At 37.5% G+C, this 144,179-nt stretch overlaps 1 long non-coding RNA gene across 1 annotated transcript; it reads right to left on the bottom strand.

Annotated features, from left to right (window-relative positions):
* Positions 1 to 45,698: 45,698 nt before the first annotated feature.
* On the bottom strand, positions 45,699 to 98,473 carry LOC117080978. Its single transcript, XR_004436033.1, has 4 exons — positions 98,369 to 98,473; positions 84,618 to 84,754; positions 72,439 to 72,537; positions 45,699 to 45,803 (listed from the first exon to the last, which is right to left on the bottom strand). It is a non-coding gene; the product is annotated as an uncharacterized LOC117080978 (long non-coding RNA).
* Positions 98,474 to 144,179: the final 45,706 nt, after the last annotated feature.

Raw genomic sequence — 144,179 nt, 5'->3', positions numbered from 1 at the left:
CCTAACCTCTGCCTCCCAGCTCCAAGCGATTCTTCTGACTCAACTTCCCAAGTAGCTGGGATTACAGGCATGCTCCACCACGCCTGACTAATTTTGTATGTTTAGTAGAGACAGGATTTATCCATGTTGCTCAGGCTGGTCTTGAACTCCCAGCCTCAGGTGATCTGCCCTCCTTGGTCTCCCAAAGTGCTAGGATTACAGGCGTAAGCCACCGTGCCTGGCTGGATGGTTAATATTGAATGTCAACTTGACTGGATTGAGGGATATTGTTCCTGGGTGTGTCTCTGAGGGTGTTGCCAAAGGAGATTAACATTTGAGTCAGTGGGCTGGGAGGGGTATACCCACCCTTAACCTGGGTAGGCACCATCCCCTCAGCTGCCAGCATGGCTAGAAAAAGCAGGCAGAAGAACCTGGAAGGAGCAGACTTGCTGAGTTTTACAGTCTTCATCTTCCTCCTGTGCTGGATGCTTCCTACCCTTGAATGTCGGACTCCAAGTTCTTCAGCTTTTGGATTCCTGGACTTAAACCAGTGATGTGCCAGAGGCTCTCAGACCTTCAGCCACAGACTGAAGGCTGCACTGTTGGCTTTCTTACTTTTGAGGTTTTGGAATTCAGACTGGCTTCCTTGCTTCTCAGCTTGCAAATGGCCTGTGGTGGGACTTCAGTTTGTGACCGTGTGAGTCAATACTTCTAATGAACTCCCCTTCATATATACATATATCCATACATATATCCTATTACTTCTATCCCTCTAGAGAACCCTGACTAACACAGGAGGAGTCTTGGGTAGAGTTTCTGAGAAGCAGAGCCCAAGATGGGGATTCCTGTAAGTGATTATTGAAGGTATATTCTCAGGAGAAGGGAAACCAGGAAGAAAAGAAAACACGGGAAGAAAGAAAAGCAAGGATGTAGTCCCAGCTGTGGCTCCCTTGAGGCTGGTCCCACCAAGAGCTCTAGAACATGAATTGCACCACATATTGGTCACCTGTGGCAAGAGGGCTGGCTTTTGTATGTCCACATCAGTCATTGGCTGCATTCCATCCCTGGTAGGGGGATTACTACTTCTTAAATAAGGGGGTTGAGGGCAACTCTTTGGAAAATGTGGCAGCTGTAAGTTGCTAATAATATACCCACAGCAGGAGATGGGAGCACCACAGAGCAAAGGGGTATGGAGAGGAACCATATCCACTATAGGGGGTGATCTTTGATATGAGACATGAAAGTGAGAAAGGGTCAGCCATGCAAATATCTGGAGGAAAAGTGCTTCAAAAAGAAGGAAAAGCAAGTGTTCCTATCCATTGGGAATGATCTTGGCTAATGCTCATGGGGTTCAATGGGAATGTGGAACATGAGATAAAATTTAGCTGGAGGAGCAGATAACGAAAAAGGACTTGTATGGATTTTCTTGTAAGTGTTATGGAAAATAGGTATAAGCAGCCTGTGATAATACATGAAATTTTAGAGACAATTTTGAAGTTCTCTTGTGGAGGATATATTATAGGGGAAGTAAGAATAGAGGCAGGAGACTAGTTGGGTTACTGCATCATTCAGTTGATAGAAAATAGAGACTGGACTAGGGAAGTAACCATAGAAAAGATGAGAAGCTATCAGAGTTGCAAAATGTTTTGAACAAAAAGCAGACAGGATTTCCTGATGAATTTAATTATGAGGTAAGGGGAAAAATAAATAAGGGATAATCTTCAGAATTTTTGGCATTTGTTAGTTGACAGTGTTATTAGCTAACTTGTGTTAATAAACAAGGGAAAAAGAAAACTTAATGTGGGGAAATGAATACTTTTTGGACATGCTACATATGCGATGCTTATTAGAATTCTAGTATAGATGTTATGTGAAAAGTTGGACAAATAAGTTTAATGCTCAAGAGGGAGGTCAGGGCTACAGTCATAAATTTGAGAGTCATTTACCAATTGATAATATTTAAAGTCATCAAAAAGGTGATATCAACCAAGTGATATCATACCAAGTTGATATCATACCAAGAAAAAGTATAGAGAAGGGAAGAAGGCCCGGGTTCAAGCTCTGAAACATCTGGTATGCACAGCTTCAATGGATGAGAGCCAGTCATGAGCACTAAGAGAGAGATGTGAGATGTGTGATTTCACCAAAGATGAAATAGGCCTTCTATTTCACTAACTGTCTTCTAATTCATTCCTTCTTCCTGGTGTGGTAGCTGTGAGATTTGGGTGGGATTGATCTTATCTTATCTCCAAAAAAGGTCCTGATTAGTGTGAATCTTTCAGGATAATATTATCCCCCTTGACTCAGAAGTTGGTTTTGATAGACTCGGCTTAATTCAAATAATGCATGTCATTATCTTGACTATACAAATCTATTCTAGGCTCTTTTAATCAATATAAGACTCAGGGTTTTATTTTTCCACAATTAAAGCAAAGCTATCTTTTCTCCAGTTGTAGGTGAGAAAGCAGTTTGCCCTAGATTTGGCTGTATTCTATCTTGAAATTATAAAGAACACACTCATGGATGAAATTGACTCTTGGAGGAAGGGCAGTACTCAAAGGACTGTATATAAATGGAGCTAGAGGCCAGACCAAACTCTATCTGATGGCATTCAATTTTACTCCTGATCTTTTCATATTTGTATTTTGTCCATGATCTTTTAAGCCAAATTTTCTAGAGTTTAGTAACTTGCAATCCAGGGCCCTCCCATGGATGCAAAATTGAGAAGAAAAGAGTATCTCAGGAAGAAAAGGGTGATCACAGTGTCAAATGCTGCTGAGATTTCTTTAAAGGAGGAAAGAAATTAATGCTTGAATTTTACAAGATGGATATTGTCGATGACATTGATAAATGGCATTTCTCCTGTGAAAAAGTAGTTCAAAGGAAGCACATTTAATTTTACAAGATACTTGGTATTTTGAAGGCGCATCACTCTAAATCCATACTTGGAAATTAGACCTTCCCTGAAGGAAACACAGTATGCAGATATGCAGCTCTGCCCAACATCAACAAACACTTAGACTAGTACATCAAGCAGTTGAGCACCTGAATTCCGCAACTTCTGACACACTTCCATTTCTGATAGTCATCTCCATGAAACACTTGTACAAGTAAATGCCTGATTTGTGTGATTTTCCAAGGAACAAGAACAATCTACCACAAAGGTATATTTAATTTTCATAATAATTTCTCAATATTTTAACAGTGCCTTTAAGATTTAAGTGCTCTAAGAGGTAGTACTGGTCAGATTTTAGGTGTAAGCTACCATGTATTCATCCAGAAATCTGTGTAAAAAGAAAATCTTTCTCAAGCCCATGATACAGAAATGCATCTAAGCTCTGAGATTATAGCATAGAGAATCCATTTTGCTTTTCCAAATCTTTCTCTGGGGAATCACTGCCTTTTCCCTGGGTATTTGTTAACTGACCTTTTTGCCAAGTCTATATCCAATCTCTACTCAGGTTGAGCTAAAACACCCTGTTAAACTTTTTTTTTTTTTTTTTTTTGTGGTAACTTGAGATATGAAATTTAATGCTAACAAAAATGGGCTATGTTAACTTGGAACTTTAGGATAAGCTCCTGTTTTCATTGATGAAGCTTTCCTAGTAATGTGAAAAAGGATACCATTACACCATAACAAACACTCGGTATTCTTGGAATTAATTACCGAACCAGCTTTCAAACTTTATCTTTTCTACAATGGACTTATTTTGATACTCTGATCATTATTTTATTCCTCTTTTGCTATACTTTTCTACTTTACTGATTTATTCATTAAGAATATTTTTCTTATTTTGAATACTTTCTGTTGCTTCCTGGATATCACTTTTTTTTTTCTCCTGGACTGACATTTCAATAAACTGAAAAACCTGAATCACTCCCCATATTTCCAGGCTTATTATTAGTTAGAATTATTTGGTGAAAGAGAAAGAAGTCTAACCCAAATTAGAATGTAATAGTTTATATAAAACTGAAAAAAAAGAATCAATTGGTGTACCAATTTCAGGAAAATATTTATCTAATCTCTCAAATGTTGAAATTAGGTATGCATTGACTTTGCTTTCTTCTAAGTTTTAGCCACTCTCAAGGAGACTCTACTTTCCTTGAAAAAACAACTTTGGGAAGGAAATTTGGTATTTTAACCAACTGGACATGGGTTTGATTCCTATCCCTGGAATTAAGTGGGGAGTCAGTTCCAACTGAAGTTCATAACCTGAGAGCAGTGGAGGAGATGAATTCCTCTCCCTCTCCAAAATTAGAAGCTATTAACAGACAAGTAAAAGTGAATGACTGGCAGTTTCCAAATGCCCGTTTTGTCACCTACTATTCCACATACATTTAAACTTTTGGGAAATAATTAAGTTTATTAAGACTCAGGTTTAGAGTGGAAAACTCCTCACTAAGATTATGGTGAGATGCTGAAGCAACACGAGAGAACAGAAACAAGAAATGGGTAGAAAAACAAATGGAAATTTAATGAGATCCTTCTAAAAACAGAAATGGATGCTGGCGTATATGGTCAGGAATCACAGCCAGGGATGTGAATATTATAGTAGGCAAAAACCATCTGTATAATCACATTTTCAAAGATATGTATTGACATGAGAACATGTAGAGATAAACTGGATGCTCACCAGAACTGTCACATTTCAACTTCCTGAGCATACAACTAAATTGCATTTCCCAGCCTCTTGCATTTAGGTGTTCTCATATGACTGAATGTTGGTCAATAGTGTGAAAGCAGAGGTCATAGGTATCATTTTCAAGCATGACTTCTGAAATCGCCTATGAGATCCTTCATGCCTCCATACTAAACCTTGTCTTATCTGTTAGCCAGATCCAGAGAATTCAGTATATGACTTTGCAGCATCAGAAGATGGCGTAGCCACTAGGTGGAAGGTTCCAGGGTCTCCGAATGACTGAGTGCAAAAAATATCCCTATTAAACTATTCTCAACTATGGTTTCAGTGAGAAATACATATTAGTTATGTTAAGCATTGCAGCTGGAGTTGTTTGTTATAGCAGTTGGGATTCCTTTATTATTATACATAATATAGAGTTGTGTTACTTTATAAATGTGAAAAGTATGTATTGTAACATTTATTTTAAAAAATAAAAGAAGAAAACACAAATCAAAACAGTAGGAATGGTTAACTCCAGGTGCTGGGCTTACTAGCAATTTAAAATGATTTTGTCTGGGATTTAAAGCAAATTTTAAGGTAAAATAAACCGATATTATATGCTGCAAACAAAATTTTAAGAAAAGTTAAATGGGAATGGTGTTGAGATCTTGTTTACATTTTATGTTCTGTGTTGGTTTGATTTTTGGAGTGTGATCTGGAGCACAGAGCATAAGCCGAGTGATTAAGTTTTAAAGAGATTGAACAGACAAATACTTCCCAAAGAATCTCCATTTGAACATTCAGGGAACTTTTATGTCTGCAAGCTGAGCTCCCAGTAGATCTAGAACAACAAAGAAATATTATTTCCAACATATAAAAGAGATTTCAGTAGGTGCATTGGAATGAAGAAAATCTTGTTTAAATATGGTTAATGGCAACTCTAAAACTCAAACTTTGGGCACTTTCAAATCAGGAGCCTGATTCGTAGTAAAGAACCCTGGCACATGGAGTGACTAGTCCAGTGAAAAAATGGTGTGGACAAGAATACAATACAGTACTTAGGATGCAGGCTTGCTTGTTGTAAGAATAAGGCTTCCAAACATATTGGCTTGCTTGACTTAAACAGGATCAAAGGTTCAAAAGATGAATAAGATTGCCTAATTCATCTCCCGGAAGGGAGTCCAAGGCTGGTAGAATTATTTGACAGTACGGAAGATGGAAGCTTGCTCATTTGGTTGCTCTCCCATCTTGAGCATGTTGCCCTCATCTGCATATTTGCAGGTGACTCTCCTCCACTTCCATATTCCAGTCTATGAGAAGAGGCATAATCTAGAAATTTAACACATTGCTCTGCTCAGATTGCATTGGCCCAAACCTAAACAAACTGTACATATCTTCAAGGGAGGCTGAATAATCTTTACCTGGTGACCATAAATACTATGAAAAGTTCTCTCATTTAAAAAAGGAAAGAAATTAGGATGTGGAGAAATAGGAACACTTTTACACTGTTGGTGGGATTGTAAACTAGTTCAACCATTATGGAAAACAGTATGGCAATTCCTCAAGGATCTAGAACTAGATGTACCATATGACCCAGCCATCCCACTACTGGGTATATACCCAAAGGATTATAAATCATGCTGCTCTAAAGACACATGCACACGTATGTTTATTGTGGCACTATTCACAATAGCAAAGACTTGGAATCAACCCAAATGTCCATCTGTGACAGACTGGATTAAGAAAATGTGGCACATATACACCATGGAATACTATGCAGCCATAATAAAGGATGAGTTTGTGTCCTTTGTAGGGACATGGATGCAGCTGGAAACCATCATTCTTAGCAAACTATCACAAGAACAGAAAACCAAACACTGCATGTTCTCACTCATAGGTGGGAACTGAACAATGAGATCACTTGGACTCGGGAAGGGGAACATCACACACCGGGGCCTATCATGGGGAGGGGGGAGGGGGGAGGGGGGAGGGATTGCATTGGGAGTTATACCTGATATAAATGATGAATTGATGGGTGCTGACGAGTTGATGGGTGCAGCACACTAACATGGCACAAGTATACATATGTAACAAACCTGCACGTTATGCACATGTACCCTAGAACTTAAAGTATAATAAAAAAAATTTAAAAAAAAGTAATGCTTATAAAGTACTTGACCCATAGTGACTGTCTAATTAAAGTGTTAGTTATTATCATTGTGAAGCCTGACTGAGAAAATTCCTTGGAGAATCTAGATTCTACGTACATGACATTTGTCATAGTGTTAATACATTTCCTCAATCTTAAAATGTACTATAAAAGTGTTTTAATATTATTGCAATAAAAATGCTTATTTAAGCCAATGAGTACATTTAATGTGGCAGACAGCGTTTCTTTCCTGAATAATTGTTATTCCTTCAATTAAAAAAAAAAAAAGTCAAGAAACAACAGATGCTGAGGAGGCTGTGGAGAAATAAAAACACTTCTACACTGTTGGAGGGAATGCAAATTAGTTCAACCATTGTGGGAGATGGTGTGGAGATTCCTCAGATATCTAGAACCAGAAATACCATTTCACCCAGCAATCCCATTGCTGGGTATATACCCAAAGAAATAGAAATCATTCTATTACAAAGATACATGCACTTGTATGTTCACTACAGCACTATTCACAGTAGCAAAGACATGGAATCAACCCAAATGCCCATTAATGATAGACTGGATAAAGAAAACATGGTACATATATACCATAGAATACAATGAAAGGAAGAAGATAATGTCCTTTGCAGGACATGGATGGAGCTGGAAGCCATTATCCTCAGCAAACTAATGCAGGAACAGAAAACCAAACACCGCATGTTCTCATTTATAAATGGGAGCTGAGCAATGAGAACACATGAGCATAGGGGAGGGAATAACACACACTGGGGCCTGTCTGCAGGTGGGGTGGTGGGAGGGAGATCATTAGGAAAAATAGCTAATACCTAGGTGATGGGTGAATACCTAGGTGATGGTATTTTAATTATTATTTTCATATAACCAAAAATAGTTTCTGTTTGCAATGAACTGTTATTCTTTGCATATATCAGAAATTCAATAAAATCAAATCAGTAAAGACCACTTTTGAGCTGTGGGAGAGGCTTTAATATTTTACAAGGTCAATACCTACGTGAGGGGTTGATAGGTGCAGCAAACCATCATGGCACATGTTTACCTATGTAACAAACCTGGACATCCTGCACATGTACCACAGAATTTAAAATTAAAATTTAAATTTAAAAAAAAGAAAGAAAAGACATGTAGAGAGAACCTCAAATCTCAAAGTATTTGTATTCAGTGGAAGAAAGAGAGTATAATGATGAGTCTGGCCACATTTTTGATGATTGATTGCTTACAGCTTTCAAGTCTCACCCTGCACCCTCTTTCTCTTCTATGTCACACCTTGGTAAACTGATAAAGCCCTAGTACTCCCTCCCTTCACACTGGTGGAAAGTTCAGTCATGAAAGTCCCTGCCTGAGAACCCATACCCCAGCCCCACACAAACCACAATAAACTTTAAAGCTGATTGCTCCTACTTCCTCAAGTCATTTTTGGAATGGCTTGAGAGCCTGCCCTGCTCTCCCCAGAAAGCCTTATTATGTGAATGATGAATCTTTGCATAGCCTCTGCTATGTTTGTGTGGCATTATTAGTCTCAACATCTGAACTAAGTTTTTGATAGAGGGTCCATTCTTCAGTGAGGTAACCACAACAGAAAGAAGGAGAGAGAGAGAGAGAGAGAGAGAGAGAGAGAGACAGAGAAAGAGACAGAAACTTTCACATAACATTTTAGTTACTCTAGGGCATAAATCTGCTTCATTTCTTGAACTTAGATGCATGTGGGGTTGCTTATTATTCCTTATCATAAATGCTATTTTATCTATGTTAGTTTTAAAGAGTTTCTGTGTTTCTGTTCTTGGCAATCAAATGATCCCTGATTATGACACATGATGGCTCCTCTTTTATAATAGCCTGCAGACCTTGTAAAATATTAATGATGCCTCTCCCAAAGCTCATAAGTGGCCTTTACTGATTTGATTTTATTGAATTTCTGATATACTCAAAGAATAACAGCTCACTGAAAACAGAATCTACTTATAATTTTTGGTAATATAAAAATAATAAAAGATAGAAGAAAAGAAGAATATTTGCTCAAGCTGTAGATAAAGCAAAGTCAGAGAATATGTAACCCATATGTTTCCAGAGAAAAGAATATAAAAAATGTAGAGATTATGGCATTGGAACTGAAATGGTTCTACCCTCCTGGGGAAACACACTAGAGTCATTCCTTTTGGCTGTCAGAGATGCCGTTAATTTTGTCTGCAATTGCCAGCAAAGTGTAAGAAGATGTATGAGGATGAATTATTGATTTCCACTTGGATTCTGATTGAAGTGGTTTTGCAGCTTATTTCCAAGTAACTCGTTTCATCTTCATGGCAATAAATACAAACATCAGTTTAATTTATCTCTTTGAGGTAGCACCTTTTATGACAAATTGTATTTATAAAACTAATCATTCTCTCATTATAATCAGCAAATGAAGAACTAGATTTGAGCAGATTCTTCTAATACACAAAAATTTAGAAATAGCAACTTTCAGAAAAAAAAAAGATTTAAAGAAAGTGAACATAGAGTATAGAAGGTTTTCAATACAATTAATCTTGCAGGTTAAGGAAAAAAGAAGTTTCCTGTGGAAAATATTGTTGATAGTGATTGAGGAATATGTTCCTTCACTCAAACTAAATTTTCTGGATTGTGAGAGATTTGGCTTAATTACATTAACCCTCTGTAATTTTGTGACTTCCCCCATTCCCCTAACCCCCACCCCCATAAGAAGAAAAGCAACATCTCAGTGCTGCAGAGCTAAGCTGCAGTACTCTGAAAGCACTCAAGCTACATAGCTTTTTTGTTTGCTATGTCTGCTGAAGAGCTCTTGCACCTTCCTTCCATTTGCTTAGGAGACAATGCTTTCAAAGAAATATCTAGGATAGCTATTGGGCACAAAGTAGGCCCCTCACTGCTCAGTCGCTGTTTGAAACCTTCTGGCTCCAACCTGCATGAGGATTTGAAATTTCAGGATTTGATTTAATAAGGATGATGACAGACTCACAGCTTCAGAACAGTTCACCGATCTAAAATAGCACATTTTTACCAGAAGTTCTAATAATTCGAAACCATTTCATATGTTCTTCCTACAAAAAGACATGCTTTCTTCTCTATCAAGCTGAGAAATGAGGCTCACCAACTTAAACACATACACATAACAAAAACTCTTATGTCTGACAGCTCATTTTAGCATCCATTCAAATGGCTCTTCTTTTAATTGAGAAGCTTTCTGGGAGAAAAATTTAATTAGGTGAGGACAATAATCATTAAAATTTTATCTTCTAAAAGTATAAAACTCACTGATAAAAATAAGCGTGCTGCCAAATTTAGAATACTTTAATACTATAATGATGGTGTGTAAATCACTCATATCTTTAGTACAAAGGTTAAAAAATAAAACTATTAAAAATAATAGTTGCTATAATTTGTTAGGTGATACCCAATATACTAATATAAATTTGGTAAATATAAATATAACTGCACTATATAATGTTCACACAACAGTGAAATTACCTAACACTAATTTCTTAGAACATATTCCCATCTTTAAACAACGTATAACTGTATATGCACCTAATATCTGAGAACTTAAATATATAAAGAAAATATTAACAGATTGAAAGGGGAGATGGACTGTGATGCAATAGTAGGGGACTTCAGTACCCCACTTTGAGCAATGGAGAGATCATCTAAAAAGAAAATCAATCAGGAAACACTGGGCTTAAACAATACTTTAGATCAATGGATCTCACAGACAGATATAGAACATCTCATTCAACAGCAGCAGAAGATGCATTCTTCTCATGCACACATAGAACATTCTTCAGGAACAAGTGCTAAGAAATTTAAGAAGATTAAGATCATATCAAGTATCTTTTCTGACCACAATGGTATAAAACTAGAAGTCAATAACAAAGAATTTGGTAAAAATTTACAAATAGACAGAAATTAAACAACCTGCTTCTGAGTAACCAGTGTGTCAAAGAAGAAATAAAAAGCCAATTTTTAAAATATCTTGAGAGAAACAAAAACAGAGACACAGCATACTAAAACTTATGGGATGCAGCAGAAGCAGTTCTATGAGGGAAGTGTACTAGCAATAAATGCCTACATCAAAAAGGAAGAAAAATTTCAAACAATTAACCTTGTATTACACCTAAAAAACTAGAAAAACAAGAACAAACTAAGCCCAAAAGTAGTAGAAGGAAGGAGATCATAAGAATCAGAACAGAAATAAATGAAATAGACACCAGAAAAACAATAGAAAAGGTCAAAGAAACTAAGTGTTAATTTTTTAAAAAGGATAAACACAATTTAAAAAGCTTACGTAGTCTTACTGAGATAAAATGAGGGAAGTCAGAAATAAAATCAGAAATGATAGAGGAGACAATATAATAAATACAACAGAAACACAAAGGATCTTGAGAGATAATTGTGAGCAATTATACACCAAAAATTTGGATAACTTAGTAGAAATGAATAAATTCCTGGATGTATACAATGCACAAAGACTGAATAATGATGAAACAGAAAAATCTGAACACACCAATAAGGAGTCAGGAGATCAAATCCATAACAAATACTCTCCTGCCAAAGAGTAGCCCAGGTCCTGATGGCATCTTGCTGAATTCTACCAAACTTTTAAGGAAGAACTAGTACCAATCTTTCTTAAACTCTTCCAAAAAGTTAAAGGAGAGGTAGTACTTTGAGAATTATCTTACAAGGCCAGGATTACTCTGATATCAAAGCCAGACAAGGACACTACAAAAAAAAGAAAATTACAGGCCAATATTCCCAATGAACACAGATGCAAAACTCCTCAAAAAAATGCTAGCAAAACAAATTCAACAGCACATCAAAAGGATCTTTCACCAAGGTCAAGTGACACCTCACAGAGGTTAGTTTTGTGCAACATATGCAAATTTATAAATGCAACACACAACATAATCAGAATGAAGGACGAAAACCGTATGATCTCAATAAATGTAGAAAAAGCTTTAGATGAAATTCAACATTTTCATCATAAACTCAATTAATTAAGTATATAAAGAATGCACCTCAATATAATACAGGACATATAACAAAAGCCCATAGCTAACATCATACTCAATGGTAAAACCTTGAAAGTTTTCCTCTAAGATTAGGAACAAGGCAAGGATGCCCACTTGTGACACTTCTATTTGACATAGTACTGGAAGTTGTAGCCAGACTGGTTAGGCGAGATAAACAAACAAAAGTCATCCAAAGCAGAAAGGAAGAAATTAAATGGTGTTTGTTTGCAGAAAAGATAATCTTATATATGGAAAACTGTTAAAACTAATAAATGAATTCAGTAAAGTTTCAGGATACTGAATCAGCATACACAAATCAGTAGCATCTCTACAAAAACCTGTTAAAACTAATAAATGAATTCAGTAAAGTTGCAGGATACTGAATCAGCATACACAAATCAGCAGCATCTCTATATACCAACAACAAGCTATCTGGTTTTGTTTGTTTGTTTGTTTGTTTGTTTTTTGAGTCAGGATCTGCTCATTTAGTTGCCCAGGCTGGAGTGCGGTGGTGCAATAACAGTTCACTGCAGCCCCAAACTCCTGAACTCAAGCAGTCCTCTTCCTCAGCCTCCTGGGTAGCTGGGATTACAGGCATACATCACTATGCCTGGATATTTTCTTTATTTTTCTTTTGTAGAGATGGGGTCTCGCCATGCTGACCAGGCTGGTTTCAAACTCCTGGTCTCAAGCAATCTTCCTACTTCGACCTCCCAAAAGTGCTGGGACTACAGGTGTGAGCCACAGTGCCTGGCACAACAAGCTGTCTGAAAAACAAATAAAGAAAACAATCCTATTTACAATAGATACAAAAAATACTTAAGAATAAATTGAACCACAAGAAGAATGATCTATACACTGAAAACTATAAAGCATTGATAAAAGAAATCAAAGAAGAGAGAAATAAATGGAAATACCACTCACATTCATGAACTGGAAGAATTAATATTATTAAAATATCCATACTACACTAAGTGATCTATAGATTCAATACAATCCCTATGAAAATTTCAATAATTTTTTTGGAGAAATAGAAGAGACAATTTTCAAATTTATGTGAAACCACAAAAGATTTCAAACAGCCAAAGCAATCTTGAGCAAAAAGAACAAAGCTGGAAGTATCATACAATACTTCAAAATATATTACAAAACTATGGTAATCAAAAAACATGGTACTGGCAAAAAGCGGATACACAGATCAATGAAACAGAATAGAAAGCCTAGAAATAAATCCACATATTTATAGTCAGTTGATTTTTTTATAAGGGTGCCAAGAACACAAAATGGGGAAACTATAGTCTCTTCAATAAACGATGCTGGGAAAACTGTATATCAACAGACAGAAGAATAAAATTAGACCTTTATCTCATACTATATACAAAAAAAAAACAAGACAAAATGGGTTAAAGACATAAACATATGATCTGAAACTGTAAAACAATGGGAAGAAAACAAAGAGAAAAAGCTCAATGCCATTAACCCGGGCAGTAATTTTTTGGATATAGCCCCAAAAGTGTATGCAACAAAAGCAAAAATAGACAAATGAGATTACATCATACTGAAAAGCTTCTGCACAGCAAAGGGTACAATCAACAGAGTGAAGAGACAACCTACAGAATGAGAAAAATAATCAGCAAATCATTAGTCTTACAAGGAGTTACTATCCAAAATTTATAAGGAATTTATAAGGTCTAAAACAACAGAATAGCAAGAAAAAAATTAAAAATGCCCAAATAACCTGAATACATGTGTCAAAATAAGGCATACAAATGGGCAACAGTTATATGAAAAAATGTTCAATATCCCTAATTATGGAGAATATGCAAATTAAAACCACAATGATTTATCACCTCACACTTTTTAGGATGACTATTTTTAAAAAAGATAATAAATACCTGGTGTTGGAAAGGATCCGGAGAAAAGGGATCCCTTGCACATGGTTGGTGGGAATGTAAACTAGTATGGCCATTATGGAAAAGAGTATGAATATTCCTAAAAAAAAATTAAAAATAGAACTACCAGATGATTCAGTAAGCCCACTACTAGGTATATATATCAAATGGAACTGAAATCAGTATTTCAAGGAGATATTTGCATTCCTATGTTCATTGTAGTATTATTCACAACACCCAAGATGTAATCAATCTAAGTGTCCATCAATAGAAGAAGGGGCAAAGAAAATGTGGTATATACACACAATGGAATACTGTTCAGTCTTCAAAAAGAAGGCAGTCTTTTGTGTCATTTGCAACAACATCGACGAATTTGGAAGACATTATCTTAAGTGAAATAACCTAGACACAGAAAGACAAACACCTCATGATTTCACTTGTATGTGGAATCTAAACAGCTGAACTCATAGAAGCAGAGAGTAGAATGATGTAGTTACCAGAATCTAAAGGGTGGTGAGGGCTGGGGAGAAAAGATACAAAATTTCAGTTAGACAGGGGGAATAAGTTGAAGAGATCTACTGCACAATATAATGATTATGGCTAATCACAACTGTTATTTTGAAAATCACTAGGAGAGTAGATTTTAAGTGTTCTCACCACAAAAAATAAGTATGTGAAGCAATGAATATATCAGCTCAACTGAGCCATTCCAAAATGTATGCATATTTCAAAACATCATGTTGTACCTGATAAATATACACACTTTTAATTTATCAATTTAAAAATTTAATTAGTTAAAAAACTGTCTTCTTATATATTATCCTTTAAATTTTCTATCTTATGATTCATTTAATTTTGAGGAATTTTTAATGATATTTTTGTTATTTTATATCTTGATTATTTTGTTGAAAATATTTATGTTCTTTTGTATACTGTGTTTTTGCATGTATTACCCTAGGTGTCAAGAAAAAAATACAAAAACCAGACAATTTGCTATGTTCTGAGGTAATACTGAAAAATACAATGGCTTCTATTCCTGGAGGGTACAAGATCAGAATGACCAAATTGAAAGAAAAATACTTTATGAATATATTATTAGCCCAAGACGCATTTTTCCATGCTGTTGAGCTGCCGTGAGACGGCTCGGAGTGTTTAAATTGTCTTTGGTTTATGTGTTATTTTCACTCTCACCTCCCAATTAGTGCAGAACTGCCAAGCTGCAGGGAATTGAGAGGGAAAGTGGAGGTTGCTAAGAAAAGGGATGACTTGAATTACGTTATTTTATGGGACAGGAGCATCAAGCCCAGAAAAAGAAGGCTCTATGTGCTAGACTAATCTGTTGCATGAGAATGTGTGTGACTCCCACAGCTGTGTGATTTTGGAGACATGGCAAACTCTCCCCTCTGACAAAGGGCCTGCATTTGTCAGGGGCTGCACAAGGCATGAGATACAAGGAGAAAAGAGATGCCTCTTACCTATAGATGGTTTACAATATAGTGGAGCCTATGGAAAAGAGACATTTAGGATACAAAGTGATAAATGTTTTAACAAGGAGAAACATAAAAACTGTGGAGCATAGAACAGAAACATTTACCTGGTCCTTGGAGTCAAGAAAAGCTTCTGAAAGGAGCGATGATAGGCTGACACCTGAAGGGCTTATAGAAGTTTGGTAGTTGAAGGGAGAAAGGAGAAAAGAAAGAAAAGGCAAGAACGTGACAGGCAGAAGGGAGAGCTTGGAGTCAGAGGAATGACATTCCATAGTGGCTCTACTATATTGGTGGTTTGAGCTTTGGCAAGCACTTATCTTCTTTGAAACTCAGTTTATTTATCTGGAAAATATGGATAATAATACTTATCTTTCAGCATTACTGAAAAGTAAATGAGATAATATATGTAAAGAGCTTGATTGTTACCAAATGATAGAAATCCAGCATCAGCCAGTTTACGTGTAAAAGGCAATGATTTGCAAGGTTATTGGGATATGCCACAGAACATGAAAACTTTATGGAAGGGAGGGATATGATCGTGTCTCAAGACCAACTGCAATCAGAGATTCAAATGCCACTGGGACACTACTGCTTCTCATATCTATTTCCATTTGCATGTAGATGGAAATAGATATGGAAATATATCTATTTATCATTTCCATATTTACTGTTTCCTCCCACTAGACACCAAATTTCTACTCATAGTAGATGAACATGGCCTCCCAAGAAGTTGGCTTCTGAGGTTCACATCTTTGGCCAAACCTTACTCAAAGAAAGTTTGCTTTTCTCAATTATAGTTCCAAAAGTCTCAGGAAAGAACTGGTCAGATTCCTACTCCATGAGATCAATTGTGGCCAGAGAGTGAGGTCATAATGTACTCTCATGGTGGTTCCTGGAATGACTTTGATGCAGGAGGTAGTTTCCAGAAGAGTAAAAGAGCTGGAGAGGCAGTCCAGTTCCTGGTTCTTAGTAATATTAATTAAAATTTCTTATCTTTGGTACATATCTACTACATATCATGCACCGTGTAAAAGTTTTAGATTCATTATCTAATAAATGTTAACCTAGGGAGGGCATTCCTCTTATTATCTCTTTGTCACAGATGACGAAACTAAACTCTGGAGAAAGGGTCATTTGCTCAAGTTTCATGCAGTTAGGTGAGAAGCCATAATACCAAACCAGGATTGCCTGCTCAGAGTTTGAGCTATTGGTTATTATGTACATTTAGTTTAATTAATGTCCCCTTCAGCCACAGACCAGAATTCTACTTCCCCTCACTTGGAGAAGTGTGTACCTTGTAGAGGTGGGGGAATAGCTTGTTCTTCTCTCCTTCCAGTGTTTAGGCCAGCCAGAGATTGCAAGCAGTTCTATCTTGAACAAAAAAGCCAAAGCTGAACACAAAGATTGGAATTCTTTAGATGTTACAGGTCAAAGAACTTTGATGTAATTCTGTTTCCTATGTCTATATTATACTCCTCTTTCTAACAGAGTACAAAATATCACAGCTTTGAATGCTAAAAAGTGACTTTCGTATATAGATGCTGATTTTTAATAATCTTTGGTGGTGCTAGTCCTCACCTAACCCTATATATCTTACTAGAAATGAAAGAGAAGTGATTTTATGATTCTAAAAATGGATGTGGGTAAACTGGTAGCAATCTTTTAAAGATGCATACAGTGCCTGTAAATTGATCATAGATTAAGGAATGGGCAAAGCCTGAGTTGATTCAAGATTTTCCAATTAGGGTTTCACAATAACTGATGATCTTGCCAAATGATGTTTTTTGACATGTTGAATGAATCAGAATACCCACATCATGTTTCATCATCAAATCTGCAGGATGTTTTTGTTTGTTAGTGTTTCAGTAGAGTGGAGGATGGAAGCACTTATAGCTTTGCTGAGAAGGAAAGGGGGAGACATATGATTGTGTATTACTGCAAGTATATTTATTCGTGCATTAGTTCACTCATTTTTTCAGAAAATAATGAAGTGGAAAGAAATGTGATTGAGAAGGAGATAAAATGATGACTTAATTTTTATGTTTCACATTTTATTTTAAAATTCTGAAACAAGCATGGCAAAATATCAAGATTTGTTTAGGGCTTATTGTAGGGCTGGACATGGTGGCTCACATCTGTAATCCCAACATTTTGGGAGGCAGAGGCAGGAGCATCACTTGAGCGAAGGAGTTCGAGATCAGCCTGGACAACATAGTGAGACCTTGCCTCTATTAAAAATTCAAAAAAAAAAAATAGCCAAAATTGATGGTGCACACCTGTAGTCCTAGCTACTTGGGGTCACTGAAGTGGATGCATTGCTTGAGCCTGGGATGTTGAGGCTGTAGTATCATGCCACTGCAGTCCAGCCTGGGTGACAAAGTGAGACTCTCTCTCTCTCTCTCTCGCCATATATATATATATTTGTAGGTACAAGGGTTTTTCGTTTGTTTTTTCTTTTTTGAGACAGAGTCTCACTCTGTCACCCAGGATGGAGTGTAGTGGTGCAATCTCAGCTCACTGCAAGTTTCGCCTCCCGGGTTCACGCCATTCTCCTGCCTCAGCCTCCTGAGTAGCTGGGACTACGGGCATCCGCCACCACACCCAGCTAATTTTTGTATTTTTAGTAGGACGGGGTTTCACTGTGTTAGCCAAGACGATCTCGAGCTCCTGATCTTGTGAGCCGCCCGCCTCAGCCTCCCAAAGTGCTGGGATTACAGGCGTGAGCCACCGTGCCCAGCCAAGGGTGTTTGTTTTGAAGCTAAATCTCTTGAATTTAATATATAGCATTTGCTTGGGAATAAAGAAAGGAAAAGAAATTCTGCTTCCATACTTAAAAGTACTAAAACCACTTCATTTTGGTTTCATTTTTTAAAATGCATCATAACTGTTTTCTGCCCATACATCTTAATGTATCAGCACCATGAAGCTTTCAAACCTTTAGTTATATGACACGTTGTTTTATTATGTTCTCTGCTTGGTCGGGGTGGAGGTGGTACGCTCTAGAACTGGAAATTTAAAAGCCATATCAAATTGGAAGGCACAGATCTCTCAGAATTGCCTCTTTTTAAACAAATATAAAAACTTATTGCTTGAAATGTTACCTAGCATACTTATCACAAAGAGCTGCAAGTCTCAAGCATGACATATAATTTATCTTAGGATTTTACATTGACTCATGATGAATTTGAAAATATGAAACAGGCAAGTCAATCTTCTAAATCTCATCACACTTACATGTAAGTTGGGAAAAACAAAAATAATAGTACTTAATCTCAAAGGTTGTTATAAAAAGAGGTACTTACCATGACGCCAATAAGGGTTAAGGTTTGATGTTTCATTTGTGCAGATTTTCTCCAAAGTCATTACCTAATTTTGTATTTGTAATGTTGTGTTTCTTTTTCTTCAAAAGGGCCTTCCTAATTAACTAGCTTCAAGCCTCATATATCTGGATCTTTTACTTACAGAAAGATAGTAACTAGAAATTTGGAACACACACACACACACACACACACACAAACATACACACACACACAGACAGAGAGAGAGAGAGAGAGAGAGAATTTAGAGAATTGGCTTAGATGATTATGCAGGCTGGAAAATTTTTATTTTGTAGGGTAAGCCAGCCCACAGGAAACTCAGGCAAGAGTTGATGCTGCAGTCTTTATTTTTATTATATATATTTAAGGCATAAAACATGATGTTTTTATAAACACATACATAAAAAATTGTTCAGTCAAGTAAATTAACATATCCATCTCCTTACATAGCTACATTTCATGTGTGTAGAGGGGTGTATTCGTGTAGTAAGAGCACCGGAAATCTAATCTCTTGGCAAATTTCCAATACACAGTACAACAATAACTACATCATGCTGTACAGTAGCCCTCTAGATTCATTTATCCTACATAACTGCAACTCTATGCCTTTTGACCTACATTGTCCCATTTCCTCTCTCCAACCCTTGGTTAACCAGAGTTCTACTCTCTGTTTCTAGATATTCGGCACATTTAAAGATTGCACACATATGTGAACTCATACAATATTTTTCTTTGCCTGCCTTATTTCACTTAGCATAATGTCTTCCTCCAGGATCACTAGCATTTTTGCAAATGGCAGGATCTCCCTTTTTAAGGCTGAATAATATTTGTTATCTATCTATCTATCTATCTACCTATCTTTCAATCATTTATCTGTCTATATCATAATTTCTTTTTCCAGTCACCCATCAATAGATACATATTTCCTTGTCTTGACTATTGTGAATAATGCTGCAATGAACATAGAAATGCAGATATCTATAAGAAGTGTTTATTTCATTTACTTATGGTATATACCCAGAAGAAGAACTGCTGGGTCATATGGTTGCTCTATTTTTAATGTTTTGAGGACCCTCAATTGTGTTTTTCATAATGGATGTATCAACTTAGAGTTCCACCAACAGTGAACAAGAGCTCCATTTCTTCCATTCCCTTGCCAACACTTGTTATCTCTCTCTCTCTTTTTTGATAAGGGCCATAGTAAAAAATGTAAGGTGGTATCTTACTACAGTTTTGATTTTCATTTCTCTGATTAGTGATACTGAGTACCTTTTCATCTCATGGAATCAAAAAAGACTCTGAATAGCCAAAGCAATTCCTGAGAAAAAAGAACAAGGTGGAGGCATCACACTTCCTAATTTAAAATTTTGTTATAAAGCTATAGTAATCAAAACAATATAGTACTGGTATAAAAACAGACATGTAGACCATTGTGACAGAATAGAGAGCCCAGAAATAAACCCAAGTAGGTACAATTAACTAATCTTAGGCCAAAACACCAAGAATATACAATGAAGATAGGATTCTTCAATAAATGGTGTTGGGAGAACTGGGTATCTGCAGGCAAAAGAGGAAAATTGGATCTTTTTCTTACAACATACACAAAATGGACTTAAAATGAATTGAAGACATAAATATTAAGACCTTCAACTATAAAATTCTTATAAGAAAACATAGGGGAAAAATTCCTTCACACTGACCTCAGCAATGATATTTTTGATATCACACCAACAAAAGCAAAAATAAAGTGGAACTTCATCAAGCTAAAAAGATTCTGTACAGCAAAAGGAATAACCAAATGAAAATATAGCCTATAGATGTGTGGAAAATACTTACAAATCATATACCTAAGTAAGTGGTTAATATCCAAAATATATAAGGAACTCATACAACACAATAGCAAAATATAGATAAATAAATAAATAACCCATTCTTTTTTCAAAGCAGACTTAAAGATGATCAACAGGTATATGAGATGTTGCAGTCTTGAGTGTGAAATCTGTAGATTGGTTGGCAGGCCAGAAACTCAGGTAGGACCTCCATATTACAATCTTGGGGCAGAATTTCTTTTTTCCCAGTAAGCCTCAGTTTTTGCTCTTAAGGCATTCAACTGAGTGGATAAGACCTATTCACATAATTGAAATTTTCATTTATTTAAAGTCAACTGATTGTATATATTTAATTACATCTACAAAATACCTTCACAACAACATCCAGACTAATTTTTGACTAAACAACTGGGAACCAGAGCTTTGGTCAGTTGACATGAAACTAGACACCACACTAAGTGCTCAACAAAGCAAAGTTGAGTACTATGCAAAGTCCTAACTAATTGCTCTACTTTTCTTTGCCTTGTTGTGGCCCCAGTTTCCAGAAAGTTCACCTGTAATTGAAAGGTTCTTGAAAACAAGCTTTTAAGAAAATGAGTGTGTTAAGATATGCCAGAGTTAATTATGTAGTAAATAAAATGTAATTATATAATCACAGTAAACAACTGATACACAGATCTCACACAATGGCTAGCATAGTTAAGTCTAAAAAGATGGGTCTGATGGCACATCAGCCAAGGACAAGTGGAGTCTGGTGTGTTTCTTGTATTTTTGTCCTGGTCCACAAGCTGTGGTCTTAACATAGGGTTATGAAGTAAAGTTTGATGTCCAAAGAATGAGAGATTAATACTATAATTGCTGTATAACTATTTTTCTTACTCAGGGCAGAAATAAGATATTCAACATTATACCTTGTTAATTAATATTCCTTGATTACTAAAATGAAGGATGGATTTATCTTAAAGATCGTAACAAATATATTGATTCTAATCTAGACTGTCTATAACATAAAGCCAACATTTTGTCACATATCCTTATTTTTTATTTTTATTATTATTTTTATTTTGCTGTTTTCCATGTTCGAAGAAGTCAGTGCCATTTCTACCTTCTCTCACTCTTGCCTATCTCGTAATTCAAAAGGTGTTCATCCTTTATCAGAAATTTACAGTGTGGGAGGTGGCAGAAAGAACTATGTTCTAATATTCAATAAACATTTCTTTGTTATGCATGGGCAACCTACAGGCTTGCCTGCAGAGGGATAGAGCAAAATGCATTAAAACAAACCCACTTTCTTGATCCTACTGCAATGTTCACTGCATGTTCATCATAGGATCCTTCCATGATCCTACTGCAATGTCTATGCTAACACCAGGAGTCACATCATTCTGTTTTCCTGCGATCTTAATAAATCAAGCTTCTCCAGAGGTAAAAGATGAAAGTGGTGTTTATTTGCATCTCAGTTCAATCTCTATTCAGTAGCTTGCTTCAAAATGGTTCTTCCTGGGAACACATGTATTCCTATCAAAATGTCAATTACATTTGTTCCTTCAACACTATCAGACAAGACTTCTTGCACCCCTCTTTGAGTGCTTTGTATATTTGACTTGTAATTTACACAGATAAGACACTGGCTTAACCTAAGCTCTCTGGAGTGTGAAGTCTCACTAGTGACTGAGACTAAGACAAACTCTCCACACATATTTGGGCTAAGTCTTCCCTTCCAATGTACATTCCGCTATTTGAATGGGACTTGATTAAGTCATGCACATAGAAAATGGAGAAACTATGATAGCAACAAAATGTCTTTTCTGACATTTGTGGCATAGTGCAAAGAGCATCAGATTCACCAAACATTCATACATTCCTTTTGAGTTGGAATATTCTTTAAAGATAATCTGGTCTAACTGCTAATTTAATAAATGAAATAATATGTGTTTGTGTCACTGCATGTTGCTCAAACATTAAATGTTTATTGGTTACCCTCTATGTGTCTGAATGTGCTAGGCAGTGAGAACCCAGCTTATGGAGCTAATGGAGCACTTATTTGTGGCAACAGATGCTAAGCCAAAAATCATGACTTTCGCTTGCATAATCAGAAGCTACATTAAGTACTATGAAGTAAAAATGTGGAGGAATTTGTGAGTATATGTTAGGGGAGACTCATTTTTTGGTGGTGACAGGAAGCAGAAAAGACCTCCCCATGGAGTGACTCAGGATAAGATTGGAAGGATTATTATGGGTTATTAAAAAGGAATTTCCCTGTGCCTCAATTTCCTCATCTGTAATATGAGGGAATTGGACTAAATTCCCCTCCAGCTCTAAAATTGAATCATCCACCAAATTTAGAGATAGGGGATTTAAGTTTGACTTGAAAACAGATGTGGCCATTATTCAGGAAGTGGCTGGTTTTTACATTCATGTGGATTGTTTAATATACAGTTCAGTAAGAAAAGATACTTAAAATTGGTATTTGGGCACCCAATCTTTTTCCAATATGTTCAGTTCAAATCGTCTACCTTGGACTGAGCTCTCATGGGATTTTCATGGAATCTTTTAATCAAAATCTTAAGCATAAACTATGTAATGGCTCCAGATTTCTCTTTTGATATACACAGTGGGACTAAGGGAGTTATTTCCTTTTCCATATACAATCATCGCTGTAATAGAAAATATGTTTCAAATTAGGCATCGATTCCATGAATGAGTATAGCGTGAATGCTCTATGTAAACATTTAAAAGAATATTAAGAATGAGAAACATATATGTTATGTATTGTGCTGAATTCTATGTTCATTGTCTTTGGAAATATTAGCATCTCAATTACTACCTGAGTAAAACCATCAAATTTTAACTTGGAGCTCATGTTAAGGAAAAACTGATAGTATTTGTTTTAGAGGTTCAACATGGGATGTGAGCACCATGATTCTGAAACTATGCTTGTGTGGATATTGTGATCTTTTTAAACCATGCTGCAGCATTCTGCTTCCAAAAGTGAGAATGATTTTTGAGAGTAGTAATGGCTCACTCTTAAAATTTATTCCATATATATTTCTTGATATTTGATACTTTCTATGGCCTCTCTTAAAAAACAAAAAGGAAAGAAATGATTGAGGAACAAGCATGTGAGAAAACTGAGAAATGGAAATTCATGCTTGCTTTGACTGCTTGACTCCCCAAACCCTCAAGACCCTGGCACCCATGATTGTGATTTTATGGCAGACATATAACAGTCACAATTTCTGCTAGAATGTGTCTAGTTCATATGACATAATTCAATATATAAATATTTTATGGCATTACACGCACACAAAAGCACTAAAAATTCCATCAAGACTTTCTGGTATTCCCCCAAATAAAACGGAAAAAAGAAATCAGCCTATAGAAACCTTTTAAATGTGATTATAATTATTCACAAATGAAAATCTAGATAACTATTTCTTCAAGACATCTCTTTACTCTCACAATAAATTTTACAGAGGATCTTAAGACACTAAAGGTAACCATCATGCTTGTGCACAAATACAAATATTCAAAGTCAGGGTTAGAATTCTGTAAATGCTGAGAGCACAGCTTTTCCCCATGCGAAGTTCATTGTTAATTGCTCGTTATTCAAAATTGGTTAAGAGTCACTGGATTTCTATTGCATATTTGTGATGGCAAAGAGGAATAACACTTATCAAAGCTTTGCCTGTCTAATTCCTCTATCCTCTCACTCTCCCTGCAGCAAGTTAAACAACGATCCAGGAAAAGGGAAAGTCCAATGGAATCTGGAATAGAATTCCCAGTAAAGGCAATATGGAAAGCCAAAAGTCAAGGAGGAACTAGAATCAAAACCTTTCCTGATTACTGAAGCCTTAAGTGCCAGGGACAGAATAAAAGGTGTTAAAATACGAGGGCGGGGGGGAATGTCGTTTTAAGTCAGGATATCAAACCCCAAGTTGGGGCTTGGAAAATAAAGACAGGGCAAGTAAATTGGAAACACATAGACAGGAGATCCTTGGCGTAGTCTCCAAGCATGAGCTTTTGCCTTGAACAACCTGAATATTGGTGACATACTTAAGTTCAGTTTAACAGGATGACAGTATCAGAAGATAAAGATACTCAGAAAATTACTGAAACTCTACAGGCTCTCCCAAAATAAATTTTTTCTAGGTTTAGGAATCTTTTTTAATCAGCTTTTGGAATAATTGACATGATGCCACTATATAAGTTTCCTGGAATTTGACACCCTGCTAAGACCTTTTTATTAAATGATGCTGAAACATCCTTACTGATGACAACCAATGAGGGCCTATGATGTTTTCAACTATCATAGCATCCAAAATTATTTTAAGGAGGAATGAAGTTATGTTTTGTAAGATTTTTATTTTTTATGATATTATAACATTTATGTTATAGATAATATTTTAGATGGATTATTTGTTTAACCAAAACACCTTATTATAAACCAAACTGAGTTTATTAGACTTTGGGGAAAAAAGTTTTCATTTTCCAAATCACTGAATGATTAATTATTCAATTTATTAACAGACATTTATTAGGTGCTTAATATGTCCCAGGCACCAACCAGATAGAAGCTGAAGTTTAAAGACAAATACATGCAGCTTGTAGGCTTAAGTAATTTGTCTTTTAGTGGCAGACAAAGGCAAGCCACCAATACAATACAGAGTAAAATGTTCCATGTTGGAGATGGGCACAGAATATGTTAAAAGTCTGTAAAAGACTAGACAGTGTTAGGGTCACCCACTGTAAGAATCTAGTTAAAATAAGGTTAAGCTGAACACATTTTTCTTGAAATGATTAAACACAACTGGGGGCATCTGAGGGGTATTTTGAGCAGAGACAAAAATATATCCAAACTCAATGTAAATACCTCATGGTGTAAGGAATACATAGGGTGCAGGTAAGAAGAGATGAAGCTGAGGTAAGCTAGGGACAAACTAAATTATTCTCATATTCCCAGAAAATGTGTATTTTTTTGGTATGTATGTGTCAAAAAGTAAAAAACGTTTATCATCCTGTTGGTTTAATTGAAAAATTGTATTTCATTAGTAGGGATTTATATTTGTCATTATCTAGTTCTTCTTGCCCTCAGTTATGAATGAAAATTTTATTTTAGAACCTTGAAAGAGCAAGCATAATGGGAGGTATTAAGAGAAAAAATGACCTTTGGAATCAGATGGATACAAGTTTAAATTTCATCTCCTTTACCTTGGCTCTGTAAACTTGAGAAAACCACTAAATATTCTAAGTAGAAATACATAGGTTTTCTGAGTTGTAAATAAAATAAAACATAGAAAGCTTTTACCTCAGAGTTTGCAAATTGTTTTAATTATTAGTTATGCATTTTCAATCTGTATCTTTTATCTTCAAATCCTACACTTTTTATAGAAATAATAGAGTAGATACTAAATGATTTGCAGTCGGAGCATAATACAGTTGGCACTAGATTTATGACTTAAGATTAATTTGGATTTGGGACTAGTGACCAAAAAATGTACCTTTCATTTTGGACTACCACAACATATTTCCACACCACTCTCTCCAACATCCCCACCATTCAATGTCCTCATGCTAGTCTAAATGTCTAAAATCACCTCCCATGAGGTGCCTCTTTGTTGCCTGATCTCTTGGAATGACACTGTATTTGCTAAATTTGTTCAACACACATCAAAACTAGTGCCTTGATACTTTTTCCTGGTAAACCCATTGTTAAAAAGACATGAGATATGAAATCCTTTACAGTCAAATATTTGTATTTTGACTGGAGTCAAATATCAGTTAGATCTTACTATGTTTTAAACAATGGAAACCAACTGTCTCTGATTTTGTGTGTGTGTGAGAGAGAATTTTATTGAGATACAACTCCTGTACCAAATAATTCATCTATTTAAAATGTGCAATTCTGTGGTTTTTTAGTACCTTCACAGAGCTGTGCAAACATAACCATGATCAATTTTAGAATGTGGTTAACTTTTTTCAAAGGGGGAATATTTTAGAAGGATTCAGGAATGTCAAGAAAGGATGGAAAGCCCAAAGGACCAGTCTTGAAACCAGGCAAGATCCAAGGTGCCTCTGTAAAGTGAAGAGATGGCCTCAAAGCTGGAAGAGTCTGATTGGGCAACACTGGCACAATGACAGTTTTAAAAGGCTTCTTACGGTTTTTATTTCTTGCCTAAGATGCAGTGACCTGGGAGAAGCTGTCTCATTGGCTTTGATAATCACCTGAGTATACTGAAGCTTCAGGTGTGTAAAATGGGCAATCAGTTTTACTATGCCATGTAGACTACACACAACATGGGAGAAGGTTGTTCCACAAAAGGTGATTAGGGTACTATCAGGGTAAGAGATTAGGTACTGAGAGACCCAAATGGCAGATATCTATTACCAAGATTATTGGATATTAATGAAAGGCAAAACAAAAATATAAGGTAATGGTGAAATTTCAGAGTAAAAGGGATATTGTTTCTTGGGGGTTCAGGGGGCTAGACACACCTCTTTGTACTTGGAATGTGAATTTCTTAGATTCTAAGTGAAATCAACTCTTCCATGAAGATCTAATTCTCCATAGAATCACAATGGGAGTCATAGATTTGGGCCAATGTGAAATTTTCTTCCTTTTTACTTTCATTCTAAGCCTTGTTGAAATGATTATCTCAGAGCCAAAATCCTAGGAAAACTGTGCAAAATGATTTGTAACTCTTTGTCACCATTAGAAGAGCAGAAAATAGGGAGCAATCCAAAAGACTCCTTCTTGTCATCAGATATTTTCGACCATCTTTCATGGTTATTGCAAAATAGACACCCAACTGGGTGGAAGTTTGTATTAAGTACTTCCAAGTTCCCTTCAACTCTTAGATTCTGTGATTCCTTAACCTTTTTAGTGAATTATTATGTGTGCAGGGAAACTCCACAAGGAGTCACTAGATATCTATGAGAACTTTGCAAAACTTTAAAAAAGAACTTTTTAAATGTGCAAATAGCACTACAACACAAAATAAAATTTTCAACAATGGTCAAATGAACCTTTAAATCCCATATTTCAATTTCTAAAATTAGAGTGCAGAAAATATGTTTGGAAGAAAATAATTTTGTTTTCTTCCAAATCAGTGGACATGAGACTCCTGGGATTTTGACACTTTCTTTCAAAGCATTTGTTTTGACATCTGTGAAGCATATACTAGATTCCCTTATAAATGCCATCACAAATGAACCTAAATGCTCAAAGTTTAAACCAGTTCCTCAAAGTGAAACAACAGGACATTTATTTTCATTTTATATAATTATTTATTCCCTGGTTTATTCCAAAAGACATTTGAGATAATGTCTTTAATAAAAATACAGGCACTACTGGTTCTAAATCCTTGAGGAATTGCTGCACTGTCTTCCACAATGGTTGAACTAATTTACACTCCCACCAGCAGTGTAAAAGCATTCCTATTTCTCCACAGCCTCTCCAGCATGTTGTTTTCTGACTTTTTAATGATCGCCATTCTAACTGATGTGAGATGATATTTCATTGTGGCTTTGTTTTGCATTGCTCTGATGACAAGTGATGATGAGCTTTTTTTAATACATTTGTTGGCCACATAAATATCTTCTTTTGAGAAGTGTCTGTTCATATCCTTCGCCCACCTTTTGATGGGGTTGCTTTTCTCTTGTAATTTGTTCAAGTTCCTTGTAGATTCTGGATATTAGCCCTTTGTCAGATGGATAGATTGCAAAAATTTTCTCCCATTCTGTAGGTTTCCTGTTCACTCTGATGATAGTTCATTTGCTGTGCAGAAACTCTTTAGTTTAATTAGATCCCATTTCTCAATTTTGGCTTTTGTTGCAATTGCTTTTGATGTTTTAGTCGTGAAGTCTTTGCCCATGCCTACATCCTGAATGGTGTTGCCTAGGTTTTCTTCTAGGGTTTTTATAGTTTTAGGTCTTACATTTAAGTCTTTAATCCATCTTGAGTTAATTTTTGTATAAGGCATAAGGAAGGGGTCCAGTTTCAGTTTTCTGCATATGGCTAGTCAGTTTTCCCAACACCATTTATTAAATAGGGGAAATTGACCCTGCAATCCCATTACTGGGAATATACCCAAAGGATTATAAATCATTCTACTGTAAAGACACATGCACATATATGTTTATTGTAGCACTATTCACAATGGCAAAGACTTGGAACCAACCCAAAAGGCCATCAATGATAAACTGGATAAAGAAAATGTGGCACATCTACATCATGAAATACTATGCAGCCATAAAAAAGAATGAGTTCATGTCCTTTGCAGGAACATGGATGAAGCTGGAAACCAACATTCTCATCAAACTAACAAAGAAACAGAAAACCAAACACTGCATGTTCTTGCTCATAACTGGGAGTTGAACAATAAGAACAAATGGGCACAGGGAGGGAAACATCACACATCGGGTCCTCTCAAGGGGTGGGCTAGGGAAGGGATAGAATTAGGAGAAATATCTAATGTAGATGACAGTTTGATGGGTGCAGCAAACCACCGTGGCACATGTATACCTATGTAACAAACCTGCACGTTCTGCACATGTGTCCCAGAACTAAATAATAATGATAATAATAATAATAATAATAAACTATTTGGCAAAAAAAGATACAGACATTAACGGGAAAAGGATGCAAAGAGTAAGAATGATGCAAGCAGAAACATGCTTTTATGTTGAATATTCATTAAGTATTGATTTTAATGTATAAATATCAGTTGTCTTCCGCTGCTTCAGTCTGTCCTACTAGTGCCCTGGCTAAAATAAGCAAAAATAATCATTAACTATTTAAGAACGTTGACATGAATATGCCATGAATTTCAAGACTGTCTTCATGAAATTTGTGAGACAGGGGAAGTGTCAACTGTCCTAGGTAGACATCTGTGGTTCTTTGTGTTGGTTGCAAGGTACAGTGTCCCATTAACAGGTGTGTTTTCTTGGCCAAGCCCAAAGCCTGATACCAGATTTACTCATCTTCTGTCCCACCATTTTGGGGACCTGGCAAATTGTCAAAAATAATGCCTAATAATATCTTAATAGTTCTTCTTAACACTGTCTCTCCTCTTCCAAAGAATATGTCCACATTTAACTAGAGCCCAGCAAGAAAAAGGCTGTTCCTCAGGAGCTGGCACTGCACTGTTCTTCTGGGTACCTATCCAGTGTTTGTTTGCATAAGAGCAATTCCAATGGTGTTACAGTGGCTGTTATGGTGTGACGCTGAAGATGATAGTTTTGGGCAAGTAGAACTCTATGGTGCTGTTCACAATCATTCATACATGCATCAGCGATTAAGTACCTCCTATGTGTCAGAGACACTGTGCTGGGCACTGGAGTTATAAAAACTAATAGAAATTTGAAACTTGTCTTTGAAGACACATGGCGGAGGCAGGAGGTAAATCATGCTTTACAGCAAGGTGATAAGAACCATAATGGAGGCACATATGGGAGCACTGGGGAAGACTTTCCAGAGGAGATATATGACACCTGTGTTTTGAAAGAAGAATCAGAGTTTGACTAAATGGAAAGAACTTCTACACAGAAGGAGCCTATACAGAAAGGTTAAAGCAGAAAGTCATTGAAGCTAATAATTCATTTGGGAATCTACATATTACCTGGGTGGAGATATAACAGTTAAGAACAAGAGCCAGGCTTCCTGGGTTTGCATCTTAATCCTTATTAACTGTAAACGATAGGAACTGTGAATGATGAGATTGTTTGATGTGTCCGTGCCTCAGCATCTCCATATGTAAAATGGGAGGAATGATATTAGAGTAATACCTATCCCATAAAAAATGTCCAGCACATAGGAAGATTCCATTTGTGTTCACCATGATAGTCTCACTGTGGCTGAGCACAGGAGGTGGGAAAGGCAGGGGTGAGACATGAAGAGGTTAGCAGGAACCAGGAAATAAAGGGCCTACCGGGCTGGGCTGCAAAGCTTGGCCATCCACCCTGAGGGGACAGCCTTTGTGGATTTTCCATTATAGAGTCATGTGGGCAACTGCTTCTCCAATTATAAATGAGGGGTTTATGGAAAATCAGACCTGAATCCAGAGCACATGTGCACTCTGAGAATACATAGAATGTGCTTACTAGGTGCCTGGACAATCCTTAGCTTGATTTAATCTTTTCAATGTTGTAAACAGATGTCTTCAGGAAAATTGTGTTATATTTGCTCTAAAACTTAGGTTGGAAAGAAACACAAGGTGTAAACGCTTTAGTCCAGATGAATGGATATGTGAAGTGGGTAATGTGACTCAGGCAATCTATCATCCTCTAATTACTAAGCTTATAAAATGTATGCTTTGGAAATGTTCTGAAGTGTCTGCAAAACGCATTCCTGAAAAGTCATCAGAGTGTGTAGTACCATTTCCTGGGTACTAATAAAATACACTCTCTCTCATTAATGCCCTATTGATAATCACTTAGCCATTAATACCTTATTATTAATGGACTTATTAGAGAAGGAAAAATAAAAAGAAAAAATACAACTGGCAATCCACAATTTTGGAGCTTAAATTTTGAGTGATGTATGTAACACATTAAATCTTGCCTGCATTACAAAATATTTTATAAAAATTGGGTCATGATGTACATTCTATTTTTAACATGCTTTTCTTTTCACTTAACATGGCACAACGAACACTTTCCCACATGACTGCATATTCTCCTATATGTTCAATTTTAATGGCCGCATATAGTTTTATCATCCAGCTGTAACACAGATTTATTTTTAATTCTTTGACATTTATGTGGATTCTAAAATTTTACTATTATAAAATAGTATAAAAACCAAATTCGCGTAGCTAAATTTTTGCCCAGGTCTATGATTTTTTTTTCTTTTAGAATAATTCACAGTGAGCATTTTCCAAGCCTTAAAAGGTCCTGATTTAATTGCAACTGTTGGTCAGGCCTGGTCTCTCCCTGAGCACTCCTCAGAGATGAGGTGTCTTTAGTGTGATACTGCAGGGCTTCTTACAGGCTACTCGACAACAGCCAGGTTCACTTTTACAGTGGGAAGAAAGTGGTTTCCCTGAAGGATCATGCAGTTCTGTGTAAATGAGATGACAAGCTACTCCCTGCTGTTTCAGGGCCCGGGTGCAGGGACCTCAGATAAGGCAGTTTTGAAGGATTCCACTTTGAGCACAATCTGGCTCTGCAGCCAGGCTTCTCAGCACTCATGAATTTCCATTTTAAAACAACAACTGCTCTTTGAACTGAAATTCTATAGCCAGAGAACAAGAACAAAATGAAAGCCTTTATCCTTAATGAAGGTTTATGACAATAAGATGATTTTGAGTATTTCTTAATACTATTATGTGTTCAATGGAAAATCATTTTGTTTTCTTTGGTAGAACATAAATAATTAAAAATAATTTTTCCCAAACCAAATGCAAATACCTTGATATCTGAGGGGGAAAAAAACAAAAACAATAACAAATGATCCAAGTGATGCAGAGCTCTTCCATTTTAATCTTCATACTTTCCTTTGACGAAAACATTTTTATGTATAATCTATAAGTAATGATCCGTTTATATGTTTATAAACCACATCAGACCTGTTGAAACAATAAAACAAAACATGTTTTTGTTCTTATATAATTCTTACCACCGTCAAAGAAAAAGAAAAAGTCACCTGTAATCGCATCACCCAGTGGTTATCTCATTGTATTCATCACTTTAACCAACTGTTTTCTTACATTTACCTTGATTTAAAAACAACTATTATAAACATTTGCTGCTATGAGTATCTTTGTAGCTATATTTTGTTCAAGCCTCTTTATTTCTTGAAAAAGTTGCCTACAGGAAGATTGCATCAATTTACTCACTCACCAACCATATATGAGAGAGGTAGTCATATAACTATTAATGGTTTATATCTAGTGAAACTGAAGGCTGCAAACGTCAAAATGGTGACAACATTAGTATCAGTAAATCACGGTTAGACTTGACTCCTTGCTTCCTTCCAGCTTATTCTGTTGCGCTTCCTAGGAAGAGAATGACCGGATTCGCTCACATTTGTGGCCAGGAGTGGTGGGGAGAACGTCTGAGACACACGCGTAGGGTTTTGTTTTGTTTTTTTTGTTTGTTTCAGGAAGCAGTCAGTGGCCCAAAGAACAATAGTTAGGAAACCAAGCCCTCAGAGGACCGCATTAACTTGTGCAGTAACAAGTTCAGGGACGCTGGGTGTCTCAGCTGTTCAATAACGAGAGGGGCGGAAAGCAAGGTTGCCATGGCGATGCCTTGCCGCACGTGCCGCATGGGGGTGGGGGCGGAGGTGACCTTCTGCAGAGCTAAATGAAGCTGCGAAAGTCGCCTCGCCTTGGCCTTGGGATGCGCCCCAAACGTGAGGCGTCTCGGCCGCTGCCTGGAGGCGGGCTGGGAGCACACTGGATCCCTTGGGGAGGGCATGCTGTCCTTAGCACAGAGCAACCCCCTCCTGGCAGCCATTTTATCGCATCTCTTACTCCTCGGCTTCTTCCCCGCCCAGGCCGCCGTGGACCGCAGTTCACTCGCAGGTCTGCGGCGGGAGGCAGGCGCGCCCCACAGTGCGCGCTCGCCACGCAGTCTCTTGGCCTTCCCCACCTTACGTGCAGCTTCGCGCCCGGAAGGGTTGGTTTTCGTGGTGATTTGATGTTGGGAGAGGAAGTGGAAATCAAATTCCCGGCAGACTGGGGTGCGATTTCACATGTTGATCGTACTGCGGGTGCGTAAAGGGAAAGGAGACGCAGATGTGATTCGTAAGTGAAGGCTGTAGTCTTGGCGCACTTGGCAAAGGCTTTTTATTTTATACATTGTTTGTATTCTGCCGCAGTGATTTCGGAGGCAAAGCAGACGCGCACTAACCTGGAATTAAGACACATATTCACACATTCGTTAAGGACGCCAAGCACATAGCAATCCGTGGTGTTTTCACAGAAAAGAGAAACTTCACAGGCAGCACATGTCTTTCTATTTCACTCCGCTGCAGTGAGGAGATGCAAGGCAGGGCCTGAGTAATAGTATGCTTTATTAAATTCGGTCGCAGTGCCTGCTTTAGGCATTTAATTTTTCCACCTGATGGATGGGGTGACACTAAACTGGCATTTTCTTGGTCTGCACTGTGTTTTGTATGTGCTGCATGCATGCAGTTTAGTGCAGAACTGTTTTTTTTTTTTTTTTTGACAACTGGAAACAGTAAATTCTGTAATTACTGCACAGTGATGTAATCCAATGAAAAATCTTTGCGGGGGGGAGGAGTTTAGGCAGAACAGATTGTTAAAGACAGTGATGATGGGATTTGGAGGTATAAAAAGGATGACAAAGCAGAAATAATTGTACTGCCCTCAAGCTAGGAGCAAAGCTCGTTTATAATTCTTGAAGTTACAGAAGCTAAAAGCTAAAAAAAAGTTATTCATTGAGACAAAATCTTTTCCAACATTGCCTTTTCACAGTTGGAGAAATGAAGATTTTAGGAGGTAAAGAATTAACTTACCAAGGTCACAAAGCCGTAAGAATACAGACCTGCTTTTCTGGTTTAACTACGCTAAGTCAGAAAAAGTGAAGTGTGGAATTAACTGCATTGAAAAATGAAAACTTTTGATCTCAGTCTCCTTCACACTCTAATATTAAGGACCCCAAGGACTTTCGTTTTTGTGAGTTGTATCTATCACTATTTATCATACTAAAATGCAAAATTAGGAATAAAAATACTAATTCATTTTAAAATAGCAGTAAAACATTATATGATAACCCAAATAACTCATTTTTATGAGGAAAATTAATGAGAAGAGTTTTCCATTTTTTGAAAACTAATGTGGAACTTATAGTCGGAGTCTCATCTCTGCTTCTGCATTCAATCTGTTTTAGTGTGTTACTTTGATTAACATGCATGAAGAAATCTAGCCACTCATACAAAAAGAGAGGACCTAGCACCAGAAAGATTCTTGAGAACTCTCAGTAAGTGGTGTGCTGCTCCACTTGTGGACAGTGTTTTAAAAACTAGTTCATTATTGAAGGAGAGAAAGGCCACTTTGTAGCACTGCCAATTTCTCTGGTGTAAATACTCCCAACATGACTGATAATGCAAAGTTGGGAAAAGACAGTTGGGAAAAGACAGGGTAGCTCATTATTATATAGTGTTTCTACCATACAAATACAATAGCTAGAAATAACTGCAAGAGCCTAACAAGATTGTAGTAAAATGATTAGGAAATGATGGGTTGTGAATATTTATTATCTTTATATTAATATAATTTGTTTAATTGAATGTTTTTATAATACACTTTTTAAATAATGATTATGTTTAAGGACTGACTCACAAAATTCTTTAAAATTTGACAGTGGGGACTGCTGAGTCAAATGGTATTTCTCGTTCTAGATCCTTCAGGAATCGCCACACTGTCTTCCACGATGGTTGAACTAATTTGCATTCCCACCAACAGTGTAGAAGTGTTCCTCTTTCTTCACAGCCACGTCAGCATCTGTTGTTTCTTGATTGTTTAATAATCGCCATTTTGACTTGTGTGAGATGGTATCTCATTGTGGTTTTGATTTGCATTTCCTTATTGATCAGTGAGGTTGAGTATTTTTTCATATTTGTTGGCCATATAAATGTCTTCTTTTGAGAAGTGTCTGTTCATGTCCTTTGCCCACTTTTTGATAGGGTATTTTTTTCTTGTAAATTTGTTAAAGTTCCTTGTAGATTCGGGATATTAGAATATAAATTACTCTATTATAAAGATACATACATGTGTATGTTCATTGTAGCACTATTCACAATAGCAAAGACATGGAATCAACCTAAATGTCCATCAGTGATAGACTGGATAAAGAAGATGTGGTACATGTGTATGATGGAATACTATGCAGCCATAAGTAGCAACAAGATCATGTCCCTTGCTGGGACATGGATTGAGCTGGAAGCCATTATCCTCAGCAAACTAACACAGGAACAGAAAACCAAACACCACATGTTCTCACTCATAAGTGGGAGCTGAACAATGAGAACACATGGACACAGGAAGGGGAACAACACACTCTGGTGTCTGTTGGGGTTTGGGGGAGGGAGAGCATCACGATAAATAACTAATGCATGTGGGGCTTAATATCGAGGTGATGGGTTGATAGGTGCAGCAAACCAGCATGGCACATGTTTACTTATGTAACAGACATGCACATCCTGCATATATATCTTGGAACTTAAAATAAAATAAAATATACACTTTGGGAGGTCAAGGCAGTCAGATCATGAGGTCAGGAGATCAAGACCATCCTGGCTAACACAGTGAAACCCTGTCTCTACTAAAAATACAAAAAAAAAAAAAAGCCAGGCGTGGTGGAGGGCACCTGTAGTCCTAGCTACTTGGGAGGCTGAGGCAGGAGAATGGTGTGAACCAGGGAGGCAGAACTTGCAGTGAGCCTAGATCGCACCACTGCACTCCAGCTTAGGTGACAGAGCAAGACTCTGTCTCAAAAAACTAAACTAAACTAAAATAAATAATAGTAAAAATAAAATTTGACAGTGGGTCCTTAAGAGATGATAGAAGCTGCTCCAGCACACCATTGCCTCCAGGGATCCTCAAACCATAATGGGAGAACCAGTGTATTGAGTTAATTCAACAAAAATTATTAAGCACCTAGTTTGTGCTAATGTCTGGATAATACATATATTGAAATACAGAAATAAAAGAGTAATAGCAAGGGTGGGGAAAAATAACTACAAAATGCAATAGTTTGTGCTTAGTCCATTCAGACTGTTATAAGAAAATACCATAAATGGGATAGCTTTTAAGCAAACATCCATTTCTCACGGTTTTGGAGGCTGGCAAGTCCAGGATCAAAGCGCCAGCAGATGCAGTGTCTGGTGAGGGCCCCTTTTCTGGCTCATAGATGGCAACTGTTTGCTGTGTCCTTCACATGGTGGAAGGTGCAAGACAGCTTTCAGAGGCCTCTTTTTTTTTTTTTTTTTTTTTTGAGGCGGTCTTGCTCTGGAGTGCAGTGGTATGATCTTGTAGCATCTGCTATATGCTGCGATTTCACCCCAGCCTTCATCTGAGGCCTCTTTTATAAGGGCATTAATCCCATCATGAAGGTTTGTCTCTCATGACCTAATCACCTCCCAAGGTCCTACCTCCTAATACTATCACATTGGTGATTAGGTTTGAACACATGAATTTGGGGGAAACACATTCAGACAGTAGCGATTAGGATACTTTAAACCTTCTATTAAGTCAATTTGACTTAATTATCTGACTTATTTATTGCTTTCCTAACCACACCCCTCCCTCCAAATGACAACATGTTTGTTTTCTCTAGACATTATGATTTTATATTTTGTAGTAGGGCTGTAGGCTAAGCCGATATTTTCATCTGACGGCAGTGATCTGGATGTAACATCTCTCTACAGGTAAAATATTATCATCTTAACAAACAGAAGTACATAAACCTCCAGGATTTATGAATTTAACCTTCTGTGCTACAGACTGCAGGATTTGTTGGTTCTTCAGCACAAGCATATCGTTTCCAGATTAGAGGGGCCGTACTCATGGTGAATGCTTGAAATATGTACTGACATTGTGGAAAATTAGTCATTCAATGATTATGTATTGATCATCTGCTCTATGCTAGAAGCTGGGGAGCTTACCACCCTAAGTAGCCACTCAGTGCTTAAAGCCAGCACTGATCACGGGTGTTTCCCTGGGCATTGGAATTGGTGTGAAATAGGTATTGCCCTGAGCACTGTGACAGCAAAGTATGGGAGGCACAGTGCCCTTTTTTTATTATATTCTACAACTACTCAGCTATGTTTTATGTGCACATTCCCATGAACATATTCTTTAGTGATGATTTGAGTCACATTTGCTCTGGTTGCTGCCTTACAACATTTGAAATGATTTGGAAATAAAACATTTTTATTTGTTGGTTTAAGTATCAAATGTAAAGGAAAAACAATTCAATTACAAGAGAGACTTGGCAAGGGCCTTACCAAAGGACCTTGATCTCTAAAGACCTATACACTGCACCTTGGCCTAGTGCAGGAAAAGCTAGAATGTGCATCCATTTTAGATGAAGTGGTCGCTCAGAGGGCAGGGCCTGCTTTGTGTAGCTGGGTGTCATTGATCAAGGCACACCTCTAAAGGATGTGTGGCCTAATTGTCAACGATGGAAAAATAGATTTGCTGGGGTCAGAAAGTCAGAGCCCTCAATTTAGCATGCCAGGCTCCATTTCTTCCATGCCTTTCCTTATCATCTGGGATTTTAGAAAAGAAATCTGGGATGAGGCAGAAGAAATGAAAGTAACTTCATGTGATTCTTATGACTTTGTTTCCACAACATATTGCCCTCATGGGTATGGATGGAAGCTCTGGGGCTCAGTCCCTTAGTTGTATAAATAAGTAACTGTATGACCCAACTCTATAAGAAGTTGAAATAAATACCCTCTAAAGTTCTTTGTAGTTTTATAATAATTTCATGTCTAAGACAAAATACTATAGAAGTTTGTAAAGACTACAAGTCTTTTGACATTAAGGCTAAATATTGCTGTGATAAGACCACCTCCAAATCCTCACTGCAGAGGCAATTTCATTGAATAACTTAATTAAGTGCATGAGCTTTGAAATTAGACAAAGCTGTATTTGAATGCTTCCTCAGCCACTTACTAGTGATGTGACCTTAGGTACATAACTGAAAACCTGTTTCAGATGTCATTTCTTCATCCTTAAAATTAAGATTCATTCATGTCAACAAATGTTTTTATGAAGCATCTAGTATATGCCAGTCACTCTTTTAGGCACAGAAGATATTAACAAACAAGACAGATATAGCCCTCTTCTCATGGCTAATAATCTGATAGATGGAGATAGACAATAAACAAAAACTAAAAATATAGAATAGAATGTAAGCTGGTGATATCTGCTGTAAATGACTGATCCTTAATTTTTTTGTCTTGGAACTTTGAGAAATCTTAAATTACAAAATATCCAAAGGAAATTTTGTTTGTATAGGTTATATCTATTGATATTTATCATATTAAAAACTAAAATAAAAAGTTTAAATTATTAATTTATCTAAAAATAACAAGAATTATCCCATTACGTGTTAACATAAAAACATTTTTCATTGAAAATGACTATAGTTTACAAATTAAAAACAAATTAGTGGGAAGAGTGTCATTTTCCACATTTTTGCAAGTCTTTAATATATGCATAACAGAATATAGCATGGTGGCTCATGCCTGTAATTCTAGCACTTTGGGAGGCCAAGGCAGGAAGATCACCTGAATCTAGGAGTTTGAGATCAGCCTGATCAACATAGTGAAACTCTGTCGATATAAAAATTTAAAAAAAAAAAAAAAAAAAAAACAGCATCGTGGCACGTGACTGTAGTCCAGTTACTTGGGAGGTTGAGATGGGAGGATGGCTTGAGCCCAGGAGCTTGAATCACCACTGAGTCATAATTGCACCACTGCACTCCAGCTTGGGCAACAGAGCAAGACCCTGGGTCTAAAAAATAAATATTAAAAAAAGAATATCCAGCCTCACACAGATAAGTAGTTGGAAAAGGGAAGACTACTATAATAGCATTTTCAGGTAATTGTGGCTGTTTCCCAATACTACATCACAACTTGACAAGTGGTTGTTTCCTTAATGTTAATTACAATGTAAAGTCTAAAATCATATCAATGAACTTTTCATACTTTGTTACATTAAAAGCCATCAGTCGGCCTTGCACTCTGAATAAATCTTTTATGCATTTATGATTTTGTACCATCAAGTATTGGCCATGTGGAAAGTATTAGTTTACTGAATTATGCACATCTTCCAAATTTTGACATATTTCATTTTAAAATATCAGAAAACATTTGTTAATATGACCAGTGTTATCATCAGATAAGTCTTACGCATTGGGAAGCTTTCAAGCTCATGATGGCATATACAAATTTTCCAAAATTCTAATTTTTGTTGGAAAACTCAAATTTTATCACTGGCAACAAATACTGTCACTTGTTTTCTTGAAACGACAGACTCACTTTGTTTATTTTTTAGAAAATGTCTGCCAAATACTCAAGTTTTTCAGTTGTTCTTTTGAATAAAATGCTGCTTCATGAAAAATGGTTAATTCAGTTTTCAGTTCTCAACTCAATCACGTAAGTGCTTTACTTTGAGATAATCATTGTCTTTGTTGTGCAGCAAAATCACTTTATGTGTACTTCCCATTTCATCACATAGAGTATTGAAAAGATGTGTATTTAAGGGTGGAGGTTCAATAAAAGTAATAGATTTTACTATTATGTTAAGGAAATTCTTAAGTGATGCTTTTTGTTTTTCATTCTTTTTTGTTATTATTATACTTTAAGTTCTGGGATACACATGCAGAATGTGCAGGTTTGTTACATAGATATGTATGTGTCATGGTGGTTTGCTGCACCCATCAACCCATCATCTACATTAGGTATTTCTCCAAATGCTATCCCTCCTCTAGCCCCCCACTCCCCAATAGGCCCTGGTGTGTGATGCTCCCCTCCCTGTGTCCATATGTTTTCATTGTTCAACTCCCACTTACGAGCGAGAACATGTGGTGTTTGGTTTTCTGTTTCTGTGTTAGTTTGCTGAGAATGATGGTTTCCAGCCTCATCCATGTCCCTGCAAAGGACAGGAACTCAACCATTTTATGGCTGCATAGTATTCTATGGTGTATATATGTCACATTTTCTTTATCCAGTCTATTATTGATGGGCATTTGGGTTGGTTTCAAGTCTTTGCTATTGTGAATAGCGCTGCAATAAACACATGTGTGCATGTGTCTTTATAGTAGAATGATTTATAATCCTTTGTGTATATACCCAGTAATGGGATTGCTTGTCTTGTATCTAGAATTGCATGGTGGTGAAACACACAATGACCACTAGCACAGCTTGAGGCCAATGTCTTGATTCGTGCCAAGGCACCAAGGTTCTTATTTACTTATTTTCTTATGGCTTTTACACAATTAGTACAAATGTAGATACAGCAAAAAAGGCAGATAAGATCTCAGTATTATTATGAGAATACGGTTGTCCTCACATATGCCCCAAAAGAGCCTGAGATTCTCACAGGGCTGTAGAGCACACTTTGAGAACCACTGATATAATAAAGATAATTCAAGGGGAAGGGCTATCAATTGGCTTGGGGAGAGTAGGCAGCGACTCTAGCTTGGGTGGTCAGGAAAAGCCTGTGTAAGAAGATGAGATTTAAGCTGAGACATGAAGGATGGAGGGAACCAGCCAAAGGAAGACTTGCAGGAAAAAAAAGAGTTCTGATGGAGAAAACAGCTAATACAAAAGCTCAGAGGTGGGAAATTCAAGAATAGAAAGAAGGTCACATAGATAGGACAAAGTGAGCAAAGGAAGATTTCAAGATGAGCTTGGTCAGTAAAAATAATATAATATCTGAATCACAGAATTGGTGTTTAAATAAAATAATGCTTATAAAGTGCTTAGCTCAATACTTTCCTATAGCTAGCACCCAATAAATGTAGCCTGTGTTACTTGTGTATGTGGTGAAACTATGTGTTCTGTTAGCTTTGAAATCTGTCTTTTCCTGGTATGCACAAACTTTGAGGCATAGAAGACTGAGGTTATTGTATTCTTTTTTAGAAAAACACTGTCAAGGCAAACATGTAACTCACAACGCTCTAACATTCAGTTTAGCACACTTATAGCTTAAGCAATTGAGCTACTATGTAATGTTATTCCTTATCTAAAAGAAAATAAAAATGCTTTAACACATATGTGTATAAGTTTGTTAAACCAGAAGTGTAGCTTAGTGGTAGGGAGATGTTTAAAATCCAAAAATGCTAGAAACTAGTAGACGGCATAAAATGAGATGCATTCCAAGAGAAGGATGGATATTCTTTTCCCACTTGCTCAGTACAGATGTTTGTTTTACATTTATCAGATAATGTGTTCTTTGTGATTGCCTCAGATCCATCAGACATTAAATAAGCAGTTGCTAGCCTTCTGGTCATCCTTTGCTCAGCGTCGTGTTATGGCAAGAACTGGACCTGATATCTTTGTTCATTTGATTATTTATTCATTCAGCCACCACTAATTGATGTTTATTATGGAATAATGGTTGTTCTGGAAGCTGAGATACAGAGATGCAAGAAGTACTCGCATATCAAGGAATTCCCAGTGTGGGAGATGAAGCAGATAAACAAAACCAAATATATCTTATTTGAAGCAACTACCAAGTATTGTGAGAGTGAAGAAGGCAATGAAATCTTTGTGAGGAAGGTAATGTGGAGGATGCTAAAGCTTCCTTAAAACGGTGACATATAAGCTGACCCTTAAAAGGATAAGTAACAATTACCCTATGTCAAAGAAAAAATTGCATGGGACAAAGTTAAACAGGCAAAGATGACTTGATTCAGGCTATTTAAATAGGCAAAAGGGGAAAGAACTCAGTCTGAACTCAACTCCACTGAAACAAAAGGAGGGAGGAGTTTTAAGTGCTGGGATGAGCTAGTGGAAAAGTACTGTGGGACATTAGAGATAAGTCATAGGCCACCGATGTTTGCCAATTGGCTTTGTCCAAAAGAGAAAACAAACTCCTCATATCTATGTGATAGGACGTTGTTGCACTGCATGGAACAAACTGCCCACCAAAGTTAGGCTCCTGCTCTCCCAAGAGAGACTATGAGATAGGGGAGATAGGGGCTCTATTTTCCTTGATGACTGTGTTTCAAATACATGGCTCTCAGATCCTAAAGAAAGACATTCCTGGGTCATAAAACTGGCAAGAGACTGGGAGAAGATTTACATTTCTAAAAGGCAGAGGAAGGATTTACACTTATAAGCTGTCTAAAGCAAACCCTCTAATAAAATAGAAGTCAGGGACCTAAAGTCAGGAAGGAACCTGTCTAAAGGTTAGTCAAGCAGAAGAGACCACTCGGCCATTTTGGTCACTGGAAAAGTGTGGAGAAAAGTCATTTCAGGCAATATAATGATAATCGTGCCACAAAGCACATTGATCACCTAATATATACCACACTAAATACTTTGGTCACACACGTACACCCACATGCGCAAATCCCATTTGCTATTCACATTTTATGAATGATTAAACTAGGTCTTAGAGATATTAAATAGCATAGTAGAGGCTGTATAACCAGCACAATTGCAGAGCTGGGATTTGCAACCTGGTCACTTAATCCCAAATTAGATGGTTTTCACCACTGATAAAATACTGCTTTCCAGTTGGTTGAAGAAAATATATGTATAACTTATTTTGAGAGATTGGTTTGTTTTCCCAACATTTTGTTGTGATAATTTTAGACATACAGCAAAACTAAAAGCATTTTACAGTGAACTTCTATGAACTCCTGACCTATACTCTTGCCATAAACATTCTACTATACTCACCTTATTACTTATCTATGTCTTCAGTGCTACATCCATCTATCAGTCTCATTTTATATCAGTACTTTTCTCTCTAAATACATCATCACATGTATTATTAAATAGATTCGAATGTTGTTTACAGATTTTTTATTTTGTTATAAAGTTTACAAAATAAAATGAACAAATCTCAAGTGTACATTCACTGACGTTTCATACATACACATACTTGTGTAACTCAAACTCCTCTCAATACATAGAAACTTACCATCACCATAGAAAGTTTTCTCATATTCTTTTCTCATCACTCCTCCCTCAACCCCAAGAGGCAAACTTTCTTCTAATTTGATGCTTCTCTAGGTTAGTTTTCCTTTTCCTAGAATTTTAAATAAATAAAATCAGACAGTATAGTATAGTTAGTTGTATGTGTCAACTTGGCCAGGCCATAGTACCCAGTTATTTACTCAAACACCAATGTGGATGTTGCCATGAAGGTATTTTGTGTATGTATTTATCATCTACAATCAATTGACTCTAAGTAAAACATATTATTCTGACTAATGTCTTTGGGCCTCATCCAATCAGTTGAAGTCCTGAGGAGTAAAAACTGAGCTTTGCTGAAGAAGAAATTCAGCATTATGACTGCAGCATCAACTTGTGCCTGGTTTTCCAGCCTGCTGGCCTGCCCTACAGACTTTGGCCTTGCTAGCCCCACAATCACGTGAACCAGTTTACTAAAACACTCTATTGATTCTGATTCTGTCCAGGTTTTGGCTAATTATAAATGAAGCTGCTATAAGTAGTTTTTATTAAGGCATTTTGTAAACATACATTTTTATTTATCTTGGGTAATTATCTTGGTGTGAAGAATCATAAAATGTATATTCAGTTTTATAAGAAACTCTCAGAACTTTTGTCCAAAGTGTACAATTTAATATTCTCACCACCATATGTGAGAGTACTAATTGCTCCATATTCTCACCAACACTTGTTATGGTCAGTCCTTTAACATTTTGCTATTCTTGTGGGTGCATAGTGGCATGGCATTGTTTATTAAGTTGCATGTCCCTGATGAACAGCTTCTTCATGTGCCAAGTGGCCACTCGTATATCCTTTTCTGTCTCATATCTGTTCAGTACCTTGTCTGTTCCTCCACTGTCCTTTCTATCATCTGTGATATCATCCTCTTGCCGAATAAATATCTTGATAATATCCTCTCCAGACAAGACTGGCTTTCATTAATATATCATTTGAGATCTAATAAAGTCAGTATCTTCTACAGGGAGATCATTTAGCAAGGATATATCACTGATTTGAAGATAAGAGTGCAAAGCATTTTTTGAAAAGCATTAACTCCTTTCCCTCTATATTCTAGAGTGGTTTTATGGTACAGAGTGAGTTGAATTACACTGTGTAGCTCTGTATATACTTTATTGGACACATTTCTTAGTTTTTAACTTAAATTGAAATATTGTTTCTTAGTCTGATCAACACTTTAGTTTGCTATTTGCCATCACTTTTTATGAGTTGTATTTTCTTACATAAAACATTCCAATCACTTGTTTATTACTTCTATTTTCCATTTGTGCAGTAGCATAGAAACTTCAAGCAAACATCTGTGGGAAAATTATTTGTGTCAAAGGAAATGCCAGAGATCTCACTATGTATATACTGCAAAAAAAATGCAAATACTGTCTGTCACTGTTACCCTGATCTACTTACTCTAGTAATGAAAATACACTCTTAAAAATTGATTCAATTTCTCTGTATTACAAATTTAGGGAGAGCTTTTCTTTATTTTTTAAGTCAGTTTTATAGGTATATTTTCCCTTCATTTCTCTATCCTAGTTATAGAACATAGGCTCTGTTTGAAAAAAAAATCTTTGCTCATCTCACATAGATAGAACCTTTATGAAATGAGGGAATTCAGTGGGAGATCTTATTAGTAACACCGACACTGCTCATTTTTTGGTGAGACCTCGACAGTTTTTCCCATTTCCGTCAGCAGTACATGTCATTTCTCATCAGTTATTTTCCTTTTTCAGGATATATAAAAAGAGCAAGTGGTATTGGGAGAGAAAAAAGCATAACTTCCTCATTGTTATAAGTTCTTAAGAACGAGGGACTTAGCAGTTCCTTGATTAAATCTAAAAAGACAAGAAACTCTTTGGTCTCTTTACTTATTTTTCTTGGTACTTTTGAAGTGATTCAGACCTTGACCCTCCCCACATTTGGAAATCAATACACTGCCTGGCTAATGGAGTACCAATACAAGGCCACCTGCCTACTTAGAGAGTTGTTGAAAGATGAGATACAAAACCTACCACATTGGAGTTTTTGGTCTGAGGCTTTTGTTTGAAGTACTCAAACACTTTCAATTTCATACAAATTCTTTTTTTTTTTTTTTTTTTTTGAAGCAGAGTCTTGTCGTGTCGCCAGGCTGGAGTGCAGTGATGTGGTCTCGGCTCACTGCAACCTCTGCCTCCTGGGTTCAAGTGGTTCTCCTGCCTCAGCCTCCTGAGTAGCTGGAACTACAGGCATCTGCCACCATGCACAGCTTATTTTTGTATATTTTTAGTAGAGATAGGGTTTCACCATGTTGGCCAGGATGGTCTTGATCTCTTGACCTCGTGATCTGCTTGTCTTGGCCTCCGGAAGTGCTGGGATTACAGGCGTGAGCCACTGTTCCTTGCCCCAAATACTTGTAGTATACTGTGGGAATGGGGAATTAAAATAAGAGACTCTAGCCAGGTATGCACCTTCTCAAAGCTATGGAACATACGGGCTTAAAGAGATTGTTATGACTTCATTCCCCTGAGTTGGGTTGAACACATGGGTGCAAAGTCTCTGGAGCCTCTCAGGGTTCTTAGTTGTCTAGAAAGCATGTTCTTATTTGATCTTTACGAAGAACCCTTTTAGTTTTTGCCACCCCCATATCAAAGTAGTGCCACAAAAGTCAACTGTAGGAACACAATAAAGGAAGTTCGTATGGCTTCTCAAAGCAAGTGGTAAATTAGAGCCCTCATTTATTTGTTGATGAAATATTTATTGAGTGCCTACAATGTTCCAGATGTTCTTGTTCACTGCCTTGGATGGGGACTCCGTAGTTCATGTCTAGTGGAGAGAAATGGAAATGTTCATAGTTAGTTACAATCTCTTAGATATTAGATATTGAGGTGTGCACAGAGAACTATGGGTGCTTAAGGGAGGATCCACCTACGTATGTGTTAGTGTGTGTATACAAGTGTATTGCAAAGAATGTCAGTGATGGTTAGAGAAGATTCCTGTGAAATGTAATACTATTAATGGAATTTTGAAAGAATAAGTGGGAGTTAGCCAAGGCAGTATAGTAGAAAGGGTATTTATGCTAGAAAAGAGATAGAGATATATAGGAGACCATGGCTCATCTGAGGAAGGTCGAGCAGCTTAGTCTGATTGGAGTTTAAGGTTTAGTGGGGAAGAGTGGAGACGTGTGAGGTTTGAGAGTTTTGCCAGATTATGAAGGTTCTGTTAGGCCATGTGGGGGCTAATGGATGGACCATCACAGAGGTTTAAACAGGAGAATGCCATAATCAGATCTGATGTTAAGAAATATCACTTTTGTGAGGTAATGAATGAATCAAAAAGCAGCAGAATGATCAGCTATAGTAATAATTGAAAACACTTGGTAATGTTCAATGCCAGTCTTTTTCAGCCTGCTTTTTAGGCACTAACTCATGTAATCCTCACAACAATTTTATTCTTGAGTACTATTATTATCTGTGTCTTACAGATAAAGAAATGGAGACACAGAGCTATAAAGCAATTTTTCCAGGTTTACTCAGATAATGAATGATAGAATAACAACTCAAATCTAACAGGCTGGCTGTCCATGTTCTTACCATTATGTTAGACTCCCTTTCAATAACTACAGCATTTATTGAGAACTTTCACTATACCAGGCAGTGTTCTAAGCATGTTACAAGCAAAAGCTAATATGCTAGAACCACACCATGAAGTAAGTACTGTTAATAGTAATATTCCCATTTTATAGATGATATAACTAAGGAGAGAGGTTAAATAATTTTTCTAATATTACTTACATAGTAAGTAGCAGAGGTTGAATTCAGACTTGGTAGTCTGAAATAAGAACCTGAGCTCTTCACCTCTGTATTGTATAGATGTGGGTAGACTATCTACGGGTGTGTTAAAATAATCAAGGCAGAAGTCATGGTGGCCTGAACTAACAGAGTGATAGTAGAAATAAGGGATATAAATCCAAGGTATATTAAGAAAGTAAATTTTAGGGAATCTTAAATGACTATTGGAAGAATAGTGGGGAGTGAAAGTAAGATATTAAAGATGACCTGAATGATGAAGCCTAACACGTAGGGTCCTGTATTATTGTCTGTTGTTGCATAACAAATCAACCCCAAATTTAGCAGCTTAAAACAACAAATATTTATTACTTTGCAGTTTCCATGGGTCAGGAATCTGGGTTAGGCTTAGCTGAGTGCCTCTGTCTCAAGGTGTTTTATTATATTGCAGTCCAGTTGTCAACTATGTCTGTGGTCTCATCTGAAGGATTATCTTGCAGAGGACCCTCTTGCAGGCTCACTCACGTGCATTTTGTCAGGCCTCTGTCCCTTGTCACATGGACCTTCAGTATGATGGCTGGCTTCTCCAGAATGAGCAATCCAAGAGATAGAAGCCACAGTCCTTTTTTTTTTTTTTTTTTTTTAATAGGCTAATCTCAGAAGTGACATCATATCACATCTGTGGTATTCCAATTATTAGAAGGGAGTTTGTATTAGTCTATTTTCACACTGCTGATAAAGACATACCTGAGACTAGGAAGAAAAAAGATGTTTAATTGAACTTACAGTTCCACATGACTGGGGAGGCCTCAGAATCATGGCAGGAGGTGAAAGGCACTTCTTACATGGTGGTGGCAAGAGAAAATGAGAAAGATGCAAAAGTGGAAGCCCCTGATAAAACCATCAGATCTCATGGGACTTGTTCACTACCACAAGAACAGTCTGGGGAAAACCGCCCCCATTATTCAAATCACCCCCAGCAGATCCCTCCTACAACATGTGGGAATTATAGAAGTACAATTTAAGATGAGATTTGGGTGGGGACACAGAGGCAAACTATATCAGAGTTAGTAAGTCCAGTTGACCCTCATGAAGAGGAGATTACTCAAGGACATGAATACTATAGAGATCAGTGGGATTCATCTTTAAGACCACCTATCAAAGTCTTTATTCCATGGCATCCTTTTCTCAGGACACCATAATATCCTGTTTGAAAACCACTTATTTAAATGATGGGCAGAGAAATCAGAGCTCAAAATGGAAACTGGGACATAAGAAACTACAGAGGCAAGAGAGAAGCCAGAAGGGGCTTCCCAAAACCACTAAAGTTTTGGGAAATAATGTCAAATACTATACTAATATCAGAAGCCACCCCTGAGAGTGTCATTGGTAATCTAGGCAGGGCAATTGCATTACTATAGGGGAGTGGAAGGAGATTACTGTGGATAGAAGAGTGAAGTTAAGGAGTAAAAATAGTGAGAACAGGTGACTTTTTCAAAAGAGTCCTGTTGTGATGAAAGAAGAGTGTGTGCTAAATAGAGGTGATCTGTGCTTAAAAGAGACTTTAAAAAGAAAGAGATGCAACATACAAAACCCTTTCTGATGATAAGGTGACTCTGTAGGATAACTAACAAAGAAGAAAAAAAGCCATATGGAATGTGATAATGCAGTCCTTCATCCCTTGGCCAAGGCCTCTGCTGTCACCTATGCAAGTTGCAGAGGAGCAAAACATGGAATCTATACCATGGACTAATGTGAAGATAAAGATTTGAAAAGAAAGTCCAAAGGAAAACTCAGAAAAATGTTTTCTATCATTTTATTTCTGCTTCTGATAATATGTTAAAATTTCCTGATATGTTATATTGCTGTGCTATAACACGGTGTTCATTCTGAATATTTGGATCTTTTACCCACGTTACATTTTTGTTAGGGAGATAATGCTCACCCTAATGCATCAAATGTAGTTGTGATAGTGAAGTAAGTGCTAGGAAACACACATTTCTTTGAATCTTCTTCCAATTCATGTATGTCCCCCCCTTTTTTTTATTATTATTATTATTTTTTTTTTTTATTTTTTTGAGACGGAGTCTCGCTCTGTCGCCCAGGCTGGAGTGCAGTGGCTGGATCTCAACTCACTGCAAGCTCCGCCTCCCGGGTTTACGCCATTCTCCTGCCTCAGCCTCCCGAGTAACTGGGACTACAGGCGCCGCCACCTCGCCCGGCTAGTTTTTTCTATTTTTAGTAGAGACGGGGTTTCACCACGTTAGCCAGGATGGTCTCGATCTCCTGACCTCGTGATCCGCCTGTCTCGGCCTCCCAAAGTGCTGGGATTACAGGCTTGAACCACCGCGCCCGGCCATGTCCCCCCTTTTTAATCTTCTGCCCTAAAGGGTGTCTCCTGAGTTCTCTTAGTTAAATGTAATATAACTGTGTTTCCCAGGGAGGCAGTTCTACTGTAGTGGTTAATGTCACAGGATCTGGAATTAGATCACCTGGCTTTAATTTCCAGCACTTACATTGATTATTACATGACCTTGGGCAGACTCTGTAACTGCTCTGTGCCTCAATTTTATCACTTGAAAAATGGTAAACACTTCACCACCTGCAAAATGATAAAATCTTTCTTACTGGGATTGTTATGAACATGAATAAAGTACTAGCAATTGGAAAAATGCCTAGCATATAGGAAACTCTCAACAAATGTTAGGTTCCATCAGCATCATCATCATCCTCATCATCATCCTCATCATCATCATCCTATTGCTTCCACCTGAAACCTTCATTATCATTGACTCTTTCCTTTTCAGCTTCATCCTTCCATGTCTTATTGACTATTCAGTCTGTGCTCCATTTGAAGTAGCCAGTATACTTGTGGTTTTTTTTTTTATTATTATTATACTTTAAGTTCTAGGGTACATGTGCACAATGTGCAGGTTTGTTACATATGTATACATGTGCCATGTTGGTGTGCTGCACCCATTAACTCGTCATTTACATTAGGTATATCTCCTAATGCTATCCCTCCCCACCCCTCCCCACAATAGGACCCAGTGTGTGATGATCCCCTTCCTGTGTCCAAGTGATCTCATTGTTCACTTCCCACCTATGAATGAGAACATGTGGTATTTGCTTTTCTGTTCTTGTGATAGTTTGCTGAGAATGATGGTTTCCAGCTGCATCCTTTTGTATGGCTGCATAGTATTCCATGGTGTATATGTGCCACATTTTCTTAATCCAGTCTGTCACTGATGGACATTTGGGTTGATTCCAAGTCTTTGCTATTGTGAATAGTGCCACAGTAAACATATGTGTGCATGTGTCTTTATAGCAGCATGACTTATAATCCTTTGGGCATATCCCCAGTAATGGGATGGCTGGGTCAAATGCTATTTCAAGTTCTGGATCCTTGAGGAATTGCCACACTGTTTTCCACAATGGTTGAACTAGTTTACAGTCCCACCAACAGTGTAAAAGTGTTCCTATTTCTCCACATCCTCTCCAGCACCTGTTGTTTCCTGACTTTTTAATGATTGCTATTCTAACTGATGTGAGATGGTATCTCATTGTGGTTTTGATTTGCATTTCTCTGATGGTGAGTGATGATTTTTTCATGTGTCTGTTGGCTGTATAAATGTCTTCTTTTGAGAAGTGTCTGTTCACATCCTTTGCCCACTCTGGGTTTTTGTTTTTTTCTTGTAAATTTGGTTGAGTTCTTTATAGGTTCTGGATATTAGCCCTTTGTCAGATGAGTAGATTGCAAAAATTTTCTCCCATTCTGTAGGTTGCCGATTCACTCTGATGGTAGTTTCTTTTGCTGTGCAGAAGCTCTTTAGCTTAATTAGATCCCATTTGTTAATTTTGAGTTTCTTAGTCCTGAGTTCTAGTTTGATTGCACTGTGGTCTGAGAAACAGTTTGTTATAATTTCTGTTCCTTTACATTTGCTGAGGATTGCTTTACTTCCAACTAAGTGGTCAGTTTTGGAGTAAGTGCTATGTGGTGCTGAGAAGATCTGTTGATTTGGAGTGGAGAATTCTGTAGACGTCTGTTAGGTCCACTTGGTGCAGAGTTGAATTGAATTCCTGGATATCCTTGTTAACTTTTTGTCTCGTTGATCTGTCTAATGTTGACAGTGGGGTATTAAAGTCTCCCATTATTTTTGTATGGGAGTCTAAGTCTCTTTTTAAGTCTCTAAGGACTTGCTTTATGAATCTGGGTGCTCTTGTATTGGGTACATATATATTTAGGATAGTTAATTCTTCCTGATGAATTGATCCCTTTACCATTATGTAATGGCCTTCTTTGTCTCCTTTGATCTTTGATGGTTTAAAGCCTGTTTTATCAGAGACTAGGATTGCAACCCCTGCTTTTTTTTATTTTCCATTTGCTTGGTAGAGTTTCCTCCATCCCTTTATTTTGAGCCTACATGTGTCTGTGCATGTGAGATGGGTCTCCTGAATACAGCAAACTGATGGGTCTTGACTCTTTATCCAAGTTGCCAGTCTGTGTCTTTTAATTGGACCATTTAGTCCATTTACATTTAAGGTCAATATTGTTATGTGTGAACTTGATCCTGTCATTATGATATTAGCTGGTTATTTTGCTCGCTAGTTAATGCAGTTTCTTCCTAGCATCAATGGACTTTACATTTTGACATGTTTTTGCAATGGCTGGTACCAGTTGTTCCTTTCCATGTTTAGGGCTTCCTTCAGGATCTCTTGTAGGGCAGGCCTGGTGGTGACAAAAATCTCTAAGCATTTGCTTGTCTGTAAAGGATTTTATTTCTCTTTTACTTATGAAACATAGTTTGGCTGGATATGAAATTCTGGGTTGAAAATTCTTTTCTTTAAGAATGTTGAATATTGGCTTCTTCTGTCTTGGAGAGTTTCTGCTGAGAGATCTGCTGTTAGTCTGATGGGCTTCCCTTTGTGTGTAACCCGACCTTTCTGGCTGCCCTTAACATTTTTTCCTTCATTTCAACTGTGGTGAATCTGACAGTTACGTGTCTTGGAGTTGCTCTTCTCGAGGAGTATCTTTGTATTTCCTGTATTTGTATGTATGTATATACATACAAATGTATGTATGTATATCTGTATTTCCTGAATTTGAATGTTGGCCTGCCTTACTAGGTTGGGGAAGTTCTCCTGGATGATGTCCTGCAGAGTGTTTTCCAACTTGGTTCCATTCTCCCCATCACTTTCAGGCACCCCAATCAGATGTAGATTTGGTCGTTTCATATACTCCCATATTTCTTGGAGGCTTTGTTCATTTCTTTTTACTCTTTTTTCTCTGCACTTCTCTTCTTGCTTCATTTCATTCATTTGATCTTCAATCGCTGATACTCTTTCTTCCAGTTGATCGAGTCAGTTACTGAAGCTTGTGCATTTGTCATGTAATTCTCATGTTATGGTTTTCATCTCTATCAGTTCTTTTAAGGTCTTCTCTGCATTGATTATTCTAGTTATCCATTCATCCATTCTTTTTTCAAGGTTTTTAGTTTCTTTGCGCTGGTTACATAGTTCCTCCTTTAGCTCTGAGAAGTTTGATCAACTGAAGCCTTCCTCTCTCAACTCGTCAAAGTCATTCTCCGTCCAGCTTTGTTCCATTGCTGGTGATGAAATGCATTCCTTTGGAGGGGGAGATGCACTCTGATTTTTTTGAATTTCCAGCTTTTCTGCACTGCTTTTTCCCCATCTTTATGGTTTTATCTGCCTTTGGTCTTTGATGATGGTGACATACTGATGGGGTTTTAGTATGGGTGTCCTTTCTGTTTGTTTGTTTTCCTTCTAACAGTCAGGACCCTCAGCTGTCTGTCTGTTGGAATTTGCTTGAGGTCCACTCCAGACCCTGTTTGCCTGGGTATCAGCAGCGGAGGCTGCAGAAGATAGAATATTGCCGAACAGCAAGTGTTGCTGTCTGATTCTTGCTCTGGAAGCTTCGTCTCATGGGTATACCCCGCCATGTGAGGTGTGAGGTGTTGGTCTGCACCTAGTGGGGGATGTCTCCCAGTTAGGCTACTCAGGGGTCAGGTACCCACTTGAGCAGGCAGTCTGTCCGTTCTCAGATCTCAACCTCTGTGCGGGGAGATCCACTGCTCTCTTTGAAACTGTCAGACAGGGCAATTACCTCTGCTGAGGTTTCTGCTGCTTTTGGTTTAGCAATGCCCTGTCCCCAGAGGAGGAGTCTACAGAGGCAGGCTGGCCTCCGTAAGCTGTGGTGGGCTCCACCCAATTTGAACTTCCAGGCGGCTTTTTTTACCTACTTAAGCCTCAGCAATGGTGGGCGCCCCTCCCCCAGCCTCGCGGCCACCTTGCAGTTAGATCTCAGACTGCTGTGCTAGCAATGAGGGAGTCTCTGTGGGCATGGGACCCTCTGGGCCAGGTGTGGTATATAATCTCCTGGTGTGCCATTTGCTAAGACCCTTGGTAAAGCGCAGTATTAGGGTGGGAGTTACCCGATTTTCCAGGTGTTGTCTCAATTTCCTTTGGCTAGGAAAAGGAATTCCCTTCCCCCTTGCACTTCCCAGGTGAGGCAATGCCTCACACTGCTTCAGCTCTCGCTGGTCGAGCTGCACCCATGGACCAGCACCAACTGTCCAACATGCCCCAGTGAGATGAACCCTGTACCTCAGTTGAAAATGCAGAAATCACCTGTCTTCTGTGTCGCTCACACTGGGAGCTGGAGGCTGGAGCTGTTCCTATTCCTACTTGTCTTTACCGGGAAATTTTATTAGAGATATTAGACACAAAATTTGCCTGATTGAAGTTGCAACAATTAGGTTATTCCACCTCTGGCCTCAAATATGGTAAAGGACATTGATTACTCTATTCAGTTAATTAGTGTTTCCCTAAAACTTATGACCACTTGGAACCTCAGAACTGAGAATGTGATCTTATTTGTAAATTGGGTCTTTGCAGTTGGAATTAGTTAAGATGAATCCATAATGAAATAAGGTAAGCCCCAATCCAATGACCAGTGTCCTGATAAGAGAAAACAGATATACAGAGACAGTAGCAGAAGGAAGATAGCCATGTGAAGAAGAAGACAGGAATTTGAGCAATTCAACTACAAGCCAAGGAATGCTAGGAATTGCCATCTAGAAAGAGGAAAGAAAGAATGCTTTTCTATAACCTTCAGAGATATGGCCCTGCCAACACCTTGCTTTTGGAATTATGGTCTTCCGAACAGCAGAAGAAAAATTCCTGTTGCTTATAGTCAACCAATTTGTAGTAATTTGTTGCAGCATGAGTGGGAAACTAACATAGTTACTAATAGACTTTCACAAAGTACTTAGCACAGCACACAGTGACTCCCATGATCTGACTTTTTGTGCTTTGACCAGACTATGTTTAGGCTTCTTGTTCATCATTTATGCTGTTTTCTCAGTTCTGTGCATCTGCACTACCGTCCTACTCCATGTATGAAGCTGCTACTCCTACTTGAAGGCTCTAATGAGGCCTGAATCATCCTAATCAGAATTATTTCTTCACTCTGTCTTTTATAGTATGTTGCTGCTACCTCTATCATATGTCTTGTGTCTTTTTGCTTTGTGTTATAGATATTTGTTTAGCTATCTGTCTCTCCAGTCTAAAGTTCTTTACATCAGGATCTGTGTCTTTTCTTTATCAGTAATGAGTGCAGTGATTGGTTTACTAGAGTTCATAACATGTTTGTTAAATAAATGAGTGTGTGAGAGACTGAATCAAACTGGTGAATACCTAATACTCATGACTAGGTTAGTAGATAGGTCTACCTTCTCTCTCTATCAATCAATAGCAGTGAATCTAAAAAGCTCACCATTAGAGATTCATTATTTCATATTATTGTGGACTAATTATCTCTTGAGAAGCCACAGGTCTGGAAAGAATAACTGTTAAATCCAGGATATTTTCCTGAGAATACATTTATCAACTCAGAGACAAAGAGAAAATGAAAGAACTGGGTCACAAGGAAAAAAAGGAAGGCAAAATGAGCTTTGAAATGAACCTCTGTGCAAGGCTTGGACACAACTCAGGAGCAAGAAAAGGGCCTCCAATTCGATTTTATTTTAAAATCACATTTTAATGTGGAAGGCAGGCAACGATGCTTAGTCATTGCATAATTGTTGCTATTTGACAAGTAGCCCTTTTGTGTATATCCTATTGCGGGGAGAGGAGAGGAGGTGGATATGTGAATGAATGATAACAGAAAAAGGGTTTGTAGGCTTCCAGGTTCAGGTCTACTGCTTCTGTCCGTATTCTAGTTGTGGCTTCCGTCTGTATTTTACGTCCTCCAAGGAAACCATTTATTACAGCAGCCATATTCTGTAAAATCAATTATTTCCCCAAGTCCTGTTTATCCTAATTTCACCTCCTGTTTTGTGGGAAGGACCTCTCTGGCTAGATACTGCAGTTATTTGTGTTTGCTGAGGCAGAGAGAGTGCTTCTGCAGCTGACTAGAAGTGGTGGGACTCTCTCTTCTCCATGAGGTAATGCAGCAGCAGGCCTTCTGTAGAGGCTCTGTGACTAAAAAAGCAGTTTGTCTGGAAACCTCAAGAGAGTACTTGGAGAACTTGGGGTATTAGCCATTATGTCTGGACCCCTCAGGCAGTACTTGGAATTCATCCTTCCCAAATATGTCTACCAATATACTTCCTGGGACATGGTGCAAATTTATTCACATGCCCATTTTCAGGCTTATTTCAAAATCTTTTTAAATTATTTATGTTTTAATTATACTTTATTACTTTTTAACTAAAAATGTCATTTCCCTTGGGTGAAGAACCCAATGCAATATGAGAAATTTCAAAGAAGCTAAAAAAAAATATACAAAAAAAAAAAAAAAACCTGCATTGGGGACAGCATTTTAAGAAAGGCACAGCATGCTATTTAGGACCTGCTCTAATCTGTGAGATAAAATGCCACACAGTAATTTGTGCTTTGCTGGAGCTCAGAGATCAAGTTTGAAGCTGTCACAAAAGGTACTTTATTGGGGAAAAAAAAAGATTTCTAGGAGCTTTTCTTGATGAATTAATTTCTGGCAATATCCATCCAGCAGTTTGTTGTTGTTGTTGAAAAAAAAAAAAACAAAAAAACAGCTTTTATTCTTTTCCTCTGGTATTGTGATTAAATCCAAATGATGTTTTAGCAGATCTTTACTCCCACAACTTCAGAGCTATCATTGCAACTACAGTGATTTTATGAAGGGTAAGAAATTCTACCAGCGCCTGTAGCATCAGTCAAAATAAGTTATTTCAAAGGAAAGCAGTGTCTTCAGTGGCTTAACAAGTTCAGTGAATCAGAAATTTTTCCCCTTGTTTCTGGCTGAAATCTCATTTTTGGTCAAATATTCCCCCCCGACCTCCTCCATAAAAAGGAGGTTCTTATTGCTAGGTTTTTAGCAGGGGAAATGATCTTTTGCAAGAAGTTGTGGAGCTCTGGTTCAGAAGATCTAGCTGAGAGACTTTTCCCCCTCAGCTCCAGAAATATGTTAACTCTGTAATCTCTGGCTTTTGTCTTTGATGTGAAATTTTTGAGGTTTTCTTATAGGTATTTCTTCATATGAATTCTCTGTGGGCAAAACATAACTTTGAGTTGATGTTAATTTGGGTGGTAAGGTGTTATGAATGTTTTTCACTGGTGTGGTTCTTTAAAGACTTCTGTAAAAAGTTTGATCATTGGCCGGATGTGGTGGCACATGCCTGTAATCCCAGAACTTTGGGGGGCCGAGGTGGGTGGATCACCTGAGGTCAGGAGTCCAGCCTGACCAACATGGAGAAACCCCATCTCTACTAAATAGAAAAAATTTGCTGGGTGTGGTGGTGCATGTAATCCCAGCCACTTGGGAGGCTGAGGCAGGAGAATCTCTTGAACCTGGAAACAGAGTTTGCAGTGAGCTGAGATCACGCCATTGCACTCCAGCCTGGGCCATAAGAGCAAAACTCAGTCTAAACAAAAAAAAAAAAAAAAAGAAGTGATCATTAGCAAACACCTGGTATAGTTGTAAAGCTACTCTACTAGGTCCAGGGCATGACCAAGAGACATCAGCTCCCATGTCTGTCACTCACTGATTACCTCACTGAGGATGGCCTTGGAAAAGACCTTCATTCCTTAGAACTTTGTTAAATTATTTTGTAAAGTGCTGAAATTGGACCAAAAGTGATTTCCCTAATTGCTCTGTGGAACACTGTGATCATTGACATCCTAACACGTGCTCTGCACAACACACAAATACTAAAATAAAGCAAAGCAAAAAAAATTCTCATAGTCAAACAGGTGTGATGAATGTTTCCTAATACATTCCTCTCTTGAAGACTTATGTTTCCTATTAGCATTTTGAAGCCTTATAGATTTACATAGTAAAGAAACTTGTGTAAATCTGTATTCTTCAAACTTAACCGACCATTGTATAAGTCAGTATAGACTAGGCTATGCTGAAATAAAAAAACACATGAAAATCTCGTCAGATTAAAATAAGAAAGTTTCCCCCTACCCATTATATGTCTAACATAGTTTAACTACCATGGAGAAGAGCTCTTTTTTTCATAGCTACTTAGGGATACCAGCTGGTGGAGTAGACACCATAATGAAACTTGCAGGTCATTTTGCTAGTAAGAAAAGAAGTTTAAGGGAGTCTCAAACCAGTCTTTAAAGGTTACCTCCCGAATATGATGCATCTCATTTCCACACACAACTCATTGGTCAGAACTAGTCACATGACTGTTGTCTACTAAGAGGGAGAAAGATAGGAAGAGCCTAGAGGACAGAAAAATTGGATGGCGATGAACAGGACTAATGACTACAACTGTGGAACTCTTTATTATTGTAAAAGCTATAACTAGCTTGTAGAATTACATTCTGGAAAACTGCAGCAGATGAGTTTCCAGCCCTTCCAGCTCTGAAAGTCTGCAATTTTATGATCCAATTACACAAAACATTTCCCCCTTTGTAAGTTAGCGTGTGTGCTTCTCCAGGAGAAACCAGTTTTTCTTATTTTGAAAAATTGTGGTAAAATATGTATAACATAAAAGAACGCACCTTATTTTATAAGCTAAAGTGTTATATCAGATGAATCTTTGAATTGACTAAAAAAACTTTTAGGAGAGCTGGTCCATATCAAAGCATATCTTCACACTAGTCACTGCACAGAAACCACTTATGTTTTATGTCCAATTGCATACTTTTAGATTAACAGAGAAAAATGAGGGTTGTGTGAGACTAAATCCCATTGAAGACCAGAATCTATGCAATTATCTCTTGGGTGGGTTCAGGGACAATTTGTGAGCCTTTGCTTAGGGGCCTCTCTTCTATCCATTTTCTGTTGCCTGTTAAATTTCCAAATATAAGAGGAAAATTATTTTAAGTTAAGTTTCCAATATAAGAGGAAATGATTTTAAGTTTCCAAATATAAGAGGAAATATAAGAGGAAATAATTTTAAGTTTCCAAATATAAGAGGAAAAATGATTCACCTGCTAGAAACGTAATATATATGTATTAGGCAAACTGGCATCCTCTACATTTAAACTATGTGATTACATATGTGTGTGTGTGTGTGTATGTGTGTGTATGTATGTGTGTGTGTATATATATATATATATAGTTGACTATATATATTTAATTAATCTGAAGCCCCCTTCCCAGATCTCCCCACAAAAATGTCTCAGGTGCTGGGAATACAAATAGGTAATGTCCTCACCATCCTTTCTCCCTGTTATTCACCTACTTCTTGTGACTTTTATTTTTGAGCCATAAAATATCTTCATTTTCTAAAGAAATAGGAAAACTGCAGTCTTGCAGAAATGAAAAGCTTGTGTTTAGCATGGTTTAATTTTTTTAGTGTGGGGATACAATTTTTCATGTTTGGGTGAGCTGCTGGCTTGTCTCCAATAAGAGAAGTTCAATTTATCTACAGTTCATTCTGAACGACTGCCTAGTGGGGACCTCGGTGGCCAGGGCAGTATTTAATTTGTCCCAGAACAGCCTGAGGCTATGATAAATTCCCAACCTTCTACCTCTCTCCCCTTAATACACATGTGATTTGTTGACGTGTTTATATAACATTCTGGGAATAGAGGCTGATTTATAAACATTTTGTAATGCAAAATAGATTTGAGCACAGCACTGTGCAAGTCATGGTTTGTGAATTGCTAATAGGCTGCGAGTTTGGCTTAAATATACATCACATCCCGAGACATTAATCAGTTCCTAGAGCTGAGTGAACACAAGGCTTGTCCTTCTGGGACACAAGATGCCTATTTTGAAGAAAGGAATTATAATAAGGAGCACATAGGCATTCTAGACCTTGAAGCTCTTAGCAGCAGCATGTCTTTTGTTTCATTTTTGAATGAAAAGCATTTGAAAGAAGAAGCTCGTGGTAGATTCAGTCTGACTTTTTTTTTTGAAAAAAGGATAAATACAGTGGTTTTACATTTATATGAAATATCCAATTGTTTGGCTATTTGTTGATTCCCAAATATTTGGTCCTTGAACAACATAATGAAAAACTCCTCTTCTATGTAAAATCTCTCCAAGGCTGAGCCCATCATGAAAAATTAATGGATTTATGAGTGGGAGAAAATGGAATCTTTTTTTTTTCTTTTCTCTTTGTGTTTTGTTGTTACATACTGCTAAAACACTGATGCTTTTTCTTGGTCTATGTTTCAAATATACCAGATTTTTAAAAAATTTCTGTTATATTAAAATACATTTGGCATTCTTGAAGATGCCATATTTACATTTGCAACACCTTTAAAGTGCTTTCTCATATATCCTTTAGTGATCTGTTCAGAAGCATGTGAAAAATCTTATGCATCCTGGTATCCTCTGCATTTTAAAGATGTGATAACAGATTTAGAGTTTAAATTACTAGTCAAGGGTATTTAGCTAGGAAGTGGTGGAACTGGGATAGAAAATCAGATATTTGCAGTACTAGTTTAGGGCTCTCCCTGATTGTGGTAATTGTTAATGCAATTATTTCCTTGGTTATATATTTTAGATTTTTTAAAATAAAGTGATTCCTCAGGCTTTAAAACTAGTAATGATCTCTCCAATAAAAGTATGTTGCAAAAAATGAAAGTACATTACTAAAATTAAAAAAAAAAGTTATAGAGTATACACTGTATTAAATCTAGAGAATTTAAGAACTTTTGAATTTCCCTTTGGTGTCTTTGTTCCAAGGTCCAATGTTCTGGCTAGTTGAGGCCTGACCCAGGGGTGGGAACATTCAGAATTTCTCTATGAAAATCTGTTTTGGGGAACACTTACCTAGCATGCTAGTTGTTTTCTTCCATATGAAGGGAACTAACTCAGTGAATCTGCAGACCTTAGTCTATCTCTTGGGGGACACATCATGCTATAGCAGGCCCCCATTTCTTCCTTCATCCATTCTTTTAATACATTAATTCATTTGTTCATTGTCCTCCTTTCCTCCCTTATTCCTTCCCATTCTTTCTTTATTCCCTTCTTTCCCTCTCCCCTCCCACTTCTTCTATTTATTCTATTAACATCTTTCTGACATTTTTCTTGCGTGTTGGGTTACTTCAATCTAGAGAAGGAGGAGGAGTGACTTATCTGCTTAGTACATTTGAAAAGAGTGAACAGGGTATAGGCGTGCTCAGCTCTCCTACTTTCATCTAGTTTTTTTTTTTTTTTTTTTTGAGACGGAGTCTCGCTCTGTCGCCCAGGCTGGAGTGCAGTGGCCGGATCTCAGCTCACTGCAAGCTCCGCCTCCCGGGTTTACGCCATTCTCTCGCCTCAGCCTCCCGAGTAGCTGGGACTACAGGCGCCCGCCATCTCGCCCGGCTAATTTTTTGTATTTTTTTAGTAGAGACGGGGTCATCTAGTTTTTGAAATAATCTTCCTGCTCTGCTCCTCCAAGGCTAGGCTCTTCACCTGTGAGGGACAGGAAGGGGGGGCTTATCCTAGTTCCCTGAGGCTGAGATTAGATTGGTAAGTCTGCCTAATTCCCAGATACACACATCAACTGGCCCTCCTCAGCTTTTATCTGTCAAAATGAGATATATGGGCAACCACCTGTCACTCCTTGGCCTTATTTTTTTAATTTGTTCAAGTCCTGGGGAAATTACAGACGTGCCATTTATTGAGCAGGCTTAAAAATGTTAATAGCTATAAACCCAGCATTTGAATATCTTGTGAGCTATATATTCATTTTTGACTTTGGAGCATTTTCTAGACAAATGTATTTCAAAAGCCTGCAATATAGGTAGTAATAATAATAATTGCAGCTGACATCGATACTGTGGTAAATACTTTACTTGTTTTATCTCATTGAATCTTCATTATACTAGTTTTGATGAATCATGTATTATCTTCAGCTTTCAGATAAAACAACTGAGATTTGAGTCTTGTATCTTCTCTGAATTAAAATATTTCCCTTTATTGATAAAGCAGCATAAAAATGGTACTGTCTAAAGCAGAAAAGGATAATTGGATGGGGAAGGATTCTATGCTGTGACCTCAGGATTGAAACTCTCATTGCAAAAAATATAACTGAGAAAATTATTGCAGTGAAAGAGATCTGACCTAACTGACTCCATCTTCCTTCTAACCTCCAAGCTATCCTCATTCATTCCTGCATATAGGCCAAACTGACTTTGGAAGGAACTTAGTTAATAGTTTAACTTTGAAACAAAGATAGTAACTGCCCTTTGCCAAAACAAACCCCCTGCCTGCCTAGGGACTAGACTGCCTGTGTAGGACTAACAGAATAGCTACAAGATTAGAAATTATGGTTTAGGAGTCATGGAGCTGAAGGCTGCAAGATTCTGAGCTTCCTCAAATTGTTCCTCAGGATAGCATCGCTATTATAAAACCTAAGATCAGTGCTTGAGATATTTTGCACACCCCGCACTTAGTGGATCAGCTGGCACCAACCAAATCAATAAACAGGTTCTTCTGTTCTTGCCACCACCTAGGAACTGACTCAGTGCAGGAGGATAGCTTCCACTCCCTATGATTTCATCTTTGATATGACCAATTAGCACTCCCCACTTTCCAACCCCCTACCCACCAAATTGTACTTAACAACTCCATCCCCAAATTTTCGGAGAGATTGATTTGAGTAATAACTCCATCTCCCACGTGGTGTGGCCAGCCTCATGTCAGTTAAACTCTTTCTTTACTGAAATGCTGTTGTCTTTACTTGTGCAGCAGGCAGGAAGAACCTATTGGGCAGTTACAAGTTCCCACTTTAGAAATAAATAACTTATTCCCCAGGCTGTTGTCAAGCTCTGGCTGTCACCCTTCAGCTGTTAACCCTCTTGGGGACAGGCAGCAGGCAGTAGGCAGTAGTTTGCTCATTCATACTTGCTCTAGACAATGGAGGCCCATTGAAAGCTTTTGCACAAAACTTGTTTGTTCTCCATGACACCGCAGGGCGTTTTGCCTACACCATTATTTCTCTTCTTTTACTTTCAGGCCTTCCTTTCATTCATTATTTCTGCTGTAACAAAATACCTGACATGGGGTAATATGTAAACAACAGAAATTTATTTCTTACACTTCTGGAGATGGGGAAGTCTATAATCAAAGTGCCAGCACCTTGCGATTCTAATAGAGTCAAGTTTCTCTGCTTCTAAGATGTTACTTTGTTGCTGCATCTTCTGGAGATTAAACACTGTGTCCTTACATGGCCAAAAAAAAAAAAAAAAAAAAAAAAGCTGAACCCACTCTCTCTAGGCTTTTGTAAGGAACCTAGTTCCATCCATGAGGGCTTCCCCCTCCTGACTTAATCATCTCTTAAAGGCCTCTCCTCTTAATGCTATCCCATTGGCCATTACATTTTATCACATGAATTTTGGGGGACAAATCAGATCATAGCAGGCCCCAGTTTCTCCCTTCATCTGGTTTTTTTTTTTTTTTTACACGTCAAAAGGTGAATTTAATCATGAAGTGAATACAATTTTAAATACTTTTGCACGGAGAACAGAATTAATAAACCCCCTCGAAAATATTTTAATGCTATAAAAAATTGCTATAAAAGAAGACTTGATTCTGTGGATTGAAGGTGCATACCATGGCCTCCTGTCATCCGTTTTTTTATGCATTCATTCATTTGTTCATTGTCCTCTTTCCTTCCTTTCTGCCCTTCCATTCTTTACTTCCTTCCCTTCCCTCTCTCTCCCCTCCCATTTCTTCTACATATCCTATTAACATCTTTCTGACATTTTTCTTGCCCGTTACTGAAGCCTTGATCTGGATCATTGGCTCTTCCCCCTTCTGCTTTGACTGTCTCAACAACTGCAATTTTGTCTCCTGGTAAATTAAACTCAAGTAATTGCTGGCAGAAAAGCAGCTCTTAAATGACCGTGTAAGTTATTTCTCACTGGGGCTCTTTTCCCCCCTCACGTTTATGAGATAATTGGAAATAAATCTGTGAGCATTACAAAAAGGGAGTGAAAAGATACTAAGATAATTTTATACCAGAATCCATTAGAATCTCTTAGAACTTTTAACTTCTGTACCTGAATATGTGGCTAAATTTCTTCACTACTGCTTATATGTTAAATAATAGTCTTCTGGGATAGATGTTTGAGAATGAAGTATAAGCCATATAGAAAAATGTTGTAGACTCAGATTTAACTGTCACAGTACATCGTAATTCATAAACAGTAAATATTTAATTACTTGACATTGTCAGAAAATGATATATTCTGCTTAATCAAAAATGCTGTTTACTAAAGCATGCTAAATACTCTAGATATACATTATCAATTTCAAAGACAAATATTAAACTTTTTACTGAAGTAAATAAATTTTTTGATTATTCAAAATGTTTTATCTCTAGATTCAGACTGGTTGGTTTAGGAGCTCAGCACTATTGCATCTTGGAGTGAATATCAAACTTTCTAAGCTTCGTGCATCTCATCTACAAAATGGGGAATATGATAATTTCTAACCTCATGGAATTATGGTACAAACTAAATAGAAATAATTTACATCACATACTTGGAATGGCTTCAGAGCATATAATAGGTGTGGTGAATTTCAAAGTGGAGCTTAGTTCACATTCCATTGACAGCTGCTACACTTAGTGATTTACTTCCAATGAATAGGCTATGGAAGTTTTCATGATATGCCATTTCCTGTGCTAGTCATTTCCTGTGTCCAGGTTGCTCTCTTGGGTCATTTGCTCCAGGGAGAAACCAACTGTACGTAACTAGGGCACTTAGCTGCTGAATTGAGAGGCACATGTGGTGAGGAACTAAGGTCTTCAGTAAATAACCAGCAATGAATTGAATCCTGCCAACAACCATGTGAACGAGTTTATAAGCAGACCCTACAGATTTCACATGACTAAACTGTCATCATCTTGACAGCAACCTCATGAGAAACCCAGAGCTAGAACTACCCAGCTTGCCACTTCTGGGCTCATAACCCTCAAAAACTGTGAGAGATAATATGTATTTGCAGCTTTATGTCTGGGCATTGTTTGTTATACAGCAGCAGATGATGATTAATGTAATAAGCACTTAAGATTTGTTAGTCATTATTATTATTCCTTCACTCTCAGTAGTTGTTTTGAGGCACCTGAGCACACCCATCTTTTAATTCGAGTTCCATAAAGCTCCAGTTGGTTAAAGCTGGACAAATCCTTTTGTGTAAGTGCTTTGACTGGATTTTGAGGTGATTTCTAAATTTAGAACTAGCTATAAGTTAAATGCTCTTACTGTATAAAGAACAGCTTGATAACTTTACTTTCTAGAGCAGGATGATAATTTTAAAGAAATTGACAAAAGATACTACTGCTCAAGTTTCACCGATGTCCAAAATAAAGAGGTGAACATGTGTTCACCTGCTATATATAAGTACACTTCACATGCCATGAGTCTACTTATTCCCCTTGATCAAATGAGAGCCCCAAAGCTCAGAGAATGTAAATCAGTTTCTAAGATGCTGCAGGAATAAGACCGCAGAATGAGGATTTGGACCTGGTTGTATCTGACTTCAAATCTGGTGTTCTGGTTATCTTATGCCTCTGAGGAAGGAAAGATGGGATCAGAGCCCAGATTCAAATTTGCATCAGGCAACTCTCTCATAGTTAGACTGTTCTGTTAATGAAGTAGGACCCGTAATCTTGTTCCTAGTAAAGGCCAATGGTTCTGCACGTCCCTGTGCATGCACACACACACACACACACACACACAATTACAGCTAGACATCACAGGCTTGATCCCAGTGAGACTTTTTCCAATGGTATGTGGAATGTCTTGATGAAGAATAGAGGAGACCAGATGAGCATATGGATGACTCAGTACAACCTATCACATTGTTAGGAAATTCAATTTCAGGCCATACTTGCCTTGCTGAGAATGAGTCAGTTGTTCTTTCTCTTCTCTAATACTTCAAAGGTTTACCTGAACAAGGTTGTCATAGGAAATGGAAGAGCATAAAGAATAATGAAAACAGTCCAAGAACGGCATTTTGGCAGTCATCCAACATGGAGTTTAGTGTCATTTCACTATATTCTCCATGAAATAAGATTTTCCAAGAATATATATTTTTTTAGCATACAAATGGGTAAACTGATAGTCTGAACTTATAAATATGTCTCTTTTGGGGGGAAAGGTGCTCTAAATCAGTTTTTAAATAGTGTAGACATTTTACAGTTCTTTCTGTCTACTAAGGGATTTGAGTGATTCCTTTCCCTCTCTAACAAATGGCTTGGCATTTCTGCTGTATGGATTGTTGTTTATTTTCAAAGTAGGCATCTCAACCACTAATCACTTTAAAAAAAAGGATTCTATCATATCTTACCAAGTCAATACTTGATAATAGTAAAGTTCCAGCTGCTGCCCAGTCATTAGAGGTCTGGTATCTAACCTCTGGAGTATTATTTCTTAAAAGTAAACTCGGAGGCTGGGAAACATGGTCATGTAATTCTAGAAATGATAGCTAGTAACTTTATTTGGGTCAGCTTTACAGTCTTGAGGGAATGGAAGGCTACCACTCAAATGTCTCTTGGCCATTCATGGGTCAGTCTAACCATGGAATACTTTGTTTCAGCCATGACTAACTGTCTAAGAAAGGATGGCAAAGCTAGCTATTGCCTGTATTTTAAACATCAGGAAACTTCTGGAGTTAGTTCCAGATTACCCTTCCCTATTGGGAATCACAAAGAAGAAAACTTAGTAATAGACAGTTGAAAATACATGTATTATCCAAAGAACAGGGCATTTAGGAGAACTGAACATTCCCATTCTTATTTCTTGGCTGAGAGACCTAGAAGCAGACTTTTGGTTTTGAAACAGAATCTGCCAGTTATTTGCCATGTGACCTTAGACAAGCCACTTCCCCTCTCTAAGACTTCATACTCTCATCTGAAAATCAGAGTGATATTAATAATAATCTCAGAAGGCATCATGAGGTTTTAACAAAATTATATATGTAAAATGATTAAAATAATGCCAGATAGTTGCTAATCACTCAGTCAAAAAAGCAGTTAATAGTAATAACATAATAGCAACATTAACAATTAGTGCTACAAAGTTGTACTTTGTAATTCATCAAACATTTGATGTGCTATAACTCACACCAAAGTTACACTTTGTTGTTACAAAGTTCACTTGCTTTTTGCATTTAGAATTACATATGACACGTTTGTGTGTGTATGTTGTAGTGGTCGTGGTGATGATGGTGGAGAGGAATGCTTATATGCTGGCTATTATCTAGTCCCCTACCTGATGCTAATTTAAGAGGCCTTGAGGCAAGGATCTGTTGGCTCTTTATATCTGGCCCAGGCTGCCATGTATATCTGCTCAGGATCTACAACGACCACAGTTAGAAAGACTCTCAGTAATTCAATGGGAATTGAGAGTTGGCTCAAGTTTTACCACATTTTACTTCTCAGTTGCATTGGACATAGTATACCATCTGCTTCCTGAAACACTTTTCACTTGGTTTTGGGGACATGTTGGCTTCACTCCCTTGCTACCTCACTCATCACTCCTTCCAATTTCTCCTCATCATCTTAATCTCTTATTTTCAGAGTGTCCTGGGACTGTATTTGATATTTAGGCATTTATTCTCTTCTCTATCTGTAGTCACTCCCTGAGTAATATCATCCATTCAGATGATATCAAGCCATCTCTGTCCTAATCATTTTAAAATTTGTATCTCTAGCAAAGAACTTGTTCCTGAATTCCAGACTCTTACCCAGCAGCCTACTTGAAACATCCACTTGGATATTTGAGGGGCATTGCAAACTTATCTTGTCCCAAACTAACCGCCTGAATTCCTTCCCTGCTCCTCTTGCACTCTTCCCTATTTCACTGAGTGCCAACTGTCTCCTTACCCTTTTGAGGCCACAAATACTGCAATGTTTAACTCCTTTTCTGCCTTACACTGCACATAAATAATCTATGGAAATTCTGTCAGCTCTGTCTTCAAAATATGAGTGGAATCCAACAGCCTCTCACCATTTCCATGGTTTCTTTCCAAGTTATCTGTAGTTTTATATGTAGATTATTATAATAACCTCTTAATTATCTTTACCTTCTTCACTGACCATATCTTGTCTATTTTCAAGTCAACAGCTACAGTGATCTTTCCAAGGGGTTGAATCTGAGCTTGTCACTCCTTTGTTTTAATTCCTCCAACAGTCTCTCAGCAGTCAAAGTCAAGCATTTACAATGGCCCACAGGGCCCTAGTGACCTATTTCTTCTACCTCAGACTCTTTAACTTCATTTCTCATTCACTCTCTAATTCTGTTGCAATTTAACCTCTTTATCTTCTTTGAACAAGTGGTCGTACTCTGACCCCACAAGCCCTTTGCACTTGCTGTCCCATCTGCCTGGGACACACACACACACACACACACACACACACACACACTTTCTCTTTCTCTCTCTCACTGGATATACTGAATGAAATCATAGGTCCATCTGTCTTTCTACCTTTGCCCTGAACAATATTCTCTCTCTCTCCACATTAAACTGCTCTTAAACTTTTTCCTGCTACAGCATTTAAAACTGCTTGATTTTATAGAAAGATAGAATAAATATTCATTCACACATTCACATACATAGATGAGTTATAATTTATTTTCTCTACTTCTATCAGAATGTAAGCTACATAGATGGTATTTACATTTACATTTTGCTTATTGCTGTATTGCCAGATCTTAGAAAAAATGCTTGACATGAAATAGGTACTTAATGAATATTTGTTGAATGAATACATGAATAAATTAAATCTTTATCAAGCTGAAATTATTCCTACCGGAGGCACTACTCTTGAAAACCTTACCAGTCACAGATTTTTTTCGCATTGCAAAGGACCTTAGACACTCAGTGTATCCTCCTAATTTTACAAGTGAGTATTCAGAGAGCCAGAAATAAATAGTGGTTGTCTTAGGCCTTGGAGTAAGTAAGTAAAATATTAAGGTCCAGACTGTCAGTTTCTTAACTCTTACTCAGTATGGTGTTCTATAGTCTTAAGACATGTCAGAAATCTCCAAAAGAAATTGTAGAGGGCCTAATATTGGTGATAATGTGAATATTATATCAAAAGGAAGAAATCCAGGGCTTGACAAGGACACTTGAAACAACAATAAGCAGCAGAGTTCACTGGAAAATTAGGGAAGGAAAAAAATAACAGATGCTGGTGACATTGTAGAGAAAAGGGAACAATTATACACCATCGGTGGGAATGTAAATTAGTTCAACCATAATGGAAAGCAGTGTGGTGATTCCTCAAAGAGCTAAAAACAGAACTACCATTCAACCCAGCAATTCCTTTACTGTGGATATACCCAGAGGAATATAAATCATTCTACCATAAAGACACATGCATGCAAATGTTCATTGCATCACTATTCACAATGGCAAAGACATGGAATCAACCTAAATGTTCATCAATGACAGACTGGATAAAGAAAATGTGGGACATATGTACCATGGAATACTATATAGCAAAATCTCGCCTTTCGTGGGAATATAAATGGAGCTGGAGTCCATTATCCTTAGAAACCTAATGCAGGAACAGAAAACCAAATATCACATGTTCTTACTTATAAGTGGGAATTTAGTGATGAGAACTCATGGACACAAAAAAAGGAACAACATACATTGGGGCCTACTTGAGGGTGAAGGGTAAGAGAAGGGAGAAGAACAGAAAAAATAGCTATTCAGTACTAGGCTTAGTACCTGGGTGATGAAATAGTTTGTAAATTAACACCTTTTACACAAGTTTATGTATATAACAAACCTGCACATGTACCCCTGAACCTGAAATAAAAGTTAAAAAACAAAAATAATAAAATGCAAAATGTGGTTCAAAACGGAAAGGTCATAGAGACTGAAGTAAGATTTGTTCATTGGCAATTGGTTAATTTGTTCATAATCCACTGCTTATGCCAGTTCCTGTACTAGAGGCTGAAGGACACAGACAAACTGTACTTACTGCACCAGAGGCTGACATTCTTTTCAGTTGGGTGAGTAGGAGATGTGGAACAAGGTGTACTTGAGGACGATTTCACAGAAAAGGTGAGATTTGAATTAAGTCTCAGAAAATAAGTGGACCCCAATAGGTAGAGGAGGAGTGAGGAGGTGGAAAGATAGCGAGCAGCATGGGCAAAGTCATAGTGGTATGATAGTGCATATATTCAGGGACTAAACAGTAGCCAATAGGACAGGAGAGGAAGGCTAGTGGAAGGGGTAAGGAGGAGAGGGAGGACTGAGAAGATGGGCTGAGGCCAGATGGCGCATGGTGAATGGTATCTTAGAGTTTGAACCTCTAAACACCTTGCTGAAGGAAGGTCTCTCTCTCTCTCTTTCTCTTTCTTCTTCCTTTCTCTTTCTTCTTCCTTTCTCTTTCTTTCTTCCTTTCTCTTTCTTTCTTCCTTCCTTCCTTCCTTTCTTTCTTTCATTTTTTGTTAAAACTCAAAAAGGCCTTTAATGCTATTCTGATATTCCCCCAACTTTCTTAGATACCAATTTTTCTATTATTTGCTTCTGGAGATTCTAAGCAAATTTTCAAGTGCTTCTATTATGAGGAAAATAATAAGATTTTTACATTAATATATGTGACAGGCACAGATGAAGTTTAGCAGGGCCCAAACCTGGTTTTAATGTACAATGTATAGGCATGTTGTGAGAGAAGATTGTAAGAATAAAAATATATCATGTATTGTACATTCCGATCTGTAATTCTTTTCAGAGAAAGGAATGTATAAATGTATTTATTTATATACCTAAGTCTTAATGCAGAGAACATTTTATTTATATTATAAAAATCCCAGGTGAGGAGCCAACAGAGTAATTTTAAAGTATCAAAGAGGAGTTTAGATGGTATAAATTACATTCAACTAAAAGATAAGTATTAGATTTTTGTAGCATGATTCTCCTTTACATTACCATAAAATGAAGGAAAACAATAAAAACTCCCAGAAAGTTCTGAAAAGCCAGTGATTCTTTTTTTAAAAAAGTTGAGTGGACTGTGTATATTACTGTGATTAATCAAAATGATACAATATTTATTTGCATTTGTCAGGCAAGGTGCTGGAATTTTCTTAGTAGATGTTAGTGAAGATAGGAACACAGTGTAGCAGCCGTACTGTCTCCTTCCTTTTAATTAACAAATAACTACAGAGAGAACAGTCAGAAATTGGAAGAGAGCAGGGAAAGTAGATGAATTCTTCCCAGACGATGCAGGGACCCTATTAATGGAATTCTGGTCACATAGTCTAGAACTCAGACCTGCCTTGGTTTAATCAGCTTGCTGAACATTACGGTTGAGTATAGCCATGTTGATCCAGGTCTCTACATACATAATTTATTAACCCCTAAATTAGGTCTTGTTTAATTCTCATTGTTTGACACATTATATTGAAAGCACAAGGGTGAGAATATGGTGTTGTATCAGGTTTATGTACGTATGTGCTCTGTATATACTCTGTATATACATAGAGCTCCAGTGTTGACACATATCACCCTATCCCAGGCATTTGATGAATACAGAACAATATTGGATGTTAAGCAGGATATTGACTTCCTCTATTGTGACAGTTATGTGGGCCCAGCTTTGCTGAAAATAAGGTCCATCGACCCTTGCAGAATTGAATAAGTCACAAGAATACAGCCCTTAACGCCTTTCCTAGTTGTGAGCAAGGTCTGCACGAATTCATCAAGTCCTGCAGTGAAGGATTCCACAAGAGCTGCTCAAGACAAGCACAACAGAGACAAGTATTTAAAACCCAAGGATTTTGGATACATTGTTTTCAATGCTTTTTGGAAAATTTTGGCAAAAAAATACAATTTTTGTTTCTTTGTTTTCCATCCATGGTCAAAAGAAAGAAATTCAAAAAAGTGTAAGGAGTTGAAGTGAAAAAGTGGCAGGCAAACCTGAAACACACTCATTTTTATGATATGTGATACTTAGACGTTAGCAATTTCATAACCAAACCCAGATTAGGACCAGAGAAAATGCTTGTAATTATATTGCCAGTGAAGTGGCCCCAAAAAATGAAATTTTTTGAATTCCACCCATGATTTTTTACTCTGATTAAAATACAATTAAAATATTAAGAAAAATTCAAAATTGCTTCACAACTGGTTTTAGAGTGGCAGTGTTCTTTATGTAAAGCATTATGTTTGTCAATAACATACATATTTGGGCTTGTAGTCCTCTTTGCTGATTCCTGACACTGTAAGAGGCGAACCTGGTTTTCTGAGGTGATGATATTTATAGTTCAGCATCATCAAAAAGCAATTCCTTGCTTATTTGGGATTCGAAGCCCAGCCAGGTCTCCCTTGTGACTCATTCAGCATTCATCCGGGGATCTATGCTTGCCTGCCTGTGCAGCGTTCTCATGAATCCTTAATTCCTTTTGAACTCAGCAATGCCAGAGTCACTTTCCATCAACCCGCCCACTCAGCTGAATTGCGCCAGCCTCTTTTGCGCAAAGCATCACACTGCTGTTGTAAGATTGATTGGGTATTGAGCCACCGCCACAAAGACAAAGGAGGTCAGATTCAGCCCCTGCAATTTGCTTTTAAGACCTGATGTCATCATCATCCTGACTTCCAGAGCTGATGCTGATAAAATTTTCTGGGACCTACCTATGTGTAACCCATGTCTTGTTGAACTAACTTTATTAGCACCTCATCACTGATAATGCAATAACATGTTAATGATGTGTTGCTCTTACCCTTTGTCTGCAAAGCAAAAGAATTGAAACTAAAATGACATGGTGAGCCAGATCAGTCTGATGTGTAGCAAACCCTGTATCGTGGCATCTTTCTTATTCCCTGACTGCTTTTCTCTGGGATGATAGGGCAGGCATGACTGGAGTGCTGGCCAGATGTCCAACACAGGGTACTGCTCTAAGCTTGGGAGTTTGCAACTCAGGAAACCAGTGTGGCTACTCATAAGGGTCAGAATATGGGCAAGTCAGAGAGCAAGCTCAAATCTAGTGCATATGTCCATAAGTGAGCATGTAAGTAAAAATTTGTGACCAAGCCAGGGGATCAGGTGTAAGACAGGGAGATGGACTCAGCATAGGCTCAAGGGCAGGGGCAGGGAAGCTGGATTTCAGACAATTATGAAGAAGAGGCTGTTGTGATGGTGGCTTTCTAAAATTAGTTGCCCACAGAGTTGCATGTATTAGGATGGCCTAGTTTAGAAGCACAAAGTAGGAGGTTGGTAATATGCAAAATACTGGAGAGGTTGAAAACTTACTTAGGTAGTATTGGATTATGTGACTGAGCTCTCACCAGTGGCTCTTTAGTACCTGGAGCTAGAGATAAGTCAGATGTGGCCCCTGCCTGTGTTCACCATCTGCACAAAGAGACAGAAATGTAAATAAAAATATTACAACACTCACAGGATTGCTGTGATGTAATAGTCTCATTCTACCAAGAAGGTAGTAATTATGGCTGACATTTATTGAAAACTCACTGTATACCACCAGGTACTATGTTGATTGCTTTACCACATTAAATTCTTACAACCATATGAGGCAGTGCTATTATTTCTATTTTATAGATTAAGCAAATGGAGGGTAAAATAATTTAAACAATAATCACTCAATGTTGCACAGCTAATTAGTGGTGAAGTCTAACTCTGACTTAGACCTTGACCTCTACATTAGTCTGTTCTGGGAGACACATTTTAAGATGGATGTTGGGAAATATGGAACTTGACAGGAGTGTTAAGAATGGTGTGGAGATGGGAATCCACAATCTATGAACATGTCTCTCCTCAACCCCTTCCAATGAGTCTGCTGAGACTGAACATAAAGGGCTAGAGGGGGAAGTACACACTCTGGCTTCAGGTGTGAATGATGAATGGGTTGTGGCAGACTGTTTCATTTGGTATAGAAGGAAAAGAGATTCATCTGCAGATTCCCAAACCACTTACTTGGCTCTGAGTGCTGGGTTCCTCTGGCACCTCAGCAGAATGTTGGGGTAACTGATACATCTTGGAAAGTTCTGCTAGTGAACAACAACTACAAAGATAAGAGCATCTAAGTCATGTTGATTTAAGAGAAGACATTTAATAGAACTCTCCACATTTGAAGAGTTGTCGTATGCAAGAGAAAAAATAAATTTGTCTCTTGTGACTCTAATGAATGCAGCTGAGACCAATGATTAGAAATGATGGGAGGCAGATTGCAACTCAGTAAAAAATTATTTTTCAACAACTAAGGCTAACAAATACAGAAGCTTGTGGGAGTGTCAGTTCTTCATCACTAGAGGTATTCACATAGAGACTCTGTCGCCTTCTGTCGAGAGGGGCCGTTTTCAAATTTTAGAATTCATAAGAATAATTTCTGGGCATGGCAGCCAGATTCTGATTCAGGAGGTCCTTGTAGGCATCAAGAATCTCTCCTTTTAATAAGCCAACTAGAGGATTCTGATGTGAGTGAGAAATAACAATCTGCAGATTGCAAAAGAGATATCTATTTTTAAAGGAGAAGTTAGATTCCATGATGAAGTTTCCGTTCAGCACTCTGTCCAGACCATGTTGATCTATTTCTTCCCAGAGTTCCTGTTGTTTGTATCGTCTGTATCACATAATTTAATACTTGATTATATTTTGTCTCCCTCTTCTAATCGTTTCCCTCATCCCACAAATATTTGCTGATAATTTACCACATGCTGAGCACCATTCTAGGCACTGGGGAGATGTTACAGAGCCAAGCAGACAAAGCAGCCTGACCTTATGCAGCTGATAATCCAGTGAAGGGAGATTTGTAAAACCTGAAATATATCAGGTATTTTGTAAATACTTTCCTCCATACAACCAGATGCAAACTCTTTTGGGAAGAACCCTGTCTTAGTATTTTATGTAGTGTCTAGAACAATGCTCTGCAATAGCAGGTACTCAAAAGTATATTTTAAAGCAACGATGGAACAGTAAAATAAGAATACACTTGGAGAAAAGCAGCAAAACTTTATATTTTCTGCTATAAATCAGGCTAATCTCAATGGTTTAACTGAGGATTTCTTTGTGCTTTAGGATGGAGAATTTTTGTAAGCCAAAGGACTTTTTTCTACATTAATAGAAAATGTATCCAGAACAAGTGACACAAGCTTCTCAAGTTTTGTAGATCACAGTCTTACAGCAGTAGTGAAAAACTGAAAGACATCCAGAATACAGATGATGAGGGTTCTTAGCACACCATAGTATAAGACAGTGGCCAACAAACTATTTTTTAAAGGGCCAGGTTATTCAATATTTGGGGGCTGTACACTCTCTCTCACAACTAGTCAATTCTGCCATTGTAGTCTAAAAGCAGCTTAGAAAATATGTAATTGAATGGACCTGTTCTAATAAAATTTTATTTACAAAAACAGGTGAGAGACTGGATGCAGCTCTTAGATCACAGTTTGCAGACTGCTGCTATAAGATAAATAGTTCAGAGAACTGAAGTGTTTAGCTGGGTGTATTAGTCCATTCTCACATTGCTATAAAGAAATACTTGAAACTGTGTAACTTATAAAGAAAATTGGTTTAATTGGCTCATGGTGCTGCAAGCTGTGTGGGGAAGCATAGCAGCATCAGCTTCTGGGAAGGTCTCAGGGAACTTAACGATCATGGTGGAAGGCAGGGAAGGAGCCAGGCACTTCACATGGCCGGAGCAGAAGAGAGATGCAGGGAGGTGCCACACACTTATAAACAACCAGATCTCATGAGAACTCTACAACACCAAAGGGGTAATCTGCCCCCATGATCCAGTCACCTTCTACCAGGCCCCAACTCCAACACTGGGGATTACAATTTGACATGAGACTTGGGTGAGGACATAAATTCAAACCATATCTCTTGAAGAAGACAGAAAGAGAATATCATTACTATTTTTGGATATTTGAATCACTTCCCTGCAGAAGAAGGATTTGACCTATACTAGAAAAAACAGGGGATATATGTCTAATATTTTAATAGAATTCTCCAGATGGTTATGAGTTTAATGAGTTTACCAACACTGGAGGTGTTCAAGCAAATATTGAATGCCCAATTCTTGAGACTGTTCCAGAGCAGGCAAGGGAGTCTGGTGAACAATTTGACTAAATGTCCTTTAAGGTCCTTTTCAACCATGGGATGCTGTCATGAATATGAAGTTTAGTGAACAGAGCAGGGCCTAACACATGCTGAGATTGACATAGAGACACAGGTAAATGATACCCCAGCAATTTCACATGTTAAAATTTATCTGTGGTAAATGAATGACTGAGTGAAAAGCAAGCTCTACTAAATGTTAGGTACCCATATTAATAAGCAGGTTAAAAATAGCCAGATTAAAAACAGTTAACATCAGGTAAATATCATTTTTTTTTCACTTAGCTTGATTTATAGCCTTTTAAGATTATATCTGGATTAAATGGATTGGTCATTCAAAAACTAAGTGGATGTCTCTCAATCACATAGATTAAAAAGAGAGGGAAGACTCCATCCTACCTTTTAGAATTTAAAAATTTTTAATTTTTTATCTTTTGGACTTCCTGTAAAATTTCTTTGTGTGCCTTATGATGTTTTCCATTTATGAAGTTGTAAATGCTAAAACAGCACAAATTCGTCCTCACAAATGGATATGTAGATCTATAAAATTAATAAACAATGATTTATTGGGAGCCTATTGCTCCACTGAAGAAACTGAGAACCAGACAGTGCCTGAAGGATGAACATGACAAGGAGCTAAATGGTTTAAAATTTGTGGCTATCCTTAATATGCTACCCATGTGTGCCAATGAGGCAAATCTTCAGTCAGCTTGAGCCTGGTCTCCACCTCCCAGTGGAGGGTCAGAAGGGGTGAGTGATTCCAATCAATATCCAGTTGTTAGAGTAACAGCCATGTCGGTTCTGGATGGCTGACTGGATGAAAACATGTTTGTTCTACTTAATGCGACAGTGTCTTGTCAAATTAACAGCCATGGTGGCAGGAACAAGCTTGCTTAATGGGTTGGAGTCAGTTCCACAGAGAATCTATCATCAACATGCAACTGAGAGGAATCCCAAACCTCATTACCAGGGTTTATTTGTAGGTAATAACTGAAGGTATGCCATGTACTTACAACAGGATTTGTTTGGTTTTTTGGCAACTCAGTTTGATGGTCTTTATCAAATGTTGCCCTTTTAACTCCCCAAAACTCTGTATGATCATGCTTAGTCTGTGTTTAAACACACTAAGTAAAGTGCAATATTTAAGCAGCTATGTTAAGATGTTTTAGCAAGATAGAATGATTATTTGAAATAACCACGTATTCGACGTGCAGGGCAGTGGGGGAAAGGAACTACTCCAGTGAGTGCTTTAACCCTGCACTTCTTGGTGAATATTTAAATACACTTTTCCTCTCTAGAGGTGAGCTGTTGTCCCAAAGCCAGAATCATAAACTGCCTGCCAGATTTAACTCACAGTTAAATTGCATTTGGTCCATATAGTTGTGTTTTAAAATTGAAATGCTTACTATCACTTAGAAAAAAAGAAAATTTCACATGCAGTTCTAGGTGTTTCCTTTCAATGAAAAATTCAGAGAAGTCAGCAGCATGGGCCAGCTTTTCACAGGGCACTAGTTTTCTGGAGCTGTGTGTTAGTCCATCTTCTCTAGATAGGCTGAGTGTTCTCCATGGTGTCTACTGTGCCTGCGTTATTCATTTATGTGACCTAACCAGCCCCTTGAAACATTGAAATTTTCCATCTGTGATTAATAAACTAAATCTTGATTTTCTAATCATACTCATATATGAAAAATGCAGTATTATGGTATTACCATGTACAGATATTGTTAAGGCACTGTTTGCTTCTTTCTTCTTCTAGTCCTCCAGTCCTCTACCAGTGCCTCCCAGTGGCCTAAACCAGCGGGAGCCATATGAAAAAGAAGTCTGGAAGATGCTAGTCCTTCACAGGAGGATACAAGAATGGCAACGAGAAGATCTGAGGACTACGAGATTTAGGACGAACAAATCTAGGAGCCAGAAGATGTACCTGCTAGTAGACGCTATGATCTTAAAAAAGTCTTGAGCTAACGTGACCTTCAGAATTTTTCATCTGTAAAATGAAACATTGGGCTAGACGGTCCCTGAAACTTCTTAAAGTCCATGATTCTATGGTGGAAGGGGTTGGTACAGCTTTGATTTCATTGTCTGTTTATACCTGGCTGAGTTCTGTGACATGTGACTGTCCTTCTTAAGAAACTGAAAGGCAACCAAGTAGCTGATTGTTGAGATACCGAAATGTTTTATGGAATGCAGAGAATACAGCCTACCTGATGTAAAGTCTGACAGCAACAACAAAAATCTCTCTGGGCAACTGTATTTAATAATTAAAACAAAAGGTTTGGAGGAAATATTCAAATTGCCACTTTAACAGGAGAGTAACCTGTGGTGAGAATGCTTCAACAGTGATATGGACTAGCATTAGAGCTAAAGAATCCCAGCCTGATTTGATAGTGACTCTAGCTGTTTTATGTTCCTCAGGAATCCCAAGATGTCTTTCAAACAAACAAACAAAACAAACAACAACAATGACATATTATCTTCATCACTTATCACAGATGATTTTCCCAGAATTATTGGCTCAAACTTTAGAAGAAATTCTAGAAACTGATTCAGCCTAAAATTAAAACCTGCTAGCTCTTCATGTAAATCATGGAATCACTTGTTTGCTACTGAACCGCATGTTGACATTGAAGTACAGATGTTTGATGATGAATTCATTCCTCTTTGTATAACAGCAACTACATGATAAACCAGGGAAAAAATGGCAGCGTCTTTTATATCTTCATTTGTTTGAAACATATCAAAATATTTCATTTTCCTTATTCGATGTCAAATAACCCAATAATGACAAAATCTAAACTTACATTTTCGAGGGATTTTTAAAGTGTATTAAATTTGTAAAGGTAAAGCAATACTTTAAAGTAAACACACAGTTTTAAATATATCAGTTATGGAGGCAACTGAGATGTCAATAGTTTAGTAGTTTTTCTCTCCGAAAATAGAGAATATTCAGAAGCAGATCCCAGAAAGTTTCATTTTAACCTCAGTTGGAACCAGGGAGAGGAACTGAGGTTGCTTAATAGCAGATCATGATACAGTGGACACTGACATTCTTCCAGGCATTAAGTCATTTGTACTTTCTCTTTGACAAATTTAAAATCTCAGAAGTTAATTGTGGGAACTAGTCCTGATTCACCAAGATCAACTAGCAGTTGCAGGAATATTTTCTTTCAAAAGCTTGAAAATGAATCAAGTTTACTTGTTAAGATGTCCAGCAAATAGTAAGATAAACATAGTAATATACTCAGTTTTAAATATATAAGTTTATATCAATAATATATTTAAAATAGCATACTTTAAGGCTGCTAATGAATATGTGAAACAAAACGAAAAATGTTAGTTTGCAAGAGAAACTGATTTTATTTAATGACATTTTACTTCAGTAAAATCTTGGTTAAGCAGAATAATTGAAAAAAGAAATATCTGAGTAAGCAAAGCTTTGATTTGGCTACAAAATAAAGTACATTTTTCTTGCACTTGTAGCCTGATTGTTGAGAATTTTAAGAAATGATACTCCTTGTTTAAATTCAGTTGGCCTTTAATGGGCACATAACACATGCTGGGCATTACAGTGGGAGGCTGAAAAGAATACCATAAATAAGTAATTCCCCTGGCTCTCAAGGAATTCTTAGACTCAATGAATAGAGTACATTGAACACAAGTGAATTTTATATATGTATTTCTAGAATCCTTCAGACTTAAATTCAGTTTCAGAAAAAAAAAAAAAAAAAGCTCATTTTGAGTTTCGATTTCCATTGCCTTAGCCTGTAGATGGAAGTGGAGAAGAGCAGAGGAAGGATCACTGGCCTTAGAAGAAGTCTTGAGGATGAAACGAAATAATGTATGTGAATGCTCTTGGCATAATATATGCTACTTTGCTAATATCAACAACATTAATATTTATTTATTTATTTATTGTATCAGTCACACGGCAGACATTATTATGTTGACTGTCTCCCCGATAAGAGCTTGCAGATGGGAAGGAAGTTGGATGTCACAGACTTTTTCTTGATTAATCAACCAAACATGTATTGTGTATCTATCAGAGTAAGACGGAACTACATAGGTTGAGTCATACAAACCAGGTTACTCTGCGAACACGTAGGAAGGACATCAAAACCAAATGTTGGGTGCCAGAAACTGATTCCTTAAGGAAATCAATATCTGAAGAATGAGGTGAACATACCATGTGAATGTGGGTACGTTTTTAGACAGTTGTTTGCAATTTAGAGCAGTTGTTTCTATGAAACAAATGAAGGGATTGTTGGTTTCAGAAACTCAGACATCAGTTAAATTTTGAAGTTAGACCAAAAAAGCCTGTAATTATTTATAAGCTGAAATAGAATCCTTCTTTTGTATAAAATTTTGTCACAAACTATTGGAATGAGCTTACCTAGTATGCATTCTATATAATATAATTATTGAGAAATGGAATCTTAGCACCTGTCTGCCAGTGTTAAGTGGCAACTAAGGAGCATTTAATTCATCAAAAATGTACTGAGTTTCTATTAAATTGATAGAACTGTCAGAGGATGAGGGAATACAAAAGAGATTTCAAAGTTGTCTCTTTTCCAGGAACTCACAATCTGCTGGGAAAGACATAGATACATACGCACATAACTAAACAATTAGGTTTAAAATAGAATATGTACAAGTGTTACACAGGTGAATAAAGTATGGAGCATTTAGTTTTACAATATGTTAAGGATTTAGAAGCAATAATAAACTATGAAGATAAATGGTGATAGTTTAATACTGTCTCTAATTCTCCATTTGGCTCTGGATATTTAAAATCACTTAAGCAGAATTGTTTGTATGCCTGGATGTCAGAATATTGATTGTCTCTTTCCCCTTCCCATTTGTCTTACAATAATTTTTTACCATCAAATCTTTTCTGCCTATGTTCTTGGATTTTTATAGCCCAACAAAAGGGTGTATATTACTCAGCATTCTGTCAGAATCGCCTAATTTAGGATCTTCAAATTTGAGACGTGGATCCTAGCTGAAGGGTTAGAGAGCATTTAAGGTGTTCTGTGCTTTGGATGTCATGACAAATATATGACTTCAGCAAGAATAACAAAAACTTTGATTTCTGCTAAACCTTTCAAAGAAGAGATGCTTTGAATGAATCTGTTAAAATCTCAGTTAAAACTCTGACTCTTGTGTATGTTTCAATTGGTTCTTATCCCATTCTCTCTTTGGTTCACACTTCACCAGCCACACTGGCTTTCCTTCTGTCCCTCAAAAAGCTGATTGTTATTTCTTTACTCCTTAGCTTCTTTATCCTGACTGTCTCCAACTCCTCCAGATCTTTGGCCAGTTAGCTACTTCTCATCATTTAGGTTTCAGTCCAAACGTCACCTTTTAGAGAGATCTTGCCTGACCATCTAGCCTTTTGTGTCATTTGTTTTTAGGAACAGGTAAAAGAAAATGTGGTTCAAGTTTATGTTAACAGCAGGAAATATGAGATCCTACAAGAGGAGATCCTGAGGTCAGATGAGTTTCAGGTGATTGACTTAGTACCCTAACAAGTTCGTTCCTTTTTTTTTTTTTTTGAGACGGAGTCTGGCTCTGTCGCCCAGGCTGGAGTGCAGTGGCCGGATCTCAGCTCACTGCAAGCTCCACCTCCCGGGTTCCCGCCATTCTCCTGCCTCGGCCTCCGGAGTAGCTGGCACTACAGGCGCCCGTCACCGCGCCCAGCTAGTTTTTTGTATTTTTTAGTAGAGACGGGGTTTCACCATGTTAGCCAGGATGGTCTCGATCTCCTGACCTCGTGATCCGCCCGTCTCGGCTTCCCAAAGTGCTGGGATTACAGGCTTGAGCCACCGCGCCCGGCAGTTCGTTCCTTTTTTAACTCCAGCTTCCATATCATTATATTCCTTCTACAGCTGGTTCCCCCTTCATGATGGTAAAAATGGTTTCAGGAAAATTCTGGGCCACAAGGCTCCTTGTTAATACCATAAAACTATTAATTTGTTATGGTTCTTCCATAAAAAAAATTTTTTTTTAAGTTTATCTGATGCCTGCAGTAAACTGGTTTTACATTTTTTTTACTGGAACTGAGTCACATGATTATGCTTGAACCAATCATTGATAAAGTAGATGGGAATAATTTATAAATATGAGATATGAGTCATCACCATTTGAACTGAAATCCTTCTCCAAATCATGCATTGCTGTTATTCATCAAGAGATGATGAAGTAAGTGCTGGAGATTCAACCAAAATGTCTGCATTTCCCTCAAATATAATCTTATTGTCTTTTTGAGTTTTTACACTCACAATTTTAAGTTATATATTTATGTGTGTTGTTTTATATATATATATATATGTAATTGTCTGCCTTGCTATCATAATAAAAACAACATAAGAGGATAATTTTTGTCTTATTTAATGATGCATTTTTACTTAGAAAAATAAAATGGTTGGTGCTCAATAAAATTGTTGAATTAGGGGATGAGCAGAAAACATCACATCATCACTTTCTTGGTCTCTAATAGTCTCCTGACTTCATGAGGATGAGAAACTTCATGACGATGAGAAATTATTATTAACTGACTTTTCCTTCTTATTTCCTAGAGTCTCTTAAATTCCTAGGAGGCCCCAGTTACTGGTTGAGCATTCCTAAACAACAGTAGTTTTATCAGTCTTGGACACTTTTGAAGTAGACTTTGAAGGATATATAAAATGATAAGTAAGTCAGTTTTTAAAAAAATAGAAGCACAAGAAAAGATGAAAAGGAAATACAAATTGTAGGAAGACATGATGAAATTGCATGAGTTGTGCAAAGAAATGAAACTAGTCTGGTGTGACTAAACCTGGGGGCTGTAGAGTGACTGGGGCAATAAGGCTGGGAGGGAAGCAGTAAAGCTGACCTACAGATAGTCTTTCTCAGTTATGTCTGTGGTTCTGATTGGCTTTAATTATCTGGTCACTGATTTATTGACCTCAGCACATTTATAATTTGTTTTATATTAAGTTACCCTAAAAACCTCTTATTTCTTTATACTTGATATCTCAGGTATAGTTTACCTTTTGACTACTTTGTGAACTCATTGATAACACTGAATAGTTTTACTGTGTGTTAGAATAAAACATAACTGACCTGGAAATAAGCTAAGCTTTAAGAAAGGATCTTGAGTGACTTTGAAAAAACAAACAAACAAACAAAAAAACACTTATCCTCAGTGCACATGGGAAACACACAGTCATATTGGCAAGATAATATTGAATAAATGAAAGAGAGAATGACTCAGAAAACCTGTCTCTTTGCTTTTTGTTTTGTTTTGTTTGTTTCTTGTTGTCGTTTTTTAATCAGGCTTCCCCTTTACTTATGTGATCATAGAAGAGTGTCGCTGAATCCTTTCTAAGTTTGATTTCCTCATTGGTCAAGTGAGGATAATAAAGCTAATGACAATTGTTGAGAAATATAAGTCAAATCAGGAAGACCCTTGGGAAATGAAAATGCTACAGAAATGTATATAATGGGGCTGGACATTATTCTGAAATCAGAATAATAGAAGCAAAGATGAGCAGAAGAAAAGGTTAAGATTGTAAGTTTGGCACCCAAATGGGAAAACCTAACTCACATTTTTTTGCCTATCTTGAAGATTTCAAGCTGCACATACACTCTTAAAAAACAAGTTTCACATTTCACTGTAAGAAATGGAGATAATCAGCTGAGTAAATAGTTATAAAGCTCCAAGCCCAATGACTTATACAGTTTCAAGATTCTGTGTTAAGTAAATATTTCTGAGTTGGAATGGACCTCTTTGTAAGCAGAGATTATGGAGATTTACAACCTATTTCAGATTCTTGTCTTTCTCTTCCCATCATCACTTCAGAGGGAATAAATAAATTATCTTACCTTAATATAAGAAAAAAAGTCACTGCGTCAGGGCCCAGGAAGCTGTCCACTAATTACTTTTGTAACCTTGTATTTACTCATGGATCGAGTTTTTCTTTATAAAATGAAGGAACTATATGAGATAAACCCTGAGAATCTTCTGTTCACTAAAATTTCACAGTCCTTAAGCATCCAGAGGAAATAGTGAATTTGAATCCCAGGTAACTTTCCCTGATCACTCAGCTGAGTCCCTTATATATGTAGTAGTGGGGGGAATATCTGTTAGCTTCCACACACATTTCTACAGAATTTTTTTATTCAGGTTTTAGCTGACTTACCTCAGGGAGTCATTTTGCTGGCTAATTTAGGTCATGTCCTGTTATCCAGCTGGGTGATAATAATAACAGCTACCACCTATATCATACTACATGCTGGGCATTATTTTAAGAACGTTAATACATTAACTGATTCAATCTTCATAACAGCTTTATGACAGGCATTATTGTGATGCTTATTTTATAGATGAGTGAACTAAAGCAAAGTGTGGTTATGTAATTTGTCTAAGTTACACTACTATTAAGTGCCAGAGTAGCACTTCAAATCTAGACGTTTTATAACCCCACATATGTGTGCTAAAGTAATAAACTACACTCAGTATGGAGGGTAGAAGAAAAGATGGCAAAAAGAGGTCTACAACTAGAAGGAACAGAGCCAGGCTCCCAGATCATTATGTCAGGTATACAAGGACAGGTAAGTGATTTAAACACGTGTGGGCAAGTGACCAGAAGTCTGAGTTCTATCCCATAGGTCAGTTTACTCTTGGAACTTTGTCTTTGGGATTGCCTGCCAAAAATGTGACTTTAAATATAAAACCAACAAAATGAAATCATTTCTTGGAGAACGTTTCTGTGGTTCCCTGTGGCTTGCCAAGTTAAGAATATCTGTCTTACATTTTCAAGCACATGTGTTGTAGTAATTCTATGGGGTAACGAGTTGGCTTCCATTAACGATATTTTATTTTTACAGGGGCTGGGCCTGGAGAAACATTATGTGGCAGGCAGTGAAATGTCTTGCTTTTTCAGATTGCTTTAACTAATCATCTCAGGTGGATTTTCTAGGAACTCTGATTTTTAACCATTTGACTGCTATGGATTTCAGTGGGCTGGGACTGAGGCTTTGAATGTAATACCATGGAACATAGTGGTAAGGAATGGAGAAATTCAGGGTTTGGTGGAAATAATAAGAGTAGAGTGGAACAAATGTGGTACTTTCATTTCGAACTGAAAACTTGAATGTAATTTAAGTGCATTCCTTGGATTCAATAGAAAATAATTCAACATGTGACAAGAGCTAACAAATGGAGGCAGATGTAATTTATCAAAGCTAGCATGTCTCTCATTCCAGTTTATCACATGGAGGATGCTGCTAGTTATCTACCCAATATCTATCCTCTCCTTCTTTCTTATTGGCAGAGGCCCAATTTTACTACTTAAATATTTTATTCCCCATACTACCTTACAAAAAAAGAGTTGGATCTGTGACACATGTTTGACCAAAGAGATCTATTTGGAAGTTGACTGGGATTTCCTGGAAAGCAGCTTCTTCTCGATCCTCCTAACTGGTGAGTGGGACATCAACAGCTGTCTTATAACTGTGAGCAAGAAACATTAGTTATGGTTAGTCACACAGAAAGATGGAGGGATCTAGATTCTGGATTCATTGTGAAGTTGCTGTAGCTACATGTAACTACTCAGGCACAGAATTTTTTGTTTTCTAAAATGTGTGTGTGTGTGTGTGTACATATATATATTTGTATGTGTACACAGTTACCTAATTCTGAGCCTGTTAGAAATACTCTCACTGTGTTTTTTCCTCCTACCTACACCCTTCTCATGGCCTCAACTTAGGAGCTGACAGGCTTCCACCTAGTTGTGCCTGTGCCAAGGGATCAGGAGGGTCATTCCTTCCACTGGAACTGCCATTCTTGATTATGGTGAATCTTTCTTGGTGTTCTCAGAGAAAGAAAAGGAATGTAACCTGAGATATGATCACTTGCAACAATCTGTTTAATTTCAACATAATAAAGATATTAGGGTAAAAAATGAGAGAGAGAGAGAGAGAGAATTCTACTTGAGAGGGCAAGAGAACATGAAAGAGCTTGGTGCCTGATCCTTGTCCCATATTGGGATACAGAAAATACCATGGATCTTCTGATGGAAAGAAAGCTGTATAAGGCTGATGGCAACCTTCAGCATTCTGGAAATGGAATACAGCTCCATTCCCCATTGGGTAAAATGTCTCTGAGGCTAAATACCAGTAGGCTGTGAGATCTCTGGTCAGTAAATGCTCTTAGGGAATTTTGAAAGAACTTTGAAAGGAGAGTTCAAGAGGTACTAGAGTTGAATGTATGTAATTCACACAGTTCATCTGATGTTACCAAGAAGAGAGAAGCTAGAAGCTGAAGACCTTCATGTTGAGGATGGCATATTAGAAGCTGAAGAACTGCATGTTGAGGGTGGCATATTAGAAAGGTCTTTGATGGCATTGTTACACTTAAACCAAGTTATCTTGGGCTTCTTTTTGCAAGAGTCAAATAAACCTTTTACTTGTTCAAGCCACTGTTGGCTGGGTTTCCTATCATCTGGGCTGAATTCATTTCATACTAATACACTTCCTCTTCTCTCTCAATACACCCACTTGGTGAGTGCTCAATAGATGGTTGGTATGTCAGGGAAAGATAACTGGGTGAAAGACATACTTTGTGATAGAGGAGTTTGACCAATTGTCTAAGCCTCTATAATCTCTGCTTTGTATTTATGTTTGTTAGTTTGTTTTGTCCAAAAAGTTTTAGGATGATTATATTTGGATGTGTTCTATAAACGTCAGTTTCTTTATCAGTTTGAGGTGGGTTGTGATCTTCTAAGGAAATGGGGGCATTTTGATTTTCTAAAGACAGTTCAAAGAAGGTAGGATGAAAGGCAGAGAAAAAGGAAGGTGAAACAAGGATAGAAATAGTAAGCAATTGTTGCACAAAAGATATGCCTATCATGCTGTTATGGTTTGAATGATTGGTCCCTCCCAAAGTCATGTTAAAATTTAATTTCCATTGTACAGACTTAAGAGATAACTAGACCATGGAGAATTATTGAGGGTTGAGTGCCTTCGTAAAAGGGCTCTCAGGTGTAGGCTCTCTCTCCCTCTCTCTCTCCATTTTGCCCTACCACCTTCCAACATAGGATAGCACACCAAGAAACCATGTGTCAGATACCAGCACCTTGATATTGAACTTCACAGACTCCAGAACTGTGAGCCGAAACATTTCTTTATATCGTAAATTACTGAGTTTGTGGTATCCTGTTATAGCAACACACAAAACAGACTAAGACACATGGTTCAAGTCATCATGTCATTTTATTTATTTATTTAAACAGTTCTTGAGGCATATTTTCTTAAAACTGTCACGCAAAATTAGAAATCTGATACCCAAAATGGGTAAAATACCTTACCAGTAAGTGTCAGAACCAGATTTCATATACAGATTTTCTGATTCTAAGCATTCACATTTCCTGTGACCTTTGCTCCAGGAAGAGACATTATCTTTAGTATACCAGACAGTTATCAAAGCTACCCTTTGCTCTGGGAGTTGGGGGTATTATATCTACATCTACCAAGGCCATTTGCTATACAAGCAGCCTTGAAAATACAATGGGGAATAATGGCAGCCAGTGCCTTTGTTTGCAAACAGTATAAAAATGAGAAAGATCCATGGATAACAATGTTCCCAAAGCATTTACTTTTTGAATTCTCCTTTTCTGATTCTTCCAGAGTCTTCTCTCTCACACAGTTCTCACCACAGTTCCACCTTTGTTCTCCTTAATTTATAGGTGCCTGGGGGTTTTCATCATCTTATTTCTTCTTATCATCAGAGAAAAGTTTTTAAAACTCATTTTAGGCATATATATATTTACAATGTACTCCAAAGAGTTTTCATATGATCTTTCCAACCAACTAATATAGTTTGGATGTTTGTTCCCTCCAAATCTTATGTTGAAATGTGATCCCCAGTGCTGGAGGTGGGACCTGGTGGAAGGTATTTGGCTCATGTCATAAGGGCAGATCCCTCATGAATGTTTTGGCGCTGTCCTCATGGTAGTGAGTGAGTTCTCACTCTGAGTTCATGCAAGATCTGTTTAAGAGTCTGAGACCTCAATTCTCTCTCTGTCTCTCTTGCTACCTTTCTTGCTATGTGATACATGGCTCCCCTTCACCTTCTGCTATAATTATAAGTTCCCTGAGGTCCTCTCCAGAAGCTGAGCCGATGCGGGTGCCATGCTTCCTGTGCAGCCTGCCGAACTGTGACTCCAAATATACCTTTTTTCTTTGTAAATTACCCAGTCTCAGGTATTCCTTTACAGCAACATAAGTGGACTAACACAGCAACATAATCTTAAGCATTCATTAGCTCATTTATTTATTCAGCGTTTATTGTGTAATTACTACAGGTTGTGCATTGCAAATCTAAAAATCCAAAGTCTGAAATGCTCCAAAATCCAAAACCTTTTGAGCACATGATGGTTAAAGAAAATGTTTACTGGAATATTTTGGGTTTGGGATGCTCAACCAGTAAGTATAATATAAACATTCCAAAACTGAAAAAAAAATTGAAATCTGAAACCCTTATGGTCTCAAACACTTTGGATAAGGGATACTCAGTCTCTATATAGAAAGTACTAAGTGCTTTCCTTTGAGAGAGGGAAAGTCTTAATAAGTAAATAAATGAGCACTTCAGATACTGATGAGTCTGAGGAAGTAAAAAGTATTAATTGCACTGTGGGTGAAATTTGGTGCTTCTACATTTATGGTCAAGAAAGACCTCATTAAAAAAAAATGAAGTTTTACCTAAAAACTCAAAGGATAAGAGAATCATCATAAAAGAACCTGAAAAATAATATTTCATAAAAAAGTGAGAACGTGTCTCTTTAAGTGAAAACACCCTGAAAAATAAGTCTTAAATCTAAAGTTTATACTAAGTGAAACTGCTAAAGTTATACACCAAATCAGTTAAATCTTGGAAATTTCAGACTGGACTTGGAATATTTACATTTTACTTACTGGTTGAAAATCCCAAATCCCAAATGCTATGATGAGCATTTCCTTTATTGTCGTATCAATGCTCAAAAAGTTTTGGCTTTTGAAGCATTTCAGATTTGGGGTTTTCAGAATTGGAATGCTCAGCCTAGAAAGGTTAACCGACTACGCAGTCACTGCTGTAAGAACTATGTGTGTTTCTGAGTATTTATTTACTTAATCTCATTGAAAATAAGTTTACAAATTCTATGTCACTAACTTTGAACTTGATTCAATGCATAAAAATGTAAGCATTGTATACTTTTTTGAGGCTTTCTTTATTAATAGTTTAAAAATTTGAAGAAAATTGCTGAATGGTTTGCAAAAACTCTGATAAACTACAAAAAAAAATAGTGCAACTTTACAGGGCAGAACAAATAACCTATTAGACAAAATAAAACTCTACAAAGATAATAACTGGAAAATAAAACAAGAGAAAGCAGGTTATAAGCAAAAGTTCTAGATATTAGCAATCTTTAGTCAACATGGAAGCATTTAGTGTAGGAAATATGTGTTTCAATTGTGGTTTCTATAAGACTAAATATTGGAAGTAAACTATTGCATGAATAACTGCTAAGTTATATTAAGAACATGTATTTTACCTCTAGGGACAGTTATTTCATAATCTATTGTGTCAGTGTTAATTTTATGTGTTAATTTGACTGGAACCATGGGTACTCAATATTGGGTTAAGTATTTCTCTGGGTGTCTCTGTGAGAGTGTTTCTGGATGAGAATAACATTTGAATCAGTAGACTGAGTAAAGCAGATTGCTCTCCCCAAAGTAGATGGGCTTTGCTCAATCCACTGAAGGTCTGTATAGAACAAAACTGAGTGTTGTTTCTCATTGTCTGTTGAAAATATCTATACATGTGGTATAAAACAGTATTCGATATGAAATCTTATATTGTTTGTAATTTTAATCTGATCATTTGTTTCAGAAAGAAGAAGGAAATAGATTATTGACATTACTGACACATTCTCAAGTGTTATCAAAGTTGTATTTACAAACACCTATGTATCCCTTCTTAGTGACTCATGAACACAGAAATTCCTCTGAGAACTGATGAAAGCTATGAACACTCAAACAACCTACACATGTTTTCTTGCAGTTTCAGTGCTTCACAGTCACCCTGTAAGTAGTTCAAATATCTCAGTTTAAGAACTCCCACTCATTCCTCAGAATAAGTCTTAGAAATAAGTATTTGTATGCCCTTCTATCATTAAAAAAAATAAAAAGATTAATGAAGTAAAATAATTACTTGCCCAAGTTCACATAGCTAATGAGAAGCAATACTGAAACTAAATTCAGATCCACCTGAATCTGAGTTTGGTCAATTTTAATCATATCATACTTCAAATCTAGTTTTTCAGTTTTTGTTTTTATCACTTAATATCTGATTTTTTAAACTTGCAATTCAAGGAAATTAGGAAAAGATCTGCTTCTTACTGTTGTCCTATGGCAATTATAATTTGAACTTTGACCCCTGTACTATCAAAATGGAATGATTAAAAATGCCTATCTGCTAGAAGATTTTGACATTTGAAAAGAGTGCCTCATTAGCTGACACAGAAAGAGATTCCTACTGCATGCCTTATATCGATTTCACAAACTGGGCACTGGTGTTATGGTCTGATATAGCTATACGGTAAGAAGGTTTATGGTAAGTTAATTAAGTTCAGGGTTTGGCCTAAGACATAAACTGCCTCTAGATGCAAAAGTGTATCCAAATTGTATGAAATTGTAAGTAGCACAATACAAATCTAAAAGCTCAATGAAACTCTCAGAATACAGATGGAAATAATTTTCGGCTTGGGAAATGGGGCCAGGTCCAAAGGGATTGTGAAGACTTTTGGGCTTTGAGAAAGCATCATAGTGGCATTAACCTTTCCACAGTTACTTGAAATTCTCTAATTGAAATATGAATGTGAAAGACCATCTCATGGTCTATGATTTTTCCTTTAAGGGAAAATGTCTGGGACGAAAATTTATAAATGAATGTAATTGTCAACATGTAATTTATTAAGAAAACAAATTTACATCTTACCTATATTATGATGTCTAGTGTGTCCTTGGTCATTAATGAGAGCTGTATATTGCATTTGACTTCTAATTTGCCACCAGAGAAGAGTAATGCTTAAAAATATGTTTATTTAACATTTTGAAAGAAATTCACTGTCTAGTGTTGAATCAAAACAAAACAGTGCTAAAAAGAAAGATGCCATATAATGAATGCTTCCATAAGAGAAAGTCACCACTGACTGTGTAATTTCTCTTGAGACCAAGGGCTCATGATCAATAGCTCATTTCAAAGTTGTTTTTTAAAAAAATGACCAGAAATACTTGGAAAATAAGCAGGTCATTTTCAGAAAGGAATGTGGCATATGGAGAAGGAGAATGAGAAAGTGCAAGGATTATGAACACCTACACTATTTCATTCCTTAAATGTTTCTTTTTCCTCACAGCTTTCCAAAGATACACACACACACACACACACACACACACACACACACACATATATATATATATATATATATATATTTTTTGAGACACAGTTTCATTCTTATTGCCCAGGCTGCAGTGCAATGGCACGATCTCGGCTCACCACAACCTCTGCCTCCTGGGTTCAAGCAATTCTTCTGCCTCAGCCTCCCAAGTAACTGGAATTACAGGCATGCACCACTGCACCTGGCTAATTTTGTATTTTTAGTAGAGATGGGGTTTCTCCACGTTGGTCAGGCTGGTCTCGAACTCCCTACCTCAGGTGATATGCCCACCTCGGCCTCCCAAAGTGCTGGGATTACAGGCATGAGCCACCATGCCCGGCTTAAGGTATAATTTATAACATAAAATTCACTCATTTTTAAATATACAATTCAATGACTTTTAGGACATTTATAGAGTTGAGCAGCCATTACCACAATCTGATATTAAAACATTTATATCCCTCCCAAAAGTTGCTTTGTGCACTTTTGTGATTAATTCCTAGTACCACAACTAGCTTCAGGCAAATATTGATCTATTTTTTGTCTCTATAGATTTGTCTTTTCTGGATATTTCATGTAAATGTAATCATACAATACATAGGTTTTTGTGAGGGGCTGCTTTAACTCACCATGGCTTGGAGATTCTTCCATGTTGTAGCATAGACCGGTAGTTTTTTATGGCTATTATTCCATTGAATAGATAGACCACATTTTGTGTATGTATTCACCAGTTCACAGACATTAAAATTATTTCAAGTTTACAGCCACTAAGAGTAATGTTGTTGTGACATTCACATACATGTCTTTATATGTGTAAAATATATGTGTAAACATCTATTTCATTTCCTTTTGGTAAACAAGTAGGGGTGGAATTTCTGGATTGTATTTGTAATGGACTAAATTGTGTTCTGCCAAAATTTATATGTGACTATATTTGGAGATAGCATCTTAAAAGAGTTAATTAAGGTGACACAGGTCATAAGAGTATGACCAGTCATACCAGTATGACTGGTATCTTTATACAAAGAGGAAGAGACATTAGGAAGGCTTGTGCACAGAAGAAAGTCCATGTGAGAACACAATGAGAAGCCCAATGTCTACAGTCAAAAAGGCATCAAGAGAAGCCAAAACTGTCAACACCTCGATCTTGGATTTTCAACCTCAATTACTGTGAGAAAATTAATTTCCATTATTTAAGTCTCTTAGTCTGTAGTATTGTGTTATGACGGCTGTAGGAAACTAATTCAGTAAGTTTATGATTAACTTTTTAAGAAACCGCTAAACTTTTCCAAACTGGCTGTACCAGTTTTACATTTCTGCCAATATGTGGGAGTTCCATTTTCTACACATTCTCACCATTAATAATACTGTCTGTTTTTTTTTATTATAGATATTCTAGTGAATGTGAAATGGTATGACTTTGTAGCTTTAATTTGCATTTCCTAATTATGTGGATCATCTCTCATTCTTTCTTTGCCTACCCACATGCATGCACCAAGGAAAAACCATGTGAGGACATAGTGAAATGCAACCAACTGCAAGCCAGGAAGAAAGCCTTCATCAAAAACCGAATTGATCAGAACTTTGATCTTGGCCTTCCAGCCTTCAGAACCATGGGAAAATAAATTTCTGTTGCTTAAGCAGGCTAAAGTGTTTTGCTGTGGTAGTTCAAGCTGACAAATATATAGACTAATAGAAGATAGCTAAAATTTGACTCCACACCTGCATGTGGAATAGGCTCAGAGTTTCGGTTGCTAATTTGAGACTTTTTCACACCCCAAGACCCAATCAGCGTCAAGTTTCCTTGCTTTTATATGGACTGATTGTTTTTAGTCTCACTTACATGAAGGAGGCTGCTCTAATGCTCTTCTAGCTTTACTCAGGGCCCCAAGTTTCAGCTTTAAACCACTGTTCTTCTATCCCTAAGAAACATACCCTAAGTACTAGATTATAGGGTTTTCTCCTCCTTAGGATGTTACAGGGTTAATAAAATTGCTTACCTTTTTCTTTTGAGTTCTCTCTCTCTTTTTTTTTTTCCTAAAATTTGGGATTTTTACTAAGTCTCCTGAGTACACCTATTCATTTGTGTGCATTTGTTGTTGCTATTGTTAACTTCTACTATTCTGTGTTTTTGAGGGGGTGAGGAGTCTATGTTGGATATGTCATTCATGTTACCAAAATTGGAAGTCTCTTCTTACATATTTGTGAATACACATTTTGTGCAAAATTATCAATAAGTGCAATGCACCTTCTCTGAATCATTATTGAAAACTCAATGTCTAATGCTATTACAATCAGCTTGTTTATTTCATTGAATTCAAAACCTGTAATAATTTCCATGAACTGAACATTTATGTTCCCCTAAAATTCATATGTTGAAATCTTCATTCCCACTGTGATGTGGTGTTGGAGACGGAGCCTTTGGAAGGTAATTAGGACATCCCAGCGAAGCTCTCATAATCAAATTATACCCTCATAAGAAGAGATGGGGGGGGGGACTTCCTTTCTTTGTGTCGGTGTCTCTCTCTTTTTCTCTCTTTCTCTTCCTCTCCTCCTGCTATGTGAGGACTCAGCAAGAAGGCCACATGCAAACTAGGAAGAGGGCCACTGAGATTTATTAGAACCTAACCATTTTGGCACCCTGATCTTAGACTTCCAAGCCTCCAGAACTGTAAGAAATTAATTAATATTTTTAAGTCACCTATTCTATGATATTCTGCTATCACTACCCAAACTAAGACAGAAATTATTACCAAGAAATAGGGTGCCACTATAACAAATACATAAAATTGTGGAAACAGTTTTGGAACTGGGTAATGGGTAGATGCTGGAAGAGATTGAGGTGCATGCTAGAAAAAGCAGATATTGGGATGAAGGGAATATTAAAGATGAATCTGTTAAGCACGCAGAAAGAAAGGAAAATAACTAGAGAAAGTGCCCATCTTGAAGAATACACAAATAATCACGTACAGAAGTTTGGTAGAAATATGGATGATAAAGGCCATTCTAGAGAGGTCTTAGATGCAAATGAGAAACATATTATTGGACAAAGAACAAAAGGTGTTCTTTGTCATAAAGTTTCAAAGAACTCCGCTGAAATGTGTTTGTATTCTAGTGTTTTGTGGAGAGCAGAACCTGTGAGTGATAGAATTGGATATTTAGCTAGAGAGATTTCTAAGCAAAGTGTTGAAGGAGCATCTTGGTTCCTCCTGACTCCTTATAGTGAAATGAGAGGAGAGGGAAATGAATTGAAGATGAGATTGTTAAGCACAAAGGAACCAGAACTTAAAGATGTTGAAAATTCTCAGCCTGTCTATGTTGAAAAAATGAGCAGGTACGTTCATAAGAGAACACCAAGGGGGTAACTGACCAACGTTTTGGTAAGTTGATAAATGATGGTATGAACTATGAACCTAATCAGCCATCTCAACAGAAACCAGAAATAGAGATGGGGTTATACAGCAAAGATACAGCCAATTTGAATTAAAAGGGACAGACAGAGTGGAATCACAGTCAATTTGAATTAAAAGGGAGAAAGAGTGGAATAAATGGAAATAAAGGAAGATTTTCAGATTTCTTAGCTTCTACAGGACAGAATGATAAAGCTGTTCAGCTGTAAATTTGTAGTATTCTTGAAAAAAAATAAAAGAAGAAGAAGAAAAAGAATCGCCCAAAGGCAATTCAGAGAGCATCAGGTTTTGACAGAGCAGAGCTTCCAACAGAACCCATGGCGGCAGGGATTTCTGAAACTTCAGGGGTATGATCCTTTCCCGGTGGGGAATTAAGATAGCAATTTACCATCTAGAGTTGTATTATTGAGGAACTCCTCTGTCTTTTTTTTTATTATTATTATACTTTAAGTTCTAGTGTACATGTGCATAACGTGCAGGTTTGTTACATATGTATGCTTGTGCCATGTTGGTGTGCTGCACCCATCAACTCATCAGCACCCATCAATTCGTCATTTATATCAGGTATAACTCTCAATGCAATCCCTCCCCCTCCCCCCTCCCCCCTCCCCGTGATAGGCCCTGGTGTGTGATGTTCCCCTTCCCGAGTCCAAGTGATCTCATTGTTCAGTTCCCACATATGAGTGAGAACATGCGGTGTTTGGTTTTCTCTTCTTGTGATAGTTTGCTAAGAATGATGGTTTCCAGCTGCATCCATGTCCCTACAAACGATGCAAACTCATCCTTTTTTATGGCTGCATAGTATTCCATGGTGTATATGTGCCACATTTTCTTAATCCAGTCTGTCACAGATGGACATTTGGGTTGATTCCAAGTCTTTGCTATTGTGAATAGTGCCACAATAAACATACGTGTGCATGTGTCTTTAGAGCAGCATGATTTATAATCCTTTGGGTATATACCCAGTAGTGGGATGGCTGGGTCATATGGTACATCTGGTTCTAGATCCTTGAGGAATTGCCATACTGTTTTCCATAATGGTTGAACTAGTTTACAATCCCACCAACAGTGTAAAAGTGTTTCTATTTCTCCACATCCTCTCCAGCACCTGTTGTTTCCTGACTTTTTAATGATTGCCATTCTAACTGGTGTGAGATGGTATCTCATTGTGGTTTTGATTTGCAATTCTCTGATGGCCAGTGGTGATGAGCATTTTTTCATGTGTCTGTTGGCTGTATGAATGTCTTCTTTTGAGAAATGTCTGTTCATATCCTTTGCCCACTTTTTGATGGGGTTTTTGTTTTTTTCTTGTAAATTTGTTTGAGTTCTTTGTAGGTTCTGGATATCAGCCCTTTGTCAGATGAGTAGATTGCAAAAATGTTCTCCCATTCTGTAGGTTGCCTGTTCACTCTGATGGTAGTTTCTTTTGCTGTGCAGAAGCTCTTTAGTTTAATTAGATCCCATTTGTCAATTTTGGCTTTTGCTGCTGCTTCAGCAAAGTCTCAGGATACAAAATTAACGTGCAAAAATCACAAGCATTCTTATACACCAGTAACAGACAGAGAGCCAAATCATGAATGAACTTCCATTCACAATTGCTTCAAAGAGAATAAAATACCTAGGAATCCAGCTTACAAGGGATGTAAAGGACCTCTTCAAGGAGAACTACAAACCACTGCTCAGTGAAATCAAAGAGGACACAAACAAATGGAAGAACATACCATGCTCATGGATAGGAAGAATCAATATCGTGAAAATGGCCATACTGCCCAAGTTTATTTATAGATTCAATGCCATCCCCATCAAGCTACCAATGACTTTCTTCACAGAATTGGAAAAAACGGCTTTAAAGTTCATATGGAACCAAAAAAGAGCCCGCATTGTCAAGACAATCCTAAGTCAAAAGGACAAAGCTGGAGGCATCACGCTACCTGACTTCAAACTATACTACAAGGCTACAGTAACCAAAACAGCATGGTACTGGTACCAAAACAGAGATATAGACCAATGGAACAGAACAGAGTCCTCAGAAATAATACCACACATCTACAGCCATCTGATCTTTGACAAACCTGAGAGAAACAAGAAATGGGGAAAGGATTCCCTATTTAATAAATGGTGCTGGGAAAATTGGCTAGCCATAAGTAGAAAGCTGAAACTGGATCCTTTCCTTACTCCTTATATGAAAATTAATTCAAGATGGATTAGAGACTTAAATGTTAGACCTAATACCATAAAAACCCTAGAAGAAAACCTAGGTAGTACCATTCAGGACATAGGCATGGGCAAGGACTTCATGTCTAAAACACCAAAGGAACTCCTCTTTCTAAAGAAGCAAAAGCAAAGCAAAACTCCCTTTGAGAAGAAGCAGAATTTTTCTAAACTAATGAAGAACTTTTAAAATTAGATTTATATCAGCTCAAAGAATGTAGCAGAAGTAATTGTTCCTTTATGGAAATCATTCTTTTATTGATGTCTTCTTAGGCAATTTTTTCTGCTTCAACTGAATTGCAGTCAGTTATTCCCTGGTCTCTGAGCAGTGCTAATAGGTAGGGAAAAACTGAAGAATGGATATACGGAGGAAACTCAACTCATAAATATGCCAACTGAATATAAGCAGTATTAATTACAGGCACTTGTGGATGACAGAATATTAAAATTCCAAGCTGCTGGAGTTTTAACCTACACTCACTCTCGCATTAAAATATTTCACCATGTACTTTGGCAAGATCTGTATCACCTTACTCTGAAGGTATCTAGAGTTGGAATACCAGACTTGAGAGTCTGACTCTCAACCCTCTCGTATATTGTGTTCTGTTGGGAGGTTGCCATTTCTAACACAGTCTGCTGACCAAATGGCAAGAGATCGTTAACTGATATTTTCTTAAGCTTTTATGTTCTCCTGGAAGTGGTCATTATAGATTTATATTATACTGCACTTATGTTTATAATGCGTATAGAATGAATGATTTATTTCACCTAAGTCAAACTTTAGGTGGGTAGTCCTCATTGTATAAGAATTCTTGAGGATGACATAATTCAGAGGGTAGAGGAAGTAGAAATAACATGAGCTTGATTAATAGAATGAAAACATCAGGTTCCTCACCTGTAGAATTGAGATACTGTCTCCCTCACAGGATTGTCATCAGAATTAAAAAATAGAATAAATGTATTGAGCATTGAACCCAGTCCCAAGAGCTCAATAAATGTTAATTTTCTCCTCAGCTTTTCTAAAATTTTGAATTAATTCACAGAATTTTACAACCATAAAGCTGAAAAGAACTTTGGACATCTTTGTAACACTTATTACTGGTGTGGAAATAGGGTAGGAGATATTGAGTTGGTGATGTTCATTTAGAAGATGGCTTAAAGCCCCACTTCTGATTCCTTCCTAATACTCAGCTAAAGCCTGATGGTTTTCTGCTTTTGTTCTTGTTGCTTAGTAAAAGGGTAAGTCTGTACTACCTCGGTGATATCAGCGAATTATCTTTTTCTGTAGGATTTTAAAATCTGTAATTTGCTGTTCATGATATTTGTTTGCCTTGTCATTGTTTCCAGCCACTTGTCTGTACTTTTCCCATCTCTGTACTGTCCTTGTCATGCTGCTTGGTACTTCAAAGATAAACCTCTAACCCTCACCTCACCCCAGGTACAAAGGAAGTGCAGAAGTTAAACCTCTCCCCAACGTACAGGCATTAAAAGACCTTCCGTACTAAGAACACAAACAAAACCTTAGACTTTAACTGATAGATAAGGTAAGAAAACAACAACAGAAAACAAAAAACCAACACCAAAAAACAAGCAAAAAAAGGGAGAGAAGACTCCACAAAAGGTTAGACTTTCCAGACTTTAAGGGAGAAACAGTCTTTCATTTTCTAGGAGGACACGAGTGAGCTTTTTATCTAACCGAAGTTCAGGAAACCAAATAGCTGGAAAATGAAGATCATTAATAATTTCTCATTTTAAGAGGTGTGATTATAAAATTAAAGAATGAGTCATTCTACTGTTTAGTCTATGAAAGTAGGAACTGGTTTTTCTTTTGTTTCTTTTTCTCCTCCCCTCCCCAAAAGAACACACGGATGATTTAAGCAGCCTTCGATTACAACATACCTAAAATAATGAAGCAATTGAGGAGGGAAAAAAAATCAGCTGAAGGTGTAAACCCCCTCCAGGCTGGATGACTGTGGTATATTTCATCTTCGCATTCTAAATCAATGCTAAGCAAAGCACAGAAATGTTTACCTTTGTCTGATCTCTAATTCCCTAAATTTATGTGGAATCATGCACAGATGCGCTGGAAACCAGCCTGGAAAAGCCTGGCATTTTAATTGATCCCAGAGCTTCTTGCCTCACGGCTCCTGCTGTGATGAAGTCTGCTACTTGTTCCAAAGATTCTCCGCCTGGTTGCCTAGCCACGGCAGCTGGCCAATCAAGGTGTCCGTATGCAGCGAAGGAAGTAACCAATCAATTTTTTAATTTCCTTCTGTAAACGGGAGTGAATCAGGGTGGATTTGAAATCTCATTAGTCAAAAGTAAGATGTATAGTGTGCGTTTTAACATATGTATTAGTTGAATACATTTGGCATTGAGTCATAAATTCTGATGAATATTCGAAAGCCCATTTCAGACAAGTTTGAACCTTGGACTTTGAATTACTAACTTTTAAAAAATGTTTTATATTCTTACTAGTGCACTCCATGTATAAAATTTAAATAGACTTCTCCCCCTCCTAATTTAATACCCGCCTCCTTGAAAACCAGTTTCTTATTAAAATTTCCTTTTAAAGACAATTTTATTCTGTCAATTTGTCTGGCTTTATCCTCTTTCATGACCAATACTCTGGCGTAAGGCCCAGATTTCTTCCCATTTGGATTCTGAAACAGCCCCCTGATCCTAGTTCCTCCAATCCCTTCTAGAAGCCATAATCGATTGTTATATAGTTTCTCCAATCTATTCTATAAGGCATCATCAATTGTCATTACTTCAGTCCTCTTCTGGAAAACTTCTACTCAAATGCAGGCAGTCATGGGTTGAAGTAAGCATTTACTGATTGACATATTTCAGTAAATTGTCTGGTATCTCTGAGCCTCAGTTTCCTCATCTGTAAATATGGAAGTAATTAGGTCAAAGGAGATAATGTCTATAAAGTACTTAATCAGGCTCATCTTATATGTATATGTATATGTATAAGATGTATCTTCTATTATTTCTTACTGTTATTCCATTATTTCTTACTTTTATTTGTATATATATATATGTATCTTCTAATATTTGTATCTTCTGTTATTTCTTACTATTATTTAATGTCTCCTTTTTGTTGATCTTTTTATTATATCTTTGAGATTTTTCATAATCTTGCCTTGATTCCATCCATCTGTTCATTCTGATTTCTAATAATCCTTCCCATATCTCATTTCTCATCACCATGTCTTCATCACTCTGATCAGATAGCCTCTTCACAGAGCCTCAAATTCATCATGTTATACTGGTGTCATACTTTAACTTCTACTGATCCTTCAACCAATATTCAAACTCAAGTATCACTTTCTAGTGGAAGATTACTTCATTATATGCTTTCACAAAATCATGTTAATTTACGTCCATAGATTTTTCTCAATTTGTAATTATACGTTGCTAGTACAGCTATTTAATTAATTAATGTTACCTCCCTGACAATGCAGGGAGAACTGTGAGAACAGGAACAGTATGAGTTTTTGTTTTTTACTCTATTCCTAGAGCCTATTATGTAAGTATGGCATGAATATTTGTTGACAGAATATTGTCAAATTCTTATCTACTGAAAAGGGCTCTCATCTTGCCCCTTTTCCAGATCTGAAAAATGTTATCTTTTGAAACTCTACATTAATTCCATTGGAGGGAATCAATATTTAAATAAACATTTACTGAACACATTCTGTGTGCCCTATATTATAATGGGTAATATAGATGAATTATTTTCCTAAACTTTATTGAGAAATACTGGATAAATAGATAAAAATAAAATTTACTTAAAGCAAGTGCTTAACTCTGTGTGTGTGTGCATGTGTGTGTGTGCACGTGTCTGTGTGTTGGTGGAGTAGGAATGAAGCAGTGTGGTTGGTCCAGTAGAATGGAACAGGGGACTAAGAAATCTGGTCTTTGATACTTGATCCTGAACAAACTTGGGTAAATCACTTCTCCTTTCTAGACCTCTGTTTCCTTGTCTGTAACCTGAGCAGATTGAATCAGTAATTCTTTAAGATGTCTTCAAACTTCGTGGGTTGAAATAAAACATGTGCCGGGCGCGGTGGCTCAAGCCTGTAATCCCAGCACTTTGGGAGGCCAAGACGGGCGGATCACGAGGTCAGGAGATCGAGACCATCCTGGCTAGCACGGTGAAACCCCGTCTCTACTAAAAATACAAAAACTAGCCGGGCGAGGTGGCGGGCGCCTGTAGTCCCAGCTACTCGGGAGGCTGAGGCCGGAGAATGGCATAAACCCGGGAGGTGGAGCTTGCAGTGAGCTGAAATCTGGCCACTGCACTCCAGTCCGGGCGACAGAGCGAGACTCCGCCTCAAAAAAAAAAAAAAAAAAGAAATAAAACATGTTACAGAATTAACATATCAGTGAGATTTTATTTTTAAAAAATCCTTTTAGTTCAGGTTTATATGAATAAATAAATGTATTTAGTAATATAATTAGAATATTATATTGTGCTTTTCTCTAGGATACAACAACATAAACATTTCTAGTGGTTCTACAGTGGACTTTATAGCCATCATTTTTTGCACTTTTAAAATTTATACAATAAGTACAGTATTGAACAAAGACTGTGTGACAGGCCCAATGTGAGGGACTGGAGGTAAAATGAAGAATGAAAGAGGTGTGGTCTTGGTCCTTATAGAGCTTACCATTAGTGCAGGGTGCATCCATTGTACTTACCATTTTATACTTACTTTTTTTCTGTAGTTGAGATCTTATACATTTCAATATATAATTATTTACATGTGTTTCTTATTCTTGGTTGTTATTTATGTGCAAGTATTCTATTCTCATCAAAATTATAAAGTTTTGGAGGTTGCATTATGTGTGTGGGAGTGATTCTAAATCACAAAATTTCATGCCAGTTTTAGTTTTAAAATACTGTTTTGTTACTATGAAAGTACATGAAATTGTCAATGTATAGCAATATTTATTTGGAAATTGTTGTTGCTTTACGTACAGTAAATGACTAACACACATTTGCCATGCATTTGCCATGATTATTTTATCTAATCCTCACAACTGTCTATGTGATACTGTTATCATTCCCATTTTATGAATGGAGAAACTGAGACCAAGAGTTGTTAAAACAGTGGCCCAAAATATTCTTCAATGTATATATGGGATTTCAAGTCAGGCTCTCTGACTACTAAAGGCATGCCTTTTCCATGTTACACATTTTCATATACTCAGGTTTCCTTCACATCACTGAGAAAAATACAATTGCTCTTGTAACATCATAAATCTTAATAAATTTTTATTGAATCATATTTTCAGTAAAATCATGAAATTCATTTTGGAGCCATATAAATCGTTGTTTCTGTGTTGTTTTCTGTTTTCTAATAAAACCTACTAGCCTTATTTTCTTTTTTTTGAGACAAGGTCTGATTCTGTCATCCAGGTTGGAGTGCAGTGGCAAGACCACAGCTCATGCAGCCTCAACCTCCCAGGCTCAAGCAATCCTCTTACCTCAGGCTCCCTTGTAGCTGAGAATACCGGTGTGCACCACCATGCATGGCTAATTTCCTTCCTTCCCTTCCCCTTCCTTCCTTCCTTCCTTCCTTCCTTCTTTCCTTCCTTCCTGTCTCTCTCTCTCTTTTTCTCTCTCACTGCAGCCTCCACCTTATGCGTTCAAGCAATCTTTCCGATTGCTCAGCCTCTCGAGTAGCTGCACAAGCATGCACCACCACACCTGACTAATTTTATTATTATTATTATTTAAGGGAGATGGGGGTCTCCCTATGTCACTCAGGCTGTCTTCAACTCCTGGGTTCAAGCGATCCTCCCGCGTTGGCCTCTTAAAGTGTTAGGCTTACAGGCTTGAGACACCACACGGGGCATTGATATGCCCTATTAGATTCAATGGAATTGTCTAGGGGAGAGAAAACAGTGAGAACAGAAAGAAAAAAAAAAAATCTGGAGCTATTTTATGCCAACTTGTGAATTTACATTATTTTAAGTATTTGGAGATTTTTCTAAAGACATCTATTTTCTTTTTTCTTTTCTCTCTTTTTTTTTTTTTTTTGAGACCGAGTCTCGCTCTGTTGCCCAGACTGGAGTGCAGTGGCCGGATCTCAGCTCACTGCAAGCTCCGCCTCCCAGGTTCACGCCATTCTCCTGCCTCAGCCTCCCGAGTAGCTGGGACTACAGGCGCCCGCCACCTCGCCCGGCTAGTTTTTTGTATTTTTTAGTAGAGATGGGGTTTCACCGTGCTAGCCAGGATGGTCTTGATCTCCTGACCTCGTGATCCGCCCGTCTTGGCCTCCCAAAGTGCTGGGATTACAGGCTTGAGCCACCGCGCCCGGCAGGACATCTATTTTCAAAGCACCAAATTTTGTACTTTGGTTGCACGATATTATATGGTCTTCAGAACAACCCTATGAAGTAGGTGCTATAATCATTCCCTTTTTAGGGGTAAGGAAATTAAGGCTTTGCAAGATTAAGACACTTGCCTAAATATTTACTGTGGGTTAAAATACCAACTTGCCTTTACCCACATCATAGTAAATGTAAGACAACTTACTTGCTCCTTTCTCCTCTCATTTTCTTTTCTTCTTTCCTTACTGAATTTGCAGTCTACCAAAACATGAGACTTACTGATGCTCTATTATTATTCCTTGCTGCAAGGAATAATAGTAATAATGATAACATTTAACACTTAATAGTAACTTAACATTTAATAGCAATTATTAGTAATAGCAATAAACATTTATTAGTTTTTAGCAATAGTAACAAACATTTGGTAGTAACTTAACATTTAATAGTAATAATGATGACATTTAACACCTAATGTGGCGGAGCAAGATGGCCGAATAGGAACACCTCCAGTCTCCAACTCTCAGCGCGAGCGACACAGAAGACCGGTGATTTCTGCATTTTCAACTGAGGTACTGGGGTCATCTCACTAGGGAGTGCCGGACAATCGGTGCTGGTCAGCTGCTGCAGCCTGACCAGCGAGAGCTGAAGCAGGGCGAGGCATCGCCTCACCTGGAAGCGCAAGGGGGAAGGAAATCCCTTTTCCTAGCCAGGGGAACTGAGACACACAACACCTGGAAAATCGGATAACTCCCACCCCAATACTGCGCTTTAAGGAAACAGGCACACACCGAGAATATATCCCACACCTGGCCGGGAGGGTCCCACGCCCACGGAGCCTCCCTCACTGCTAACACAGCAGTCTGCTGCGATCTATCCGCAAGGCAGCAGCGAGGCTGGGGGAGGGGTGCCTGCCATTGCTGAGGCTTAAGTAAGTAAACAAAGTCGCTGGGAAGCTCGAACTGGGTGGAGCTCACAGCAGCTCAAGGAAGCCTGCCTGTCTCTGTAGACTCTACCTCTGGGGACAGCGCACAGCTGAAGCCCAATAGGGGAAGCAGCAGGGGCCGGTGCAGACGCGAACGACTCTGTCTGACAGCTTTGGGGAGAGCCGTGGACCTCCCAATGCAGAGGTTGAGATCTGAGAATGGACAGACGGCCTGCTCAGGTGGGTCCCTGACCCCTGAGTAGCCTCACTGGGAGACATCCCCCACTAGGGGCAGTCTGACACCCCACACTTCACAGGGTGGAGTACACCCCTGAGAGGAAGCTTCCAAAGGAAGAATCAGACAGGTACACTCGCTGTTCAGCAATATTCTATCTTCGGCAACCTCTGCTGCTGATACCCAGGCAAACAGGGTCTGGAGTGGACCTCAAGCAATCTCCAACAGACCAACAGACAGCCCTTCTGACTGTCAGATGGAAAGTTATCAAACAGGAAGGACACCTATACCAAAACCCCATCAGTACGTCACCATTATCAAAGACCAGAGACAGATAAAACCACAAAGATGGGGAAGAAGCAGGGCAGAAAAGCTGGAAATTCAAAAAATAAGAGCGCATCTCCCCCTGCAAAGGAGCGCAGCTCATTGCCAGCAACGGATCAAAGCTGGTCAGAGAATGACTTTGACGAGATGAGAGAAGTAGGCTTCAGTCCATCAAACTTCTCAGAGCTAAAGGAGGAATTACGTACCCAGCACAAAGAAACTAAAAATCTTGAAAAAAGAGTGGAAGAATTGACAGCTAGACTAATTAATGCAGAGAAGATCATAAATGAAATGACAGAGATGAAAACCATGACACGAGAAATATGTGACAAATGCACAAGTTTTAGTAACCGACTCGATCAACTGGAAGAAAGAGTATCAGCGATTGAGGATCAAATGAATGAAATGAAGCGAGAAGAGAAACCAAAAGAAAAAAGAAGAAAAAGAAATGAACAAAGCCTGCAAGAAGTATGGGATTATGTAAAAAGACCAAATCTACGTCTGATTGGGGTGCCTGAAAGTGAGGGGGAAAATGGAACCAAGTTGGAAAACACTCTTCAGGATATCATCCAGGAGAACTTCCCCAACCTAGTAGGGCAGGCCAACATTCAAATTCAGGAAATACAGAGAACGTCACAAAGATACTCCTCCAGAAGAGCAACTCCAAGACACATAATTGCCAGATTCACCAAAGTTGAAATGAAGGAAAAAATCTTAAGGGCAGCCAGAGAGAAAGGTCGGGTTACCCACAAAGGGAAGCCCATCAGACTAACAGCAAATCTCTCAGCAGAAACTCTCCAAGCCAGAAGAGAGTGGGGCCCAATATTCAACGTTCTTAAAGAAAAGAATTTTCAACCACAGAATTTCATATCCAGCCAAACTAAGTTTCATCAGTGTGAGAAAAATAAAATCCTTTACAGACATGCTTAGATGCTTAGAGTTTTGTCACCACCAGGCCTGCCTTACAAGAGACCCTGAAGGAAGCCCTAAACATGGAAAGGAACAACCGGTACCAGCCATCGCAAAAACATGCCAAAATGTAAAGACCATCGAGGCTAGGAAGAACTGCATCAACTAACGAGCAAAATAACCAGTTATATCATAATGACAGGATCAAGTTCACACATAACAATATTAACCTTAAATGTAAATGGACTAAATGCTCCAATTAAAAAACACAGACTGGCAAACTGGATCAAGAGTCAAGACCCATCAGTCTGCTGTATTCAGGACCCATCTCACATGCAAAGACATACATAGGCTCAAAATAAAGGATGGAGGAAGATCTACCAAGCAAATGGAGAACAAAAAAGCAGGGGTTGCAATCATAGTCTCTGATAAAACAGACTTTAACCCATCAAAGCTCAAAAGAGACAAAGAAAGCCATTACATAATGGTAAAGGGATCAATTCAACAGGAAGAGCTAACTCTCCTAATATATATGCACCCAATACAGGAGCACCCAGATTCATAAAGCAAGTCCTTAGAGACTTACAAAGAGACTTAGACTCCGATACAATAATAATGGGAGACTTCAACACTCCTGTCAACATTAGACAGATCAATGAGACAGAAAGTTAACAAGGATATCCAGGAATTGAACTCATCTCTGCAAAAGCGGACCTAATAGACATCTATAGAACTCTCCACCCCAAATCAACAGAATATACATTCTTCTCAGCACCACATCGCACTTATTCCAAAATTGACCACATAATTGGAAGTAAAGCACTCCTCAGCAAATGTACAAGAACAGAAATTATAACAAACGGTCTCTCAGACCACAGTGCAATCAAACTAGAACTCAGGACTAAGACTCAATCCAAACCGCTCAACTACATGGAAACTGAACAACCTGCTCCTGAATGACTACTGGGTACATAACGAAATGAAAGCAGAAATAAAGATGTTCTTTGAAACCAATGAGAACAAAGATACAACATACCAGAATCTCTGGACACATTTAAAGCAGTGTGTAGATGGAAATTTATAGCACTAAATGCCCACAGAGAAAGCAGGAAAGATCTAAATTGACACTCTAACATCACAATTAAAAGAACTAGAGAGGCAAGAGCAAACACATTCAAAAGCTAGCAGAAGGCAAGAAATAACTAAGATCAGAGCAGAACTGAAGGAGATAGAGACACAAAAAACCCTCCAAAAAATCAATGAATCCAGGAGTTGGTTTTTTGAAAAGATCAACAAAATTGACAGACCGCTAGCAAGACTAATAAAGAAGAAAAGAGAGAGGAATCAAATAGACGCAATAAAAAATGATAAAGAGGATATCACCACTGACCCCACAGAAATACAAACAACCATCAGAGAATACTATAAATGCCTCTACGCAAATCAACTAGAAAATCTAGAAGAAATGGATAATTTCCTGGACACTTACACTCTCCCAAGACTAAACCAGGAAGAAGTTGAATCCCTGAATAGACCAATAGTAGGCTCTGAAATCGAGGCAACAATTAATAACCTACCCACCAAAAAAAGTCCAGGACCAGATGGATTCACAGCTGAATTCTATCAGAGGTACAAGGAGGAGCTGGTACCATTCCTTCTGAAACTATTCCAATCAATAGAAAAAGAGGGAATCCTCCCTAACTCATTTAGAGGCCAACATCATCCTGATACCAAAGCCTGGCAGAGACACAACAAAAAAAGATTTTAGACCAATATCCCTGATGAACATCGATGCAAAAATTCTCAATAAAATACTGCAACCGGATTCAGCAGCACATCAAAAAGCTTATCCACCATGATCAAGTGGGCTTCATCCCTGGATGCAAGGCTGGTTCAACATTCGCAAAACAATAACGTAATCCAGCATATAAACAGAACCAAAGACAAAAACCACATGATTATCTCAATAGATGCAGAAAAGGCTTTTGACAAAATTCAACAGCCCTTTATGCTAAAAACGCTCAATAAATTCGGTATTGATGGAACGTACCTCAAAATAATAAGAGCTATTTATGACAAACCTACAGCCAATATCATACTGAATGGGCAAAAACTGGAAAAATTCCCTTTGAAAACTGCCCAAGACAGGGATGCCCTCTCTCACCACTCCTATTCAACATAGTGTTGGAAGTTCTGGCTAGGGCAATCAGGCAAGAGAAAGAAATCAAGGGTATCCAGTTAGGAAAAGAAGAAGTCAAATTGTCCCTGTTTGCAGATGACATGATTGTATATTTAGAAAACCCCATCGTCTCAGCCCAAAATCTCCTTAAACTGATAAGCAAATTCAGCAAAGTCTCAGGATACAAAATTAATGTGCAAAAATCCCAAGCATTCTTATACACCAGTAACAGACAAGCAGAGAGCCAAATCAGGAATGAACTTCCATTCACAATTGCTTCAAAGAGAATAAAATACCTAGGAATCCAACTTACAAGGGATGTAAAGGACCTCTTCAAGGAGAACTACAAACCACTGCTCAGTGAAATCAAAGAGGACACAAACAAATGGAAGAACATACCATGCTCATGGATAGGAAGAATCAATATCGTGAAAATGGCCATACTGCCCAAGTTTATTTATAGATTCAATGCCATCCCCATCAAGCTACCAATGACTTTCTTCACAGAATTGGAAAAAACGGCTTTAAAGTTCATATGGAACCAAAAAAGAGCCCGCATTGCCAAGACAATCCTAAGTCAAAAAGACAAAGCTGGAGGCGTCACGCTACCTGACTTCAAACTATACTACAAGGCTACAGTAACCAAAACAGCATGGTACTGGTACCACAACAGAGATATAGACCAATGGAACAGAACAGAGTCCTCAGAAATAATACCACACATCTACAGCCATCTGATCTTTGACAAACCTGAGAGAAACAAGAAATGGGGAAAGGATTCCCTATTTAATAAATGGTGCTGGGAAATTGGCTAGCCATAAGAAAGCTGAAACTGGATCCTTTCCTTACCCCTTATACGAAGATTAATTCAAGATGGATTAGAGACTTAAATGTTAGACCTAATACCATAAAAACCCTAGAAGAAAATCTAGGTAGTACCATTCAGGACATAGGCATGGGCAAGGACTTCATGTCTAAAACACCAAAAGCAACGGCAGCAAAAGCCAAATTGACAAATGGGATCTCATTAAACTAAAGAGCTTTTGCACAGCAAAAGAAACTACCATCAGAGTGAACAGGCAACCTACAGAATGGGAGAACATTTGTGCAACCTACTCATCTGACAAAGGCTAATATCCAGAATCTACAAAGAACTCAAACAATATACAAGAAAAAAACAAACACCCCATCAAAAAGTGGGCAAGGATATGACAGACGTTTCTCTCAAAGAAGACATCCATACAGCCAACAGACACATGAAAAATCCTCATCATCACTCGCCATCAGAGAAATGCAAATCAAAATCACAATGAGATACCATCTCACACCAGTTAGAATGGCAATCATTAAGAAGTCAGGAAACAACAGGTGTTGAGAGGATGTGGAGAAATAGGAACCTTTTACACTGTTGGTGGGATTGTAAACTAGTTCAACCATTATGGAAAACAGTATGGCAATTCCTCAAGGATCTAGAACTAGATGTACCATATGACCCAGCCATCCCACTACTGGGTATATAACCAAAGGATTATAAATCATGCTGCTCTAAAGACACATGCACACATATGTTTATTGTGGCACTATTCACAATAGCAAAGACTTGGAATCAACCCAAATGTCCATCTGTGACAGACTGGATTAAGAAAATGTGGCACATATACACCATGGAATACTATGCAGCCATAAAAAAGGATGAGTTTGCGTCCTTCGTAGGGACATGGATGCAGCTGGAAACCATCATTCTTAGCAAACTATCACAAGAAGAGAAAACTAAACACTGCATGTTCTCACTCATATGTGGGAACTGAACAATGAGATCACTTGGACTCGGGAAGGGGAACATCACACACTGGGGCCTGTCATGGGGAGGGGAGAGGAGGGAGGGATTGCATTGGGGAGTTATACATGATATAAATGATGAATTGATGAGTGCTGACGAGTTGATGGGTGCAGCACACCAACATGGCACAAGTATACATACGTAACAAACCTGCACGTTATGCACATGTACCCTAGAACTTAAAGTATAATAAAAAAATAAAATAAAATAAAATAAAATTAAAAAAAACACCTAATGTATGTCCGGCATTGCTCTAAGCAGTTTACATGTATTAATTTAATCTGTATAAAATTCCCATATGGTACCTACTATTATTGTGTCCCTTAAATGCGATAATGCATGAAATGTGTTAGGCACATCTTCTAGTATAAAGGAGAGTGTAGTGTAGAGGTGCAATTAATACTAGCTACTATTATTAATTTTGTCTGCACTTACATTTGAGGCACACACAGTTTTATGTATGTTAATCTTTTATGCATTAACATGAGGGCTTTCTATGTGTGTGTGCATGTGTGTGTGTTTGTCTGTCTATAATTGGCATGCAATCACAGAATCTTAGACAAAAAGGGGAATATATAAACCAACATTCCAACAAATAGAGCAATTCATTTTCCAGCTTCTTTGACAGTTTTATTCTGTCTTGTTCTTCTGACCTCTTATTGAATTCGGCTTAATGAGTTCACTGAGTTTTGAAGACATTTATTCATTTGATAGCTCTATTTTTCAGAAAGTCTTGTTTCATATTGAGTTGAAATTAACCTTCCTGGGATGATACCTGATTGTACAGAAAAACAATGTACCCTTGAACATTGAAATCAACTAGGTCTGGCCTTCAGTCCTGACTCTATCACTTAGTAGCTGTGGCTCTAACTTAAGTTACTTAGTATCTCAGTACCTCGTTTTCTCTTTCTATAAAAGAAAGATCATAATCCCTATTGTGGAGGGTTATCGTGGTGACTGATTGAAACACGTTTCCATTATTATGAAGTGCACTCACAGGGTGCTTTGTACTAATTTACTCTGCCCCCGTGAATTTACTTTCACATCTGGCAGGCCATGCCCTCTCCTCTGCACCACACTAAGCTAGCAGGAGACATCTTAGTTCAAGTATATGGAGAACAGGGACTAAGGTTCCTCCCAAGGAAATGTGGACTGGCTTCATTAACTGCTATTAGATCCAGTTTGCCACATTACTCACAAGCTGGCAGTCCATGGTATCAAAGAGCAGAAACCCTTGCAGAACTGTTGACCTTACCTCCAAATGGCTACCAGGGTTTTGCTCAGGCACAAATCAAATCTGGAAACAGGTTCCCTAGAGAACTCAGCTACCAGCTATGCAGCAGTAAGTCACTGGGGTAAAGAAAGCATGGGAGCAAACTATCAGTTATCATGGACAGCGAGACTGAACAGCTCACAATGTCAGGGATGGTTTGGAGGAGGTTAAAACTGTGCAAAAACCCTTTCAGCCCCATGATGGAAATAATATTTCTAGATAATAGCATAGGAGTTAATCAATATATTTGTTTATTTTGGCCATCTAAATGCATGCATGATTGCATGAATAAATAAATGGCTAGGGGATGCATAAATGTCATTCAAAGGTGCATATTCACCATCCAGTCTTCACATCATCTATTCATTTATTTACCAGATTTGTTATATGCTAAGGACTATGGTAGGTGCTAGAAATTTCAACATTAATGTGATACAAAGGCTCTCAAATAATTGTTAATCTAGTAGAAAATGATGTGAATATCTAATTATGAAATAATATGGCTAGTTTAGTAACATTATAGTGAGAACTCTATTGAAGAAAAACAAAATTATTTCTGCTGGAGGATGGGGAACAGAAATGAAACAAGGATTCGCGTTGATCAATACGTTTGAATTGAATCCTAAAGAATGAGTGGTTTTACAAGTGAGAAGAGGAGGATAAGAAGTACATTTTGGTCTAACACAGTGGCTCACGCCTGTAATCCCAGCACTCTGGGAGGCCAAGTCTGGTGGATCACCTGAGGTTAGGAGTTCAAAATCAGCCTGGACAACATGGCAAAACCCCATCTCTACTAAAAATACAAAAATTAGCTGGATGTGGTGGTGGACATCTGTAATCCCAGCTATTCTGGAGGCTGAGGCAGGAAAATTGCTTGACTCAGGCAGTGGAGGTTGCAGTGAGCCAAGATCATGCCAGTGCACTTTAGCCGGGGCAACAGAGTGAGATTCTGTCTCAAACAACAACAACAAAAAAGTACATTTCAGGCATCAAGCAGAAGGAATAGCATTTATATTTATAAGTTATTTTGGGAAAGAGCAAACAATCTAGGATAAATAGAATGCAGCAAGAGAAAGCTGTAGGACCTGAAGCTTAAAAGGAAGGTTGAAAGAAGCCTTGGATGGACTTTAAGTAGAGAAAGAAACTGCTCATGATAGATAAATAATTCTGATGTTTATTAATGTCTTCTAGTTTTGCTCACTTTCCATCCACATTCACTTTTTGATCTGTCATGTCTGTTGGTCACTCCCTGCCTATAGACAGTGCCCTGCACTATCCAGCATTGCCACTTTTGGCCTAGAATAGTGCTGTCTTAACTAGAAGTCTGTATATGCTTCCTAAAGCTATAAAACCCTTAAACTGGCCAAATATGTTACACTCAACTGGCCATAGTCTCTCTGTCTTTCCCTTTTCTTTAAAGTTTCTTTCAAATGAATACTTGAGAAGGCAGAACTTTATTCATTCACTCATTTTTGTATTCATTCACTCATTATGTATCTTGGTCCTGTGAAGGACCAAGAACAATACTGTAAACATCTCTGGATGTCATCACATCTCTATCATGTCCTTCATCTCTATCTTATTCTTTTCCTAATCACTTTAACTTAATTACTTTTACATTTCTTAGATACAGGCACAAAATCCCTCATGCATATTATCCCGAGTTGTTTTACCTCCACTGGAAATCCAGAAATGCTCAGGCTTTCAATTTCAGGATTTACTTGCCAGTTCCCTTTAGCAAGGAAATTTGTTGTAGAAAATAACTCACTTTTAAGATTGCAAGAGTCCACTAGACTTTCAGAATCTATTGTTAGGAGCACTATTGACCCATCGGAAAATACCAAAACAACACAGAATATTTAATATTTCATTACACATGAGCCACTTGCCAAGAAGTCCCAATTCCCCTACTCCAAACTGAAATTATGACTATTTTCTTTTGGACTCCAAGCTATTCATAGAAAAATGCACTTTGCATTTCTCATAGTATCTTTTCATGAAAATGAAACTTAATGGCTGAAAAATAAAGTAAAATTTCAAATTATTAATAAAAGCCCCAAAGTTGCAAAGAATATTGAACAATCCAAGAGAATCACAAAATATGATATTTTCTATAGAGAATAATTTTGATAAATTACATGGATATTAGCATATATAAATATTATATTTCCTTTCTTTTCTGACAATACTCAAAACGTTATTTATCCCTGTTATGCAAACATGGAAAAATATGTGACTAGATCTATGCTTTCTTAAACATGAGGCTCATTCAAAAATTTAGGTGATACTTATGTTCTCTAGAGTCTTTCTTTTCCAAGGTAGACACACAGCTGGTTTTCCCTAGATTCTTCTGTTGTTTACTGAAAAACATGATATTTCTGTATGGCCATTATCCAGGTCACTGATTAGTTTATCAAATGAATTCAACAAATGGCTCCTGTTGGAATGTGATCAGCTTGAAAAACGCACTAATTCCTACTTATGTTAGAACATTATTATTATTTATTAATCCAGTCTAAAAATATCTCTAACTGTTTCTATAGGGAATGGATTAGTGAAGATGTCAAATGCCCAATCTAATGACAAAATTCTTGGGCAGAAATTGGAAATACAAGTCCAATAATGAACTGAAAACACACATTAATTTAACTAAAATGAAATGTTATGATATCTCTTAAATTTTTTTTGTTTTATTTTATTTATCATCTCTCCTCAGTTAAATTATTTCCTCAAAGTTAGTGGCCACATTTTTAAGAGGCAACATAAAGCTGTAGACCTACAACAACAAAGAGCTAAGAAAATAAAGAAAAAACCTTGTATTATAGTCTTAATTCATTCACTTATATGTAACCTTAGCAAGTCTTTAAATCTCTGGGTTTCATATTTTCCACCAATAATACCCATTTCATTCCTCATAGAATTGCAAAAAAAAATATCAAATGATGTAATGAATAGAAAGGTACCCTAAGAATTAAAAAACCCTGTACAGATTATGGGACCATGATTCTTCCTTATTCACAAGAATGCACTTGGTAAGTATATCTGACATATAAATTAATAATGTGTTTGTGTCTCCACAGCATCAAGAGAGGTTAGGTTCTTCTCTAAATTAAAAATATATTTCTTCTAATAATTCATTTAATACAGCTGGTGTGGACAAAGTGAGTAATGATGAGTAAACTATAGTTAAAGAAAAAGTTTTCTAAAATCGTAATTATAATAATTTGATGTTCTCTATCCTTGGTCTTTTGTGTGAAAAACTTTCTTTGGAGTGCTGGTAAAAGGATTTTTGTAGCTTTTGGCCTGAAAGGATCAAGTCCCACAGTGATCACAATGTGCTCAAGCTCTTCCTGCTCTGTGAGTTTTACAGTTCTGAGTTAAACAGAATACAGATGTCTGCAGATGAAAAGAAAACATATGAAATTCTCACTCTCAAGCCAGAGAGAATTCAAGCCAATCCAAGTGTGAAGGCTAATGTCACAGCTGAAATAGAAGTCAAGAGGGTAGCTTTGAATATAATTAAGATATGACAGTTTCACTCAGATCCAAAACCCAGATACCTAAAAGAAGAATTTCCTCAAAGGTGTGAAGGTGACAATAAAATGTTTCTGGAATTGGGCCTTGTGCCCAAACTAACGAATTTCCCATTGAGTTACTAATTATCTAGAGCCGTGACCATCAGAAAAGAGATCTGGGAGATGAATTTTTTTCGAATTATTTGGATTTCTCCTCTCTTTGAGGTCTGTGGAAATTATTCCTCTGGTTAAAAAAAAAGGGGGGCGGGGGGCGGGAAGCCCAGAGTTTCAAAAGAATGGAATTCAGGTCTTCTCACTTTAACTAGATCCCTGTTTCTTAGGCATGCTGTTGGCATTGAATCTGTGCCCAAAATGCCAGCCATCAAGGAGGAAAGCACAGTTAGTTAAATTTTAATATTATATAACCAGAGTAGGGACCTTGGTTCTACTATGGAGCAATCATTCATAAAAGATTTAAAATTTATTAAAAATCAAGCAGAAAATAAGCAAAACAAAATCAAACAAACTGAAAAATTATTTTAATTGTTTTTACATGCATACATACAAACACACACTAACAGACACACACACACACACATACACACACACACACACAATAAAACAAGAATAAGAGCCAGATTTATTTGATAACAAAACCCATGCTCTTCCCACTGTATCTTGCTTGCAAAGGAATAAGGGCTATGACCACAAAGGGCAGAGAAGAGAATAATTTATTACCTGAAGAATATAAATAACTAATTATTTTCTACTTTTTAATTTATCCAATGTTTAAAACTTACATTCAGAGCAGTATTTACTAAAATACATTTTGAAAAATTCTAGTACTTCAACTTAGTATCCAACGAAAGTTTCAATGATCAAAAAAGAAAAAATAGGAAACTCTATAATATGTATACTTTTTGGGAAATTATCAATGACTATTGCCCTGTTAAGTCCTCTAACATCTCTTATTCAATTTTGGTTTTTGTGTTTTCAATATTTATTTGGTGATGCAATATTCTCTTGGAAATTCTGATTTGGAGGTCACATCTTTAATGAGATGATAACATATCACAACAGTGTTGCCAGTTATAATCAGAATTATAGTACAAATTGTTATTAAAGTGAAGCCAAAGAACTTGAAAACCAAAGACCTAGGAATTCGAACTTTGTCTTAGGCTCTTGAGGAAACCACCAGAGGTCTCCAGAGAGAAATGGTCACATGATATTTTAGCATATATCAAATGTTTTTTAAAGTATGTTCCATAGGAATGTTCAGAGGGACAAGTATGTTTTTTGGGTTCTAATTCCAAGAGAATATGAGGGAAGCTCTTTCTTTAAAAAAAAAAATCACTTTTCTATATCAGCCTTCTATGCCATAGGTAATGATTAGCTACTCTTTTCTGATTGTTTTGATTATTTATGTTTTAGTTATTGCAAAATACAGTAGCAATCCACAATAAAACTTGTACTCATTGATATTCCAATTTACTACACATCAGTGACTGAAATGAAATACTCCTTAGATCTTGGGAATCCAAAGGGCTCCCTTTTTGCTTACAGCTTGCCTTGTTGCTCCAAGATGAACCTCCCAAAACATCACCACCGCCATGCCACACATCAAGTCAGAAATCTTCATTTGTTTTCTCATGGCTCCCAGAAGAACCTGCATTAATACTAGCATGTTTTTTGGGGGTGTAGCTAAATTCTGTCTTCTTAAAAAATAGATAAATTGGCCGGGCGCGGTGGCTCAAGCCTGTAATCCCAGCACTTTGGGAGGCCGAGACGGGTGGATCACGAGGTCAGGAGATCGAGACCATCCTGGCTAACATGGTGAAACCCTGTCTCTACTAAAAATTACAAAAAACTAGCCGGACGAGGTGACAGGCACCTGTAGTCCCAGCTACTCGGGAGGCTGAGGCAGGAGAATGGCGTAACCAGGGAGGCGGAGCTTGCAGTGAGCTGAGATCCGGCCACTGCACTCCAGCCTGGGTGACAGAGCAAGACTCCGTCTCAAAAAGAAAAAAAAAATAGATAAATAAAAAATAACCTTCAACTTTTCCAGCCTGCAATGATCTCACATACTACTTTTGATTCCTCCATGAGTTACACATTTTATCCTTTGGTTGAATATTGTTTTTTGCACATATTGGTTGCTTTATTATATCCTTGACCAGATATAAAATACTTGGGATAATAGAAAGCACATAGTAATGTCCAAGCCAACTGGAAGTTGAAGAGGGATTCGACTACTTTCCAACAATATGAACGTTATCAAATCATTTGAATTATCTGAGGCTCATTGATTTTCCAGGAGGCTTGTAAGGATTACTAATAATGTGTTCACTATGACACTTGACACATAACATATATTTAGCAAACATTAGTTCTTCCTCTGTGCCAAATCTTTTTTAAAGCCAACGACTTTAAAGAAGCCTCCACCCACCATGGTACTCATTGCACAGTATTATCCTTAAGAAGAATGTAATTATAACTTGTTGAATCAAATAACCTGAAAAAATTTCTTTAGTGACATTATTCAGTCATCAATTACATAAATCATATTTTTAGGTACTTCAAGCATTCAACAGATATTTATTTAATTGGTCTGTATGTGCCAGGCATTGTCCTAGTCCATGGGGATACAGTACTGAATGGAACAAAAATCTCTACCTTCCTAGAGAACACATATGTAACAAACGATGAGCAGGTAAGAAAGATGCCTATATATTACCACTTGAAACATAACCAGGTTTTAGCATTTTACAGGCTAAAAATGATGTCAATTTTCATAATGTCATTAATACGTTATAGAGAGTTGTAAAAAAATCAATTTCCCCATAGTATCTAATAAAATAAATTTTTTTTTCATTTTGAACTAAAATAATCTTAAGAATATTTTTCCTTTTATTTCTGAATTAGCCTCTATACACAAATGATGGGTTACTGGTATATTAAGCCAAAAATTAATGGGCATCATTACGGTAAATGCTTGATTTGTCATAAATCAATGATCACCATTATCAATTTGTAGCACCCAAGAATTTTTCCAGCTGTGCCCAGAGTTTCTAAATTATAGAAATCATAATCCATTTTTGTGAAAATAAATATAATTTATTCTTATGATTACCAAAATTTCTGTGGAGATAATATCTACTTCACATCCTGTACTGAATCCCTATGCCCTGATGGTTTATTTAAGAAAATACCATCTTAGTATTCAAACTGGTCCTTTATTTTTGGTTTTTTATTCATGAAATTTTTTTTTTTTGTAATTTAAAAAGTTATATTTACTGAGTACCTACTTTTTTTTTTTTTTGAAATTATACTTTAAGTTCTAGGATACATGTGCACAACATACAGATTTGTTATATATGTATACTTGTGCCATGTTGGTGTTCTGCACCCATCAACTCGTCGGCACCCATCAACTCATCATTTACATCAGGTATAACTCCCAATGCCTTCCCTCCTCGCCCCCCCCATAATAGGCCCCGTGTGTGATGCTCCCCTTCCAGAGTCCAAGTGATCTCATTGTTCAATTCCCACCTATGAGTGAGAACATGCGGTGTTTGGTTTTCTGTTCTTGCGATAGTTTGCTAAGAATGATGGTTTCCAGCTGCATCCATGTCCCTACAAAGGACACCAACTCATCCTTTTTTATGGCTGCATAGTATTCCATGGTGTATATGTGCCACATTTTCTTAATCCAGTCTGTCACTAATGGACATTTGGGTTGATTCTAAGTCTTTGCTATTGTGAATAGTGCCACAATAAACATACGTGTGCATGTGTCTTTAGAGCAGCATGATTTATAATCCTTTGGTTATATACCCAGTAATGGGATGGCTGGGTCATATGGTATTTCTAGTTCTAGATCCTTGAGGAATTGCCATACTGTTTTTGCATAATGGTTGAACTAGATTACAGTCCCACCAACAGTGTAAAAGTGTTCCTATTTTTCCACATCCTCTCCAGCACCTGTTGTTTCCTGACTTTTGAATGATTGCCATTCTAACTGGTGTAAGATGGTATCTCATTGTGGTTTTGATTTGCATTTCTCTGATGGACAGTGATGACGAGCATTTTTGTCATGTATCTGTTGGCTGTATGCATGTCTTCTTTTAAGAAATGTCTGTTCGTATCCTTTGCCCACTTTGTTGTTGGGGTTGTTTGATTTTTTCTCGCAAATTTGTTTGAGTTCTTTGTAGGTTCTGAATATTAGCCCTTTGTCAGATGAGTAGATTGCAAAAATTTTCTCCCATTCTGTAGGTTGTCTGTTCACTCTGATGGTAGTTTCTTTTGCTGTGCAGAAGCTCTTTTGTTTAATTAGATCCCATTTGTCAATTTTGGCTTTTGTTGCCATTGCTTTTGGTGTTTTAGACATGAAGTCCTTGCCCATGCCTATGTCCTGAATGGTATTACCTAGGTTTTTTTCTAGGGTTTTTATGGTATTAGGTCTAACACTTAAGTCTCTAATCCATCTAGAATTAATTTTCATATAAGGAGTAAGGAAAGGATCCAGTTTCAGCTTTCTACTTATGGCTAGCCAATTTTCCCAGCACCATTTATTAAATAGGGAATCTTTTCCCCATGTCTTGTTTTTCTCAGGTTTGTCAAAGATCAGATGGCTGTAGATGTGTGGTATTATTTCTGAGGACTCTGTTCTGTTCCATTGGTCTACATCTCTGTTTTGGTACTAATACCATGCTGTTTTGTTTACTGTAGGCTTGTAGTATAGTTTGAAGTCACGTAGCGTGGTGCCTCCAGCTTTGTTCTTTTGACTTGGGATTGTCTTGGCAATGTGGGCTCTTTTTTGGTTCCATATGAACTTTAAAGCAGTTTTTTTTCCAGTTCTGTGAAGAAAGTCATTGGTAGCCTCATGGAATGGCATTGAATCTATAAATTACCTTGGGCAGTATGGCCATTTTCACGATATTGATTCTTCCTCTCCATGAGCATGGTATGTTCTTCCATTTGTTTGTGTCCTCTTTGATTTCACTGAGCAGTGGTTTGTAGTTCTCCTTGAAGAGGTCCTTTACATCCCTTGTAAGTTGGATTCCTAGGTATTTTATTCTCTTTGAAGCAATTGTGAATGGAAGTTCATTCCTGATTTGGCTCTCTGCTTGTCTGTTACTGGTGTATAAGAATGCTTGTGATTTTTGCACATTAATTTTGTATCCTGAGACTTTGCTGAATTTGCTTATCAGCTTAAGGAGATTTTGGGCTGAGATGATGGGGTTTTCTAAATATACAATCATGTCATCTTCAAACAGAGACAATTTGAATTCTTCTTTTCCTAACTGAATACCCTTGATTTCTTTCTCTTGTCTGATTGCCCTAGCCAGAACTTCCAACACTATGTTGAATAGGAGTGGTGAGAGAGGGCATCCCTGTCTTGGGCCAGTTTTCAAAGAGAATGCTTCTAGTTTTTGCCCATTCAGTATGATATTGGCTGTGGGTCTGTCATAAATAGCTCTTATTATTTTGAGATATGTTCCATCAATACCGAATTTATTGAGCGTTTTTAGCATGAAGGGCTGTTGAATTTTGTCAAAGGCCTTTTCTGCATCTATTGAGATAATCATGTGGTTTTTGTCTTTGGTTCTGTTTATATGCTGGATTATACTTATTGATTTACGTATGTTGAACCAGCTTTGCATCCCAGGGATGAAGCCCACTTGATCGTGGTGGATAAGTTTTTGATGTGCTGCTGGATTCTGTTTGCCAGTATTTTATTGAGGATTTTTGCATCGATGTTCATCAGGGATATTGGTCTAAAATTCTCCTTTTTTGTTGTGTCTCGAGCAGGCTTTGGTATCAGGATGATGATGTTGGCCTCATAAAATGAGTTAGGGAGGATTCCCTCTTTTTCTATTGATTGGAATAGTTTCAGAAGGAATGGTACCAGCTCCTCCTTGTACCTCTGGTAGAATTCAGCTGTGAATCCCTCTGGTCCTGGACTTTTTTTGGTTGGTAGGCTATTAATTGTTGCCTCGATTTCAGAGCCTGCTATTGGTCTATTCAGGGATTTAACTTCTTCCTGGTTTCGTCTTGGAAGAGTGTAAGTGTCCAGGAAATTATCCATTTCTTCTAGGTTTTCTAGTTTTTTTGCATAGAGGTGTTTATAGTATTCTCTGATGGTAGTTTGTATTTCTGTGGGGTCAGTGGTGATATCCCCTTTATCATTTTTTATTGCATCTATTTGATTCTTCTCTCTTTTTTCTTTATTAGTCTTGCTAGTGGTCAATCAATTTTGTTGATCTTTTCACAAAACCAGCTCCTGGATTCATTGATTTTTTGAAGGGTTTTTTGTTTCTCTATGTCCTTCAGTTGTGCCCTAATCTTAGTTATTTCTTGCCTTCGGCTAGCTTTTGAATGTGTTTGCTTTTGCTTCTCTAGTTCTTTTAATTGTGATGTTAGAGTGTCAATTTTAGATCTTTCCTGCTTTCTCTTGTGAGCATTTAATGCTATAAATTTCCCTCTACACACTGCTTTAAATGTATCCCAGAGATTCTGGTTTATTGTATCTTTGTTTTCATTGGTTTCAAAGAACATCTTTATTTCTGTCTTCATTTCATTATGTACCCAGTAGTCATTCAGGAGCAGGTTGTTCAGTTTCCATGTAGTTGAGCAGTTGTGATTGATTTTCTTAGTCCTGAGTTCTAGTTTGATTGCACTGTGCTCTGAGAGACAGTTTGTTATAATTTCTCTTCTTTTACATTTGCTAAGGAGTGCTTTACTTCCAACTATGTGGTCAATTTTGGAATAAGTATTATATGGTGCTGAGAAGAATGTATATTCTGTTGACTTGGGATGGAGAGTTCTGTAGATGTCTATTAGGTCTGCTTGGTGCAGAGTTGAGTTCAATTCCTGGACATCCTTGTTATCTTTCTGTCTCTTTGATCTGTCTAATGTTGACAGTGGGGTGTTGAAGTCTCCCATTATTATTGTATGGGAGTCTAAGTCTCTCTGTAAGTCTCTAAGGACTTGCTTTATGAATCTGGGTGCTCCTATTGGGCGCATATATATTTAGGATAGTTAGCTCTTCCTGATGAATTGATCCCTTTACCATTATGTAATGGCCTTCTTTGTCTCTTTTGATCTTTGATGGTTTAAAGTCTGTTTTATCAGAGACTAGGATTGCAACCCCTGCTTTTTTTTGTTCTCCATTTGCTTGGTAGATCTTCCTCCATCCCTTTATTTTGAGCCTATGTGTGTCTCTGCATGTGAGATGGGTCTCCTGAATACAGCAAACTGATGGGTCTTGACTCTTTATCCAATTTGCCAGTCTGTGTCTTTTAATTGGACCATTTAGTCCATTTACATTTAAGGTTAATATTGTTATGTGTGAACTTGATCCTGTCATTATGATATTAGCTGGTTATTTTGCTTGTTAGTTGATGCAATTTCTTCCTAGCATCAATGGTCTTTGCATTTTGGCATGTTTTTGCAATGGCTGGTACCAGTTGTTCCTTTCCATGTTTAGTGCTTCCTTCAGGATCTCTTGTAGGGCAGGCCTGGTGGTGACAAAAATCTGTAAGCATTTGCTTGTCTGTAAAGGATTTTATTTCTCCTTCACTGATGAAACTTAGTTTGGCTGGATATGAAATTCTGGGTTGAAAATTCTTTTATTAAGAATGTTGATGGCCAGGCACGGTGGCTTAAGCCTGTAATCCCAGCACTTTGGGAGGCCGAGATGGGCAGATCACGAGGTCAGGAGATCGAGACCATCCTGGCTAACATGGTGAAACCCCATCTCTACTAAAAAATACAAAAAACTAGCTGGGTGAGGTGGTGGGCGCCTGTAGTCCCAGCTACTCGGGAGGCTGAGGCAGGAGAATGGCATAAACCCAGAAGGCGGAGCTTGCAGTGAGCTGAGATGGTGCCACTGCACTCCAGCCTGGGCAACAAAGTGAGACTCCGTCTCAAAAAAAAAAAAAAGAAAAAGAATGTTGAAGATTGGCCCCCACTCTCTTCTGGCTTGTAGAGTTTCTGCCAAGAGATCTGTTGTTAGTCTGATGGGCTTCATTTTGTGGGTAACCCAACCTTTCTCTCTGGCTGCCCTTAACATTTTTTCCTAGATTTCAACTTTGGTGAATCTGACAATGATGGGTCTTGGAGTTGCCCTTCTTGAGGAGTATCTTTGTGGTGTTCTTATTATTTCCTGAATTTGAACATTGGCCTGCCTTACTAGGTTGGGGAAGTTCTCCTGGATGATATCCTGAAGAGTTTTTTCCAACTTGGTTCCATTTTCCTCTTCACTTTCAGGCACACCAATCAGACGTAGATTTGGTCTTTTCACATAATCCCATATTTCTTGGAGGCTTTGTTCATTTCTTTTTCCTTTTTTTCTCTAGACTTCTCACTTCATTTCATTCATTTGATCTTCAATCATTGATACTCTTTCTTCCAGTTGATCGAGTTGGTTACTGGAGCATGTGCATTTGTCACGTATTTCTCATGTCATAGTTTTTATCTCTGACAGTTCATTTATGGCCTTCTCTGCATTGATTATTCTAGTTATCCATTCTTCCATTCTTTTTTCAAGATTTTTAGTTTCTTTGCGCTGGGTACGTAGTTCCACCTTTAGCTCTGAGAAGTTTGATCGACTGAAGCCTTCTCCTCTCAACTCATTAAAGTCATTCTCCATCCAGCTTTGATCTGTTGCTGGCAATGAGCTGTGTTCCTTTGGAGGGGGAGATGCGCTCTGATTTTTTAATTTCCAGCTTTTCTGCCCCGTTTTTTCCCCATCTTTGTGGTTTTATCTGCCTTTGATCTTTGATGTTGGTGACGTACTGATGGGGTTTTGGTGTGGGTGTCCTTTCTGTTTGTTAGTTTTCCTTCTAACAGTCAGGACCCTCAGCTGTAGGTCTGTTGGAGATTGCTTGAGGTCCACTCCAGACCCTGTTTGCCTGGGTATCAGCAGCAGAGGCTGCAGAAGATAGAATATTGCTGAACATCGAGTGCTGCTGTCTGATTCTTGCTCTGGAAGCTTCATCTCAGGGGTGTACCTCACCGTGTGAGGTGTGAGGTGTTGGTCTGCACCTAGTGGGGGATGTCTCCCAGTTAGGCTACTCAGGGGTCAGGTACCCACTTGAGCAGGCAGTGTGTCCATTCTCAGATCTCAAGCTCCTTGCTGGGAGATCCACTGCTCCCTTCAAAGCTGTCAGACAGCTGTCAGACTCCACCTAGAGGTGGAGTCTACAGAGACAGGCAGGCCTCCTTGAGCTGCGGTGGGCTCCACCCAGTTTGAGCTTCCTGGAGGCTTTGTTTACCTACTTAAGCCTCAGCAATGGTGGGCGCCCCTCCCCCAGCCTTGCTGCCACCTTGCAGTTAAATCTCAGATTGCTGTGCTAGCAATGAGGGAGGCTCCATGGGCCTGGGACCCTCTGAGCCAGGTGTGGGGTATAATCTCCTGGTGTGCCATTTGCTAAGACCCTTGGTAAAGCACAGTATTAGGGGGGAGTTACCCCATTTTTCCAGGTGTTGTGTATCTCAGTTTCCCTTGGCTAGGAAAAGGGATTCTCTTCCCCCTTGTACTTCCCAGGTGAGGCGATGCCTAGCCCTGCTTCAGCTCTCACTGGTCGGGCTGCACCAGCTGACCAGCACCGATTGTCTGGCACTCCCCAGTGAGATGAATCTGGTACCTCAGTTGAAAATGCAGAAATCACCTGTCTTCTGTGTCGCTCACGCTGGGAACTGGAGGCTGGAGCTGTTCCTATTCGGCCATCTTGCTCCCAACTCATTTAAATTTCTATAAATAAAGAAGGCACAGTCATGGGAAAAAGGAATTAAGAGTGCAGAATAGAAGGAGAAAATCAAATTTTAAAGGTCCCTTTCTCCACCCTCAAACTCTCCTACTTTGCAACAGAAGTAACTACTTTTTGCTTGTTTATATCCATTTCTTCTAGATTTTCTAGTTTGTTTGCATAGAGGTGTTTATAGTATTCTCTGATGGTAGGTTGTATTTCTGTGGGGTCGGTGGTGATACCCCTTTATCATTTTTTATTGCATCTATTTGATTCTTCTCTCTTTTCTTCTTTATTAGTCTTGCTAGTGGTCAATCAATTTTGTTGATCTTTTCAAAAAATCAGCTCCTGAATTCATTGATTTTTTGAAGGGTTTTTTTGTGTCTCTGTCTCCTTCAGTTGTGCTCTAATCTTAGTTATTTCTTGCCTTCTGTTAGCTTTTGAATGTGTTTGCTCTTGCTTCTCTAGTTCTTTTAATTGCAATATTAGGGTGTCAATTTTAGATCTTTCCTGCTTTCTCTTGTGGGCATTTAGTGCTATAAATTTCCCTCTACACACTGCTTTAAATGTATCCCAGAGACTCTGGTTTGTTGTATCTTTGTTTTCATTGGTTTCAAAGAACATCTTTATTTCTGCCTTCATTTTGTTATGTACCCAGTAGTCATTCAGGAGCAGATTGTTCAATTTCCACGTAGCTGAGCAGTTTTGAGTGAGTTTCTTAATCCTGAGTTCTAGTTTGATTGCACTGTGGTCTGAGAGACAGTTTATTATAATTTCTGTTCTTTTACATTTGCTGAGAAGTGCTTTACTTCCAACTATGTGGTCAATTTTGGAATAAGTGCGATGTGGTGCTGGGAAAATGTATATTCTATTGATTTGGGGTGGAGAGTTCAATAGATGTCTATTAGGTCTGCTTGGTGTGGAGCTGAGTTCAATTCTTGGATATCCTTGTAACTTTCTGTCTCGTTGATTTGTCTAATGTTGACAGTGGGATGTTAAAGTCTCCCATAATTATTGTGTGGGATATATTTAGGATAGTTAGCTCTTCTTGTTGAATCGATCCCTTTGCCATTATGTAATGGCATTCTTTGTCTCTTCTGATCTTTGTTGGTTTAAAGTCTGTTTTATCAGAGAGTGGGATTGCAACCTCTGCCTTTTTTGTTTTCCATTTGCTTGGTAGATCTTCCTCCATCCCTTTATTTTGAGCCTATGTGTATCTCTGCACATGAGATGGGTCTCCTGAATACAGTACACTGATGAGTTTTGACTCTTTATCCAATTTGCCAGTCTGTGTTTTTTAATTAGAGCATTTAGCCCATTTACATGTAAGGTTAATATTGTTATGTGTGAATTTGGTCCTGTCATTAAGATGTTAGCTAGTTATTTTGCTCATTAGTTGATGCAGTTTCTTCCTAGTATCAATGGTCTTTACAAGTTGGCATGTTTTTGCAGTGACTGGTACCAGAACCCTTTCCATGTTTAGTGCCTCCTTCAGGAGCTCTTGTAGGGCAGGCCTGGTGGTGACAAAAATCTGTAAGCATTTGCTTGTCTGTAAAGGGTTTCATTTTTCCTTCACTTATGAAGCTTAGTTTGGCTGGATATGAAATTCTGGGTTGAAAATTATTTTCTTTATGAATGTTGAAGATTGGCCACCACTCTCTTCTTGCTTGTAGAGTTTCTGCTGAGAGATTTGCTGTTAGTCTGATGGGCGTCTCTTTGTGGGTAACCCGACCTTTCCCTCTGGCTGCCCTTAACATTTTTTCCTTCATTTCAACTTTGGTGTATTTGACAATTATGTGTCTTGGAGTTGCTCTTCTAGAGGAGTACCTTTGCAGCATTCTCTGTATTTCCTGAAGTTGAATGTTGGTCTGCCTTGCTAGGTTGGGGAAGTTCTCCTGGATAATATCCTGCAGAGTGTTTTCTAACTTGGTTCCATTCTCCCCATCATTTTCAGGTGCACCAGTCAGACATAGATTTGGTCATTTCACATATTTCTTGGAGTCCCATATTTCTTGGAGGCTTTGTTCGTTTCTTTTTACTTTTTTCTCTAAACTTCTCTTCTCACTTCATTTTATTTATTTGATCTTCAATCACTGATACCCTTTCTTCTAGTTGATTAGATCGGCTACTTAAGCTTGTGCATTTGTCATGTAGTTCTCGTGCCATGGTTTTCAGCTCCATCAGGTCATTTAAGGATTTCTCTACAATGGTTATTCTAGTTAGCCATTTGTCTAATCTTTTTTCAAGGTTTTTAGCTTCTTTGCGATGGGTTCAAACTTCCTTCTTTAGCTTGGAGAAGTTTGATCGCCTGAAGCCTTCTTCTCTCAACTCGTCAAAGTCATTTTCCATCCAGCTTTGTTCCATTGCTGGCAAGGAGCTGCGTTACTTTGGAGGGGTAGAAGCACTCTGATTTTTACAATTTTCAGCTTTTCTGCTCCGTTTTTTCCCCATCTTTGTGGTTTTATCTACCTTTGGTCTTTGATGATAGTGATGTACAGATGGGGTTTGGGTGTGAGTGTACTTTCTGTTTGTTAATTTTCCTTCTACCAGTCAGGATCCTCAGCGGCAGGTGTGTTGGAGGTCCACCCCAGAACCTGTTTGCCTCTGTATCAGCAGTGGAGGCTGCAGAAAAGTGAATATTGCTGAACAGTAAATATTGCTGCCTGATTGTTCCTCTGGAAGTTTCATCTCAAAGGGGTACCCGGCCGTGTGAGGCATCATTCTGCCCCTACTGGGTGGTGCCTCCCAGTTAGGCAACTTGGGTGTCAGGGACCTACTTGAGGAGGCAGTCTGTCCATTCTCAGATCTCAAACTCTGTGCTGGGAGAACCACTACTCTCTTCAAAGCTGTCAGACAGGCACATTTAAGTCTGCAGAGGTTTCTGCTGCCTTTTGTTCAGCTATGCCCTGCCCCCAGAGGTGGAGTCTACAGAGGCAGGCAGGCCTCCTTGAGCTGTGGTGGGCTCCACACAGTTCGAGCTTCCTGGCAGCTCTGTTTAGCTACTCAATCCTCAGCAAGGCCGGCGCCCCTCCCCCAGCCTTGCTGCCACCTTGCAATTAGATCTCAGACTGCTGTGCTGGCAAACGAGCCAGACTCCGTGGGTGTGGGACCCTCTGAGCCAGGCGCGGGATATAATCTCCTGGTGTGCCGTTTGCTCAGTTGGAAATGCAGAAATCACCCATCTTCTGCGTTGCTCACACGGGGAGCTATAGACTGGAGCTGTTCCTATTTGGCCATCTTGGAACCACCCCCAATAAGTGTTCTTTCTATATTGTGGAAACGAATTCTTTTTTTTTTTTTTTCTTTTTTATTGTCTTTTAAGTTCTGGGATACATATGCAGGATGTGCAGGTTTGTTACATGGGTAAACATGTGCCATGGTGGTTTGCTGCACCTATCAACCCATCACCTAAGTATTAAGAATGGCATGCATTCACTATTTTTCCTGATGCTCTCCCCAGCCCCTGCCCTCCCTATACAAACTCCAGTATGTGTTGTTTCCCTCCCTGTATCCAAGTGTTCTCATTGTCCAGTTTCCAATTCTAAGTGAGAACATGCAGGGTTTAGTTCAGAAACAAAGCTCTTCATCAGATATATGTTTGGCAAATATTACTCTCGGACTGTAACTTGCCTTTTGCTTATCACTACGATGTCTTTTGAAGAGCAAAATTTATCTTTAATTTTAATGAGATCTATAATGTTTTCTTTATCATGTATTGTTTTTTGTGTCCTAGCTAACTTTCCTCAACCCAGGGTCACATTAATTTTCTTCTATTTTTTTTTTCTGGAAGTTTTATATGTGTGACTATTACCTTTAGTTTTTTTATTCATTTCAAATTAAATTTGTGTGTAGTATGTGGCAAGGGTGGAGGTTAATTTTTTGTGTATGGTTATCTAACTAGTCCAGCATAATTTCTTCAAAAGATTATATTTTGGGTTGCTTTGGTGACTTCATTGAACATCAATTGATAAGAAGGAGCCTATTTCTGGGATCTTTATTCTCTTCCACTTAGGCATATTTTTACATTTGTACCACACTGTTTTAAATATTGGAGTTGTATATTAAGTGTGGAAATTTAGTAGTAAAAGTCCTTAAACTTTAATTTTTTTCTAACCCATTTTGCTATTCTAGGTCCTTCACATTTTAAAAATAAACTTTACATTTAGCTCATCAATTCTACCACACAAAAAAACTTACTGAGATTTTACTGTGAATTGTGGATTAACTTGTAGAAAACTAACATTTTGATGTTGACTCTTCCAGTCTCTCTATTTATTTAGGTTTTCTTCAATTTCTCTCAGCAATATTTTATAATTTTCAGTGCACAACTTTTGCACATATTTTGTTAACTTTATTCCTGAATATTAATAATTTTGATGCTGCTGGAAATGCTATTGTTTTTAAAGGTCAATTTCTACTTCTTGCTTATAGAAGTACAATCCATTTATTATGCATACTTTATATTCAGTAACATTAATGTACTTATTAATTCTAGTGACTTATTCTTATAAGTCAAATAGAGTTTTCTGTATAAAGATCAATATTAACTGGATATAATACAATTTTGTGTCTTCCTCTTGTCCTGTCTAAGGCTTCCAATATGGTGTTTAAGAAAAGTGTAGAGAGACGACATCCTTGTATTGTTTCTAATCTTTTTTTTTTTTTTTTCAGATGGAGTCTCCCTCTATCGCCCAGGCTGGAGTGCAGTGGTGCAATCTTGGCTCACTGCAAACTCCACCTCCAGGGTTCACGCCATTCTCCTGCCTCAGCCGCCCGAGTAGCTGGGACTACAGCCGCCCACCACCATGCCCGGCTAATTTTTTGTATTTTTAGTAGAGATGGGGTTTCACCGTGTTAGCCAGGAGAGTCTCAATCTCCTGACCTCGTGATCCGCCCACCTCGGCCTCCCAAAGTGCTGGGATTACAGGCGTGAGCCACCACACCCGGCCCCGTATTGTGTCTAATCTCAGGGAGAAAACACTTAGTCTTTACCATTAATTATGATACTAGCCACAAGTTTTTCATAGATATTTATTATCTGATTGATAATAAATCAATCTTGGCAATCTTGGCTCACTACAACCTCTGCCTTTCAGGCTCAAGTGATTCTCCTGCTTCAGCCTGTCATGTAGCTGGGATTACACGTGTGTACCACCACACCCTGCTTTTTTTTAAAATTTTTTATTTTATTTTATTTTTTTTTTAGTAAAAACAGGGTTTCACTCTGTTGGCCAGGATGGTCTTGAACTCCTGGCCGCAAGTGATCTGCCCGCCTCAGCCTCCCAAAATGTTGGGATTACAAGAGTGAGTGACCACTTCCATACTATTCCTAGCTTTCGGAGAGGTTATTTTTTAGTTATCAACGGGTATTGAGTTTTGTTAAATGTTTTTTCTGAATCTATTAAGACTATCATATAGTTTTTATTTTTTAACCTGTTAACACGATGGTTTGAGTAATTTACATATGCATACATTATAGGAATTTTTAACATAATTCATGCATTTATACATTTTGTTTTATAACATTCTGTTGACATAATTCTTTATCTTGGTTATTTTTTCATAATCAATACATTATAAAGTTCTACCCTGCTTTTTAACAACTAGCTAAAATCCTATTGTATGGATGGACAACAATTTATTTAATTCTTAGCACATTTATAAACACTTAAGTCATTTCCCATTTTTCTTGCAACTATAAACATTGCTGTGATTAATACTCCTAGCGGTGGAATTCCTGCATTCAGGTGTATGAGCATTTAATAGTTTGACAGATATTGCCAAATTGCACTTCAAAAAAACATCTCAAAAGGCATTTTTACCTATAGTTATTGAAAGTATCTTTACTTTCACTAATATTGAGAACTAACAAATGTTTAAACATTTGCCAAGATTACAGGCATTGTATTTTTTAAATTATGTGGTTCTTTAATTATGTATTTAAGAATGATGGGGAATAATGTTATGCTGTCAACCAAATGTTGATTTGCTATTCTAACTCCAGAAGGTTGAGCATAAGTGCAAGAATAGTAACAGCTACTACTTGTGAAGCATTTACCATGTGCTAGACACTGCCCTAAGCACTCTTTTCATATTATAACATTTAATTGTAATAATTCTGCGACATAGATAATGTTATAATCTTCCTTTTACATATAATTACAGAGATACATAGAGAAAATAAGATACTTGCCTAACTGCTCAGCTGCAAGAGGAGACTCCTCTTATTTCTCACATGTTGAAGCCAACCAGGAACTGTTCTAAAATGCCAATCCCAATGAGTGGAATAGGAATTAAAATTCCAGCTTCAAATCTTCCTAAGAGTAAACTAAGGAGTTAGCCAAATAATATCTTTAACAACTCACTGTTTCTTAGGCCAAGCATACCTTTTTTTTTCATTTTTTTCTAAACACAGGTGAAGATGCCGCCAATGACTGATTTCTCTGTTGTATTTCTAAGCCTTAAAAACAAGTGCTCAAATATCTAATAAGAGTGTTACAATGATAAACGGTTTCATTTACAGACCTTAGTACTTCCATACCCAACTCATTAGGTTTGAAGTGGTACAATTAGAGCAGTGTGGGGGATGGTCTGGGGATAGGAGGATCAGAATGCTCAAGGGAATTGCAATTTTAATTTTAATTTGTGGGATTTCACTTCCGATTTCTTCTCTGTTCACTTCCAATCAGAGCTGTAAACTGCTTTTTACTCACCTTCTGCAGCCTTGTATGACTTCCCTGAGGAACTTACACTTGTTTTCCTCTCCATTAATGTGCAATTTCTCCTCCTGTTTCGTTGTGTAGAGCTAAGAAGGTGAAGTCATTGAAAGCGCCTCTTTCTTTTCACTCTGATAAATAAGGAGATCTTTTTTCATGCTGACAGTGGGGTCTCAGAGGCCAGACTCTGTTTGTACCAGAAACTTGCTTTTCTAAACCTCAAAACACTTCACCATATGTTCAGCTCACATGTTCTCCTGGCTGGTTAATTTAACCCATGCAGGGTTCCTCTGTGTTTGCGGTGAGCACTTGGGCCATAGCCTGCTTGTGAATGATTATTTATGGGGATGTATATTCACAGGTCACTTGTAGTGACCTCTGGGTGCTTCACTGAACTGTGACAGACACCTCTGTGGAGTGAGTACAGAGGAAAGATATTTCAAATTTAAAGATGAAACACAATACACAGGTCTGACACCTAGGGTTTTATTTAGTTCATATTCAGTTCATAAATTTTAAGCAATATATGCTTCTAAAAATTATGTATTTCTTGTATACATTGATAATACTTAACCTGATCCAAAATATCAGTTTACACAAATGCATGTAATGCTACTAGGTAGCACAGATATGAGGCAAATAATAATAATAATAGAGGTAAAAATAAAACTAAAGTAAGGAATTAAAAAAGCATTGTTCCCAAAATTTATACCATGTAATCCTATATCATTGCTAGAGATAAGTCATCTATGTGACTGTAAATTTTCTAGCAGTCAAAGCAAAAACTTAAAGCAAATTTCAAAATTTACTATAGACATATGGTATAAACTTTCTAGTTTCTTGGCAGTAAATTTTACACAATAATGAGATCTGATATAAATTTCTCCTGGAACAGCACATTGATGGGGTCTCTGTAACAGAGTTCTCTGTGAGATTATAGTGATCAACCTCTTCAGTCATGGTCCTATCATCAATATTAAAACTGATTTTTAATATTCCTGAATGAAGTTTAATCTCTTTCATATCAATTATAATTTAGTAAAAGTAATTTTAGTAAGATGGGTCAAAACAATGTAGTACAGGTATTCATCTCTCTGATATATTTTTTGTTCATTTAAGAACAGAATGTGAATGATGCAGAGAGAAAAAATGAAGGGAATATGAAAAAGCTAACCTGGAAATATTAATTCCTACAAACAGGCTTGACTATAACTGGTAAACAAAGAATTATAGGTTATGTTCTCCAGCACAAACGGGGTGCAGATATGTTTTGATAATTAACTGAAAGAGAGCAGAGTTAATATTTAAAGATATTATTAAGAAATGTGTTGTTGATTTTGGTCTTCATTTATTGCTTCCAGACCTGAAATTACAACAGGCTGAGTGGAGCTGGAATGAGCCTGTGTGTTGCTCAAGCTGTGAAGAGCCAACTTACAGAAGAGGTGGAGGAAATATGACAGGGCTCAAACAGAGGCTGCTGAATTATAATATTTCTGAAGGCCCTAAAGTATGCTCTTTCTTCCCCCACCCTCTTGCCCCCAAGCCAGTCAGGGATGAGATTGGCAGAGGACTACTACATCCCTTCTGCTTTCCGTCGTAAACCTGGAACACTCTAGCATGATTAAAGAGATTCAAGCAATGTACTCAACTCCAATTCTTTCTGAATCCATTCTTGCCAAGAATCTATAAGGTGGGATATGCGAGTCTTTTTCTTAAATAATGGTGATTTTGAGAACTTGAGAAAAGCTGTGAGCCCTCTTCCCCCTCCGCTCAGCACTCCGAACACCCCTACATATTATTTTGTGCAATTTTGGAGGGTTTGTATAATCCCGGATATCCAGATTAAGAACTTTGGTTTTAAAGGCCCTGCTATTTATAGGAAAGTCCAGACTCTAAATGGTCCTGCTGTTCCTTCAAGTAGGACGCGCTTTCTTCTTCCCTTCTCCACTCAATTCCTGCCATTTCCCTGACCCCAAGCAAGACCTTGAATACTTCAGTTTCTTAAAATATGTCATGCTCATCATGCCTCAGATTATCTGTTTATACTCTTTCGTCTGCCCTTTTTTTTCCTAATTTTTCTGGTGAACTCTCACAGAGCTTTCCTGAGCCAGCTCCGAAAACTAACTTCTCCTTAGTTGTCTCTCCCCACCCCTCAGGATTGCTCACTTCCCTCTTTACTCACAGCATATTGCACCAACTTCTATACAGCATGCGTCACTCTATTCTAATTATTTGTTTGCATGTGGATCTCCTATATTGGAAAGTAACTTACAAAAACATTAATCATTTCTTACTCACCTCTGAAGGTGTGCAGTGGCATGATCTCAGCTTGCTTCAACCTCTGCCTTCCAGGTTTAATCAATTCTCCTTGCCTCAGCTTCCTGAGTAGCTGGGATTACAGGCGCATGCCACCATGTCCAGCTAATTTTTGTATTTCTAGTAGAGTCGGGGTTTAACCATGTTGGTGAAGCTGGTCTCGAACTCCTGACTTCAAGCAATCCACCTGCCTTGGCATCCCAAAGTGCTGTGATTACAGGCATGAGCCACTGCACCTGGCCCAAAATTCCCATTACTTTAGAAAGCAGAGGCTCTGAGAGACATTTATGGAGTCAAATGCTTTTAGAGATTCTAACTAATGATTTTGGGAACATGTCCCTGTTTGGAAAATTGGTTTGGCCAAACATCTCAATGTATTAGGAAAAAATATTTACAAGGAAACTGATTTAATTAAGGTACACTCTTCAGGCTTCAATGCTAAACACTGGAATTATTGGCTTGGAAGTGTTACAGGAATATCTAACACCATAAGATTTTGAAAGGATGACTTATTTATTCCCCATACTCTAACTACACAATCATCAGTAAAATTAGTTGGAATATTTTTCAAGTGGATCATGGATTCATAACTATATATTCTTCCAGATTTTTGTAAGGAGGATCTTCATTGAAAATGTTGCAGTGTGCTGTGTGACGTAACAGAAAGAGGAAGAGCTTATTCTCAGCATGCCATCTCGTAGGTGTTTTTAACCTCTTGGAGGCTTCAATTATGAAGTGGGCACAGGTGTATGGCAAGGATTAAATGAGATAAGGGTGGGAAGATGAGTAAGATGTTTAGCAGGAGCAGCTGAATGACTTCTTTAATGTTGTCTGTTCTGACTGCAAGAGATATGCTGGGAATTCAGGGTGTCTGTAGCCCGGCAAGATAGAAACAGTGGCCCCTGAGGATGATGAAACCTAACACTGGCCTATAAGAGCAGAACAGCCACTAACTCTTTCTGCAGAACTATGCCAGTGCTTTAAAATCTTCCTGGAGTAGTTAACATTTAGAGGGAGTCAGTAGGGTAGGAGGAATATAATACTGCTTTGTATTCAACTCTTGACTCTGCCTCAAATTAATATCTAGTATTTTTGAAACTTTAATAAGGTGATAAGCACTCTGTGTGTGTGTGTGTTTGTGTGTGTGTGTGTGTGTAGAGTTTTATCTCATTCTTAGAACAACCTCATAGAAGCATAGTATTGCTTTGTTATGAGTAGTTTTCATTTCACTGGTTAGTAGTCTGAGGCTTAGCAAGGTTAAGCAACTCATCCAATGTAAGACAGCTAGTAAGAGGCACCTGTGTTTGCATTCCAGGTCATTTAGGACATAATCACATCACTATAGTATCTCTGTGATTTTCAGTAAATTACTTACTATTGTTGAACTTTAGATTCCTTGTCAGTGAAATGGAGGTCAGAATTTCTCCTTCCTGTCTTGTTCTGAGATTTAACTGAGGTAATGCATGAAGAGTGCCTCACCACAGCCTCAGGATCAGTACAACTTGTTAAAAATAAAGATTGATCTCATAGTGGAGTGCATGTTTGTGTGTTTGTGTGTGTAGGGGGAGTTCTCATCTCAATCTGAGGAGTGGGAATTTTTTTTTTTTATTCGCTTATATGGAGTTGCCAAGGGAGGCTGACTGCCAGTCATCAGTCAGCACGGGTTTCTATGACCAGCCCAGGGCCCAAAAGTTGGCTGGGATGTGCAAATTAGTCAGGCTCTGAGGTAGGCAGGGAGTTCCATGGTCCAGGATAGCGATGCAGTGAGGTAGTTTGCACCCACTATTTGTGCCTTTTAAGGAACCTATAAAGAAAAAAGAAAAGCCTAAAATCCATTGCCTGAATTTACACTTTGCAGACCCAAGAAGTGGGAGAAAGGAAGTGGCCTGGAACAAAGGATTTGTTATTTTTTCCTCTTGCTTCATGAATACCAAGGCCGTTATTTTTTCAGTCCCTCCCTCTGTCTCCCACCCATCCCCCACCGACGCATTACCCACCCTGAGGCACTTGTTTGGAAAGACAGCAAAGTCAGTAAAGATGCACTTCTATTATTTAAACGCAAGTGTTTCAAGGATTCTCCCTAAATGGTGAGATAGATAGATACACACGCATACACACACGCACACGTGCACACACACTGGACTGCTATGGATTAATTAGGATACACATTCCACACTATGTCCCAGATATAATAAGAATTTAATTAGGCTTCAGTATTATGTTGTTGAAAGTATACAAAATTAAAAATCAGATATAACCAGTATAAAATTCTAGTTCTGGCATATCTAACCACTATCCATTCTTTAATCTCATATAGCCTCCATTTTGCTTCTCTATAAAATAGGAATTATATCTATCTTGCAGATTTCACTTGCTAAGTGATATAAAGAATATAATGCAATTAGAGCAGTGTCTAAATCAGCAAATGTTGATCGCTTCTCTACAATAGGTATTTCTAATAGAGTCCTCAAACATTTTACCATATTGATCATCACAACCACTCAACCATCCCACCACCAACCATTTTTCTGTAATGTTCTTTTTCATTTTTTTCAGGATACAGCACTTGTTCTCTGCCCCTAGAGGAAGGGAATTCCTTTCTTGCCTTCTCAGTCCATAATATCCATTTGATAATCATACTTTTTACTGCTGTGGAAAGAAAATGAGCTGTGTCCAAGCCAGAGTATGAATGCCTTTTAAGTGTCCCACTCCCTGCAGCACAGATCCTGCTCAGTGGGAAAAGGATTCGCTACTGCATTTATAGCATTATGGACATCTGATTTCTTGAACCTCTAACTCGACTATTCCATGCTGTTCTTTTCACTTCATTTTCTTGACTGCCCTGGTTACCAATTTTTCACTTTTTCTAGCATTTAATTCTTGTGTTATTCTTTAGCACTGAATACATTTCCAACCCTCTGGCAATCTTGGATATCTTTTTGACTGAATGTGTCTCAAGATAGATGGAACCAAGATGCCGTATCTGGGGCTGGAGTAAAGCACGAAGCTGGAGTAACCAGAGGGACTGTGCTTCAGAAGTAGAATAAGATGCTAGGTGGGACCTTCCAAATCAGTCAGCACTCCAGAGAGGATGGACTCGGAATGAGGACATGAAGCACAGCATTGCAGGTTCTATGGAGAACTAGTAAGAACGGACAGTAAGGGTTTGCTTCGGAGTCGGAGAGTGGGATGTGTAACCTAGAACAATTCCTTTCTGAAGAAAGCAGTGGCTTTTTATAGAGTTTCTGTGGCCTTAAAATTGTTAGAAATAAAGCAATTAAATAAACATTGTGTTTGGTAGACATATATGGTATTTTCTGCTCAATACTCCATTTCTAGGAATCACTGCTCCACCCAAACTTATGTTTGCAGTGGCGCAGCTGGGATTTTTTCTTGTTTCTTGTTTCCTTTTTTCCCTTTTTTTCTGTATATGTTCATGTATGTAACAAAGATGCACATTGTTCACATTAACCCTAGAACTTAAAGTATAAAAAAAGATAAATAACTCAAGTAAAAATTGGCAGAGAAATGAACCTGTAATGTACTGAAGAGGAAATACAAATAGTCTGAAGTGTATGAAAAGATGTTCAGTCTCACTAGAAAATAAAAATGGTAAAATATCATTTTCACTCATCAAACTGGCAAAAATTAAAGATGCTTAATTCATAAAAAACAGAAAGACAGAATCCTGCTCTGTTGCCTAGGCTGGAGTGCAGTAGGGCAACCTCTGTCTTCTGAGTTCAAGCTATTCTCCTGCCTCAGCCTCCTGGGTAGCTGGGATTACAGCTGTCTGCCACCATGCACGGCTAATTTTTGTATTTTTACTAGAGACGGGGTTTCACTGTGTGGGCCAACATGGCCTCGAACTGTTGATCTTAAGTGATCTGCCCGTCTTGGCCTCCCAAAGTGCTGGGATTATAGGCGTGAGCCGCCGTTCCTGGCCACCAGCTATGTTTTAATTTTTTTCTGACCTTTGGCATTACAAATGGACCTAAGGAAAGGAATCTAACCCAAGTTGGGCCAATGAGCCCCTTCCTTAAGACATTTGGACATAGAGTTTAAAGTCTAAGAAATAATGCTGAGGATTTATCTTAGATAAGTTTTTTACTATGTGCAAAAAAGAGGCAGCAGTCAATCTTTAGAGAAAGAGAAGAATGAATAGACAGACAGAAAGGGACTCTCATGAGATATTCCAATATATTTATAATAGCTTATTTTTACTTACAGATAGTTCTAGTTAAATTTTAGTTTTTGAAATAAAATAACTAACTCTAAAGATGCCAAATAAAGTGCACCTTTGAGCTGTTGCTGAAGTCATTCTCCTGAGACTGCCTCCCTTCCTACTCCACTTTACCTTTTATAATCCATCCACAAATGTCTCTCCTTCTCTAAAAAGCCCTCCCTGACCATACCTAATGTTAGCCTTTTGGAATGCCTCTTAAGTGAGCAGTCTGATTAAGTTCTTGATGGATTAAATATAAAAAGGCTTTTTGTATTTTATATTTTTTTTACTTTGAGTGTGATCATTCAACTTCCCTCAGTAATTTTTGTACATTTAACTTGAAGTCAGATTAGTTATGTATTAAAGCACAAAATTCTCTATATTCTCTATCACAAAAAGTACTTCATTAGGCACCTAATCATAGAGATTTTCATTATTAAGGTACAGAGAAGTAAAACATTTTATTAGAAGTATTTTCACTACCACAGGACCTAATGTTACCTGATAGCCTGCTTTGGGCCAATTGTAGGTTTAGGCATACGCTTTTGAAAGACAAGGGAATACAAAGAAGACTCAAATTGTGTGCTTGGTTTCAGTGCTTAAATAAAACTCAGAGAAATTAATTTGGATTTTGGATTCTACAAAGCAGTATTCTGGATAGGTCTTTTGTCTCTGCCCAGATTTCAAAATGGTAATAACACTGGCCTAAGAAACAGGACACACACACATGCATGCACACATTCAGCTCTGGCTGTGTCTGAGGTAGCATTATGAATGCAACTGCTGGACCCAGTAGTGAGTATTGACAATAGGAGACGGGACACAGCAGACGGTTAGCACATTCACTCAAATGTCAGGCAGTGGCATCATTAACATACTGCCGTGTCCAATAACTCCAAGCTCCCCGTGGATGGGGACTGTGCAGGAATAATTACTTGGACATCACATGTACTTCATCACTTCCAAATTAGATTTTACTAATCCACCGCTTTATTTTCAGGGTAATCTCATTAGTACAATGGTGTTCCCTTTTTTTTTTTCAATGCCTTGGAAGATTTATTGCTTTGAACCAATAGTAAGATTAAGTGATTGCCAAAGGACATATTATTTTAAGATTTAAACTAATTTAAGTGGGACTGTGCAAATCTATTTATTCTTCTTCCTCATCCCCCACACCTTAAGAAATATTTTAGAGTAAAAAACAAATTACATCTCCATACCTTGATTTTCCTTTTTTACAATACAAATAAAACCTTATTAAAGAATGCTGTTGATTTTCTAAAAAGGAGAGGAAAGATCAACTCATTGTCATATACAGCCTATCCTTTTAAAAAATGTATACAGAAAAAAATGTCTATTTTCAGTGGACACTTTGTTTTTGTATATTCTAATATTTCTCCATTAATAAGAGGATAAAATGAATGTTCTTTGTGGGTTTTGTTTTTCCATTTGTGCTGACCCAGAAAAGGTAAAGTTAGAGAATTCTGAAGGAGCTACAAATTCCAGACCATGCCAGATAGGAATTATTTTGCTCTTCCATAAGGTTATTTCAAAAAAGTATTTTTGTTTTAATTGACACAACATCTTATGATATCATGGAAAACAAGACAAATTATGATGGAAAACTACAAAACAACCCACAATGCCTTGCTTCTAGATTTATTTTATTAAATGTACTCAGGGTATTTTCCTGACTAGACACATACTTATCCACACCTTATATAATTTCACACATTACCTAATTTCCATATTAGAGTCATAAATGTGTGATTAATGATTGACTGAATGACTGTTAGCGATCTGTAAATAACTAACAGATATGAAGTTATAGCAATTAGTTGCATTCTTTTTGCAGAGAGGTTTTTCACTACAGAAGCATCTAAATTATCAGAAAAATGTCAAATATTTGCCTTTCACATAAGACAGGCATTAGTAGGCATTGCCATTGCTAAAATAATTAAGATTAGCATGTTTTCTCTCCCCAGGGTACATAAAAACTTGTGAGTGAACCAGACAATTAGATGCAAAATTATTTACTAAGATGAGTAAAGTCTTTTCTGTAAACTCCTAGGAATTTGTCAACGAATTACCCCCACATGTCCTACACTGAGAGTGTTTGTTAGGACCTTCTCTGCCATGGGAAAGAAAATAAAATTTTGGAAGACCTAGCTTTTGGTCCTGGGTCTTCCAGTAATTAAAGTTCTGATTTGGGGAAGAGCTCCCAGGGTTCAGTTTCCATGTCTGCATGATGAAGAATTGAACTGAAGTGTCTTTGTTTTTAACTTCTATTTTAGGTTCAGGGGTACATGTGCAGGTTTGTTATATAGGTAAACAAGTGTCATGGGGGCTTGTTGTAAAGTATCTTTATGAATGTTTAGAATTCAGAAAAACTCATAATCTTAGTTACCTTTCCAGGTTATCTCTCCTACATTTTTACAGGTACATATAAGACCATAAAATCCAAGATAAGGAAAAGGAGAAGAAAAAGAGAGTGAACCATAACTAAGCACCTGTTATGTGGCATTGATATTTCACGACAAAATAGAGGTAGAGTACTCTGCATGGTTTATTAACCTTACATGGCAAGGTCTGCTACACACCCCAGTAAGCTGAGACCCAAACACAGTTCTTAAATGATGACTCACTAATGATGGCTTTTCAGCTGCCTACACATGGAAGCAGGAACAATGACTCAAGACAGAGAAGACTTCCCAGAACCCATTGACAGACAATTTTTTAAAGGCATATAAGATAACCGTATTTGAGAAAATAAGTGCAAAAAAAACTAAAATCATATAAACAACAACAAAAACTAAAGAAAGTCTTTGGTTGAGGATGTCCCTTTCCTAAAAGGTCATTCTTTTACTCCTACAATATAATTACTCTTTGTGTCTCTAAGGGTAACACTGTCTTTCACCTGAGAAAAAGTCTCACACTGACAGCATGGTACACAATCAGAACAATGACTGGGGCTGGGTGCGATGGCTTACGCCTGTAATCCCAGCACTTTGGGAGGCTGAGGGAGGTGGATCATGAGGTCAGGAGTTCAAGACCAGCCTGGCCAAGATGGTGAAACCCTGTCTCTACTAGAAATACAAAAATTAGCCTGGCATGGTGGCAGGTGCCTGTAATCCCAGCTATTCAGGAGGCCGAGACAGAGAATTGCTTGAACCCGGGAGGCAGAGGTTGCAGTTAGCCAAGATCATGCCATTGCACTCCAGTCTGGGTGACAGAGCAAGATTCCATTTCAGAAAAAAAGAATAGTGACTGGGATCTAGGGAGAAGGACTATTCAAACTGGTTTGATGATCGGCATCATTTCTCGGTACTCTGTAGCCCAAACAAAAGAGTTGACTGCATTTTCCATTTCTAGCTTGTTGCTATGGTAATACAGCTCAGTTATTTTCTAAAATATGTTACATAAAAATGGTTGTTTTACCCTCCTTTGTAGCAGGCGGTGACAACTTTGAGTTGTCAGCACCTAAACAGTAGTGGCAAAACCGCAACTAGGGAAGACATACGGGTCAGAGATCCATGAGAGGTGGGAATGATGTCAAATCCTAGTCACCTAGACTCGGCATCTGACTAAGGTGGCAGACCTGGCAAAGACTGAAGAGGAGGCAGCACCAAGAAACCGGGGCCCACGACCAGGAAATCCAAATATATTTAAGAGTTCAGTGTTCCATTAGGTTGAGCAGTCCCTTGAATGACTGAGCTCCATAAATTCACCCTGACTTTTCTTAAAGTTTTATTTTAATAACTTTTGATTTTGTAATGATTTTGGAATTAAAGAATAGTTGCAACCATAGTACAGAGAGTTCCTGTGTACCTCTTGTATGAGTTTTCTATGACTTTTATAAGAAATTAGGAGTTTTCTATGGCTTGTGTAACAAACTTGGTGGTTTAAAATTACGTGAATTTATCACTATACAATTCTGGAAGTCAGGAGTTTGAAATAGCGCTTATTGGGTAAAATTAAGGTGTTGCCAAGGCTCCGTTCCTTCTGGAGGCTCAAGAAGAAAGCCTATATCCATGCTTTTTCCAGCTTTTAGAGGCTTTCTGCATTGCTTGGTGTGTGGCCCGCTTCCATCTTCAAAGCCTGCAATAGCCAGTCAAGGTTTTCTTCTATTGCGTCACTCTTGACACTGATTCTTATTTCTCCCTCTTCCTCATTTAAGAACTCTTACTATTATCTTGTGTCTACCTGGACAAACTCATGATTATCTCTCTATCATAAGATCAACTGATTAACAACTTTAATTCCATCAGCTACCTTGATTCGCCTTTGCCAGATAATTTAATATACTCACCGGTCTCAGAGTTTAGGGCATGGACATTCTTCAGAGACCATTATTCTGCCTATCATACCCCTTATCCAAATTCTCTCATTGTTACCATTTTACTTTTCCCTTGTACATTTGACAAAACTAAGAAACTGACATTGGTACATTACTATTGACTAAACTTCAGACTTTATTTGGATTTCACAATTTTTCCATGATGTCCTTTTTATGTTCCAAGAGCCAATCCACAATACCACATTTTATTTAGTTGTCATGTCTTGTGGACGGAGTCTCCTCTAAACTAGGAGAATTTCACAGTTTTTCCTTCATTTTCATAATTGTCTCAGTTTGAGGAATACTGAAGGGCATAGTGTTTTAACAGTTCACCTCTACTCTGAGTACATCACATTTCTTATTTCAGTCAATAAGCAAAAACAGAAGGGTAAAATATTTGTTTAACTTGCCAGAGCATCACATTCCAGCTTTGCAGGGGTACTCTGGTAAACTGCTATTATGATGATTGGACTCCTTCCAAGCCGTGTCCAATCACTGGCTCTAAAAGAAAAATAGAGTTCCAGTGTCCAAAGCCAAGCCTTCCTGGAGTCTCTTTTATTCATTATGAAAATATATAGTTTTCCCACTAAAGACATAGCATAAGATAACTCAATGAGAATAGGACTTGAGATAAAAATGTATAAAATGTTTTTCTCTTGTTATTAGTGCTATTCTTCTTGTTACTTTTAAAGAGTTTATTGAGAAATTAGAAAATGCAAATAAGAAAAAAAGATTTAAAACTAAATGAAACCCGTGTAGAAATAATTCTGTAAACACCATGGTATATATTGTTTCTGAATTAAAAAAAGAAAATTATGATTATGTAATACTTAAGGCTGATCTTCTTTTTCATTTATTATCATCTCAAATTTCTTTTAGTGTTATAGCAGATATTCCATGTTTTAGATGTACTTAAAAGTACCTTGATTTATTTATCTATCTATCTGATAAATAGTTATATAGTTTATCTCTAAGTTTACTGTCATGAAGATACATTTAGACACATTTTGTGAAATACCTAACTATTCCTTTAGGGTAAATTCTAAATTCTCTGTGGAAAAATTTCTGCTATGTTAGGTTGTTTTGGGATGACAACAACTCAAAATCTCACAGACTTAAGACAGTGGTTTGTGATATGAGTCATCAAGGTTGCTTGGGTTCTGCTTCGTATTGTGTACTCTGGAACTAAGAAGTCAGAGAGTCATTCTCTTGGACATTGCCGGTTATCAAGGCAGTAAGGAGAGAGTAGTAAAGCACATGATGACTCTTGAAATTAATTGGCGAAATCAAGTCATGTGGTCAAGTCTGACTTCAAGGAGGCAGGACGGTATAAGAATCTCATAGAGAGAGATACCTTGTCAAATGGCCCTCTATAATGGTTTCACTGGTTTGTATTTCCACCAGAATACACGAAAGTGGTGATCTCCACACAACTTTGCAAACACTGCATATTACCATGTTCTTATACTTGCCAATTTGACAGGAAAAAATAATATTTTATTTAAAGGAGTTACATTTAGTTGATAATTAATAAAGAAGGCTCCAGCTTAAATTTAGTTTTACATTTAATGGATGTGAGTCCTTGAGTAAATTAGCTAATATCTCCAGCCTGTGTTTATTTTTTATATAATGGAAAGAATAATTTCTTATACAATTATGGTAAAGATTAAAGTTGATAATATATGATTACTTTGTAAACTCTAAAAGGTTTTTAAAGGAGGAATCTATTTAATAATCATCTACACAGTATCAAATGTATAATAATAATAATAGGAACTGCAACATTATAGACTGAGGGGTAGAGGAGTGATCAAGGCATTGCAATCAAATTTCTGGTCCCATGTACACCAGTCATAAGTTCTTCAACTGTTAAAGGATTATAATACTCTTCCTGAAGGGCTATTCTGAAGATTCAATAAAAACAAATAATATAGAGCATAAAATAGATAATAAAAAACATTTATCACTAAAGGTAATATGATAGTCAATAAATATTTACCGAGTGAATTGTATCATCACTGTCATTTGAAAGCAATCATGAAGCTAAAAATTAATGTTTCAAGCTCTAAACATTTCAAATTTGTCTTTTGTGGACTTCACTTTGTCTTAAGGACTCGTTAAGCATGTCTTTGTAAAAGCTTTGTTTAAAGCAGCATTTAACGTCATGCATTAACTTACTAACATTTAAAGATAATTGCTATAGCCAGCATATCTTCGAAGAAAAGGAAAATTATATTAACCGTAGAACTTTTATCCATTAAATGTGTCCCTTAGTAGAAGAAGAACTAGTGAATTCTTTATGCACAATTTGTCCTTGGTAACTTTCTATCATAATGCACAAGGACACATGCTTCATTATAACTTTTATAATTGTTCTTTCTTTTCTTATTTTAATAAGTGCTGGTGGAGATCACAGATGCCAAAGATAGAGGAGAAAATGGAATGGGTTGACTTTTCTAATCGCTCATTCATTTACTCATTCATTCAGCTCCTATGTGCCAAGCATTTATTCTGTGCCAGGCTCTACACTAAATGTTTTATATGCATTATCTTATTGAATCTTCCTAATAAATTCAGGAAGTAGGAGTTATGATAATTTTAACTTTTATGAAATATGAACCTAAAATGGAGTGAGTTTAAGTAATTTGCTTATGATCACAGTTGGGAAGTGGCAGGCCCAGGGCTAAAACTGAGATCATATCTTTTCAAAAAGCATACTCTTAATCACCATGCTATGCTACCCCAAGGCAAAGGCATTTTAGGAAAAATAATAAGTATAATATTTCTAAAGACTACATGTATAAGGTGAGAGGGAGAGCTAAATATTATTTAAAGCTTTTACCCTGCATAACCAAGATGATATGGGTTGCTGAACTGAACTTATATCACCGAAGACAAATGTTTAACTTAGTAAATTTCTCAAGATATGATCAAGTCAACCATTACATTTATACT

The sequence above is a fragment of the Trachypithecus francoisi genome, unplaced genomic scaffold (assembly GCF_009764315.1).
Source record: "Trachypithecus francoisi isolate TF-2019V2 unplaced genomic scaffold, Tfra_2.0 Lachesis_group8, whole genome shotgun sequence".
In the NCBI taxonomy this organism is placed as follows: Eukaryota; Metazoa; Chordata; class Mammalia; order Primates; family Cercopithecidae; genus Trachypithecus; species Trachypithecus francoisi.
This window is presented reverse-complemented; position numbering and strand designations above follow the sequence as displayed.